At 30.5% G+C, this 124,315-nt stretch overlaps 6 protein-coding genes across 6 annotated transcripts in view; all 6 read right to left on the bottom strand.

Moving 5' to 3' along the window:
* Positions 1-7,495, bottom strand: part of LOC147808553 (uncharacterized) — a 16,360-nt gene extending 8,865 nt beyond the window's left edge. The window contains exon 1 of the mRNA XM_087163392.1: positions 7,308-7,495. The gene's annotated coding sequence lies outside the window, so the exon portion shown is untranslated. The remainder of the gene's footprint in view (positions 1-7,307) is intronic.
* LOC107453190 (uncharacterized) overlaps positions 1-21,172 on the bottom strand; it is a 143,444-nt gene extending 122,272 nt beyond the window's left edge. Inside the window, exons 1-2 of the mRNA XM_087163391.1 lie at positions 20,933-21,172; positions 15,694-15,881 (exon numbers count right to left, since the gene is read on the bottom strand). Coding sequence (XP_087019517.1) covers positions 15,694-15,709 — 16 coding nt within the window. The 5' untranslated portion in view covers positions 15,710-15,881; positions 20,933-21,172. The remainder of the gene's footprint in view (positions 1-15,693; positions 15,882-20,932) is intronic.
* Positions 21,173-31,344: 10,172 nt separating this feature from the next.
* Positions 31,345-32,259, bottom strand: LOC107437382 (uncharacterized). Its single transcript, XM_016049369.3, has one exon. It carries the CDS (start codon positions 32,257-32,259, stop codon positions 31,345-31,347), a length of 915 nt encoding a protein of 304 aa, XP_015904855.3.
* Positions 32,260-33,029: 770 nt separating this feature from the next.
* LOC107437383 (uncharacterized) lies at positions 33,030-34,121 on the bottom strand. Its single transcript, XM_016049370.3, has one exon. It carries the CDS (start codon positions 34,119-34,121, stop codon positions 33,030-33,032), a length of 1,092 nt encoding a protein of 363 aa, XP_015904856.3.
* A 3,522-nt stretch (positions 34,122-37,643) lies between these two features.
* LOC107437388 (trifunctional enzyme subunit alpha, mitochondrial) lies at positions 37,644-76,746 on the bottom strand. Its single transcript, XM_016049374.5, has 17 exons — positions 76,543-76,746; positions 68,724-69,067; positions 64,519-64,589; positions 61,084-61,217; positions 59,258-59,396; positions 55,893-56,012; positions 53,553-53,655; positions 49,926-50,036; positions 49,116-49,234; positions 47,262-47,428; positions 47,010-47,180; positions 45,438-45,660; positions 43,139-43,348; positions 42,282-42,480; positions 41,351-41,462; positions 38,949-39,039; positions 37,644-38,315 (listed from the first exon to the last, which is right to left on the bottom strand). Exons 2-17 carry the CDS (start codon positions 68,740-68,742, stop codon positions 38,091-38,093), a joined length of 2,214 nt encoding a protein of 737 aa, XP_015904860.1. The 5' UTR covers positions 68,743-69,067; positions 76,543-76,746; the 3' UTR covers positions 37,644-38,090.
* Positions 76,747-89,552: 12,806 nt separating this feature from the next.
* On the bottom strand, positions 89,553-116,644 carry Mtpalpha (monolysocardiolipin acyltransferase Mtpalpha). The gene is made up of 16 exons (XM_043053510.3): positions 116,430-116,644; positions 115,843-115,913; positions 114,125-114,258; positions 112,899-113,037; positions 110,557-110,676; positions 107,017-107,119; positions 105,999-106,121; positions 103,655-103,773; positions 100,617-100,783; positions 100,365-100,535; positions 98,644-98,866; positions 95,678-95,887; positions 94,182-94,380; positions 93,292-93,403; positions 91,103-91,193; positions 89,553-90,286 (listed from the first exon to the last, which is right to left on the bottom strand). The coding sequence occupies exons 1-16, from the start codon at positions 116,494-116,496 to the stop codon at positions 90,080-90,082; spliced, it is 2,256 nt and encodes a 751-aa protein (XP_042909444.2). The 5' UTR covers positions 116,497-116,644; the 3' UTR covers positions 89,553-90,079.
* Positions 116,645-124,315: the final 7,671 nt, after the last annotated feature.

Here is a 124,315-nt window from a genome sequence, read left to right on the forward strand (position 1 = left end):
AACAAGGATATGAATAAGAAATCCATTCAAGTCGAATCAATAATGATTGAAACTAATCCAAGCACTGAAGACATAACAATGGAAAATAAAGATGAAAACCTGATTACAACACCGAATACAGAAACTGACACGGACGTCAATATTAACAATAATACAGAACCACCAGCAAAGAAAAGAAAAAAGAAGAAGAAAAAGCAAAATACAGTTAAAATAATTGAAGATAATTCTACACTCATGTCTACAAACAGCTGTCCTTCTTCTAGCCAACATAACTCAACAGATGACGCCACTATCTTGCCGACAACAAAACCTAAGGAGGATATCGACAAAGTACGGGATCCCCCCAGCAAATCTGAAATAACACCGCAAGCCAGATTTATTAAGGTTTTGGTCCGGGGCCTGCCTGTGGACTTTGATACAGATGCCATTAATACAGAATTACAGAAAAACAATATTGAAACCTTTAAAATTGTGCAGTTTAAGAAGAGAACGGGAGAGGCCTATCGACTCCTCCCGCTTTTTCTCATAATCCTAACATCAACGGCGAATCACCATAGAGTTTTCGAAGTCACCAACATACAGCAGATCCCGATCAAAATCGAGCGATTTCGAGGAGGTCGAGGATCAATACAATGTTACAACTGCCAAAATTATGGACATACGCAAAGCCACTGCAATGCACCTGCAAGGTGTGTAAAATGCGCTGAAAACCACAGGTCTCATGAATGCAACAAAGACAGAACAACTACTCCAAAATGCTGTAATTGTTACAAAAACCACACAGCCAACTTTACTGGGTGCGAGACCCGACCCAGCAGAAGGAGCCCTCGAGCAACATCAAATTTGAAGATTAAACCTGCTCATCGATTAGTGTCATTAATCAACGAATTACAGGAATTGCTCAAAAATGAAGAAGTGCTCCGCCTTCTGCGGGGAATCATCGGAGAAACTTCTTAATCCCAGTGAGTTCTATTTTTATTTTCAAGACTCTCAAGTTAAATTCACTGAACTTTTCACAGCAGACTTTTAGTTAAGTTAAATTAAATTACATTAAAATTTATTTTCTGGTAATATAGCCAATTTTTGCATATATATTTATCAACTTATGCACGTTAAGTTCTTTGCAAATTCTATTATTGCATATTTCTAATATTTCTCTGATACGATATATTTACTGCATTTTCTCCAAATATGTTATTTTATCATGTATCAAGGTATGATTTGTCTATATTCATCAATTATGTCTTTCATTTTTCAAAAATCAATTATTGTACATATCAAATCATGTTTAATCTTTATTTTTAATGTAAGTCTGGAATCAACATTTCGAATGTTATGTAAAAGCGCCAATTTGTCATATTGAAAATTTCATTGTTTTATTATTTCACAAGCAAACTGCTTGATTTTTTTTTATGGCTACCACAATGTAAATATGTTCCTTTCAAATTATGTTTAGATTTATATGTTTCAATTCAGATTTGATATTCAAATGTTATATCTACCATATTTATCTATGTCAGCCTATGTATATATATTTCAAATTATGTTTTTATTTATGTGTAAATTTAGTTTCGATATTCAAATGTTTATTTACCCATGCAAAGTGCTTGTAATTTTGTATTAGCTACCACATCGACTGCTAAATTCAAAATGTTATTACTTTAAACTTATGTAAATTTCTAGATGTATGGGATAGGGGCCGCTGCGCGGCCCAGGTGCCCAATTTTTTATAAATAAAGTAAAGTAAGTAAAAGCATTCGCGCAAAATCAGAATGTAAATAAATTAACAGTAACTTAAATGTAGGCGTTGCTAATTTGACAGACTTACTTTGCTTTTACTTTAACTATTGTTATTTTAATCAGATATATATTTTATTTTATAACCGTCGTTGAACAGCCGACCCAATTTCATGGGTTTACGACTACTTACGTTCAACTCCGTAGCCTTGTAATTTTGAACCAATCCAGAAGACAAGGAAACTCCTGGATCAGTACCCCCAGAGGTATTGATTTGTTGTGGGAACATGGAGAACTTTGAGACTCGACAGATTTAACGTGCATCAGTCACCATTTACTACACGGGGAGTCTTCGGTCGGCGAGGATCGAACCCACGACCTCTTGGATATGGGCCCAGCGCCCTACCGACCAGGCTATCCCGGCCCTCAATCAGATATATAATCAATGTTAGTTCAAAGTAATACTAAATAATTTTATTGTGAACTAAGTAATGGTGATTTAAATAAATCAAACAATTATAACCCCGCCCACAAATAAACTGCTAAAGAACTGCTTTGGTTACCAGTTTTATCTTTTTACCCTGATTGATACGGTTTTATGCTGGCACGTATTTGTGACAGTCAGCGCGAAATGGTTAAACAAACGGATTTAAAGTGAAAGTCAAAGATAAGTCAGTCGATTTAGTCATGCACAAACTTAACACGTTCACGCCTGGAAAAGGGAAAATACTGGTAGAAGAACTATTTCAATATTAGTTAATATTCGGGAGGAATTAATCTATTCTCAACAATAACAAATTCACTGTAAGGAAATTTATCTCGGCGAAGAAGCATTTCAATTTAAAATTTGCATCCGTTAAAAATAATTGGTAGTTATGGATTTTTATTATTCCCGGAAAAAAACTAAAAAATGAAATTTATTGTTACCAGTTTTTACTCCGGTGCGCTGCTAAGATGAGACAATCTAGCGTGACCCGCCAGGTGGGTCACCCCGGCGTGAACATGATAAGCTACCACTTTTTATTTTTATCATCCTGATAATAATTCTGTACGAATACATTCATGACTCGTCCGTCCCAAAGAGGCTAGGATCACATTTGTAGGAAAGTTACGTCCATGCTTCTAAAATGCTTGATTCGAACTGTTTTAACTTGTGCTTTATCAACTTAACACTTTACCGACCGGTAGCGGTTCGAACATACTATGCCCTTTCACCGCCCGTTCAGCTGCAGATCGTCCGTAGTATTTTATTTAATTTAGTATTTTTCAGTTTAAGTCATTTTTTCACCACTAAATATCAAAAATTATAAGTATCATGTGAAATGCAACGTTGCAGCAATATTCTGCTGGATACTATATTAATAAGTGGGCGTAACTATCCTTCTCTTACGAACTCTACTATATAATTTGCTACCACTTTATTAAAACTTTTCCAGAAAGCGGAGCAGTTGGCATCCCTGCATGCTGAATTGGTGGAAAACGTAGTCACCACAGATCGGTCAAAAGTCGATTAATCGACGACCGGTCGGTAAGCGCTGGGGAGCAAACGCTGAATAATCTACGGCCGGTCGGTATACGATGAGAACAAAACATCGATTAATCGACGGCCGGTCGGTATGCGCTGAGAACAAAACGTCGATTAATCGACGGCCGGTCGGTAAAGTGTTAATGTAATGTTGAACTGATTGCATACATATATTTTTAAATTTATCATATGTTTCCTGTAATTTGCATGTGGTCCGCAGCCTATTAAAATTATTTTCGAAATCTTCGCTTTTTTACTCTCGACGCACCAGCATGTTACATTTTCTTTCTTATTACATCTTCAAGATATTATATATATATTAAAACTATACTGACTTACAGAAGATTTTTGAAGCTCATAGTAATATATTTATCATTCTAGCATTTCTGGATTTCTTTAAAATTCTGATCACCTGTTTAAATTTCACAGTCACAGTGCAGCAAGAAAAAAAACATTATTAATTTGAATAGATAAATAACTATTCATTAAATACAGTAGACAAGCTAAATTTCTAATCATTTTAATTTTTTCAACAAAAAGAAAAAAATTTCTTGCTATTTTTTTAATTTTAAACGTCCAGCAACTAATAGCTTAAGCATGGAGATTTTAGAAAAATCAAATTTATTTTTACTGATCAGTTTTGATACAAAAAAAGGCCTTGATTCTCTAAACCAGGGATGGGCAAACTTTTTTGGTCCTGGGCCAAAAATCTGGAAAAAAAAGTTTGGTGGGCCTAGTAAAAACTTCTAAAATAAAAATTCTAACTTCTGAAATAAAATAAAGTCAATTCATCATTGAACGCATGGCACTCTACATCAACTTTGCATTTTTTGGTTGCCATTTTAGGATTAAAAATGTTTACAAATAACTCAAAAAGGCTGTAGCCATTTCATACATTTAATAATTTCACCATTAATTACATTGACGTTGTATGCGTGCAGCCTTTCCATACGCAGTAAATTATGTTAGAACTCACGCCGGAAGAAAAATCCGCTCGTTGGAACTTAAAATGCGTAGTAAGCCTCATGTGAAGTATAATTCACCTATATTAGATTCCATATGTCTGCTCCTGGAGGAAGACAAATACTAGTTGGAGCTAATCTACGGCTATTCTATAAGGGACTTTTGCTTTCAACATTTTATCAATTGAAGCTGTTAATGCTAACTATTTTAATTTATTTATGTTTTGTAGAACAAAAATAGAGAAAGTAAAAAGTTAAAATTCTGTCCGCGGGCCGGATAAAATCTTCCGGCGGGCCACAGTTGGCCCGCGGGCCGTAGTTTGCCCATCCCTGCTCTAAACGAAGAAACGGAAGCTAACCTAGCAATTTAACCGCGGCTCAGAAAATCTTAAAACCCTTCGAAAACATAAACAAGAAAAAGAAGATGCTATATACATTTTAGTGAGTCATTAATACCTTGCATCTGTTGCATAAAAACCTGTGTCTAATTTCGCTTTTAGAGAAATATGGATATACTAGTCACTTTTGAAGCGAAAATACTCCGAAAAATTCTAAAAGGAATACAAAATGAATGTATTGGCCCGGAGAAGATAGAAATCACAATTGTACAAGAACTTTAGCGAACCAGATATCGTGAACCAGAACCGTATAATACAAAGATTAAAGTGGGCAGGACATCTTCTCAAAATGGAAGAAAACATAAATGTCCAAAAGTTTTTTTTATGGCCAAACCATATGGTGTACTGTCTGGAGGAAGACGACCATGTATCGATACATTGATTGCTTTGAACAAAACTTAAAAATGCTTAAAATTAATCTGTAACTTTAAAACAAGGGTATATATATTTATTCCGCATATATTTAGGGTATATATATTTATTGCAAGGGTATGTTTTCTTTATTGCGCATAAGCTGCAAATAAATAGAACTCATAAAATAGGTTCAAAATGTAGAGAAAACGAGGGAAAAATTACAGAACAATGAAGGAAAGGGAAAAGAGAAAAATAATTAAAAAAATAACAAGACACCGGAGGAAGAAAACACAATCCCAAAAAAAAAAATTTTAAAAAATTCGGAAAATTAAAGATGTAATCATTGCATCAGCTCACACGATAGTATTCACAAAAAAGAGTGCTTTCTAATATTGTATCAATATAGCAAAATAAATCAATAAAATAGTGTGAGGAACACTCAAAAAATTTTACAAAAAAATTGCAACAAAATGAAATAGAACACAATAAGTAAAAATATATCGCGTAAAAAATGAAAATAAAATATAAAGTAAAAACAGAATAAAATATGAAATGAAATCAAAAAAGCGAGTAGCGTATTCAAATGAACTTACATGAACGGGAAATTTTTCAGAAATGATTTTAAATATATTCGTAACAAGATTGTCAGATTGCAAAAAAATGAAAACAAGAACGTAACTAGAAATAAAAGCGTAACTAGAGGATTTTTGTATGAAAGTGCGTTCTTACTGCATTACTGAAGTACGTTTGATTTGTTAGTTACCAAGGATGGGCCCGAAATGGACGCGAGCAAGGTAATATTATACTGGATAATTTAAAGAAGTTGACAATTGATAATTATAGAAAATAAATATGTATTTAAGAAAAAAATATATAAAATAGAAAAGAGAAAGAAACATGAATTGCCTGTTTTGCACATAATTTTAGCCACGGATTTGTCCGAAAGGGATTTGCACATGGAAAAAATCTATAAATTAACAAAGAAAAAATTTTTTAGTAAATAATTTTTGACGCGGATTTACCCGAAATGGATTTGCACATGGGAAAATTATATAAATTAACAAAGAAATTCTTTTAGTAAATAATTTTAGCCATGGATTTGCACATGGAAAAACTATATAGATTAACAAAGAAATAATTTCAGCCAAGGATTTGCCCGAAATGGATTCAATCCATTTTTACATGTTGCAGTTTCTTGTTGAAAGGGCAACATTTGTTAAGGAATTCAATTTAGAGTTTGTTTTTTTTCTTCGAAATTCTAACTTGTTCAAAAATTATTGCAAATTTAAGTGCTTTATCGTGATTTTTTCTGCTTTTTTTGATTTAGATATTAACTATTCATCCATCGTTGTAAAATATTTTATTTCCTCACGAGATCTCTCTTCCTTTATTTTATAAACTCTCCCTCGTTCAGATGCAAAAGTAGCAAAAGAGAGATAGTTCACATGCTACCAAATATAAATCTTAACATTCATAGTGAAATTTTTAAAAATAAAAATAATTAATAATAACACTAAAACCCGTTTTCTACTTGAATTGTTATAATTTTCTTTAACGAGTATAATTTTTTTTCCTTTATTTATTTCTATTCAGTCTCAGAATTGGTACTTATTAGAAGAAAAAATTTCAAGTGCAGATCTATTAATCGTCTATTTCAATACAATTAACACATCAACAAAATCCTTTTTTGTAAAGCTACAATAACTGTGTTAAGAGTATATTCTTATGCTAAAATGGTCTGTGTTTTTTTTTAAATATTGATGTTTAGAAAGAAGTAAACAATAAAGAATGAGAATTAGTTACGGGGGTTGGTGAGCGCAGCGAGAAGGGGACGAAACCTCCAACTCTGATAAAAAAATTGGAATTTTAGCTTACACTTTATTTTAAAAATATTTGACACTTTTCAAAAATATTATTCATACTTAAATTATTTACGCACCTTTTAATATACAAATTATTTTGTTTAATCTAAAATTGAACGAACAATATTATAATTCACCGGTCACAATTTTTTATTTTCATTAGAACGTAGCGACCATAACGTTAAACTTCCAAATAACACAAAAACATGTTTTTATTATCTTAACAATATTACTTGAACATTACAATATCTAACTTCATTTAGATATTGAACTAATATTTGTATTCTTTCAGCTAAAAAAAAAAAAAAAATTTCAGCAGTTTCAGGAATTATACCGATTCAGTATGAAATGCATCAGTATTATTAGTTTAAATTTCCGTATATCAATTTATAAACAGATTAAGAAAAAATTAAAATTACTTGTCGAACTTAATTCTTTTTGCAAGTTTAGAATCATTTTCGGTACTTACCATAAGAAAACAGATATACAAATAACAACCAAGGTCAGTGTTGACATCGCCAACGAAAATACACAAATTTCAAACATTTCAGAATAATTATTCTGAAGCTAGATTTGATGGGAGACAAGGTTTCTGTCGCTGTAGTAGTTTAATTTACGTCAACAATAGATCGTCTGAAAACGTAACCTAACAACACAGAAATAAGCTTCAGCTATAAAAGAGCGGGAAAGAAAAGAACGATATGAAAATAGTTGCGTTCAAGGTTAAAGGCAACTGTAAACAACGTCACTTTTAATTGAATCAAGTAGGAAAGACAAAAATCATATCTGTTGTTTTTATTACAACACAGAGCTTCCCAAAAAGTGTTCCGCTGAACCCTAGGGCTCCATCACAGAGGTTCTGTAAGTTTCGACTTTTTAATGATTTTTGACGCATGCATTAAAATTTATATTTAATATATAATACCTGCTAAATCTTCCGGATTTTCCTAAAGATTTTATTTTCATATTTAAAGTGGTAGTAAGTATATACTATTTTTTCTTTTATAAACTTAATTTTTAGATGATTTTGATCACCACTATTCTTACAAAAATTAAGCACATATATTAATATGCGTTACTATCATGTTTGTCCATACTACAACTTCGAAGATATATAGGACCTTCCAGAATACAACTAAACAGAATATCCAGCATCATGGTTGTTAAATTAAGATTTCTCAAATGCAACGTATTTGTTTGCTTAAAATTGAAGTCTTAATTTCATTTTAATACCACTGGTAAAAATGATAATGGAAGGGATTAAAAGTTGGCAGGTATGTAACACATTTTTTTTTAATATTTCGATTTATTTCAATGAAATTATTAAAGTAGAATGTCATTGAAAGTAGAAATCGCAAAATTAAAAACACTCCTTTTTTTCTGAAACAAAAAATTAGGAAATAGAAATGATTTTTTTAAAAAAATTCTTTAACTATTTATCAAAATTTTCAATCGAAATTAAAAAAAGAACCAAATTTAGGGATTTAAAAGTACGCTTTTCTGATACCTTTCTCACTGCATATAATAGTTTTTTAAAAAGCATAATTTAGCAAATTTTATTCATTTTTAGTTTGCGCACAAACCAAAAACAAATTCAGATGCCAAAACATCTTCATAATAAATAGTATTCTTTCCTTTAATAATATATTGTGAGTTATTATTGAGCTGTATTTATAAAGTAGGGGTTCCACTAAAAAATAAATACCCAACACAGAGTTTTATACATCTGCTTTTTAAAAATTTGATTTCTCAAAAATTATTCGACCAATTAAATTCCAATTTTATATTTTGCCATACAAAATGACATTTTTTAAAATTCTGTAAACATTTGCATAACTTGCAATTCAAAAAATTTTAACCACTGATAAATAAAGTAGCAAAAGATGTTCTTAAAAATTATTTTTTGCATGCAGGTACATAAACGAATAGAACTTCAGATAAACGAATTTTAAAATTAAAGGCAAAATTTTTTCAATGCGCTTGAAAAATTCTCGAGATAGGACGAAATACGAAAAAAGTAAAACTCACATTAAAAGGATGTTAAGTAAAAGTATATGAATTAGTAAGGAAGTAAAATTCACATTAAACTTTTGACTGCCCTTCTGACTAACTATTTGGGACAGTATTTCCCAGATAGCGGCTGCTCATCGCCTCCTCCATCAGAAGGCCTCCACACAGTTTTCTGCGCAGTCCATTTAAAAAACGAACCGTGTGCATGAACCCGAATTCAATTCTAAAGGTAATTGAAAGAAATTTTTCACAAAAATATCAAGCCAATCATATTCATAAATTAAACAAACTTTTTTAACATATATTTGCTACCACTTTCTTATTTTTACAAGATTTTGTATTAAATGGCTCTTTTGGTAAAACGTTGCCTTAGTGATCTGATCGGACTACCTACAAAAAATCATGTGGAGACTTTCAGTTACGGGAGGCGTTGAAAGAAGCAATGCTTATTCATGAAAAGTTTGTCTAATTGCCGGATTTCATAACTTAAAATATCGTTTGCACTAACGAATTAGCATATTTGAGCTTTAAACCATTAAGATTGAGTCCCGGAACGTGAAAATCCGATCATTAGATTAAAAGTATTTCAGGGTGTTTCGATTCTTTTGATGAGTGTACAATAAATCTGCTTCCTTCCCAAAGAAAACGAATATTTTAATCTCATGACTTTATACTCACGTGTTATTGGTTGAGCAAAACATCAAACTTAAAAATGAACCTTAACCACTTCATATACCACTTTTTTAAAAAAATATTTGAAAGAGAAAAAAATATAATTGACAAATATCTAGGAATAACCATATCTAACGAACTTTTTGTACGCAAGTTTGAATTATTTACAGGTGGTGATTATAACACTATTTGAAATCTAATTTAATAAACAAAACAAAAATACATAAGCTTGAAATCATTCTACCAGTGAGAAATATAATTTGGTAACTGGCTGCGTATCTACTTAAAAAAACTGATTGTCAACTTGGGAATTTAACTTACTTGAAACTATCATTATTAAATATTTAAAATAATTTTTAAGCAAACATATTTAAAAACGATCGTGACTACTGTTTTAAAAATGATTGATAAAATTAAAATGGAATTTCTTGCAAATTACTACCAGTTTTTTTTAAAAAAATAATTTCTAAGAGTTCGCTTCGAAGTGATCTGTGTAACGTCCAAATGTTCAGAAACACGGTCCCTTTCCTTAAAAAAGAAAAAAAAGTGGCAGTAAAGAGATGTTATGGTTGAGATTTATTTTTCAAAAACAAGGTAGCTCGATCTACCACTATTTACTTGGAATATAAATATTGATGTGTGGTCATTAGTTAACCTGCAGTGCTCTTTTAAAGCTAAAGTGGTAGGCAACAGAATGAAATATCTACTTTGTATAAACAGGATATGTACAGTCCGCAAAAAAAAAAAGATATCACCCTGAATAACTTTTGTTCTAATGATCGGATTTTCACGATCTAAGCGTCGATCTTAATGGTTCCCGGGGGTGACCTCAAATATGCTAATTAATTAGTGCTAACTATTAATTAAGTTACGAAATCAGACACAAAAACGTACTTTCTCTGAATAAACATGTATTTTTTTTTACATATTTGGATTTCTAAGCTTCAAAATATAGGGGGTAGCCGCAATCTGGGAAATATGGTCCCCATAGTTTGGCCAGGAGAGCGATCCAAAGTTCGTACCCGTTAATGTTAATTTCACTTTTTACGTTTTTAGTCATATTTTCAAAACTAATGAAGCAATTTGAAGAAAATTGCGCCCACTCATAAAACTCATTTACCCAAAGATAATTTCATGAAAAAAATAATTTTTAGTAATTATTAATTATTTTTTATTATTTAATTAAATTGAGGATGAAAAAATTTTGAATTATAAGGTATGAATTTTTTTATACCATAATAATCTACATATTTTTCAATACAAAAATCTAAAGTTTCAACTGTTTTTATTTATTAGAAGCTGAAAAAAATTAAAATTAATTATTTTTGAAAAAATAATTTGGCGACAATAAAAAAATGATTAAATGGGGCGATTAATATTAAAATGTGATAAACTTGCGAGGAACTTGACTTCTCGCGCGTAGTGTAAAATTTCATTCATATTTTTTTCGCTAATAATCGTTTGCTAATCCTTTTATTTTTATTTCTTTCAAACTATAAAATACGATGTTTCTTTTTAGTCATTTAATAATTTATTTGTAATTTAGTAAAGAAATTATAAATAAAGCATTTTGAATAAAAAACACTTTATTCAACGAATGTCTAGTTTTATAAAGGCGTGCTTCTGATAGAATATGATTATGCACCAGATTGTGCTTACTTAATGTGATTATTTTTTAATTTTTGATTTTCTTTTTCAATAACTGATACAATTTCAATAATATACATACGTATGCATAGATTTGGAATAATATATTTATCAATTTCTTGAATATATATTTTATAATTATTAATACGAATGCGTAGTCAACATTTTTAATCATCTTAAAACTTCGCCCGGTGGCTGAGCGGTAGCGCTTCGCGCTGTCGTTCCTCGGGCCGGGCAATGCTGACTCAGCCTTTCATCCCTTCAGTGGGTCGATGAATAAGTACCAAGCATGATTGGGAACTAAACACTGGGGGTTCCGCGTTCGGCTGACCACCTGAACGGAACATCTGCTCCTGCACCCCAGAGCCCTAGGTCCAGAAAACTGAGATGGGCACAGTAGGCCTTGGCCCTCCATGGGCTGTCGTGCAGCTGAGTTTAGAGTAGAGTTTTTTAAAACTTCTTTACATCTTATATATCGCCTTAATCTTAAAATAAATTTGTAAATTACCTGTCTGTGCGTGTTTCGCAGAATTATTTTTCTAACTTTTTTATTGAATTTTAATGCAATTTTTTTTAAATTCTATTATGTATATTTTGGTCCAATAATATATTAATCAATCGTTTAAGTACTTTAATTTATGTTTTTCTTTAAAATAAAATTACTTTTTAAATTATTGCTAAGTTCTTATTGAAAGAAAACTTAGAATTATTGCCAGCTATCTGAGAATTAAATCTTGTTAAGAAATTAAAAATATTCTACTGATCACACACAATATCATTCGAAGCAGAACAGCTGACTATTTACTAAAAATACTATTGTTTACGAAAAATGAAGATAAATTATTAATTTTTTTTTTTTATTGCTTCTTATTTATTCGAGTAATGAATAGTAAATGCGTATGTGCGCACAGGGGAAAAATTTAACAGATTGTTTTGTTTTTTAAATGAAAAAAAAAACTATGGGCATGCAATTTTAATTCAACATTCAAAGAAAATCTTGTGCGCTAACCCTTTTGCCTTAAAAAGTTGAAAATATTTGCTTTAAAAGTTGTTTGTATGATTTCTCAACTTTTGCACAGTTCAAAAAAATATTGCTATATCAGGAAAATGTTTGATATGCCTTGTTTTGTTAAACAACTACTAAAATAAAAATTTGTAAAAAGATTAGAAAAACGTGCTATTTTTAGAATCATCATCTCAAAAATTGTTCTTTTACTCCATTTGACTTTCTTCTTCTTAAATAACTTATAATAATAGTTTTAACACACGTTTTGAAGAAATTATGTAAACAAATTCCTAATATTTCGTAATAAAAAAACAAGAATATTAATGATTTATTTATACAGTGAAACCTGCCAAGTTGACCACACTTGTAAGTTTTACATCTGAATAAGTTGACCTCAATTATCAAGAACGGAAATTTTCCTACATAATAAAGAAGCAAAACCTTTGTAACTTGACCACCTGTCTATCTTGTATGTTGACCACTGAAATAAGTTAATTTTGTCTAGGAGTATTATGAAATTCTATTCTAAAACCCTCATAAGTTGACCAGAAAAAAAAAATTCAGAAAAGTTTCTGTCATTTTGCAATGTATGTTAATATTTCTCTTGTTTGGTGAAATAGTGTAAAAAGCTAATCTAAACCCTTTTGTGAGTTGACCATCTGGGGAAACTGTAGGGACTCAGCTTTTGACCATTCATTGAAAACAGGTGTGTTAGTTGAAAAGTTGCTCTTCCAGTTGCAATAGTGAGAAAATAGGCTTATATGTGTAGTAATAACAGAATAAATTTTGAAGTGTTAAAATAATTTTGTTTTGTTAAAGTTTTCAATGTTTTCGTGTTCTGATATTTTAAGAAATTATTTTTATTAAACACTTCACATGCATAACTAAGAAAATAATTTTTTTAGAAAAGTTAGTTAAATATTAAAATTATTTCTGTGCAACAAATTGAAGTTCGTTTAGGTTTAAACACATTTCTTGAGATATTCATTTGGCCATTTGCTAAATCAAATTTTTAAGTCAAGAAAAAAAAAAAATTTAAATGTATAGCAACATGTAGGAAACGAAAAAGTAAACAATGTCCCACCCCTTCTATAAGTTGACCACTTGTCTACGTTGGCCACTAAAACAATGCACATGAAGTGATCAACTTACACAAGTTTTACTGTAATTGTTTCATTGAACCAGAGTAGTTAATTGTTTTCGTAATAATCGGCCTTACAACTATTTAACTTAGATTCTTTGAACTAGGCGTCACTTCATGCATGTCTTTCGAGATTGAAATTTCAAAGATAAAATGTAAAAATTACAAGAATGCATAAGCTGGTTTCAATTAACAAAAAAAAGGGACAAAATCGTTGGGAAAAGAAGTTATCTCATGAAAAGAGTGTCAGAGTTGAAAAAGTATTGTAAAAACTGTAACAATTGTTACTCTTGTTTAATTAAGGGTATTATAAACCTAATTTTCTTTTAATCATGTTTTTTAAAGAACTAACGAAAGGAGTGTGTAAATAACATCAACTCGTAATTTTCTTCGTGTTTTTTTTTTGTTTTTATTTATTATAATATATATATATATATATATATATATATATATATATATATATATATATATATATATATATATATATATATATATATATATATATATATATATATATATATATATATATATCAAAATGCTTTTAAAATGCCATATAAACTTTATTAAGTTTTACAATTTTATCGAAAATAAATACCGTGATTTCTATAAAATTTTGCGATTATGCATCAGAATAGCTATCTTTTTTCAGGTCCACCTTTGCTTGATCACTTTTTTTTCCTTTCCTAAGAAACTCGAAGTGAGGGGCAAAAGCATTTAACCCTACAACTCTTCATAAATTTATGATAGCTTATGAAAATTGGTTTTAATTCAAAACTGTCCTACAAATTACATTAAAACAGCTTTAAAAAAATAAATAATGTCAGATAAAAAGTTAAAGATTCTATAATCTTGGAGAATCAAAAATAATTTATTAATTTATTTAAATTTCCTTTTTAAAGGAGATTTAAAAAAAAAAAAAAAAAAAGCCCAGAAAGCAACGCGAAAAATTCTTTTGGTTGCTTAGCAACGAGAAGCACTATCTTTTCCCATCTTGTCATTCATTCATTTCTTTATGGTTGTTATAAATTATTTCCCCTTCTATGGCGAGGTAATTTGGCATATTTTTAAACCATCGCCAGATATATAAATCCTTATTGCGACCTAATTTACAACCCATTTTTTTCGAAATTTTGTCTACCCCCCCTATTTTAAGGGACAGGATTCCAAATATGTAAAAAAAAATGCATGTTTATTCAGAGAAAGTACGTTTTTGTGTCTGATTTCGTAACTTAATTAATAGTTAGCACTAATTAATTAGCATATTTGAGGTCACCCCCAGAAACCATTAAGATTGACACTTAAATCGTGAAAATCCGATCATTAGAACAAAAGTTATTCAGGGTGATATCTTTTTTTTTTTGCCGACTGTACTACCATTTTATTCCACTAAGTGTTTTGTGTCTAGGCATAATTGAGTTAACCAGGTGAAGTCTAGATTACGACCATAATTTTAAAAAGATTTTTGGTTCCTTTTCGTGGTTTCAACGAAAAAAATAAATGAGTGCTAGCTTAGGTTTCTCAAATCTACTGAAAAGTGTTTGAGAATTGCAATGTTATTCCCAAGTCATTTGTTGCACTAAAATATTTCAAAAACTTGCGTCATTACTTAATGAGTTTAAAAGAGTCAAAGAACCGTATTATATCTAAATCCCTCTTTTTATGACGTATCAGTTTTGTAAAACAATAAATGATGGTTTCATAAACTTATAAGTTTGAATTTTAAAATTTTCTCCTTCTGACTGGAGCCATTAATTTCAAAATCAGATAAGAATCTGAAATTTTGACAGTATTTTTTTTATTAACTTGATTTTTTTTTGTATTGATGTAAGTTGTGAAAAGTAAATACTAAGTAAATTTGAGCTCCTAAAATTTTTTTCCCTCCTCTGTAGAAAATTTAAAAGAAATAGGTCGTTTCCTTAAAAGTGATATACAAATATATTTTAAGGGGTTTATCTGAAGAAATCAATAACATCCCAAAGTTTTCTTTTGTTATATTATTTTATTAGTATATCGCTGCCTAGAGTTACGGGCATGCACTCGTTTCCATGGGGCATTGTTGCTTTTCAGAGTTATGCTGTGTCAAATTTAGTGAAAAATTCAGTTTCTGCTCATTTTCTGCCCTGAAAATCTTAATTAAACAACAACACCCCTATAATTTCTAGGCTGAATATTAAAGGTCACTATTAGGACAAGATTTCTAACCCATAATCTTGATTATTTCCTAGAATATTAATGCTTTTAGTAGATACTTTAGCTATAGATGTAGCTATTGAAACTTTAAAAAATCCAAACTCCAACTTTTTATATTTAGCTTATCTCAAAACGGTGTCGTCGCACAAAAAATAAATAAATAAAAATAAATGAAATAACTATACTAACTTGTAGGTAAATGCATCTAGTAGAAATGGAAGACAAACAGGAAACAAAAAACAATAGGACCTAGTTCTTTTTTCATGAAAAAATTTACATAAATTGCATAAAATTGCTGTGTTAGAAATCACTTCTCTCCTTCTTTGAGACTGTAATGATGGATTTTCCTCGAAGTCTTGAAAGATTTTCAAAATAAGCTATAATAAAGAGATTTAATAAGAAATCTATCTGTAATTATAGAAACATAATTAAAGAATGAAAATACTATAGTGTTCGTTTTCTCATGCATTTAACCTCTAAATCATTGTTTTTGTTGTCATTCATTTCTCTAAAATAACCTTGCGTTATCAGTGCTGTAGTTGGAAAAAAATATTTTAGGGACTCATCTTTTTAAAGGGTATATGTTATAGTTACCTGATTTTTGTTAGTTCATGAAACGACTACTTGGCTAGCTTTAATTTTAAAAAAAGCATTTCGACATTACTTGCTGTTGTCGTTGTTCATTTACGTCGCACTGGAACTGCACAAAGAGCTATTGGCGACGGTCTGGGAAACATCCCTGAGGATGATTCGACGACATGCCATCACAATTTTGATCCTCTGCAGAGGGCATGTCACCCACGACGGTAGCAAGACGACCTGCACGCGAAATCGAGCACTTTACGGTAGAACAGTTTAACGAAGACCCATATCGCACACTCTCTGTCCCTACGCAGACTGATCCAATCGGTCACCCACCCGCACACTGACAGCAGCCAGTGATGCTTGACTTCGGTGATCTGCTGGGAACCGTGTCTTAACGATCAGTCCACTGCGGGATTCGACATTGCTTAAATTTAGTTGAAATATTTGTGAAAATATAAAACATTTTCATAAAAACTAGTTTTTTTTTTTGCTATAAATTAAAAAATATTCAACAAAATGAAACAAAATTTTTGGAGCAGTATAAAATTAATTACAAACTAAGTGTTTCAAAATTTGAAAAGAAATTATTAAAAAATGCGCAACATATGAGTATTTAAATGTAGTTTCTTGTAGGGCGTATGTGTGGAAAAAATTTAAAATTATTTTTTCATAATTTTATAGTGAAACGCATTTGGCAACTAATGAAAATACTACATGAATAATGCGTAATAAAAATATACATAATAAAAATTTAAATAAAAATAAACATTTAAAATACATAGTAAAATTTGTAGAAAACCTCTTATCATTTTCAGTTCTCTTTTGAAAAGTACGAAAACTACTTATAAAATGGCTTGAAACTTTTTATGTTAAAAGATATTTCAATAAGATTTTTTTTTCTTAGATGAACAATACGATTCAATACAAAATTAAGAAAAAATAATTTTTAATTTTTTCCAATTATGCGTAGTACAAAAAAAAATAATATAAATCCTACTATTCCAGCGCATTTCTTTTCAAATTTCAAAACAATTTTATAGTTAATTTTAAATTACTCCAAAATTAAGTTTAATTTTACTAAATAATTTTTACTCTAATTTTTTATACAAAATATTTACTATTCTAATTTTTGTGTCTTTTATTTATTTTTATATTAAAAAGAAAAAAACATAAGACAAAAAAAATTTGTTTTCATAAAAATTTGCATTTCTTCATAAATCCTAAGTGAGTCAGTTCAGCATGTTGAGAAAACATGTTAAAACTACAGAACAATGGAAAAGAAAAATAATAATAATAAATAATAAAAATCCGGAAAGAAAAAAAAATCCTAGAAAAGGAAAAAAAAGATTATAAAAATCCGGAAAATAAAAGATATAATCTTTTCATCAGCTCACACGATTATATCCGCAAAGAGGAGTGCTTTCTAATATTGTATCAGTAAAGCCAAAGCAAATTATATCAATACAATAGTGTGAGGAGCACTCAAAAAGGATTTACAAAAAACTTACGATAAATAAAATAGAACACAATAAGTAAAAATATCACGTAAAAACAGAAAATAAAATATAAAGAAAAAAAAACAGAATAAAACATAAAATGAAACCTATACAGTGAGTAGCAAATTTAAATGAACTTACATGAACGGGAAATTTTTCAAGAATGATTTAAAATATTTTCGTAACAAGATTGCAGATTACAAAATATGAAAACAGAAGCGCAAATTGAGGTAAAAGCGTAAAGAAAGGGGTTTTGTTTTATAGTGCGTATTTCTGCAATACTGAAGTGCATTTGATTTGTTAATTACCAAGGATGGGCCCGTAAATGGTTGTGCGCAAGGTAATATTATACTGGATAGTTAAAGGTAATTAACTAGATAGTTAAAGTTGACAGTTAATAATTTTAGAAAATTAAGTTTTATTTAAGAAAAGAAAAAGAAAAGAGAAGGAAACATGAATTACCAATTTTGCACATAATTTTAGCCACGGACGATCCCGAAATAGATTTGCACATGGTAAAAATTACATAAATTAAGTAAATTAAGTTAGTAAATTTTTTAGTAAATTTATTTAAAATAATATACAATTAACTCAGTGATTTTATATAGAATTTAATTTCTATAGCTGGGGATTCATTGTTTTTTTATCAAATTTTGAAACAGTTTATCTACTTGTTTTTTGGATAAATAAACACTACTACATATTCTTTTAATCCTATTCAATTGATTAAAAATGGTATTTAAATATTCTATAATTTTTCTTAAAAAAATCTAATTTTTTAAAAGTATAAATTTTCTAAAATTATTAATTGCATTTCGTTTTGGAGAAGTTTTGCATCAATTTGCCACTTCTGTAAAATTTATGAGAAGTAAAACAAAACGTTTTATATAAGTAAATATAATATTAATATAACAGTTTTATATAATACTAGCCGCCTAAGGCGGCCAGCTGTCCGCCACTCTAAAGTTTTTCACAAATAAAGTTTTTTAAAACATAGCAGGAAATCTGAAGATTAGTGGACAATTAAAGTGGTCTTGTCCTGCAATTTTGTCTTCATATCCTTGGGCCCTAGCACTGATAGTAGAGACACGATCCTCTTCCAATCTTCTTTGACGTTTCTCTGATATTTCTCGGACCCTAGCATTGCTAATTGAGACACGATCCTCTTCCAATCTTCTTTGACGTTCCTCAGGTGTTTCTCGGGCCCTAGCATTGCTAGTTGAGACACGATCCTCTTCCAATTTTCTTTGACGTTGCTCAGGTGTTTCTCGGGCCCTAGCACTGCTAGTTGAGAGACGATTCTCTTCTAATCTTCTTTGACGTTTCTCTGATACTTCTTGGGCTCTAGAATTGCTTGTCAAAATTTGGTCATGTTCCATCCGTCTTTCACGTTCCACAGACGTTTCTTGGGCCCTTCTTCTTTGAGAATCTCTTAATATCTTTTTCTTTGACAAAATACAAAGTTTTTTGGAAGGCGGTTCTGCCATGTCAGTAATCGGGTTTTTAAGAAGTCAACGAATACTTTAGAACATTAATTACTATGAAAGCAAATCATGAAACTTCAATATTAAAATCTAAGTGCTTACCTGCAAACTGAAACTTTTCTGAAAATAACTAATTACATTTAATAAAAACTGTTAAAATAAAGAATAGAAAAACCAAAGAGATCCAAGGTAAGTGTGATCGTTCCTTCAAAAATAATTAAATTCCTATTTTATATAGCTACAACGCTTAAGAAGAAAAAAACTAAAATGCTAAATACATGAAAAGAACATGAAAACGAATTAATTTTTTATGGTATCAATTTCTATTTCTATATAATTTTTATGGTATCAATTTCTATTTCTATATCACTACAAAAATTATCGTCTTCGCTTAAGAAAAAAAAATAGAGCGTGGAAAGAAGAAAAAAAAACTTATTATAACAATTATGCACAGCGACAAATAAATCAAAGCGAAGCGTTCTATTTACGTATCGAATATGTTGCCACATTTTTAATACAAAAGTTAAACTTTTATCCCCTTAAACTAATGCGAACCTTACAATTAAATTATTAATTCCTTCGTATATCATTAGTTTAAGTTGTCGAAAATTTATATTTCAATTGTAAGGTTCGCATTAGCATACGTTTATAAGAGTGGAGAAAAGTATATGCATTTTTTAATAGTTTTCTGAATATGGCTCTTTGAAGAAGAAAAAGCATAGATTTTCTTACAAAATGACTGATAACTAAAAAACTAATCCAAATTTTTGAAAAAGAAAAAAAATACTTCTTCATTATGTCAAAACACAATTATGTGCCGAGTTTCGTGCCTGGGCGAGGCTTCTGGGGAGATATATTGTGATTACAGACACACACACAGCTGCGTTTATTATTATGTATAGATTAAATAAATATAGTATCTTAATATTATAAGAGATAAGATATTCTATCATTCAAAAACGAAAATCGCTCGTTTCTTTCCTTTTTTGAAGTCGCACACAGCATGAACATGCAAAAATTATGAAATCTGTGGCAAAAACAACTGGAGAAAAATATCTCATCAAAAAAAATGTAAATTTAAGACGATTTTAACTCAAAAAGTGATTACTGAAATGCGTGATTTTAAATTCGTGCGTTGTAATAAATAGTATCGTATTAAAAATATCGTGATTTTAAAAACCATACGAAAATCAGAATCAGCAACTGCCGAAAAAATGATGGTATCATCGGGTCAAAAAGTAAAAACTCAAAGGCGTGATTTGAATTTGGGATATTTTAATAATATCCTTAAATAAATATAAGGATTTAAAAAAAAATATTAATTTAATAATCAATAACTACCGAACACCATGATTAAAACACGACACGAATTTATCATGAAAACAACGCAATTCTAGTGCGTAAGACGTCGTGAAATGATTACTCATATGAGCAATTCGAATTTTACTTATCTTAACAATATGGTATGAAAAATATCTGAATTTCAAAACTAGTATGGAAATCTGTATAAATGACGAAAAATCGATTAAAAAACAATGGTGGAATCGACTTGTCAAAAAATGAACAGATGCGAACGTATTTAGTGTATCGTAAATATATGAGTGTCGTTAGTATGAAAAAACATATGGATTTAAAAAACTCATTATAAAATGTGGAGTAATAATTGCCGAAAAAAGATGGAAACTGGTGGATTTGTAATAGAATCGAGAGCGTCAAAAAAATGATTACTCAAATGAGCACTTCGAAATTTTAATGTAGTAAATATTATATCTAAAGTATTAGGAAAGTATTAGCTAAATAAAAAAAGAAGAACTATACTGTACTAATTTAAAACTTATTTAGTTAAAAATCGGAACTACTTACGAAATCGACACTCGTTGATGGTTAACACAAACTTAATCGTCAGGAAGAAAGTTAAAATAGTTCTTGTTGCACGACGAGGTTTTCTTATTTACATTTGAAGAATAAAATCTTAGTTATGCGCCGCATCCAGGAAAGCTTTTTCAGACATGTCTAGCCAGAAAACGTCCTTGCGGTTACTATGGTTACGAGAGTAAGTTGCTTCGGAAAACGGTGTGGAATAAATAGTTTTGTTGACAATAATCTTGGCACACATTGGCGAGAGAATCTTTGCTTAATAATTTCTGGAACAGGTATTTTGTACCTGTTATTGAATCATTTTTGTTATAAAAATAATATGTTACTTCCAAAAGTCTGTTCCGAAAAAAAATTATAATTCATTTATCTTTTAAAAAAAAAATTACATTTTTAATAATGTTTAAACAGCTTTTTAGCCATCTTTGTGCAGTTTAAAATAAGAAAACACGATTGTTACTGGGTGATTGTTTATGTTATTGTTACAGGGCCGTCGCTTAACATTGCGAGGGGCCCTACAAGTTTTCTTTTCTGCAAAGCCTCTAGGAAAGAAGATAACTCTGAAACTAGATAAATTTTTATTGAAATAATTCAAATAGATATATTTTTTCTCAATTTATTTCCTAAAAATGGACAAAATAAAATTTTTATTCCATTATTATAATTTTTTAGTTCGGTTTTAAATCTAATAATTTCATGATCTATTTATTAAAATCAAATAAATTAATCCAAAAATGATTTTATACAGCTTATTTTCTCAAATTCAATGGTTTGTATTTCTACGCATAGTTTTTTTTTTTTTTTTTTTTTTTCATGGTGCCTCTCTAACTGACTTCAGGAACTATGTCTTGGTAATCATGTATATGTTTGAAAAAGAATTCTATGGTAATAATTATAACAAAAATCGCCTATGAAAGGCGGAACAAATGCACGAATTCCCCCCCCCCTCCTCGTGTGTCTTGAAAACTTCAAACTTGTTTTTTTTTTTCTCGAAGGGGGAGAAACACAGTGTCTGTTTTAGAAGACAGTTTATTTTAAGGTAAGCAATATGTTACGCATTTTATGCTGCTTGCAATTTTAACTTCATGCTTCAAATTTTCTTTCGAACCATGATTCGAATTGGATTTATGACTTATAAATAAAATAAATTTGAAGATAATGATGACCACAGGCGCCTTCTAATTGGACAGATACGTCACGTGGAAATAACTAATACAATATCAAGTCAGCAGTCTAATTCGCGCTGTGCTTCGTCCAAAGTGATAGATGATTGAAATAAAATAACGTAGAAATATACTGAGTCGTGTATTAACGATTACAAAAATTTTCTTCGTGCATATATTTATTTTTGAATGGTTATATTATATATGTAGGTATCTTAGTAACAAACAATCGAATCATCTTGAAATGTTTTGAGAGGGAGAGGATGTCAAAAATGGAAACTTTAGATATTACTTAAGTCTAGCCTATTGATGGATTGTTCCTTTTTTTTTTTTTTTTTTTTTACACTGAATAGTAACAAAGTCAATAGAACTAACGGTTTACATGTAATGAGAGTTTCAAGTAAATTTATAATTTTCCACTTATACAATTTTACGGAATGAAATCTTTCAAACTTTGAAATTATGAGACTTATTAATTATTTTTTGAATTAATTAAAGTTAGCGTAATAAATACACAAGAAACAACGCTTCATTTGATCATTTGCTTAGATAGCAATATCAGTCTAATAAGTCTGATGTTGCTATTTATTGAATAAGTACAAAAAATGTACATTTTGTTTAATAATTTTGTTCTACTGGCAACCAAAGAAATTTGGATCTGTATATAAAAAAACTGAATCATACCAGATAATTTTAATGACCAAATCGTATAAATGGATTTTTTCAAGTAATTTATCCCTTTGGTAACTTTCATACAGGGGATAAACTCTTCGGTGTAGGCGTCTCGTTAAATTATTGTAGTTCCAGTTCCATATGAACATAAAATACCATCAAGTATGTTTATTGGTGTGCCAAAATATACATCTTCTTTTTCTTCAAATGCACTACAGCCTAATAGAGCCGCCACAAAAAACTTCTTCCTCCAACTGATCTGGTCAGGCGCTATGCAGAGATGCCAACTTGATCCGGACAACAAATATATATTTTAAAGTGGTAGTTTATCAATTGTGATTCTTGGTTTAATAAATTTAATTTTGGGACGTTTTTTAGGGTATTTGTAAGGTAAAATGGCTGTTAAGCGAAAGTTAGATAATTATGATGATGATTATGATTGTGATGCAGAGAGCTTATCAAGTTTTGAATCTGATGAAGACTTTGCTCAGAGTATTTAGGTAATTACTGTATTTAAATGCTTCATAAAGTTTTACATTAGTTGTATTTATTTAGTCCTTTCAATTTAATATTTGTCTTATATTTATAATTAACTATTTTTTATACACTTGATTATAATCATTTATAATTTACTATTAATAATTATCATTTATTATTTTAAAGTATGTAAAAACTATTATTTATGTACTGCGAAGACTTTAAGAAATTTTTTAAACGCGTGAGTGAGCTATCTACGGCATCGGAGAGATGCCAACTTGCTCCGCTTTGTAAAGTAATATTTTCTAGTGGTTGCGAAATTCAAATTACTTTCAATTTAGTATTTTTCCCTTTAAGTAATTTTTTCTCCACTAAATATCAAAAATTATGGATGGGTGATCATGTAAAGCTAAGGGTGGTGGCGCTAGTGGTTAAATTGCACTCGCAAGACTTCCGGGTTACTGCTTCCGGTATATTTTTACGCCGCAGATTGAAAAAACGCGCCATCATATTATTGCATCATATCTTTTGCAGTATTTCACATGTACCGAGTTCTTTCTTTCAGCCTTTAAACTTCAGCATTATCATATTAATATTATAATCATTAGAATATTTTCTAATTAGGCTAACTTAAAAAGATATTTTTAAAGATATTTTTGACGGCATTTTATTCAAATGTAGCCAAATAAGGGATAAAATACAAAACATGGCAAACCTTAAGAATTATTCACAATGAGATATTAACTTTCCTAAATTTTTTTTGGCCTTACGACCTCTGAGAATCAATACATTTCTGAAAGCTCTTATGAATGGTACAATTATGTTTAGATTTGAACCCAAATTACAATAACAAAACTGCATAGAATATTAGGCTTGTTCACACATCGCCTCGTAGTCATAACATAAGCGGAGGGATACACCGGAAATTTTCTAAATTTCTTCCGGTTTAAGGACGCTTGTTATTGTTTACATTAGGCCACCCATCCATAAGTATCATATAAAATGAAACGTTAAAGCGACAATCTACTGGTTACTGTATTAAAAAGTAGGCATAACTATCCTTCTCCAACGAAATTTGCTACATAATTTGCTACCACTTTATTATAACAATTCCAGAAAGCGGAGCAGTTGGCATCGTCAAAGAACGGCGGGGGAAAACAGCTGCCACTTTCGACTACTGTTTGCTCGTAATACTACTCGAATTTATGAAACGAAAACTGCTTATTTCCCTAACTGTCAAAGGGTTACGGGTTTTTTTTTTTTTCAATTTTACTTGAATAGTGCATAAATCATTTATATTGCGTGGAAAATAGCCTACGGTCCACTTTGGTACTTTTGTGAGAGACGGGCTTCATGCTTGCGTCTGCGAACGGAATCCTTTCGTTTTTCCGTTTGTGTATAACGCTTAAAGGTATTCCCGTCTGCTCTCTTTGGCTTTTTCAGCCCCGGTAAGTTTAGGTCTTAGCAACGTTTGTTTCTTTGCTTAACCCTTTCGCGCCGACTGTCACAAATACGTGACAGCATGAAACTGTATCAATCAGGATAAAAAGATAAAACTGGTAATCAAAGTAATTCTTTAGCGGTTTATTTGTGGGCGGAGTTATAATTGTTTGATTTATTTAATTCACCATTACTTTGTTCAAAATAAAACTATTTAGTTATACTTTGAACTAACATTGATTATATATATGATTAAACTAACAGTAATTAAAGAAAAAGCAAAGTAAGTCTGTCAAATTAGCAACGACTACATTTAAGTTACCGCTTTTTATTTAATTGCAACTTGATTCTGATTTTGTACAAATGCTTTTCTAAATCAACCGTACCCAAGGGGTTAAACTTTAACTTTTGGGACCGTTTCAATCAGTTTGGACCCTCTTTATTTGTGATATTCACCTGAATTGGTATTAAAAACGATCCAGTTCCATGTAGGTTAGAATTTCTGATTCTTAATTAAAGCAATAAAAACAAAAATATCGTTCAAATGATGAAATTCTCTTTTATTCACAACTCAAGTAGTATTAATGGGATCTCTCTGGTCCCATATCTCAAAAATAATCTCACCCACTTAATGCATAACAAAATTAAAAGTGAAAAAAAGAATTATAAAATAAATTATCAAACAGCAGAGGTGACCATGGCAACCCATGCACACTGTTTACCATTACTCTTGATTATTGTAGTTGAAAAGTGAAGACGCCATTAAATCCAAACATAGACCCATTTTGCCAATGGGCAATAAAGGGGTCCAAACTTTGGGGCTCTCTATTGGGACCATATTTCCCAGATTGCGGCTACTCCCCTATATTTTGGGTTATCAAAAATCTGAATCCGCTGAAAAAAAGGTAGGTTTATTCCGAGAAAGTACTTTTTTGGGTCTGATTTCGTAACTTAAAATATCGTCTGCACTTATTCTTTTGCATACATTTGAGATCACACGTTTGTACCATTGAGAATGAATTTTGGAACGTGAAGATCATAAGATCAAAAATTATTCAGGAAAATCTGCTTTTTTTTCTTGTATTGCACGTATATTTTCCACAATAAACATTTTCCCACAAAGTGATGCAAGTTGGCATTTCCATATTTTAAGGTAAAATTATTTTTAACCAATCGGCCTAAAATTTTTTTCCCACAAGTATACCGTCAGGTTTGTATCCGTGTAAATGGCATCCTTTCATATTTCAGAAAATAGTTCCACGTATTCTTTTTTTTTTGTTGTTGTTGTCAGTCTTGTTGTATGAACTTTCATCTAATCAGTTAATAACTACTGAGATACACTAAGTTCCTAATATGTGTTTCTATACTACTACTACGTCTTCAATTAAATGTGTTTTATAAAACACATTTAATTGAAAAAAAGGAGCAGAGAAAGACCTTGATTATTACTTTTATAAATAATAAAAAAATATTCTGAATTAAATTAGCAACCACTTTACAGAAATAAACGTGTTTTATATAATTTTAAAGTAAAATTAGTTTAACAATTTATTCTGATGCAATGATGAAGTATTATATAATGTATTTGCTAGCGTTATAACATGCTGGTAGATACCACAAATTGAAAATTTGCTACCCTAACACCTAAAAGACTTATTTAAGCAACTGCTTAATTACCAAATTGGTAATAGAAGGGATGGTTTTCTGTTGGAAATTGAACAACGAACTGCCTAACTAAAATTCTTACCAAGATTTTAATTATTGATAACAACAAGTTGGATAAAACATTTTTCTAGCAACCTTTGCGGTATTAATCCAATAAATTAAACCATAAATAATGCTCCTACTAAGAAATATTTTTCTTTATCGTTGTGGCGATAAAGGCAGCTATGATAAAAAAAAATTAATAATGCATGAATCGTTCCTTTGTCCTCGAAAAACTAAAAGATTGGTCTTAAAGTTTGTTAATAGACTCTCAGCTTCACCTTTCTGTTTTCTTTTTTTGTTTTTTTTTTAATCATAAGTTTGAAAATTTTGCTTATTCTCTACAGTAACCCAGAGATGGCAACTTGCTCCGGACAGTAAATATATATTTCAAAGTGGTAGTTTATCAATTGTGATTCTTGGTTTAATAAATTCAATTTAGTAGATTTTTATCCACCACTATTTCTAAACAATTCGTAGGCTTATATAATTCACCACTTTATGTTAGAGATGCCAACTGCTCCGGACAAGCCAGAATTATTTAAAAAAACGGTAAATACATACAAAATAAATTTTGCAAATATTTGACTACTTTTGCTTGTTTTTTATAAGGTATAGAATGACTTAAGTACTATAAAGTGATAAATTATCTAAGCCTACGGATAATTTAGAAATAGTAGTGGATAAAAATGTACTAAATTGAATTTATTAAATCAAGAATCACAATTGATAAACTACCACTTTAAAATATATATTTGCTGTCCAGAGCAAGTTGGCATCTCTGCTTTATGGTACTTATGTCAGCATTGACACAGGGGACTTCTCCCGTATTCCTTCCCCCCTCTTTAGCTTAAAGCCAATAGTCACAGTCGCCTAAGGGCTAAACTTATTAGATGAAAAAGTGAGATGCCCGCTTCCCGGGCAGGTACTTTGAATAACTTTACATCAAGTTAAGTCAAGTACTTATGTCAGCCTAACGTCATTAGTCTCAGTTGCTCAAGGGCCAGTAACCAGATGAAGAAGTGAGGTGACAGTAATGTTTATTGATTTGAACCAGAAAAAGATCAATCTCCCATTGCATTGATTTGTTATTGGAACATGGAAGACTTTGTGACCAGTCAGATTTAATTTGCACCATTTACTACTCTTGTCATTGGCCGGCGGGGTTCGGACTCACGACCTCTTTGACATGGGCCCAAAGTCCTACGATCCAGTTTTTCCCGGAAAACAAACTATTTTGTTTTATAATGATTTTAACCATAACTAATTATAAATACTTTCTATAGATAATATAGATGGGTAATGCCATTTGTTTCAGTTGCCCGATGGCTCATCGCAGAGTGGATTGTCCGTTTGCGCAAACAGGTGATTTATTCGAGCTCGTATGAAGTCAATTAATGCATGCTAATCTTTCGATGATGTCTCGAAGCTCTGGTGAAATATAAAAGTTCTATAAATGACATTTATTTTTCAGTTTTATTTCATTATTATTGTGGAAGTCCATTCTTACCAAAGAATGAAACGTGGCCTCCATTGTATTCATTATTTCGAACAAGCTGTGGATTCCCTAAAATCAAACGAAATTTCGACTTTATTTAGAACTTTTTTTCTTCTGATTTTACGGATGGTGTTTTCAATATAAATGTAAACAATAACAGTCTCGAGCTCAATACCTGCTCTAATTTTGTTTTCAATAAAAGAAGTAAATTAGATAATTTTTGAGCACAAATCTGACGTATTCCATAAGATATTAATGTTATTAAGTAATTCTGGTGAGTTTGAAGTGAAAGTTTGTTTTAGTTATTTATAGATACATTATTAAAAAAAGATGACAAGGTTGCTAGATTTTGAATAACTCGCTTTTTTTGGCAGTCCTGATTTGGCCTCTTTCTATTTGTTTATTACTGTTTGTTCTTGTTGTAAGCTGTGCACCATCGTACGTTAGTGTTAGCACTTTTAGCATTGTAAACACAAGTAATAAGTAATCAAAGACCACGTTTGCAAGAATCTCAAAACACAATGATCACGTTGCGAGCCAAATGGCTTTAAAATACGCCGGAAACAGTAACCCGGAAGTATAGACGGTATGGACAGGGTTCCCGCGGTCCTTGAAAAATTTAAAAAGTGGTAGTAAATTTAGGGTGGAGCTACAATATATTTTTTTGTTTTAATAAGCTTTTTCATCGTAAAGTGCTGAAATTTTCGTGAATATATATATTTTTTAGAAAACATCTTTTAGTGGTGGCTACACAGAAATAAAAATGTCAAAATTTCTTTTATTTTTATTACCACTTTTTAAAATTCTCAAGGACCGTGGGAACCCTGATGGAGCTTGCAACGTTCCCTAGTTTAGAAAACACCATCCATAGTTTGTTTCGATTTTTTTTTTAATCTTTTGGATTTCTCTTTATTTACTGTAGTTTTCCTTTATTTTTGTAGTGTTTTGGAAGTAATAACATGTTTCATCATAAAAAACAAACTTGATTAATGACCAACTTAATATGATGTTTTTTATTTATAGATCCACTTCCATGGGAGCGATATGAGACAACTACATCAGTACATACCTAAAGAAATTCTACCTCCTGAATACGGAGGCGATAACATTAACTATTCTGCAGTTGATTTTGTTAAAAAGGAGATTAGTCCATTCATCAGTGAGATGCTTAATAAAGGCTATTTTTGACATAAAATAAAATTAATTAACAAAATAATATTTTAAAATAAAAAATCTCGTTGTCAATGGTAATTCATTCATTCGTAAATATCAATTTCTTTAATCCATATAAGATGAGCTGCATAAGTCAAAACAAAACGCTTTATATGAGAAAAATATATTGAATAACAATAACGAGGAATAATGTTAACGTTACAGTGTCTGAATGGAGTCGGAATAATAACGTTACTGCGCTAAGCGCCATCTGTGAGAATGTGAAATAAATGTTCTTAACATATTGTAAATATTTACATATTATGTTTATAAAACGAATAAGAAGTTGAACTTTTATATACTTCAAATATGACTGAGGGGAAATACTATGACGATTTAATTAGAAATTTATATTGAAAATAAAGGGTTTTTTCTGTTTGCTGTAACTTGTTTGTTTGATTTGTTTGTTCAACTTGTTTGTTTAATTTGTTTACTTAATTTACGTAATGCTTATATGTATGTAATAAGTAATATATAAAACGCCAAGACATTATTAAAAATAAAAAATAATTTATTCGTTGATTTTAGATGAACTGTTTATCTTTGTATTTATTAACTTCAAAAAGTTATTGCATACAAAAGTAAAATATAGCGTTTTGTCGCTTATAAGCACAGTGAAACAACAATATACATAAAGGTTAAAAATGGTGGCCAATTTATGATAAAGTAAAGAGTTAAAACATTCACCACGGATCTCTAAATATTTTTGAAATATTTATATGCCCTGAAGTAAAAAATCTGTTTAAAATCTTATTTATTTAATTGAAAAATAAAAACATGCCTTAGTTAGATTTTATTTGAATGATATCAAAACGATATGTAGAAAAAGAATAATTTGTGCAAATTTTATTGTGATACGGGTTAACATAGTCCAAGGTCCTCGAAAGATAATGCAGCATCCATCACTTATTCAAATATTTATATCGCGCGATATTTTGATGCAAATTAAAGAGGTGAGTTTTATTTTAAAATATTTTTGAAATCTTCATATTTTTATTTCATAGGGAATGGGATAGTATTATAATTTGAAATGTTCTTTTTCAACTAGATTGGTACTTTGGTTTGGATCTTTCTTTTAGTATCAATAAATAAATGCTTTATGATTTAAAACTTACACATTGACGGCTATGCTGTTGTAAGTTCTGCTAAAATTAAACAATGATATTTGTTAATTCTCGTAAACGTAATTAAAACACAACTTTCCAAACTATTATTTAGAAAAGAACACCATCTACCTTTATTTACAAACGACTTCTACAAAGGTGTTGCCATGCAGAGACTACTAAGTTCTTTTATTTAATCTCGTTACTAAGTTAATTACAGGCTTGCAACATCCTCCCCGCCCTGGTCGACCTCCAGGGGGATGACCAGCTGCACGGGACGGGAAATTGTCCCTCCATTTACACGCAGTATGCACGTACGGGCTTTGTTGTCACGGCCTAAGATCACTGACTCGACGCTTGCTTTTCTCCAAGTGTGTCGAGGTCTGACGTCCTCCTGCAACAAGACCTCATCTCCGACCCGGATTACAGTTCCTTTAGATGGGTTCTTCACATGGTGAAACGTTCTCAAGTCCATCAAATACTCCCTCTGTCATCTTTTCCAAAGGGAGTCCATTAATTGTTGACGACTTCTCTATATGCGTGTTAAATCAGAGTCTGAACTCGATGGGCCAGAAGAGATAGTTGTGAGTCGTTTTCCTATCAGAAAGTGAGAGGGTGTCAGTGCTTCGTCCGGATCGTCTGTAATACCATATTCATGGACAATTGGTCTGCTGTTCACGGCGGCTTCGATATCGCATATAACCGTGACCTGACCGGTAGTGTCTAACCTAGCTTTACCAAGGGTCTTCCGCAGACACTGTTTGATAGTACCAATCATTCTCTCCCAAAACCCTCCCCACCAAGCCGCTCGTGAGGCGATGAATTTCCATGTCATGCTGTGATGAGCATAAAACTGGTGCACCTTGGAAGAGAATATGATGTCCCACAAGGACTCAACTCCTTGTCTGCAGCGCCGAATGTTGTGGCGTTATCTGTGTACACAGTATGAGGAAGGGAACGTCTAGATATGAACCGTTGTAGTGCAAGTAAGAAAATATCGGTGCCCAAATTAGACACTACTTCCAAGTGGATGGCTCGAGTTACAGCACACGTAAATATGACTATGTAGGCCTTTGTAACCAATTTTTCGTTTTTGACATAGAGGGCTCCGGCAAAGTCAATTCCAGTTGTTTAAAATGGGGTCGACTTTTGAATTCTTTCAGCGGGTAACGGAGCTTCTATTTGTTCACCACGCTTTTGCTTCAGTATCTTGCAAGGAAGGCAAGTGTGTATGATCTTTTTAATGGCTTGTCTTGCTCTTAATATCCACAATTTAGAACGAAGCTGAGAAAGCACAATCCTAACTCCTAGATGGTGCATTTTTAAGTGTGTGCGGCGTATGAGCAGGCTTGTAAAAGGGTGAGAACCTTCCAATAAGATGGGATGTTTTTCCGATTCTGATAAGTCAGAAAATTGTAGTTGGCCTCCAAGACGTATTAAGTTGTTGTCAAAAAGTGGGTTGAATTTTTCTATTTTTGAGTTCTTGGGAAGTGAATTTGATTTCGACAAGGCTTCGTGTTCTAAAGGAAAAGATTCCTTCTGAACGATTTGTATCCAATAGTTGCAAGCTTGATCCAGTTCCGTGGCATTCAATTCACCAACCATCTTTTCTTGTGTATTGCAGTTGTAAATAAAGCGAAAAATCCAAGATGTCACGCGTAACAATTTAAAGTAAGAGCTGTAGTTTCCAGCATTGATAATTGGCAGAGAAATGACAGTGTGAAGAGTCTGCACTTTCTTCTTTAATTCTAAGTTGTGAGTGTAATCTTCATAAGTGTTTTTAGAATCAGGCCAGTTTTCAGGTTTGATTAACCACTTAGGACCATGCCACCAGATTTCTAGATGTCTTAGTGTTGATGGTGAAGTACCTCTTGATAATATATCACCAGGATTGTCCTTTCCAGGGCAATGTCTCCATTGGGAAGGATTAGTATGAGAAACAATTTCTGTAACTCGATTGGAAACAAATGTCATCCATTTATTTGGGTCACTGCAAATCCAACCCAAAACTACTTGAGAATAACTCCGCAATGTTGCATTGGACATAGGAATATTAGTCTCAGCACAGAAGTATCGCAGCAATCAAGCTCCCATCAGAGCCGCTAGCAGTTCCAAGCGGAGCAAAGTGACTTTCTTGATAGGTGCAAGTCTGTTGCGACTGCACACTAGATGCACGTTTGCTTGATCACCTTGAGAACTAACTATGTATAGAACTGCTCCATAGGCTCGTTTAGATGCGTGACAAAACACATGAATAGTAAAGGGAACGTGTGATGAAACGCCTATAAATCGAGGAATTTGAAAGGAGCTAACGTCATCAAGTTCTCCAACAGCAGCATTCCATGAAGTTGCCAAATTAGAGGGCAGTATTTCGTCCCATTTGATTCCTAGAATCCATATATCTTGAAACAGAATTTTTCCAAAGATTACAAAAGGAGAAAACAGTCCTAAAGGATCGTAGAAGCTAGCAATACAGTGGAGTAGCCATCTCTTTGTAAGTGGTTTGTCTTGAACAGCGCAGAGAGAGGTTTTGAAAGTATTTCCGAGGGTGTCATTTTCTGTATTCCACTCTATGCCTAAAACTTTAACAGTTGTTTTGAATCCTTCATCTTGATCTCGTAATTGGCTCTGAAGCATTGGGGAGTTCGTAGCCCATTTCTCCATTGGAATTTCAATCAATTGCATCAATTCTTTGACTTCTTTATGCAGTGTGGCGATTTCAGATTCTGTTTCAGCACTAGCAACAAAATCGTCCATGTAAAGATGTTTATCGATCATGGGAGCAGCAATTGGGAATTCATGTACGTGCTTTGAAGCTACTTCGCGTGTTGCAGCACCAAAAATGGGCTGCATGCTAGTCCGAAAGGTAGACGAGTAAATCTATAAGTAATTATTTCGTCCGTGAAAGATGGGTTAGCTTTGTCCTGTGATAGTCTGTACCAGAAAAATCTTGTGGAATCTCTATTTCTTTCGTGAAGGCTTAGTTGTAGAAAGGATTTTTTTCCGTCACCTGTGACTACAAATTTGTGCATTCGCAGTCTGAGTAGGCAACCAATCGTCTCAGGTAAAAGATTTGGACCGATTTCTAAAGTATCATTCAGTGAAGGCATTCCTGGATCATGTAATAAGGCATCGAACACAATCCTCCATTTGGTCTCGTTAAGTTTCACTTTTTTGACAGCATGATGGGGTGGGTAAAATACAGTGTTTAAATTTGAAGGTTCTAGCTCATAAACTTCAACGTGTCCTTCTTCAATGTAGTTTAGCATACAACTATCGTATTCTTTCTTCACAGCATCATTAGATGCAAGTCGCTTCTGGAAAGATTTCAAACGTTTTTCGGTAGTAGCTATGTTAGTAGACAAAATTGATTTTGTACTCTTCCTAGGCAGAGACACAACTCTACGATTTCCCTCAGTTTGGTAGGTTTCGTGAAATTCTCTCATAATATCATTCTCTCGAACAGTTTTGTTCCTGATTTGAGTGTCTTTGATACCGATACAATCCAACTCCCACAAGCAACGCACTTCGTCGTGCAAACAATCACCAGAAATTTGAACAGAAACATGGCGAACTGATGAATCATGTTTGATGGTGGTGTGTGTTCGTGACCTATTAAGGATCCATCCAAAAATAGAGGGTACTATGCCAACAGATTCTGTTACTTTAATCGGGGGTTCCGTAGTGACCATATGCCAATAATAGTCGCCACCAATCAGCAATTCGATGGGTAAGTTGTCGTCTCCTGGAGGGTCTGCAAGTGTTAGTTTTCGGCTTCGAGCAAATCGAAGAACGTCTGCAGGGGCAACAGGGTGTGAGGTATATCTGTTGGAGCTTTCGAAAGCTGTTATAGAAACAGAGTTTTTGTTCCACAAACTTGAAAGTGAGAGTTGCACACATCGTCGCATGTTTCGTGAAGTACTGGGAGATTCAAAAACATGTACGTTTAGTTGCCCTGTGCTTACAATTGGGAGTTTCAGTTTGTCAATGAGGCTTGCATGGACAAAACTTGCTTGGCTACCTCCATCTAAAATGCATCGGGTTAACTTCGTAAGACCTGTGGGGCCAGTAACATACACGCGTGCAGTTTGTAAATGGGTAAAGCTAGTTTTATGTATGTTAATGTGATGAACCTCACTATTTCGGAATGCAGTGTTTTGTGCAGATGAACAAATGGATACGTGGTGTTTCTTCTTGCATTTTGTTCAGCGAGCAGTATCTTTACGAGGGTAATTTGTCATTCTGTGTCCTCTATTAGTACATAAGAAACAACGGTTAGAGCCTTTTAACTTTGCTATGAGAGTATCATAGCCAGTTTCGGTTTCGCATTTCTGAGCCCAATGACCAGAAGATTCACAAAAGGGGCAAAAAGGGGTATAATTCTTTTTCTTGTGTACAGAAGTGGACTTAGTATTTACGTTAAAGGCAGTAGTTGGAGTAAATGGTTCAATAAAATCACCTTTTATTTTTGACGTAGTAATGCTTCTTGCACTTCTTGTGATAAGAACTCCATCATTTTCGTAATGTTTCCTTCAGCCAATTTTTCTCTTTGGGCATGAATGATCCACTGTATACAAATGTCATCTGGAAACGCTCGTAGTAATTTTGGAGCTAGTACACGACCGTAACTGTCAATGTCTTCACCAAGTGCGCGTAAGGCCTGCAATCTTCTATTACATTCAATGTAGGTTTCATTTAGGGCTGTTGCCGATGAGTTGCGTACTGGTGTTAGATTTTCCAGAAAGTCCAAATGTGCTTGGATAATTCTATTTTTGTTCCCATATCTATCCATTAGAAGCTTTTTAGTGGTTGCATATGTGGCAGCAACAATATTGATACCATCAACTAAACGTCTTGGTTCGTCTTGCAAATGACCTCTTAAGAACGCATGTTTGTCAATAGTTGAAAGGCTTGGATTGGAGTCTACAGAAGATTGGAATTGTTCCCAAAAACTTTGCTAATTTTCAATTTCTTCGCCAAATGGTTCTGATTTAATCGTCGGTAGTTTCACTGTGTACGTTGGGCTAACAGGTGTTATCTGACCAGCAAGTGATGGATTAGTAGCAGAATTAGTCGCCAAATCGACATTTTCAGTGCCCAAATTAAGATTAAAGCTAGCGTTAATAGTTGGCGATAATTTATTTTGGATGTTTTTTCGGGGTTTAAAAATTACGCGCTCAGCATTTTCTGTATAAGTTTCACATTGGGTAATGTCATTTTCGTATTCGTCATCCGTAAAAAGAACATGGATTTCATTATCAATCGTTTTCATTTCATACCGCATATTCCACATCGTCATTCGAAGTATCGTTTGTCATGTTGTAATCTCAGTTGAGAAACGAGTTATGTTTCCTCGAATAGTTTTTCATTTCCGCTTCAATTGCGACACTTGTTCTTCTTTCGTCGCCATTTTTCTTTCGTGGAGATCAAAGTTCGCAATAGTAAAAGTTCGCAATGGTAATAGTTTCGTAAAAAACTTTTGGCGTAATTCGTAATAATTTTTGGCGTAGTTCCAAGTCGCTGATTCGTATGAGTATTTCGGCACCAGATGTTAATTCACGTAAACGTAATTAAAACACAACTTCAGTATATTTCGAAAAGAACACCATCTACCTTTATTTACAAACGACTACTACAAAGGTGTTACCATGCAGAGACATCTAAGTTCTTTTATTTAATCTCGTTACTAAGTTAATTACAGGCGTGCAACAATATTGATTGATAAAAATATATATGTATCTCTCATTATAAAGACAAACGTCCAAATTTTAATAATAATAATAATAAACACGAAATATGATCCAAATACATAGTACACTTGTTGCAAGTATGAGCAAAAATAATTAATTACTAAAAAAACCCACCTAAAAACAACTAAAAAACCACCTAAAATATATTTGAAAGTCCACTTTGTTACAAGTGAAAAAGAAGGGTTTTTAAATTTTGCAAATTAGTTCATATAAACTTAAATCAATTAATGTACACAATGAATACAAAGATCTGAAGCTCTATAATGAGCAATAACTAGTTTAATTTAATTGAAAAATTCCAACTGCAAACGTATGAAAAGGAAACTCAACAATTATTTGATACTACAAACGTTTTGCGCAATTTTATTCACATTTCAGAATGTTTTCCGTGTGATTTTATTTTTGAAGTGTGTACTACTGAAAATATTAAAACTGCGAGTAGTTCCGAAAAGATTTTTGATTATTTAAAATATTTCACATTCAACGAGCTGAAAGAAAAAAATGTACAATTCAATTACAATTCCTAATATTTAAAATTTTTCTACACTTTTAGACGATTTTCGAACAAAAATCAATAAATGATCGGAAAAAAACATCCTTCATCTGTAGAAAAATTGAAACTATAAACTGCAAATTGAATCTATAACTTCGAATTGAATCTGCTCATAATGTAAAATATTTTATATTAAAATTACTAGAAAACTAAAATTAACATAAATATAATTATGGACAAGTAGTATGTGAAGTATTTGTGTCATGTCAAAGATGCTTTTTTTTTATATTTTTGAGAATTTTCTCAAGTTAAAAATTATATGAGTAAGGTTTGTAATTATATAAAAAGGCAGCAACTGGGGTGGGGGGTTCGAGTAATTTATGAATTTGTTACCACTTTATTCCTTATTTCTACATTAGTAAATCTTTTAACGAAACTCTATATTTTGAACTTCTTTTGGGAAAAATGATTCCCAAGACATTTTGAAAGAAACTGTTACTAACCGGTTTAACGGTCACGTGACATTTCTTTATAGATGATATTCAAAACCTGGTGTCATGGTGTAGCAATGTTAATGGTGACTATGTTGAAAAAAGAATAAATGTTCATATTTTTGTTAGTTATACAATTTATGTTCAGATACAAAGTTTCTCTCACTCCAATATAAAAAAGTTCTTACTAAAAAAGTGATCTTTGTTTTAAGAAAAAACTTGGAACAAGAAATTATTAAATAAAGTATGGAAATTGTGACTAGAAATAATTATTAATCATATTTTAATTTATTTTGAGCCACCTGCGCTACTTGTTCTTAACCTGAATTATAATACAAGTTTTTGTCAAGCTTGTCGCAAGGATTTTCCAGGTTTTGATTATACAAAATGCATTACTTGGACTTTGTCTGGTCAGAAATCAAGTTTCCTAACCTAGTGAAAACGTTAAAATAAGCTCAGAAGTTAGGATTTTTTTAACGCTTAGTAGAAAAAAACTACAATGTTCAACGTTATTTATTTTGTTTAAAATATCAAATTTATACTTTCCTAAAAATTGTAAGTTTCTTCTGACTTCTGGGGAAATGCTATTATTTTAATAAATTCATAAGAGAAAATAATATTTAAAGTGCTTCAAGACAATAAAAAACTGAACATTCCATTTTAAAACAAAACACAACAATGTGATAAAAAAAAAACTCTTCATTTCAGATATTTATTATTATAAAAATAAAAATATCTAATTTACATCTATAAAAATATTATGAGAGGCTATGTACATGTCAAAATATAATCTATTTCGTGTTTGTATAAATATCTGATGCATGTAATCTTAAAACATTTTATATATTAACAATCATTTTAGCAACACCTTTAAAACATTATTATTTGAATGAAGGCAGAATCAACAATTATTTTTTACAGTTAACATGAATGAATAACTTGTGTAAAAAAACTCTACGTAAAATCAGAAAGTTGTTTTTTTTCTTCTCTTTTTTGCAGTAATATTTAAAAATTATACTAACTTCATTTAAGACACATTTATTTTATAGAAAAACAAAAAAATTTCCGGTTTAGAAAAGGAAAAAAAAATACGTATGTGAAATTTAAGAATGAAACTAAATTCATTTAAAACACATTTAAATTTTATAAGAAAAAAGAAATTTTTCCAGGTGGATGAAATTTCTTGCTGGGATCTTTGGCGTGATCTAAGAGCAATTGGCAGGGGGTGAATTGTGGACCATAAATTGCACTAAATTGTTCCATCCATTTCACTAACTTATCAGCCCCGTAGGTGTCTGTGTAGCGGAAGGGTCCTCCAAGGAAAGGTGGGAAACCAAGACCAAATACTGCACCAATATCGCCTTCCAACTGTGTAAAAAAAAGATTAATTTATTAATAGAAAATTCTTTGCTCGTTAAATATCCCTTGCATTAATTTTTATTTAATTATGATCAAATAATAATCAAAGTTTAAAAACTCAGATACAGCAAAGGAAAGTTAAAGCAATAAAAGACAGATTGAAGCAAGTATAAATAAATAATTTATATACCGATACTGTGAAACTTTTATAAACTTAATGCCTTCAACTGTCCAGCTATTTGAACACATTTATACAAAACATTTCTTGTCGAACAATGTATATCGATTGAAAAATAACATTCTCTCATTTAATGTCAAATTTAAGCTCCTAATTCACGGCTGTAAAGCTGAAACTTTGTTGAATTTTTTTTCCATGCATATTCTTCATACATAAACAATGCATACTTATTTACACAGAATAAGATGGAAGAAATTGAACTAGTTTTTATCTCCATTGTATACTTAATTATGATGGGCTTATATTTATTGGAAAAGTTCAGTCGAAGAACATGTTGACACTTTAATAAAATTAGTTAGTCATGCTATTCCTGCGCTTTATTGGCAATAAACTCAATTTAGACTGTATAGAGATTATAACAATCTAAATGTTAAGGATTGTTAGTATAAAGGATAAGTACTTACAGGATTGGCAAGGATACCTTCTTCCAAGCAGAGAATAGCTTCATTTATGCATCTTGTAATTATTCTCATCTGAAGCTCTTCAGTAGTGCACCTTTTAATAAAATAAATAGGCGGAATCATGTATATATATATAAATAAAATAAAGTATTTCCGCAACAGAGCTTTGTGGGCCATGCCAATGCCTCCACACAGTTTTTTGTAGGTAGTCCGATCACACTGCTATAAAGGCAAACTGGTTTATGAAAGAGCCATCTAATACATAATCTAGTAAAAATAAAAAAGTGGTAGCAAATATATGCCCAAAAAGTTGCTTAATTTATGAATATTATTGATTTGTGTTATTTACCTGTCAACCACTACAGATTCAATTCTCAAATATATATCAAAAATATCTCTCAGTCAACTTTAAAATAGAATATGGTTTCATGCACACAACTGGTTCACTTTTTAAATAGTCTACGCAGACTACTTATAAAATACCATGTGGAGGCCTTCTGATGTAGGAGGTGAGGACCATGCTGTCATGGAGGTCCACAATCTCGTGACCAACTGCACGATTGTGGTTGTATGTTCAGCATTGCATATAGTCACATTTGCTTTCAGTCACATTTGATTTCTTTTTTCGTATTTTTTATATAACAATCAATCTCAAACGTCAAATAGTAATTTACAAAATTTTCTACAAATTAATTCTCGAAATAAAACCTTCAATATTCGCAAAATCTGACACTATAATCACATCCTTAAAAATATTAATAAATTATATTAAATATTCCACTAAAATTAAAGACATAAAAAAATTATTTAATAGTAGAGGATTTAAATCAGTGGTTTTTTAAAGAAAAAAATATTTAGTGATTTTGCAAGATATTCTTTATGTGTCTTTGCATTTACTTATCAGATAAATATTTGTATAAGCGTATCCTGAACATAGCATATTATATGCACATTATGGCTTTTAAAAAAAATAAGCTTCTGTAGGAAGTGCAACCATTTCTAGAAGAGAGCCATAACAAATTTCCTTTTTATAACAATTAATAATAAGTTAATTATTCCTTTGAGCAATTAAAACAACATTAAATCCGTTTTCAAAAAATAAAAGTTCAACGAAAAAAAATAGTTTAAATTTTAACATACACTGTATTATAATATAATTTTTTAGCACACACTGCATTATAATATAATATAATTTTTTATCAGGTTTTAACTTTTCATAAGGAAAAATTAATTTTAATATTTTATTATTTAGTAAAACTTACTTAGATCTTTGATTCTGAAACAAATTTTTAAACTTGGTTTGTTTCGAACATGTTGTGAATAAATAAAGTTTTCTTTACGAAAAATGTCGAAATATATTAATTTTTTTATATTTAGAATTAGCACCCCTGCATTTTGAAATTTAAACACTATAAAATTCGGGTTGAAGAATATTTTAATTTAAAAAAAACAGTTATAAAATATCTCATACAAGCAAGGAAGTTTATTCTTTAAGTTAAATTTTAATTAGAAAACAGACTGTCACAGTTGTACATTTTTAGGCTATTTTGTGTCGAATGTATTGTGTCTAATGTTAGGACATTTTGTGTCCAATGTCAGGCCATTTCGTATCTAATGTGAATGACGTTAAGAACTGAAACGATTACTGGTGTTGCAAACTAAGTCTAATCAGAAAAAATCTGTTTACTAAAGAAAGTGAAATCAATGAGGGATCGCATCCAATAACAGGAAGCGCAACCAAATCTTTCAAAATCAAAAAAAAGCCCTTTTAAGTACTTTTTAAGCACTCAAAAAATATTTTTAAGTACTATACTCAGAATGCAAAATGATTGCCAAGACTTTTACATGATCATGATACAACTGCAACTAATTTCAGACCAAGAACTCATCTTTTGATTATATTAGCCAACACGAAAAGATCAAATAAATTTTTTATGCAATTTCAGAACGTAGAACATGAAACCTGAAATTGAGAACATCTTGCAAAATGCAGCAGAGTTGCACATAAGAGTGCAAAAATCTCATCGAACCCAGCTTAGTCGACGCAAATACCGACTCGCAAATATTTCATCAAACATGTAAAATGGTTGGCGCGATCATACGTTACAGACCGATGTTGTGCTGAAATGGATTGTGCTTGAATAAATTGTAAAAATGTTCTATAGAACAATGTGAAAAACACACTTTTGCATAACACGCAGCGAAAATAGACATGGTAAAGAAAAAAATATATAATTTTCATGAAGGTAAAATTAATCACTTTTAAAAAACACTCCGTGAAAAAAAGTACCTTAAAGGGCTTTTAAAACACGGAAATAAGCACCTTTAAGCACTTTTTAGAAACGATATGAACCATGAATAAGTAAGAATAAAATTTGTAAGTTACATAAATTGAGATCACTTACTCTTTCAAAGAATCTACTTTGTGCTTCTTGAAAATATCTCCAGCACCAGGATTCACATCTCTATCCTTAACACCAGGAGTGTACAGGAACAATCCCTTTCCAGACTTGCGTCCTGCGCATAATCAATAATTTTAATTAGTTTCCATAATATTGAAAGCTTCAAATATGAAATTCAGTTGAACCCTGTTTCAATTGATTCATGCATATTTCGTTTCTGCGAATTATCTTCTTTAAACAGTCTAGTCACAAATGCTATTCTCATATTGTTAATAAAACTCTTTTAGATAGTTTTAAAACTAGCATCGATCTTCCTGTATCTATTGTTCAGAAATTTTATCCATATTATAACTATCTATTTTATTACAATTTGAGAAGAAAAACAATAACCCTGATGCTAGTAGTAAAGATAGCAGAGATTTGTTGCAGTGCGTGGAAACTCTTTATTATAATTCAGTAAGCAAAAATGTTGAATTGTGTGGTCTTGTCAGTTAAAGAAATGGTTGCAGAAGATGAAGAGCAAAGTGATATTAAAGAAGACGGTGAATCAGAATTACAACCACTGACAAAATTTGCAGAAGGCCGTCATTCTTTTTTAAACTATGCGGAGCATTCGGCATTCACATGAACTTACTGAAAATGAATAGCAATCCGTTATAAATGTCGAAAAAATTTACTGTACTGAGAGCTAACGAGTGCGCTCAAACCATAATTTTCAAATAAATAAACAGTCTTTATTCGAATTTTTTTGCATCAAATATTTTTGCATGAAGTATAAAAAATTTTCAATTATCATATTTTAAACTTGTTGGCTTTCCAGCCATTATTTAATATTTTATATGTCATTTTCTGGAATCTATTGCTTTCAATGAATGATTTTATAAGAAATGATCGACCCATGCTTTACTAAACTCTATCTATGAAGAAAAATTACCTAGAAATCCAGCAGCCACCATGCTCTTCATGACATTGAGATCTGATTTGCCATAAAATCTCTCACCAAATATGCCACCCAAATGCTCTCCACTATGAGTAGCAACATCAATGCCCACTTCATCAATTAAAGTTGCACCACCGACTGCAAAACCGAAAGCTTTAGTGAATTTGTCGAGCTCTTTAGGACTAATCCCCTCCTAGATAATAAAAAGAACAGAACATTAATTCCTAAGAAACACAAGACTGTAAAAACGGAGAAAATCTTAGGAATTGAAAAATGAAATATAAAAATATTTAAACATTAAATTCAAATTTTTTGGAAGCTCTAACTGTAACATTGTTCTAACCTAACTTGGCGGCACTGCTAATTGCACACAGATCTAATCACAGCTGTTGTCATAGAAACTGTCACGTTGAGGCATACTTATTTAACAGAGCTAAACTAAAAATAGTCAATGATGTTTTATCTTTACAGGATTTATTTTGAAAATATTTATAAATTAAATATATTCAAATAATTTAATGCAGAAAAATTTCTAATATCTATTTCGTAAACAAAATTTCAGTATTTTATGACATCTATTTATGCTGCTATGTGCATCTAGCGTTTTTAAATTCCGAAATATTATATCCTGGTATTATAGGCATTTAACTGTTTTAAAATCCTATACATCATATTCCCAAAATATCTTATTTTTCATGTGCCCTATTGCACTTCCTGCCTTTCCCAATGCTGCCAAGTTGAAGTTGAATGAAAAATATGCAAATTTCCCATCTGCTTAGACTATATGGTACTCAGACATAACCTATACTACTAATTAAAAGAATAAAATGAAAGAATGAGGACAACCATACTTGGAGCATGTAGATAGATTCAAAAATTATTGGATTTAGAATTCTTGTAGTGTAAAATCCAGGTCGATCCTTGACAACAATCACCAATTTACCCTGCTCTAAACCAACTTGAACAGCTGCTGCAGCAGTATCCTTTGAAGTTTTATCGGTTGTTATAATTTCTAGCAACTGCATTTCGTCTACTGGGGAAAAGTAATGCATTCCAACAACCTACAGAAAGTAAATAAACAATAATTATAATTAAAAATTCATGTTGATGTTAAATTTTTAATTTTTCACAAAGTAACTCCTAACTGGCAATGCTTCAAAAAAAAAGAATTAACTAAATTTTTATTTTACTATGTTATGAGAAGAAAATCTAGGTAAACAGAGAAATTTCTCAAATTAAATACTGATTTTTAATATTTAACACCAACGACATCTGATGAAGTTGTTTAATTTAACATGAAAACTTTTTCTGAATATTATTTTATTATCCAATGCAAAATTTTCGTTTTTTAGAGAATCTCAAAAATTTTATTAAACGATTGTAAATATACGGAATTTTGTCAAAGCATCATTAATTAATGATAAAATAAACCAAATTCAAATTTTTGATAAAAAAAATATGGAGATAAGCACACTTTATACTATTTGCTATGTATACATATAGAAGCCATGAAATATACAGAACTAAAAAAAAAGATTTTATTTAGATGATCTCAATGTCAGACAATTTCTGAAGATCAAACCAGATAAATAATAAATAAGGGGGAGAACAAAACATTAAAAAATCAAAAGATAAGATCCCTGGGCGGAGCTTGTAACCCCTAGAGGGAGCGTCCCCGGGTGGCGGATCGGGGAATGCCTCCTTTGGTTTCCTTTGGGTGGTAGATCTTCTGCCTGGTGGTTGGACATTCTGCTACCTTTCAAAAGCACTCCATCCCTGCCCTAAACTGTGATCGAACCATTTCCACAACCATAGCTAGATTGAGGACTAAACACTTCAAGGGAATGAAAATATCTCCCGATGGCCATTGAAGCTACAAAAATTGTCCTCACTGCAGCGACACCGAACTCTCTCCCGACCATATCTTTGATTACCCAGCCATATTGGCGAAGCTCTTCAGGATACATCTGGATCCCCCGCAGCAACTCCTCTATTCCATAAAAGATTATTGATATGGCCAAAGCTGTTTTAGACACTTTTGGACAAAGATAATTGCTCTACAGGACAAGACAACAACAACAAAAGATAAAAAGAAATAAAAAAATTGAAAATAACTTTTTAAAAAAATCCAATACACTAATATCTAGAATAATGTGTTAGCCATCTTAAGAATACTTCAGGCACTTGCGAAACATTGCAGAAGCGAAAATATTTTAATACAAGAAAAAAACAGAATCACTAGAGAAATGACATCAAAAACGTCTGCAATAAATGTTAGACACCCCTGTAGCAGAAGTTTTTCGGGTTTTCTGAGGCATACCTCTCTAATACTAATATCTTTACACAAGGTTCCTAAAATAAACAAATAATTAATTTAAAGTAAGCGAAGTGTTAGCTTCAAAAACTAAATAAATAAAAATTCGGATCAAATAAAATAATTTTTTAATTGAATATGTAATATTTTTTTATTCTAATATTATGGCGATATTCTCCCATTTTGTAGAAAGATAACACACTAATTATTTCTTTTCTCACATTTTGTAATTCATAGTCACATTAAATGAAATTTTAAAAAATCATGAAGCCTGCAGCAGTAACTACCGGGAAAAAAAAGATCGACGGCGAAATCACACGAATCTGGCTCTTCAAAAAAGGGGTTACTAAATGTGTGCATTCATTTTGAGATTCAGTTGCTGCAACAAATAATATCATATTAAAGGTATGGGATTTTAAAAGCTATGTGGAAATAAAGTAGTATTAATAACTGCATGAAAAAAAAACAGAACGAAAATTTCTACGGAACAGAAAGTTTTTTACTTCAATATTCTTTATTTTTCATTAGCCTCAAATGAGAATAGAAAAATCACAAAGAGTTTTTTTTTTCACTCCGATGCGCAAGAAAGGCATCTTTTGAATATAATTCAAAAGAAAAGATAAAATCTTTCAAAAATTTCTGCCAAAAAGAAAAGCAAAAGTTTTTACTTCCCAATGGAAAAATCTTTCTGCAGGAACTCGGTAACGTTCTGCTACAAAGTCGCCGTATTGCCACGATTCTGCAGTAAATGTTAGACCCTCGTTCCTTCTCAGAAACTTATTATAAACAGCCAAAACTTAATGATTCTCTAAATCTTCTAATGTTTGAATGCTTACTTTTTCTGGATTCTTGCTTGCTTCAGCAATCTTGTGTATGGGCAATGCTGAAGTGTTGGAGGCTATGATACAGTGTTCAGGAACGTACTTCTCCATTTCTTTAATCACTTTGTGCTTGATGTTCAAGTCATCAGAAACAGCTTCAATAACCATGTCCACATTGCTAAACTTGTCGTAGTTCAAAACTCCATTTAACTTAGACACGTACCTATCTCTTTCTTGTCTGGGAGAAAATAAAAATATTGAAGCAAACTGGGTGATCAGCTTTTACAAAAAAGTGAAAATAAGAAACTTTGGCATCTAAATAAATATTCTAGTCGCTATAAAATGATAGTTTGTAAATAAGGTACAAAACATCCTTTTCAGAACTGTCTAATAATGTTCAATTCATGAGAAATTGAAATTTACATGGAACAGTAACAAGGACTTTTGCCATTAGTGAATACCTATAGTACTACCATATTTTATAAGCAGGTATGAAAATACAAAAAACAGGAAAAAACACAAGATATAAAATAAATTAAATAAATAAATGTGGTAAAACAATCAGAAGACTATTTTGGCGCAACAAATTAACAATATTTTTGTTCAAATGCATTTAAAAGTATCAAATTTAATAGAATGATTTGTTATTGAACCATATTTTTTTTTAAATATTAACAAGAAGACTTATATTTATATTAAAAAAACTTAATAGAAATAATTACTGCATAAAGATGATTATTATGTAAAAATAAAATTATGAATATTAATTTAAAAGCAAAACCAACTACAGAAATTTGTTTAGTTGACAAAACCTATTGTAGAAAAATTTAGGTAGTGTGCTTAGTTTTCAGCAACCTTGACAAAATATAACAAAAATAATTAAGAAACTTTAAAAAAAAAATGTTTTAAAACAAAGTTAAAAAAGTGAATGTTAACATTGTAAATCCAATGAAGAATCTCATGCTTGTATAAGATCCTAATTTGTCTTTAATTTATCCAAACCTTTGCTTCTTTTATGACTCTGACCAACATGAATAAAACTAGTTAATTTAAAAGAAATTAGGTATGTAGGTATTTTATTTATTCTGCACTAGAGCCGCACAATGGGCTGTAGGCGACGAACAGGGAAACAACCACGAGGATGATCCGATTGTCCGAAGCCACGCCAACTCAATTTTGATCCTTAGCAGAGGGAGCGGCTCCCTTGCTTTGGTAGCCCGACGACCTGCGCGCACAGTCGAGCACTCTATGGTAGAACTGTTTAACGAGGACCGATATTGCGCACCCTTGGAATTTCGGTGTCTTTACGATCAGACTGGTGTGGGAGCAAAAAAATTTAACAGTTTCTGTACAATTTACATCAAAAATGTGACATTTAAGAAATTTTTCATGAAAAATCACGATTTTATGAAAAATACATGTAACGATATCCTCTAAATTTTACATAATTCCCATCCACAATATAGTTTAATCAGCAATATTATTATCAGATATAAAAAGTCTTGTACGTTTTTAAGTATTCATTTGAAACACTGTAATGAAATGTATTTTTCAGAGCTAAAAGAACTTACGCAGTACATTACTTACGAAGATATTCTTTTACTTTTGACAGCACCGTCCAATCCATCGTAAATCTGATTTTGACCACGGGCAAGACTGTCTGGGTTATCATCTTTCAGAAGGACATCGAAAGATTTATCAACAGTCACTTGGGCAATACCAGCACCCATGAGTCCAGCTCCAAGCACTGCAACTGTCCTAATAGGATATAATTCAAGAGTTCATAATACATAAACATTAAATAATAAAATACCATTCGCTATTGAGCTAAATGATTACTTTGTCTTTGTTTCAGGTTCTCCAAAGCGATTCTTTTTGCATAAAGTTTGTCCGCTGTACAAACCTATAAGGGCTCTAGAATGGGTTGTCATAGTCAAAGTTCCAAATCCTTCACACTCAGCAGCAAAACCAGCAGAGGAGCCTTTTTCAATTCCTGTTCTAACAACCTGTCAAAAACATTTTACTGAAACTAAAGCTAAATTTGAAATGCCAACATTAAAATCATTTCATGAAATACAGATTTCAGGATATGAGCAGTTATTTTTGAAAATGGATAATGTTCAGTTGGTGGATAATGTCCATTCATTTGATGATCTTTTATCTAATTGAATTACCTTTACTAATATTTTTAAATTCATTCAAACACTAATATTTAAAAGCCGTAGACACATACAGGATATCTGCTACATTTTAGATTTTCAAATCCATGACTTTTCATGACTAATTCCGAGAATTTTTCATGACTTAACGAGGTTACTATTTTTCCGACAAAAACACAACAATAAATTTTTAAAAAAGCATTATAATAATATTAATTGAAATGATAGGCATAACCAAAACTGTTTTACTCTGTATCTTCATATTCATAGATTTTGAATTTAAAAAACAGAGTAAAGAAAGAGTTGAAGCAATAAAATAGCTGAAAAAAATAGTAAAGCAAATATCTTTTTTTCTGCAGAAGTATATTCTAAAGATACTTTCTTGTTCATCAGAAAGAGAAGAAATACTCCTGACTTCTGTTCTCCTTTCAGAATAAAAAAGAAAATTACCAATGACTGGCTTGCATCAACTCGAATTTAAATTTATAAAATGAAAAAAATGCATAATAATAAAAATTCTGAAATCGCAGAAGTTTTAAAGATAATTCGCTCTAGAAATGCTCTTTTTTTCATCATTTTTTTTTAGAGAACATAATTTTTAAAGAATATGATAAAAACATTTTACATTTTTATAAAATATGACTGTGAGTGGGGATTTTTTTACAAATTCAGATATTTGGAACACCCTGAAATTTCAGGGGGGTAAATTCCATTTTAAAAATTAGATTTTTCGGCTACCTAAATCCATGATTTTTTTTTCCAAAAATAGTTGAGATCATGAAATTTCATGACAAATTTTGTTCAATAGCGAAATTCATGACTTTGCAGGTGCGAGGATACCCTGCACATTCCACTTTCAAAATAAACTTTCAAAAGTAACATCACATACTGAGAAAATGAATTCTAATTTTAAAAAACTCAGAGCCTTATTAACAAAATAAATATTTGACGCAATGATCTAAGACACAAGTGGTGGTAAAATAATGCCAGATGTTAGATAGGGATTAAACCAAGGACCTCCATATCTATAAACTAAATTCAGTGCCTCGACAGCCCACAGAGGACCAAGACCTACTGTGCCCATCTCAGTTTTCTTGACCTTGGGCTCTGAGGTGCAGGAGCATATGTTCCGGTTAGGTGGTCAGCGGAACGCGAAGCCCCCAGTTTTTAGTTCCCAAACATACTTGGTACTCATTTATCGACCCACTGAAGGGATGAAAGGCTGAGTCAACCTTGCCCGGCCCGAGGATTGAACCCAGGACCAGTGGCACTCCATATCTATAGTCAAATACATTTTTCCGTGACTACAGAAAAATGTATACAACAATACCAGGGTCAGTAATAAAATTTACACTGTAGCTTTTTACACATTATTAGCAATGAAGTAGTTTCTTTTTCATGTAAATTGCAATAAAAATTCTTAAAAAAAATTACATTTTACCCAGATATAACCATAATTTATATAAGAAGTTAAATAAAATTGCATAGAAATTACATACAATCCATAGTATCTTAAAACATTCAGTAAACTTACTTCTAAAATTCTTAATGGAGCTGGATATAATCCATTGGTTTTTTCCATGACTTGTTGCTTAGCTTTTGAAAATATTTTGTCCCGAATATATTGAAAACTAAAGACGTAGTTCATTATTCCTAAAAAGAAAACAACATATAAAATTATTAATCTCTTCCTTAAATAAACAAACTCAATAATAAATGAAGAAAATGAAACTTATGTTACATAAAATTAGGAGGTAACTTTTGTTTAAAAAGCAGAAACACACATAAAAAATAAAACTTGGTTTTTTCAAACTTACAAAATAAAAATTAAGCAGTAGCGATGGCTGAAAAACACAAATTTTAAATATAATCACCTTGAAATAGCATTAAAGTATAAAATTAACAAATGAAAACAAATGTAATTTGCATTATATATTCGAGTTATTCTGAATGAAATTATGAATATATTTACTGTGTTGAAAATACTATTCCTTAAATGAACTAAATAAATTCTGAAACAAATTTTCTTTAACGATTTTTTTCTGTATAAAATTATTAATTTTTAAAATAATACAATACATTTACAATAATAAATAAAAAAAATTTTGTATTTTATTATTCTTTGTATCATTTTAGTTTATTAAACAAAAATTAAAGTTTTTGAATTGTTCTTTGAAAGTATAAATTAGTCCCTAAGCAATATTTAATAAAAGTATTTTTTAATTATTGAATTATTTCTAATTTAACTTTTAAATTTTTTGCCTTAACTTTAAAAAAAAAAAAAAAAAAAAAAAAGTTCTGCAAGGATAACCTTATTTTGTTTCAGCACTGAAAAAAAACTTACTTTCCATTAAAGGTCTGGTGCGATCAATTTTTAATTTTTTACTAGCCAAGTCTTGTGCAACATTAACAGCAACTTCTTCCAGATATTCAGCAGTTCTTTCTTCAGGTGAATCTGAACCAAGACCAAAAGAAACCAAGAAAACAATTTTATGATTTTGTAGTCTTTTAAAATTAATTAAAATTTAAAAAACTGTCACAAAAAGTAGTCACGTGTGTGCAATTGTTGAAGCTAAGAAATAGATTGAAATAAGAGACATTTATAGAAAACCTTTATTAATAACTCCATTTTATAGTTTGAAGATAAGTATGAAAATGAAGTTCATAGCAAAGACAGAAAATTGTACTTTTCAACTCTGAACTATATACCATATTCTTCTTTTTGACCTATATATCATACCTTCCAGAGCCGGATTATACCTTTCGTAGGCCCTAGGCACAGAGCCGGATTATACCTTTCGTGGGCCCTAGGCATACCCGTTTTTGGGTCCTCCCCTCCTTCCCCCCATCCCCTCTTTTCAAAATATATGCTAAAATTTTCTTGCATATTTTTTTTAACATTTTTATTAATATGGATTTTAATTTACAAATTTGTTAATCGAACTTTATCTGCAATACCGACATACTGCCGATATTGCAGTCGATATCGATAATACCATTATGATTAGTTCGATCGATAACTATGTTAAAGATAAACTAGTGAATACTTTTCCTAACGTTCATATTGCATTAAGAATATATTTGTCGATTCTTGGATCAAATGCAGAAGGAGAAAGATCTTTCTCCAGGATAAAATTGATAAAAATTATTTGCGTTCAACAATGAATCAAGATCGTTTGGCATCGCTCGCACTTATGTCTATTGAATACGACATTTTGCGTAGTTTGGAATTCGACAGCATAATACAAGATTTCGTTGAATCCAAAAATCGCAAAAAAAGTAATATATTAGATCATAAGATTCTGCAAAATAATTTATTACCGAAAAATATTATATTTTTATTTGTATCTTCATAATTCTGTGCAAAATACACTTGTTGTTTTTAAAGCTAATTTATTTTTGTCAACAAATTTTTTTCTCCCAAGTTTTTCGTAGGCCCCTGAATTTCGTAGGCCCTAGGCACGTGCCTAGTGTGCCTATAGGTTAATCCGGCCTTGATACCTTCTTATGATATTATTTTGTGGAAATATGTAGATTACAGAGAGGAAGACAATTTTTCTGTGGATTTTATTATCAATTTAGAATAATATAATTAAGGAAATAACTGTTGTTGTTACTTATTCCACTTGGCCCAGAACAAGGGTAGACCAAGTCCAGAAGACCGAATCGACCGACCGACAGAAAATCAGATACCATTACCGGACCCTCCAAGATAAAATTCTTCTCTAGCCCCATGCAGGACACTAAAAAGTGTAATTACAATAAAAAAAACTACATATCGTTATTACAACTCACCATTTTATACTTACAATCACGTTGATATAATTAATTTTTTATCCAAACTTTCTTTGAAATATCACATAAACATATATTTTGTGACATTGGATCACTCACTATTTTTAGATCTCAAAATTTACATAGTCCCTTGATTTAATTTGGAATTTTTTACGCCTTCCCTTATGGAAGTCGACTGGAATGTTGCTGCCCTCATTTCATAAAATAGCAGGTGCGTCGGTGCTTGAGATCTACCCACGTTTCTTAACCGTAACTATCTAAAATATTAAATACTTTAACTTTTACTTTTTGCTGCTTATTTAACTGTAACTTTTAATTTTTTCCAACTGTAACTTGCTTATAGCATTTTGCTATTTAAGGGGCTGCCTGCGCTTTTTGCGGAGCATTCGATTTTTGTATTTTTCTGATCGTCAAGTGTCCGTTAAACGGAGCCCTTGCCTTTTCCACCTTCCCCAAGGAAGAATAAGGAGGATTCTCCCCTAAGGAAGGATAAGGAAGATTCCCCCTAAGGAAGGATTAAGGATGATTCTCCCCTAGGAAGGATGGTGGAATTAAAACTCATCGGTCGTCTCATCAAATATTTTTAATAGTACAGCATTGCACATCTTTTTTGAACATAGAGTCTACAAAATGGTCTGTTTTTTTTTTATGTTAATAGTATGGAATCTTCCATCTACTAGTTGATTTATTGAGCAAGGTGTCAAAAATGGTTTTCTGACGAGATCGCCAAAAGAAAATGAATTTACGTGCCAAATCACCACTGAAGTACTTACTTCACCAGTGTGCTTTTCCTGTTTTGTGCCTAACTGATGCCTATAAGGACTAAATAAAGATTTTGTTGTCGATCTTCTGAAATGACTGGTGGTTAATGATGCATGCGAGTCTTTCTTTTCAACAAAGGATGATTTAGAATCCGGGATGTTGTGGAACAACACTGGCAGGTATTCCACTTAAACGTTTTCATAGCCTAAGTTTCCTTCTTTAAATTTTATCAACCAGCGCTGTGCGACAATTTTTACCTTACATACAAATTTAGTATAATACCAACATCTCAATGTTCTTCAAAAACTAAGGCTGGTTAAATAGCTTTTACATAATAAATTTCCTTAAATATGTTTTACAACTTTAAATTATAATTATCCAAAAGTCTAATTTATCAATTAAACTGCAATGCTATTATGACTCTTAATTCGATGCCTTTCTCCTAAGTATTCTATATTTTAATATTCTATTTACAGAAGTATAAATTAAAGCGCAATATGAAAAAAAAAAATTTTTTTCGCCTTTTAGCTTCACTTAAAATTATTTTTATGTTGATTCTAAAGATTACAAATATTTTAACTAATCAGGAGTTTTTGAGAAATATTCAAAGTCTTTCAGTCAAAGTACTCTCTAGTATACATTAGAAAGGGTAAAGGAGAGCAAGGGAAAATAGAAATCAACTTAGTTTAAAGCTTTCGGAGTTTAGAAGTTTAAATGGTTGAAATTGAATTTTTTATCTCATAAAATTACCTAACTGCAACAAAAAAACAATATTGTGCATCACACTAGTATAATATTGAAAATAAGTAAACAAGAAATAAGAAAAGTGCAATAATTTTCCTTTTCTTAACCTAAAAAAATTTATTAAAGAAGCAATTAATATAGCTGCCAAAATGAGAAGGAAAAATACTTATTTAAAATTGTGACATAATTTTAATAAAAGGATTTTGGAGAGACAAAGACAGTTTCAAACAAACGGATTTTGGATAGGACGGTTAAAACCCTGGTTTAAATTGTGGATTAATCCATTCTGCCCTAAACCTTACCAACTCTGCCAGCAATACATACCATTAATAAATGATATTCGGCAGACTTGAATATAAGATACTTTTGTTATTTTTATCATAATTTACAATCCACCATTTTTAAATCTAATATTAATTTTATTTCATACGGTTATAATATATATAAATTTAAAAATAGAGAGTCCCTAATAAACTGTATTCTTCAATTTGATTACTCTACGCGTGTCTTACTTCATTATTTAATAATATTTTAAATTTAAATATTTAAATAAACAGTGTGAAAAGAAATCTACTTTGATAGGATATTTTTTGTTTCAGAAGCATTTCTAATTTTAAGGACTTTTATAAAATAGACAAAATTAAATTAATAATTTTTCTTGGGTACATACCTAAAGGATCGACAAGCAGATCAACTAAACCAAGTTCTTTAGCTTCGTCAGCTGGAACAGTTTTGCCTGTTAACATCATGTCTAATGCATTAGGTAAAGATATCTACAATAAAAATTTTGATAAACACTATTAGGAACTTAAAGAACTGATGAATATTTTTAATTCATTTTAGTTATTATAAAAATATTTTGTACAGTCATTAAGCTAACCACACTTAAAATTCATAACACATAATCGACTTAGAATAAAATAATTTTCAGGTAGGATTTTTTCTTTTAAAATTTATGGATCATAATATAGAATTGATTTTAGAATGAAAAAAACAACAATATTCAAGTAGGATTTTTTTTTCTAGAAATTTTCCAGATGATTTAATGGCATCAGATATCAATATGTATATACAAGGCGCGTTAATTAAATAACCAGCCTGAGCACGTCCAAGCCTCTAGACTCGGTGTGGAGAAGTGGGAATGAAACCTAGGCGAATTATTTCGTTCCTCTATCTAGCTTAGTTCCTCTATCTAGCTTTGTTGTCTAGCTTTAGCATGGTTTAGCTCTATCTAGTTATAGCTTTTCACTAGTTCTAGCTAGTGAAGCGTTATGTTGAAATGCCACGATCTTGATAAGCTAAAAAATCAAGCAGCGTATCAATGTTAAATTTTTTGTGATACAAGGAAAAAAATTTGACCTAATGTTTTAAATTGTTAAAGGAGGTGCTTGAAGATAATTGCATTTCACTTAATCAAATTTTTTAACTGGACAAACAGTTTTCGGAAGATCGGGAGATTGTTGAAGATTACGAATCTTCTGGTCGGCATGTGACATCAAGAACAGATGAAAACATTAAAAACAATAATGAAATCATACGTGAAGACTGAAGTTTGAGTGTTTGGATGATATCATTATTACAAACATTTATAAAGAGACAATAAGAAAAATTTTGACGGAGGATTTGCAGATGATGATAGCTTGCTCAAAACTGGTACCAAAAAGTTGACATGAGAGCAAAAATTTACCAGGAAAAGCATTTGCTCTACCATCTTGGAAAAAGTCCTTATCATTGCATATTAAGAAACTTGAATTTGTCAGTACAATCCTGAAACTAAACAACGATCCCTGCAGTAGAAGCTGAAATGAACAAGTAAAAACTGAAGATTATGCCAATCGTTTTTTTTTCGGTATTAAAGATATCATCATGCTTGATATGGTACCTCAAGGCCAAACAGTAAACCACTTTGAGGTCCTGAGAAAGAGGAAGAAGAAGAGTCAAGATCTGAGGAGCGAAAATACGCGGATTTTGACCAAGACAGCCTTCTGTAGCATAATTCACTCTCAGTGAAACAGTTCTTGGCTGACAAATTCATTATCGTTCTTGAGCATCCACCATACTCACCAGATCTCACATCATCCAAGCTTGTGACTGATTTTTAAAGTGAAAAGCATTACAAGAATATTTTCATGTAGAAAGTGACAAAAGCAGACTTAATGAAGAAGGTGACGCATAATGACCTGTGCAATTGCTTTGAACAGTGGAAAATTCCTATGCAGTGGTGTATGTTGTTAGGAAAAAGGAGTAGACTGAAGGGGACCAAAAGATACTAGCAGAAGGTTTTTAATAAAGATATTTTTTTTAATATTAGTCTGGTTTTTTAATTGTCACGCCTCTTGAATGTGTGTGTGTTAAATTAAGAGTCTTCTAAGAAATCAAGAATTTCAATAAAATAGCTATTGATAACCAAATTAACATGGGCATTTCCTTAGTAAAATAATTTAATGAAAAACTACAGGCGAAAGTTTTTCTTTTTCTTAAGAATATAGAAACAAGAAAAAAATAAATAGTTATTTTTTTAACACAAACATACAAATATTGCATGTCTAATGAGTAAGGCATAGATTTTGAAAAGTGATTCATTCAAAGAAAATATTCTAATTATCATATAATTTTTTTTAGGAAAGCCAACTTTTAAAAGAATAATAAGGAGCTTAGGAAGACTAGCATATTTTTACGATTACAATGTATCGTAAAAATAATAAACTTCTATTTCAAATAAAAAATAATGATGCTTCAGTCAAAAAAGGATTTAATTTTTATGATCAATACTATTTTTAAAACAGTATCAAATTTCAAAATCTTCACAAATTTCAGAACAGATTCAAGATTATTTCTGCCCTTAATAATGAAAAATAGCAACAATGTCAATAATTTGGGTACAATGTGAAAAGAAAGTGATGAATGCGCATTTGCTATTTTTACATTAAAATAAAGGAAAACAACTCTCGTTATAGTTTTTAAAACATTAACAAAATAATAATTTAATTTTTCTAGCTAACACACTCACTAATTTAGGCAGTCTCTGTGTACCACCAGCACCAGGAAGAAGTCCTAGTAGAACCTCAGGAAAACTTAAACCAGTTTCCTTGCTATTAACAGCTATTCTGTAATGAGTAGCTAAAGCAACCTGTAAGAATATACAAAAATAACACAAAAATCGTATAATTTGTTGATTTCTCTTTATGCGAGAATTAAAACATCATACATCTAGAGTACATGCTGTGACTAGAAGAACAACAAAGTAAAATAAATCTTCAAAATTATATAATAGTAAATATTTACCTATTTTATCTAAATAATATACCCTAGCAATAATTTTACAATGGCCCTAATTGGGTTCAATATAGGTCCCGGGTCAATTTAGAATAAATTTGGGTCCTTTGACTGATCCTTTACAAAATATCTTTCCATCAAAACGGACCCTTCATAAAATAATTTATCCTTTAATCGAACCCTTCACAAATTTGGTGATCTCCAATATTGTTTTGTTAATCGAATAAACCCTTCCCGTAAAATCAAAGAAAAACGGTTCAAAACGAAAAAAGTTTCCCTAAGTTTAAATTTCAGATGTAGTATTCTAAGAAAATAATTCTACTGTTACAAACATCGTGTGCACATTCTTATTAAATGATATTTTTTTTTGTAAATAAATAATTGATCAATTTATATTTATCCATAAAATTAATTAACAGAACATTATGTAATTAAAAATTAATTTCAGGCAATTTTTTAAATAAAATATTGTAAATTTAAGAATTGCTTAAGCTTACTTAATGCGTAACACATTAAAAATGATACATAACTAAGTTGTGTTATTCAAAATGTGTCAATTAAAATATTAAAAATGTGAGTGATTTTGCTTCCAATATTCGTCCGAAATTAATATTCTGCTGTGAGCAGTATAGGCTAAATACGAAATATTTGTATGTTGCATCTCTAATTTAGTAGCAGCAATTGTTGAGCATAATCTTGTATCTATTTACAATTTAAAAACTTCTTTAAAAGGTTTTTAGCATTTTCTCCAGTAACAGGACCCTATTTGCACCCTAGTTGAAAGAATGCGATTTAACGCTTATTTTATGATCACAAAATTATGAGTAGTTTTTTCACAATTTTACAAGAATAGGACCTTTCACAAAATCTCTGGACAGATCCCTACATACCTGCCAATATTGGGGAAATAAAATATTTTATTTTATTTTATGTAAAGTATTATATAAAGTATTTTATTTCATAACCGTCAATAAGCAGTCAACCCAATTTTTTGGGTTTATGACTACTAATGTTCAAATCCGTAGCCTTGAAATTTTGAACCATATCCAGAAGACAAAGGAACTCCTGGATCAAGTATTGGAAGAAATTTGTCTTCGTGCAGGATTTTTGTTGGAACTAACCCGCATTTGCGTTTTATGGTGGAGAAAACCGCGAAAAAACTTCCACAGTTAGTCTTATGGCAAGGGGACTCTAACCCATGGTCAGTCGTTTGCCACTGAGGATATTTTTACTTAAACAATTAACACTCACATGCTGCAGTACTGGCAATAGTACTATCTGGTAAGAAATAATAGAATTATTTTTGCCACAAGCAGATATTTTATTGACAATTTTTTTCTCCTTTTTTTTAATATCTTCAACAAATAAGGAGAAATTTGAGAATATACAAGTAAACAGGAGATAGTCGAAAAATACAAGAGTTAAAAAACAGGAGACTTGGCATGTTTGAGATCCTATCTAAACGTGCACCGAGGGACCAATATTAAGATGTCTAGATTTCTTAATATTGGTCCTTTATGGGGCCAATATCGACCTACATACAGCCAATATAGGGCTGATAGTGGCTAGCTTTTTTTTTTGTTACTTGATTAGTGTTTCTAATTTTCTAATCTTTATTAATTTCCTTCTTCTCATTTCATTAATCTGTAATTCTTTCCATGTTTTCTCTATATTTTAAACTTATTTTATAAATTATATATACTTGCAGCTTATGAGCAGTAAATAAAACTTACGATTGAAATTCTTCCTCGTTTTCAATCATAATTGATTCTAATGATACTTTTTCAAAAAAAGGAGAGAAAAAATATTTAAAATTAAGAGCATATTTTGGAGTTTAACAAGTGCATAGTTCAGATTGTTTTATTTAAACTTTTTAGAAAGATTTAATTTAAAATTTGCTGAAAATTTTTAAAAAAAAAAATAATTAATTACAAAAAAGGAGATATTCTTGCTACTTTTACTAAACTTTTAATATTTAATATAACAATTAATTACATTAATAATACTGCATCCTAACATTAAAAAGACATATATATATATATATATATATATATATATATATATATATATATATATATATATATATATATATAAACAGCATTACATGAAAATTGCAATTTACAAATGCTTGAATGAATCTATTATTTTAATTCACGAAACATTTTAGAGAAAAATAGCAATCATACATCACGGAATAAATAAAACACTTTGAATTAATCAAAATTTTATGATTAATATTTTTACTTACAATTTAAAATACTTCTCAATATTTTGATTTGAAACAATAATTGTTATACAATCACTTAATTTATAACTCAACCAATATCACATCATCGTATCAATTTTAAAATCAAGGCTTAAACAAATATTTCTTATCTAATCTCTATAAATAAAAGGAGTTTAAAATAAATAGTGCTGAAAAACAATAAAAATATTTCTTAAAAAAATTAGTAAAATGATTTTTCACAATCTTAAATTAAGTTAAAGTTTTATTAGCCTTGTTTAGTTAGCTAATTATAAATATTTATAATCTAATTTTCTGCTTGAAAAAAATATACAGATAACTGCATCAATATCATTAGCAGAAATGCAAATCTTAATGCATCATTTATTTATTTTTTAAAATCTAGCAGAGTTTTCAGTTAAGTTAATTAATTTGTAACACAGAGCAAGTCAATGAGTTATAGATTAAAAACACATACTAAAAATTGATATAAATTCTAATGCAAAGCCTTGAGAGAATTAAAATAAATGGTATAATATTTTAAGATTGATTTGGAGGGGTATAAAAGGAGTAACAGAACGAAACAGAAAACATGGTGAATAATACAAGCCTTCTTTGCACATATTATTACTGCAGAGTTTTTCTTTTAAAACTAAACTTAACTCAGTGGCACGACAGTTCATGGAGAGCCAAGGCCTGTTGAACTCATTCCAGTTTTCCTGACCATTTGCTCTGGAGTGCCGAATATTTTTCAGTTGGGATCAGACGAATACATAACCCCCAGTCTTTAGTCCCCAAGCATGTGTTGCTTACTTACATTATTTAAAATTTTAAAAAGAAAATTCAAGAAAAAAGTCCGCTGTCTTTCTACATACTTCCAGACCCCCACCAAGACAAGTACCAGATATGGCTGCAACAAACGGTTTCGAGCTGTTTTCCATTTCATCTAAAAGATCTTGACCAGCTTTGGATAGTCGCATAACTTCCTCTTTACTTTTACAGGATGATATCATTCTGACGAAAAAAGAAAACACATCTAAATACCAAGACAAAAATGAACCAGTTCTATGATATATAAAAAACATAGCGTTTTTTTATTCCTATTCTGACAAATTCTGATATATTGTATATTAATAACGATAGCTCAAGAAACAAAACTGATCTTTGCCTTTTTTAGATTGTTTCAATGCAACTTAAACTGATCAGTTTTCATCAATGTAAAGGTTCTTAGACAATTTCAATATATAATTTCAATAATCTTTATATTAATTCAATAATCTTTATTAATTCAATAATCTTTATTAATTCAATAATAATTCATATTATTATATATTAATTCAATATTCTTTATTTTCGCAATTCAATATTCACAATTTCAATATTCTTTATATAAAAGACACTAATTGAAAAAATGTATAATTCACTTGCATAGCACAAACAGAAAATAAAAGAGAGGAAACTTATGCAATTTCCAATAAATTTCTATCGATTTCAATATACGTTGATTTTATAGTCATATTAATGTGAATCTTTTTTTAAAATCGATCTCAGAAGATGAAATGCATTATATTGTCTGAAAATCATTTAGAGTGATTCTTTATCTTCATGGACTGAATATTGCTGCATTGCGTAATGAAATCAATTTAAAGGTAAACTTTAATAAATATTCATTAAATTTTGTTATCTACATTATTTTGCTACCTAATTTTGCTACCAATAATAGGTCTTATCATTGGTTAAAGATTTGAGGGAAAAGAGATTTATGCAGAAGTAAATTCCAGCGTATATTAATTATCTTTATCCAATCATGACATAACCTCTTTTGCACATTTTCTTCCATGTAGCAATTGGGCAAATGAACTGTTTTTTCTTATATATAACCCCCGCGGCCGAATTCTTTCGGGCTCTCTGCAACAAAACTCTCTAGCACTAATATCTTTCTGCAAGGTCCTTTCAATAATGACAATCATGAATGTTACTAATTTAAAGTAATAAATACGCTCTGTTTACCAAAAAAAATTCATTATTTTCATTAAATATGTAATGTTTTTTTATTCTAATATTATGGGCGATATTCTCACTTTTTGTTGGGGAGAAACACGTACTAATTATTTCCTTCATCGCATTTTGCAAATAATAAAATAATTTAAAATCACGAAATCCACACATAGCAGTAAATACCTCAAGACAGATCGACGTCGAAATCACGCGAATTGGACTCTTCAAAAAGAGGTTACTCAAATGCGTGATTCGTTTCAAGATTTGATTGTTGTAATGAATAATATCGGTTTTTATAAACTACATGGAAATCAAGAGCAATAATTGCCAGAAAAAAAATTATAGAATCGTTGCCTTAAAAAGTAAGTACTTGAATCCGCGATTCGAATAATATTGTCGAGAATTCCACATAGTATATAACTAACTTACCCCCATATAATTTTTCTGCTATGATGTCTGTAGTAATTTTGAAATCTTCATTATTCTCTCAATTGTAAAAAAAAATATATATATTGGCAATAAAATATTTTAGCCCCCCACCCCTCCCAAGACAGACATCTTAAAAATGTATTTCTATTAAGTAAAACGAAAACAATTTCTTTGAATAAGAACACTTTTATAGAAATAAAATTTTAAGTCAATTTATTTATGTCTAATACAGAGAAAATTCAAGATCATAAAAGTATTAATCAAATGTATTTACCCAATATTTGCACCAGCAATAAAATTTCCAGGCTTTCCGGATATTATAACTGCGCTAGTTATACTGGCATCTGATGATATGTTTTTTAATAGTTGTCGAAATTCTTCCATAACAGCTTCAGTAAGGGTATTTACCTTAAGAACAAATTATAGTGGAAAAAGTAAAGGTAAATAAACATTTACTAATATATTTGAAGAAATCATTTCCTTATATTTAAAAGAATAGCTAATTACACAAATAGTTACAAGAAGAATATTGAAGTACAAATTAATTGTAATCATGTATCTATCAGTAAAGACAAAAATTTATTGATGGTAGGATTTAAAAAGGTTGAGACTAATTATAGTTGGAAAGTAAAGATAAATAAACATCTACATTTCAGCCACCGATAGTGATTTTCGTTTTAGGCGATGCATCAGAAATCTGATTTAAGCTGCCGATAGTGACTTTCGTTTTAAGCGATGCATCTGAAATCTGATTTAAGCTACCGATAGTGACTTTCGTTTTAGGCGATGCATCAGAAATCTGATTTAAGCTGCCGATAGTGACTTTCGTTTTAGGCCATGCATCAGAAATCTGATTTAAGCTGCCGATAGCGATTTTCGTTTTAGGCGATGCGTCAGAAATCTGATTTAAGCTGCCGAAATGAGACAATGCTCGCGCTTTAACATGGGAGGATCCTTGCCTATGCTAACGCTGTCACCGCGCTGACGAAGACAATTTTAATTTCGTCTAATTACGGAGATGTTGATAGCATCTAGCTACGAAGACGATGTTAGTTTCGTGATGTTGAATGACGAAGAGCGAATTGAATCAGAACTCCCGGTTTCGTGCCAGGATCAGCGTTGAAATAGAATGCTATGCATAGTTAATGCACCATTTTTCTCTTTGTGATTTTACTTTTCTGGAAGATTATTTTCAGCTGGACTGACGTTATTTCGTCATAGCTGTGCACTTTATTTCGTCGGGATTTAACGTTTCCTGTAAATTATTTTCAATGAGACATATGCTACTTAGCGATTGTTTTGATGTGCATTATTTCGTCACTTTCTTTTCTTTTGTCTGTCGGGATTTAACGATTCTTGTCAATTATTTTTAGTAGACCAATTGTTACTTTGCGATTGTCGCGCAATCGTTGTTATCTTAAATATTCGTTCTCAACTCAATCTATTAATGAAAAGAAAATATGAATAAAAAAAAGATTCTTCATTGTTTTTTTAATTTTTATTATTGTTTTTCATTTTAAGTGACACAACTTAATAGGGGTAATTGTATTTAACTTTGTTACAAAAAGTAAGTTTTTTTTTGTAAGTTTATTATAATGCATGAAAGTATAGTAATTTTATAGAATTTGATTATTTTTAAACCAATAAATCTTCAGTCGTTTTTAAGTATAAAAAAATTTGGTTATTAGGGAAAACAAATATTTTTTCTTTAAAGTATTGAATAAAAAGTTAAGCAATGCTTTGACGTATTTTAATAACATAACAATAGTGCTTTCAAGTATCTTTTTTTTATATTTCTCTTAAAATTCTTTCAATACTTGTTCGTTTCATAACTTGTTGGACAGTCATAATAAATCTTAAACAAATAAATCCTTAGTCGATTTCATTTTAAAAAAGAAAATAATAAATAAATAAAAAACTTAATTTTTACATTTATTAAGTATAGAATTTGACCATTAGTTAATACAACTTTATTATTTTAAATAAATAAATAAAAGGTCTAACGATGTCTTAATAAAGCTTGAAAATTAAAATAAAGCTTGGTTTTGCTTTTACTTAAGACATTTTCTTTTCTAATAGAATTATTCCTTTTATTTATTTTTGGTTCATTTAAAGATTTTTGAGAGACAATTTTTGAACATATGCTGAAACCCGATGCATCGCTATATCGCGATGTCTAATAGATGATGTATCATGATTTAAAATTTCTTACATCGCTCAATCCAACTCAGTAGTCATAATAAATGTATTAGTAATTTATAAATGAAATGGAAACTAGTAGATTATAAATGCCAAACAACGATTTAAACGTCACCTGGATTTGATGATTTTTGAAACTCTCGTGTCCATTTCACGAGCCATGCTTTTGCCCATTTCATGAGGAAATGGGCAAAAGCGAAATGTGTCAAAAAGTGATTATTTAAATATGCGATTTGATACTCTCATGCTGTAATAATATCGTAATAAAAATATTGCTTTATTAAAATCACGTGGTAATGCTTAGCAATGACTGCCTTTAAAAAATCATTTCGACTTAGGAAGAAATCGGTACAAATAAAGAACATCAAAAGGTGATAAATTATATAGGTTATTTATAACTCACAAATCGCACAAAAACAAATCGGAATCTTAAAAACCACATGGAAATTGGTAATTAGAAAATGCCAAAAAAACAATTGAAAGTTCACTTGGATTTATGATGAAATCGGCGAAAATTACTCAAATTCGAAATTCGCGTATTATAATTTTATACTAAAAATATTGGGTCTTTTAAAACCATGTGGAATTTCGCAACAATAACAAATGAAAAGGGCCGGGATAGCCTGGTCGGTAGGGCGCTGGGCCCATATCCAAGAGGTCGTGGGTTCGATCCTTGCCGGCCGAAGACTCCCCGTGTAGTAAATGGTGACTGATGCACGTTAAATCTGTCGAGTCTCAAAGTCCTCCATGTTCCCACAACAAATCAATACCTCTGGGGTACTGATCCAGGAGTTTCCTTGTCTTCTGGATTGGTTCAAAATTACAAGGCTACGGAGTTGAACGTAAGTAGTCGTAAACCCATGAAATTGGGTCGGCTGTTCAACGACGGTTATAAAATAAAATAAAATAACAAATGAAAAATCAATCAAGAAACAGCATAAATTTGCAATAGAATCGTAAAATTGAGCGCATTAAAAAGTGACTATTCAAAAATTCAAATTTTTCGGCAATTTTTTAATTCTTCTAATATTTTTTTAAAATTGCATTCGAAAGCTCCTGCAGGCCGCAGGCTGTGCACTTCTAATTTATGCAGTAAAATAATGCTATCATTGTAACTCAGCTTTTTAACAAACTATATTAAATTACACATTTGATGAGCAACCAAAAATTTACCATTAAACCTTTCTTATAAAACAAACACCAATAAAAACTACACTACATTTGATTTGATTTTTATCACATTAAAAGATAGTACATACGTTTAATTATGATATAAATATAAGTTTATAAACGATATATATGTAACAACAAAAAATGAGTAATCATATTAACATTATAGCAAAATATTTACAAGCAATTTTCATGAAGACGTAGTAGATTTAGAAATAAGGCTGAAAATCAATAAAATTGATAACAACGTAGCAGAACTGATGAAATTAAAGTTTGTTATATAGGTTTATAATGATATGTGAACAAAAGACTTTTTCAATTTAAAAGATAAGTTTATTACCTCAGTATTAGGTGAATCAAGACGAAGAACTGCCACTCCATTTTTAATTTCTTGTTTGAAATGTAATTCAGCTGAAAAATAAAAACAAATTGAATAATTAAAAATATATACTGTCAGAATCAAAATTTAGATAAATGTTAATTAATTTTGTAATCAGCATCTAGTTAACTTTAATACATTGCGCATAACAAGGTAAATAACACTGAATAGTGTAAAAAATTTATTAGACACTAAACTGTTAAGCACATATCTTGCAGTTTAATATTTTGAAAACAAGATATTTTGAGAACATTCAATGAAAACTCATCCAAGTCATTATAAATTTTAAGTTTACTTCATCACAATTTCCCTTAAACTTAATTGAAATAATCCATTGCCAATATCAATGGAAATTATTAAAATATAAAACTTGATGAATATTAAACCTAAAATTCAATGCTCCAAATAGATAGAAAAGCTGTGTGCTTAACCGAATCCCGCATCAAACTATGAAGATAAATATGTAGAAAGTAAAATTATTACAAGACATTTATCACTAAATAAACACATGAGTAATTATTTAGTGCTTCTGCAAAATACATTTTAGATAAGTTTTACATACCCTTTGGAAACACATACATATTCAATTTAGTTTTGAGGATGTGTTAGTTGTGAGGATATTTCCGTATCGTGATCTGTCGCGCCAACTACAATCACTAAGGTGTCAAATAGATTTTAAACTTGCAAATTTAGAAATTAAAAAAAAAAAATACATGTAGACGTTTGCCCGGGGGTGACTACGAGTTATACCTTTCAAGTTGGTCCCTTTCTGTGATGTTTTTTTCAGTTTCTCGCTGGCCACTGCCCGGAAGTTTCCAAGACTTGGCGATAGTTCTGCCACAGATCACGATACGGAAATCTCCCTTTAGTTCTCCTAAATATATGGTGAATTTTTAAAAGTGCCATATTTGATTTAGGCGAATATTCTGACTATCTCGACCCCGACGCGGGCGGAGGCCTCAGATGGCTCCCGAACCCAAAAATCTGAAAGTAATTTTTTAGAGTTTAAAATCTGACTTCAAAACTGAAGAAGTGGGAGTTATCCTGCAAAGGAATCCCTTCAGATCCTTTCCTGAAGGGATGAAAGGAAGGGTTCAGGAAAAGGATCAGCATTATCCATGAAAAGCCATCTCATGTGTATTTCTCATTTTCACGTCATCCTGTAGAATAAAGACGAGAACACGAAACTCTACAACCTTACGACCATTGAGGGAGAGCAAGTCACCGTACAGAGGTACAGGGGTGACCGCCGTCGTCATATCCAGTGTTTTCGATGCCAGCGGTTCGGCCATGTTCAACGAAACTGGAACGGCTAATCACAATGAGTGGAGTGCATAGGCCCCCACTCCTCCTACACCTGCACTGAGGATCCAGGAGAGCCCACCCTCTGCTGTAACTGCGGTCAATCACATTCCGCCAATTTTACAGAAAATGAATACCGAAATAAACAACCGAGGAGAAAACTTCGTTCACCTTAGGACAAGGCTTGATACGACCTTAACCCTTTCGCGCCGACTGTCACAAATACGTGCCAGCATAAAACCGTATCAATCAGGGTAAAAACATAAGACTGGTAATCAAAGTATCTCTTTAGCAATTTATTTGTGGGAGGAGTTATAATTGTTTGATTTATTTAATTCACCATTACTTCGTTCAAAATAAAACTATTTAGTTATACTTTGAATTAACATTGGTTATATATATGATTAGACTAACAATAATTAAAGTAAAAGCAAAGTAAGTCTGTCAAATTAGCAACGACTACATGTAAGTTACCGTTTTTTATTTAATTACAACTTGATTCTGATTTTGTACGAATGCTTTTCTGAATCACCCGTCCCCAAGGGGTTAATAGAACTAAAGGAACTTTTCAACGATCTCGAGCTGGCTGAGATCATCAGATCTACTCTGCTTTAATTTCTACTTTCTCAGAAGATAAGTCAGAATTCTGCGATCCAACCTTTTTCAGTTGGTTACCCACGGGTATCCAGCCACAAGGAGATTTTCATCTTCAGGCAGACTCACCTACTTCATTCACTACCCTTCTCATCATTTTGTAGATGGCCTTATTGGACAGGTACTCCTCTACACATCTTTACTAGCTTCCGCTGTCTTAGGATTATCAACTCTGCGCGCTTTTTGTTAAAATTTTATAAATGTTTATGTTTTAATCTGTTATTATTTATTCATTTAAACTTATTTACAACACCACTACATGTAAATAATTTAAAAGTTCATATGCAACGCCCGTTTATTTCAATTCATTCGTGAAGAAGCTATTAAAATGTCGGGAAAAAGACCAAAAATTCAGAAAACTTTGGGTTTTGAATGTCTACCACTCTATAAAATATTTTTTCAAAAATCACAGTTGTTGGCTGACCTGTAATCTGAGACGTTAATTGGCACTTCCTTAAAAATAATTAACAAATGCATTAAGCATTTCTGGTGGAGTTTAGGCGATTACTATAAGTGCATGAAAATCCACCCTAATGACTCAAACATACTATTAATCAAGTAATTTACTATTAAATGAAGAGCTTAGTGAATTAAGTAGGCAAGTAACATTTTGAGTTATTCCCACTCTTCACTTTATTTGGTGCTTGGCAAGCCCTCTCCTCCCAATTCTATTCCCACTTCACGTATCCCCCCCCCCATTATATGCCTCAAAAATCCGACGTATCAGTTAATGCCGATTCTTGGCTGCGCACTGAGACTTGAGCTATGTTCTAATGTTCACTTACCTGGTATATCCACTCTTACTTTCTAACGATTAACCCCTTAGGGACGGGTGATTCAGAAAAGCATTCGTACAAAATCAGAATCAAGTTGTAATTAAATAAAAAACGGTAACTTAAAAGTAATCGTTGCTAATTTGACAGACTTACTTTGCTTTTACTTTAATTGTTAGTATTAGTTTAATCATATATATAATCAATGTTAATTCAAAGTATAACTAAATAGTTTTATTTTGAACAAAGTAATGGTGAATTAAATAAATCAAACAATTATAACTCCGCCCACAAATAAACTGCTGAAGAATTACTTTGATTACCAGTTTTATCTTTTTACCCTGATTGATACGGTTTTATGCTGGCACGTATTTGTGACAGTCGGAGCGAAAGGGTTAAGATGGAGACATGAGTAAAATAAAAATTGTAAAAACTTAAAATTGCAAACACATCAAAATTAAATGTAATACAATCTCTCATGAAATAAATTTAATATTTATTTCATGTAGTTCCTGTTAAAATGGCAATTTTGTATTATACGAGGAGCAGTTAAAAATACTTTTTTATACATAAAACCATTACAATTACTAACTATTAATCATATCAATTTCAGCTTCATTTCTTTTAATTCAGAGTAAGTCAGAAAAAAAAAGGCATACCGCAGTATCACACTTCCCTAGGTACTTGAGTTCGGCCCTCATTTTTACCCTCCCTTTCTTTAAAATCCGAGGAGGAGGCTAATTTCAGATAACGAAAAAACAAAAATATATTAGCAATAAACATCCATTTGTGACTATCAATAAATATTATCAAATCTAATATTATATAATTATTATCAAATGTACCCATATAAATATTAATCAAATGTACCCAAAGGATTAATTGGTTCCAAGGTTTTCACTGGAATTAAAAATGTTTAATAATGGTGATAAATTTAAGTTTGTATTTCTGTATAAATTTATATTTTTTATCTTTTGCATAACTATCAACTAGATTAAAGTTTTCAAATAGATATATTTTCTTTAATATAAAATAAGGTACAGTTATACAAATAAATTAAATATCTTCATTTCTTTACCACTTTATCAAAATTCCTAAGACTTGCGGAAACCTTGGGAAGCAATATTTTAGTTTTACAAAATATAACAAAATTTAAAAAAACAGAAATGCCATGGGCGACAAAAATTGCAGAATGTGACAGGGACTATCATTTCATGTGTATTTATTAAATCTAATTAATAATTCAAACGAAACACAAACCGGTACTTAGATTAAACATTTTTCACATTTAAAAAGGAAACATTCATAGCATTCTCTTAATATAGGAAATATGGTAGAAAAAATTATTAATTTTAATTTCTTTTAATGGATTTTTTTTTATTAATTAGTCGCCCGTGGCATCCGTGCGTCAATAATATTATCATACTATAATCCTACCTTCATCTCTATTCATCATGTAACCTTTTTGTTTCCTTTTGGACAATATCAGTTCATAAAATGTTTTGAAATTGTTTGTCACAAAAAATAAATAAATTATTAATAACTACACTTTTATTACTTTCCTTATCTTTTTAATAAATTATCGAGAAACGGAAAAGGACAACTGAAGGTACTGAAGATTGAAGATCATTTCAATTGGTAATTCAATAAATAAATATCCTTTGTCACAAAAATATGCATTTCTATGTTTAATCTTTATCTTCTGTAATCTTATCTTTTCAAACAATGATGTTTGCTGGCAATGAGCTGTGATTAGTGGTGACTTCTTCAATACTCTTTATCTGAAAAGTAACAAAAATTCAAAAATAGAGCAGTATAATAATCTTATTAAGCTGTAATATTTAAAAGTTTAATGGTAAAAACTTATGAATAGTTGTTTATTTCAGTTTTCAAAGAAACTCGCTGACCAAAAAGAACTCTAGTGTTCCTTGGAAGGTTCCCGCGGTCCTTGAAAACTTTTAAAAGTGGTAGTAAATTTAGGGTGATGCTACAATACATTTTTTTTAATTTTAATATACCTTTTATCGTTGAGGATATCTGGAATTTTCACGTATATATATTTTTAGTAAACAATTTTAAGTGGTGGCTACACAGAAATTAAAATATCAAAATTTGTTTTAATTTTGTTACCACTTTTTAAAATTCTCAAGGACCGTGGGAATCCTGAATTAGGACTTTTCTTCAATTATTCTATAATTATTGCGTTTTTTTCCGCAAAAATTATTTAAGTAAGAAGGCTGTGAATAAAAGAGTGATCATTTACGGTTTCATAACTGAAAAATATTCACAACGCTAATGGAGCGAAGCATTTTAACTAGTATTTAATTTAGAATGTTTAAGTTTGTATCTTTAATAAAAGTAAGATGATCTCCGAAGCAAGTAAAGGAATAAATTTTTTTATTAGCTTTAACCCTTTCATGGGCTATTTATTTCTAGTAAAGGTAAATCAAAGTATTTTTGAAATTGAAATTGCCTTAAGAATAGTAATTGATATAAGAAAAAAGAGCTCATTTAGTTTATAAAAATGCCTTTTTGTAGGAGATAAATATATTTAACGCGTCCTATTAGGATCTTATTGACTTTTCTTTTATTTTATTTATAAAATAAATTTTATAAATATTGCTAACTTCAAAAGGAATTATATATTTCATAACTTTTATATGTTTTTTGAAACTACAAATGGTTACCAATTTTATTCAAACCCACTTCAAGAAAACTGAAGTTATTAACAAGTGGAAACCTAAACTAAAAGTGGTAAAAAAGTGGTGTTAAGTATACTTCCCACGGCCTTCGAAAGGGTTAATGCTATTCATTAATTTTTAAGGGCTGTACATATCGTGTAGTGACTAATACAGTTCCTAAAAATTAGCAACAGTACCCAATTAAAAACAGTGACAAATCAAATAACATTAAATCTATCAAATTCTTTTAGGCTATTTATTTCGATTTTTCATTAAAAGAAATATCCATAAGATTTTTGATATAAACATATATTTTTTATAGTACTATCGTATTAGGTAGCAACGAATTAATTTATAAAATTAGCTATTAAATAGAATAAATGTCTACCACCTTTTCGTTATTTGGTGCTCGTAATTTCACTTATATTTTTTTAATCGATATTGTATGTTGCTAGTAAGATTTGGCAGTTATTCCTGAAAATCTAAATGTGGTAAAACAAAAAAATTATTCACCCATTACGGATTAGTGTAGTTGCAGTGCTTCCCAAAGTGTGGTACGCGTTCTTGTGCGAAACACCTTGCAACAAACGAAAATTCAAAATTTTTTATTTAAAAACAAAGCTAGGCATGAAAATTTACGATTACGTATTTTTCTATTGCCATTTTTTGGCAGAGTTAACAGTTAATAATTAGTGGTGTCAACAGCCAGTTGTGATTTTTAACTTAACTATCCATTCTAAATAAACATTTTTTAAAAAATACATTCATTTTTTAATTAGTGGTACATAGCGTTGCGAAAAATTTAGAAAGGGTTAACAATGGCCATAAGTTTGGGAAGCACTGATAGTGCAATAGAAAAGAGAGTAGCTTGGCCTATGCAATTCTGTAAACGATAGCTAATAACTTTTATAAATGAATAATTTTTTAATTACCGTGGTAATTCAAAAAGAAAAAAAAATCTTTTAACATCCTACTCTCATTTTATTTTACTTCATAACCGTCGTTGAACAGCCGCACCAATTTTGGGGAATACGACTACTAATGTCAAGTATTGGGAGAAATTTGCCTTCGTGGACGACCTTTTGATAGAACTAACCCGCTTTTGCATTACACGGAGAGGAAGACCACGAGAACCTCCCACGGTTAGCTGGACGGCAAAGGGACTCTAACCCATGATGCGTCAACAGCTAAGGATATTTCACGTCAGCACTATGGTCGGTGCAAGCCGGATGCGAATTCGTATCGACCAGCCATCGTTGTATTCGAACCCGCTTCACCTCATTGGAAGGCGAACGCTCTATCCCCTGACCTATAGCGGTTTACTCTCATTTTGGTCGATCTTAATTTCACGTTTCTAAAAGCTTCTAGTATGATCTTTCAAATTGTGTCAACTGTTTTGCCAAGTAATTTTACTACCCATCCAAATAATGATATTTCATCACTCGGGTATCAGAAGGGAAAAGATGTGTTGACCACTTTTTTAAGGGGCACCATAGTAGGTGCACCAACACTATCCTCATATGAAGAAGAGTAGATAGTACAGAGAGGAAGAAACAAACATCCATGCCTCTGATTGAGAGTCGAACCCGAAACCTTTCGGACTTGAGGTCAGCCACCTGATCACCATACAGCCCTGGCGGCAAATAAAAAATACCTGCAGAAGTATTTTATATTTCTTTATGGTATAATTTCTGCTCTAAAAGCATCATCAGTATTGTTAACAATCCTTACGTGACCTGAAGTTCCTAAATTAAAAATATGCTTTATAAAAAAAATTTGTAAATAATACTAAATAATAAAAAAAACTTATTTGTCAAAGGGTAAAGTAGCAATTATTTCCTGTGGGAAGAACAATTTTCCTCATATTTGATATTTTTATTTGGTGAATAAAGAGAGAAATAAATTTTAATAACCCATGTATGCATATATATGCAATACTACTATCTGCAAAAAGTGGTAGAACTTTATTTGCTTACACCAAAGTGGATATTTCTTTCTGTAACTAACCCAGAGATGCCAATTGCTCAGGGCACGCCAAAATAATTAAAACAACGGTAAATAACTACAAAGTAAATTTTGCAAATATTTGACCATTCTTGCTTGCTTTTTAAAAGGTATAGCATGACAGAAGTATGACGACGACGACGATCTGTATTTGTTAAGGTGCCTGCCCGCGTCAGCGGGCACTTGACCTCTTAATCTGTAGATTTGCCCTAGGGCAACGGTGACTAATGCCATAAAGAGTTCGAAATGAGTATTCCACAGAAGGAAATCCGTGGTCGTCTTTATTGGAGTATCCCTGAGTCTAGGTCTTGCGAGCTGGGAGAAGAGAATGGAGCAATGAGACTAACTCCTCGTCTTTCAAGAGTTCCTGTAATTCCTTGACTATGTTCAGAAATCTAGTGGCTGTTCTGGCGGCACTCCATTGTTCTTTCTTTTTCGGTGCGAATTTTCTCCTAGGCCTGGATGGGCAGCCTGAAAAACAGGCTGTGTGACCTTTCTTGCAATTCACACAAGTCGGAAGCTCACTCAAGGGCTTTGTGCATCGGTAGGAGTAATGCGCGCCTGCGTATTTCATACACGCTGGCTCATCTGTGCAGACCTTCTGGGTGTGGCCAAATCCTTGGTACCTGTAGCACTGGATTTCGTGGTGGCCGACACGAAATCTTTCCACCCGGACAGGTGTATTCAGCAGTCGGTCCAGTTTAAAGATTTTCCGGTGCTCGGGAACATCGTTCAGAATGACTAGGAAGAGTGGGAGGAGTTTGTATTCCTGACCACGCCTCTTTCTGATCTGCTCTGTTCTGATTGGTCGAAGACCAATGTCTGAGAGTTCGCTTTCGAGATTCACCATCTCGGTGTCGATGTTAAGTCCACGTATAAGGGCTTTGATTTTCCTGCCGGTGGGATGCAGAGTATCTTTCGGCGTGAAGTAGCTGGGGTGAAGTAGCTGGGGTCTCAACCGTTGCCGAGGCTTCAGTAGTGTCTCCTTGCTCCATCTGTTCTAAATCTGGTTCCGCCGGTGTTGTGGGGATAATCTCTTTGTCGTGGTGAGGTTGCTCACTTTCTAACTTGGGTTCAGAGCTGGTTGGTGTCGCCGGGTTGACACCGTTCTTTCTCCGTTTTTTCTTTTTCTTTTCTTTCACAACAGTAGGAGGTTGTTGTGTAGCAGGCTCAGAGGTGGGGATTGAGTCTGGCTCATCTGTTACAGGAGTTGAGTCAACCGGGATTGTAGTCTGAATATCCATAGTTTCCAAAGTAGGCTCTGGTTCCTCTGTTGTGGGAGTTGAATCAGCCGGAGTCGTTGTCTGGATATCCGTAATTTCCAAAACTGCGTCTGGAACTTTTGGCTTAGCAAGAGCTTTGAGTTCTTCTAAGTAGATCATTCTGTAGAGATTTTCTTTTGTCGCTTGGCCTTCATCAAAGCTTCTTCTCATTCGCCTGGTTTCTTTCTCTTGATTGCAAATCATACTTAAAAAGTCATCTTTGCTCGTAAAATACGAAGCCTTTTTGTGGGCTGCAACCTTCATCGCTTCTCTAAGGGCATTGTGATCAAACGCATCGTCATGAACGCTTCCGCGAGAGGGTCGGAAAACCTTCCCTCCGCGGCCAAATCTAATCGAAGTCATCGTAGCAGGAGCTCGGTTATAACGCAACCTAACTCAACGATATGCAATGATCGAATCGGTGACAAAAGTACTATAAATAGTGAATTATATAAGACTACGAATTATTTAGAAATAGTGGTGGGTAAAAATCTACTAAATTGAATTTATTAAAACAAGAATTACAATTCATAAACTACACTTTAAAATATATATTTGTTGTCAGGAACATGTTGGCATCTCTGCTAACCACTTTAAAAAAGGAACGTGTCTTTCTTCATATTCAAGTATAAACGTTTATATTATTAATATATGATGTCTAATGACAGGCAAAGAGAAATTGGTTCCGCAAAGTTAATTCAAGCAATTGACCACTTGAGCCACCACTTTTTTCTTTTTTAGAAAAAACTGTCCTTTTGAAAAGATGCGAAGCACATTTAGGTTTAAAAAGAAACAAATACTTTAATACATAATTCACTATATAGAAGATATTCATAAAGTTGATGTATATTGAAAAAGTGTTTTCACTACAACGCGAGAATCTCGCATATTTTTTTCTTTTCTCGCATTAAAAAATTATTACTGAGAGAAATTCGCGCATTCTATAAATCAATTTCAAAATTCGCGAATTTCTCGCATTTTGGAAGAAGCTTCGAATTACGCTATTTAGAATAAAATCCGTTTCACTTTTCTTCCTGGATCTTTCATTATTTTCAACATTTGTTCCATTATCCAGCTTCCCTATTTACCAGTATTGTTCAGAACCTTTTCGAACAACAGAACACCACCGAACCACGGAACCCCTTTCAGAACACATTTCTCTGCAACCACGTGTTTACCGTAGGTAAGGTTTTTTCATGTAAGACGTTCAAATTTTTTATGCACTAATGTAAGATGGACAAATACCTAGTAAAGACAAAATCTTCTATGATGATGCAGCAAAAATATTCAATGCTTTAAAAAATAGAAGGCGTTAAAAATGCATCATAATAAAAGAAATGATTTTTTTTCAAGTCTATTTGTGTTTTTTTAGTTTTTAGAAATCTCACTTAACTTTCTGAAATCTCACCCTGTTTTTGAGATAGGGTGAGAAATTCTCACCCATTTTTTTTTCTATGATGAAAACACTGAATTGAATAATTCATATTTTCTACTTTCAGCTACACTTTCAAAATTAAGTATCCGAGATATTTTAGATCAAAATATAAATGTTTTTATTATTCATATAAGTGAAATAATACAACAAAATAATAATTTTACTAAATAATTCAAGGATATCCAGAATTGAAAGGGAAAAATGAAAGGAAGATGTAGTAAAAAAATTATGCTTAACCACTCGAGATTTTTTCCCTTTTACAATATTAATTTCTTTTAAGATTGACAATAAGGAATTTTTTTTTTTTCCTGTTGCACGAGTTTTCTGAACGGATCTTAAATATTTTTGAATTGCCGATTCCAAGTCTGCAATCGGTTTCTCTCTTCAAGCTACAGTTTCTAAGCCACTTAATAATATATTCCCCATTTTCAAATTCACACGACTGATCACTACGTGTCTCCCCCCTTTCCTGCTACGTAGGGAGTAGTTTAAAAAAAAGTGATAATATATTTCAGTTCATGATGCGATACGCTATTTGTCTTAGGTGTTATTTTCAAAGGAGCTTACAAGTGTATATGTATGCTGTATATAAACCTATAAGTCCCTTATAAGTTTGTGCATTCAGACAATACATAAACTTTTTTTTAACGGCAGGTGCTGAACTTACCCTTCTTCACCTCTGCAGATGCCGGAATTCTTGCTCATTTAGCGTTAACTGGTGGGCCTAAGTCTCGGAATGAAATAAATTTAATAAATGCCATGTCTTTAAATTTCTTTTATTTTATTTCTTCCTATTGCGCCTTACAATTTGTACTCATTAGAAAAAAAAATTTCAAGTACAGATTTATTTATCATCTCTTTCAATACGATTAACACATTAACAAAATACTTTTATATAGAGCTACAATAATTGTATATTTTTATACTAAAATGATCTGTGTTTTTGTAGAAAATATTGATGCTTAATAAATAAACAATAGTGAATGAAAATTAATTACGGGAGTGGTTAGCGGAGCAAGAAGGGGGCGGAACCTCCTTCTCTAATAAAAATTTAAATTTTAGCTCACGCTTTATTTTGAAAATATATTTGACCCTTTTTAAAAACATTACTCAAATCTAAATCATTGACACGTCATTGGGAGACAAAATATTTTGTTTCTTCTAAAATTGGACTAGCAATTTTATCATTCTCCTGACCCAATTTCTTATTTTCATTAATATGTTGCGACCACAACATTAAGCTTCCAAATAACACAAAAATATCCTTTCTGCAGCTTAACGCAGTGTTTCCCAACTTATGACTTTTATGTACCCTTTCTAAATTTTTCGCAACGCTGTGTACCACGAATAAAAAAAATGAATTTATTGTTTACTATAAAAAAATTGCACAAAAGTAAAAAATCAAAATTGACTGTTGACATCACTAATTATTAACTGTAAACTCTGCAAAAAATAGCCAATAGAAAAATCCGTAATCATAAATATTCATGACTAGCTTTGTTTTTGAATAATTTGAAATTTTTGTTTGTGGTAAGATATTTCGCATAAGAATGCGTACCCCCTCTAAACTGTTCCCGTACCCCTGGAGGTACGCGTACCACACTTTGGGAAACACTGACTTATCGCTATTACTCGAACTTTAGAATATCTTACTTCATTTAGATATTGAACGAATATTTGTATTCCTTTCGCTAAAAATAAAAACAAGCATTTTTAGTTTCAAAAATCATACCGATCTATAATCAGAATGAAATACATCAGAATTATTTTTGTTCAAATTTTCTTATACCAATATAAAACAGATTAAGAAAGACTTAAAATTAACTGTCCAACTTAATTCTTTTTAGAAGTCAAGAATCATAAAGAGTACTTACCATAAGAAAACAGATATACAAATAACAGCCAAGGTCAATGTTGACATCGCCAACGAAAATACGTAAATTTCTAGCAATAATTATTCTGAAACTAGATTTGATAGAGGCCGAATTTTCTATCGCAGTAGTTTAATTTTCATCAACACTAGATCGTCAGAAAGCGTAAAATAACAACAAAGAAATAAGCTTCAGTGATAAAAGAGCGGGAAAGAAAAGAAGAAAGATATGAAAATAGTTGCCTTCAAGGTTAAAGGAAATTGTAAAAAACTTCACTTTTAATTGAATCAAGTTGGAAAAACAAAAATCATATGTGTTGTTTTTATTACGATACAGCGCTTCCCAGAAAGAGTTCCGCGGAATCCCAGGGTTCCATCACTGAGGTTCTGAAAGTTTGAACTTTTTATTGATTTTTGAGGCATGCAATAAAATTTATATTCAATAAATAATATTTATTTTTTTAATATTTCGGGAAAGTAGAGTACAAATGAAAGTAGAGATCATAAAATTTATGAACACTATTTTTTTTCTGAAACAAAAAATTAGGAAACATAAATGATTTTTTAAAAAATTTCATCACCATTTATCAAAATTTTCAATTGTCATTAAAAATAAAAACAAATTCAAGGATTTAAAAGTATGCTTCTCTAATACCATTCTCACCACATATAATAGATTTTTAAAAAAGCATAATTTAGCATATTTTATTCATTTTAGGCTTATGCATAAGCCAAAACAATGTCAAATGCCAAAACATCTTCAAAATAAATACTATTCTTTCCTTAAATAATATATTTTCTGCTGGGAAGTAGTAGGGGTTCTACCAAAAAAAATAAATAGCCAGCATAGAATTTTATCTATCTACTTTTTAAAAATTCGATTTCTCAGAAACTACTCGACCAATTAAATTCAAATTTTGTATTTTTCCATATAAAATGACGTTCTTTAAAACTCTGGAACCATTTGCATAACTTGAAATTGGAAATTTTTTTTTAACCACTATTAAATAAACTAGCAAAAATCATTCTTAAAAATTGTTTTTTACGTACAATTAGATAAACGAATAGAACTTTAGATAAACGAAATTTAAAATTGCGGGCAAAAAATTTTCAATATGCTTGAAAAGTTCTCGAGATATGGTGAAATATGAAAAAAGTTAATTTCACATTTAAGGGATTCAAACTTATGACTGCCCTCCTGACTAAACTATTGGGACCATATTTCACAGATAGCCCCTACCCCATCACCTCCTCCTCCAGAAAGCTCCCACACGGTTTTTTATAAGTAGTCTGCGCAATCTATATAAAAAGTGAACCAGTTGTGCGTAAAAACACAGTTTCTATTTTAAAATTAATTGAGAGAAAATTATCATATCCATTTGAGAACTGAATCTGTGGTGGTTGACAAGTAAATAACCAATAATATTCATAGATTAAACCAATTTTTAGACATATATTTGCTACCACTTTCTTACTTTGACAAGATTTTGTTTAACATGACTTTTCCGCAAACTGTTACACGTTCATTGTGATCTGATCGGTGATTATCCCCTAAATTTTATCGTAATCCATCGGAAAAAACCAATGCTTATTCGTAAGAAGTGCGTCTTTGTATCGGTTTTCATAACTTAAAATATTTTTTTTTTAATGGCTGGCACTTGGAACTATTGTCCATTGGCCACAGAAAGTGCCAGAACTGCTAACTCTCTTTTCGTTACCCAGTGGGCACCTGTGGCGAAGCCACGGCGGTGAAGAAGCGTCGCCCACGTCACACTACCACAACCCGTTTGTAGGGCGAGTCACATTCACACACAAAGAAGAAAGGACATAGAACACAGATAGAGAGAAAGAAACATCCATGCCTTGCCCGGGATTCGAACCCAGAACCTTTCTGATGCAAGGACAGTTCCCTGCCCCCTACACAGGCCGGTCGGCTAACTTAAAATATCGTTTGCACTAACGGATTAGCATATTTGAGTTCATCCCTTTAAACTGTTTAGAATGAGTCCTAGGACGTGAAAATCCGTTCATTAAATCAAAAGTTATTCAGGGTGTTTCGATTATTTTGATGAGCATAATAAATATGTATGCTTTCTTAAGAAAGCAGCAATTGCATCTGCTTTTAAATAAAGAGAACGAATATTTTACGATTTTATACTCACGAGTTATCGTTTGAGCAAAAGAGCAAACGTTAGAATGGACCTTAACCATGGACCATTTCTTAAAAATATTTAGAGGAGAAAAAAATAATAAACAACTAGGAATAACCATACCTCGAGCTTTTTGTACGCGTGTGTGAATTATAACATCTTTTGAAATCTAATTTAATAAATAAAAATAAATAAACATGGAATCATACTACCACAGAGAAACACAATTTGTTAACTGGCTGCCCAACCTAATTAAAAAAAACTGATTGCCGACTTGGGAATTTAACTTTATTATAAAATATTAAAATAATTTTTAAGCAACATATTTAAAAACGATCGTGATAACTGTTTTAAAACTGATTAATAAGTTTGAGATGGAATTTCTTGCAAATTACTACCAGTTTTTTTTTCTTTTAAATTATGTCAACCAGAGCCGGATTATACCTTTCGTAGGCCCTAGGCACAGAGCCGGATTATACCTTTCGTAGGCCCTAGGCATAGCCATTTTTGGGCCCTCCCCTCTTTTCAAAATAAATGCTGAAATTTTCTTGCATATTTTTTTTAAACATTTTTATTAATATGGATTATAATTAACGAATTTGTTTATTGAACTTTATCTGCAATACCGACATACTGCCGATATTGCAGTTGATATCGATAATACCATTATGATTAGTTCGATCGATAACTATGTAAACACTTCACGTCAACAATACAACAACAAACCAGCAAAGAAAACAGTGAAATCGATAGTGAGATTAATTACAAGAAATATTTATACAGTAGAGAACCAGTTATCTGGGATGCTCGGGAACATCGCTATCCTGGATGTCTGAATTTCCCAGTTTTCTGGATCGACCAAAAAGTGTCATTAATCGATGTTTTATCGAACCCGAATTACAAGGAAATTACACAAAAAAAATTTGTCAGAATCTGAGATTAAACTAAAAGCGCAAAATTTTGTGAAAATTTACTCATCCGATTTAGAGAAAAACTTTTTAGATGAATTTTTACTATTTTCAAATTTATATGAACATAAATCTGCACAAGAAATGTTGAAGGCTCAAATTAAAGATAAACTTGTGAATACTTTTCCTAACGTTCACATTGCATTAAGAATATATTTGTCGATTCTTGGATCAAATGCAGAAGGAGAAAGATCTTTCTCCAGATTAAAATTGATAAAAAATTATTTGCGTTCAACAACGAATCAAGATCGTTTGGCATCGCTCGCACTTATGTCTATTGAATACGACATTTTGCGTAGTTTAGAATTCGACAGCATAATACAAGATTTCGTTGAATCCAAAAATCGCAAAAAAAGTAATATGTTAGATCATAAGATTCTGCAAAATAATTTATTACTGAAAAATATTATATTTTTATTTGTATCTTCATAATTTTGTGCAAAATACATTTGTTGTTTTTAAAGCTAAATTATTTATGTCAACAAATTTTTTTCTCCCAAGTTTTTCGTAGGCCCCTGAATTTCGTAGGCCCTAGGCACGTGCCTAGTGTGCCTATAGGTTAATCCGGCCCTGATGTCAACGTGTCCGTTTTTAACGATTAAGCACAAGCCTATAATGTCCTTTCAGAAATACGGTTCCTATCTTAAAGAAAGACAAAAGTGGCAGTACAGAGATGTTACTGTTGAAATTTATTATGCAAAAACAAGGTAGTCCCATCTACCACAATTTACTTGGAATATAAATATATATATTTGGGTCTTCAGTCAATGAGCAGCGCATTTTTAAAGCTAAAGTGGTAGATAACAGAATGAAATATCAACTTTACATAAACAGATATGTATACAATTTTATTCCAACATGTATTTTGTGCCTAGGCATAATTGAGTTAACTAGATGAAGTGCAATTACGACCATAATTTTAAAAAGATTTTCGGTTCTTTTTCGCTGTTCCAACGAGAGAGAAAAAATGAGTGCTAGCTTAGGTTTCTCAAATCTACTGAAAAGTGTTTACATTTTGCAATCATTTGAGAAGTACAATAATTAATCAAGAGTAATTTTTTGCATTTAAATATTTGCGTCATTACTTAATGAGTTTCAAAAATGAAAAGTTTCGAAATGAGTTTCGAGCTCCGTAATAAATAATATCGTATTAAAAATATCGTGATTTTTAAAGACCATACGAAAATTAGAATGAATAACTGCTGAAAAAACTATGGAATCGTCGTGTCAAAAAGTAAAAACTCAAATGAGCGATTTGACTTTGACATGTTTTAGTAACATCGCTTAAAAAAATACAAAGATTTGAAAAAATAATTATTTAATAATCAATAACAATAACTACCGAACACCACAATTGAAACACCACGCGGGTTTATCATGAAATCAATGCAAATCTACCGCGTACGACGTAATGAAGTGATTACTCATATGAGCAATTCGAATTTCACGGGTCGTTACAGTATACTATGAAAAATATCAGAATTTTAAAAATCATATGGAAGTCTGTATAAATACTGTAAAATCGATTAAAAAACAATGGTGGAATCGACTCGTCAAAAAGTGAATAACAAATGCTCGCAAAAGCCTGTTGCGAAATACTAGGCAAAAATTGTAATTCATTTATCTTGTCGAAAATTCATTTTTTAAAATATTTATGTTTAAGTTTTTCTTCTTACAAGGAATTTGACTTACAAGGAAGATGACTTACGCAAGCCTAGCGTGAATTTTCTTCATGATTTTTCCTTGTTTTGATTAGATATCGTCTGCTTTTTTATAATAAAATATTATGTTCCTTAACTCGTCTGCTAATTCATACTTAATCTAATAAAGAGATTTGAATAGAATGTTATATTTAACGAATGCCAAGTCTTACAAAAACATATTTTTGATTGAATGTGGTTATGCACCTGCTTTTTTAATTTTAGTTTTTAATTGATTCATTCCAGAATTGATTTATTTTCAGTAATGTGCATAAGTATACATTTATTAGGAATAATATATTTATCAATTATTCAATGTATATTTTAATAACTAAACAATAAAAATACAAACGAAGATGCTAGTTAATGAAAAGGTATCCTTATATAGAATTGAACTAAACTTTTCTAACATCAACAACTATTATCTGTGCATGTTTTAAAAGTCCCTACAATACAGAGTATAAAGATTACGAACATAAAGAGCCGTCGAATGCGCAGCCAAAACTTTTTAAGAGTCTTAAAATATCTCAGTATCTTACGTATCGTCATAACATCTTAATTATAAAATTAGATTTTTAGTTATCTGGCCATGTGTGATTCTTAGAACTATTCAGTTAATTATTTCATTATTTTTTAAATTTTTTAAATGCTCTTTCTTTATGCTACCATGTAGTTTCCCCCCCCCCTATAATATGCTAATCTATTTTATTTAATTTTTATTAGTACTGAAAGTTTTTCTTTAAATTAACACTCGTTCTAAATCATTGTCAAGTTTTTTTTAGTCTCAGAACGACAACCAGTTAGCTGATAAGAATTTAAGAACACTTTCTTTACTCAGTGCAAAACGTCTGACTGATCATTCAATAAACATACCCTTTTTCTCTAACAATGAACAAATTATTTATTTACTTTCTTTCTTATTTGATTGATTTGGGAAAAGTAAATACATATAAGTGCGACTCAAAAAACTATAACCATTAGCCATAATTTTCAAATAAACAAATTCAACCCGCAAAAAAAGCTGCCCTTTTTTAAAAAAAAAAGTTGAGAAATTTATCTTTATCTTACAAATAATTTTTCAACTTAACTTTCAGGGATGAGAGAGTAGTCAGAAAGTAAAAAAGAGGAAATCCAAGAATGAATGAATATATATATATATATATATATATATATATATATATATATATATATATATATATATATATATATATATATATATATATATATATATATATATATATATATATAAACTGCTGTTTGTAGAAAATGCAACACCATGAAGGAATCATCAGAATCAAATGAAATTCGCAGCAAATGTCAATTATAGGATATTATGCAAATTAATAAAGTTTCAGAGCCATCGCGCGTGCGTGGCGCGCGCAGCGCCCTCTGAATTGATGCTGAAAGCGTATAAATAAAGTGCTGTAGCGGGACGTTGAAAATAGTCTATGATTATTTGTTAGTGGCAAACGTTTAGTGAGACCTGAGTATGCCTCCACGACGGAAGAATAAGAAATTCAAGCAACTTACGGAGTTTGAACGAGGGAGGATAATCGGCCTTCGAGAAGGAGGATTTTCCTATCGCGCAATAGCAGCTCGTATGCAGCGGAACAGTTCCACAGTGATGCGAGTTTGGAAGCAGTGGACCGACGAGCACCGAACAACTCGAAAAACAGGCACTGGACGACAGAAGGTGACGTCAGAGCGCGATGATCGACACCTGCTCCGCATGGCGGTGAATGATCGCATAGCTTCCTCCAGGCAGCTGGCAGCACATTGGTCTACTGCTACAGGTGTACAATTGTCGGCTTCGTCAATTCGTCGTCGTCTGCTGCGCCGTGGATTGCGTGCAAGGGTGCCATTATACAGGATTCCCCTCACGGCGGATCATCGACGGCTGCGTCGGCAGTGGGCTCTTGAGCACAGAGACTGGCGAGCTGATTGGCACCAAGTTGTCTTTTCAGATGAATCACGCTTCAATTTGTGGACCCATGATGGCCGTGTTCGTGTTAGACGTTATGCCGGTGAACGCTGCCTTCCTGAGTGTATTATTGAACGACATAGTGGTCGAACACCCGGAGTTATGGTCTGGGGTGCGATTTCGTATCATGGACGATCCAATTTGATACGAATTGAGGGTAATCTCAATAGCAACAGATACGTCCGTGAAGTGCTACAGCCCGAAGTCGTTCCTTTCCTTCAAGGCATCCCTGGAGCTATCTTTCAGCAGGATAATGCACGCCCACATGTTGCGCGGACTGTTAGAGACTTCTGTTCAGCACAACGCATGCAACTTCTTCCTTGGCCTGCTTATTCGCCGGATATGTCGCCTATTGAGCACGTGTGGGATATGGTTGGTCGGCGTCTCACTCGTGATCCGCGTCCTGCAGTTTCCAAAGACGAACTTTGGTTGCGCATACAAGCGATATGGAATTCTCTTCCTCAAGCAGATATTCAACATCTGTTTGACTCCATGCCACGTCGTATAGCAGCACTTATTGCAGCGCGTGGTGGCTGCACCAAATACTGATTTCGGACGCTTAATTTGTTTCTTTTGTTTTGAAAATTTCATCATTTATTTGTATCAGTACAAGTCGTTTCTGCATTAAATTTCATTTGATTCTGATGATTCTTTCATGGTGTTGCATTTTCTACAAACAGCAGTTTATATATATATATATATATATATATATATATATATATATATATATATATACACAAAAATTTGACAAAAAAAGTGAGATCTTTAAACTTTAAAACCATGTGATTATAGACCCTGATGATTAATTTTAAAATTGTATGAATATATAAATATTATAACCACATGCCTTAATTTTAAATTGAGAGAATATGAATCCCGATATGAGGCTTTTAAATCACGTGAATATGAAACGAATTTTAAAAAATGCAGAAATACAAATCATGATGCGTAATTTTTAGAGCACGTAAACACGAATCACGATGCATAATTTTCGAATCGCACAAATACAAATCACAATGTCTAATTTTTAAAGCACGTATAAGTACGAAAATCGATGTTTGATATTACAACCGCAAAAACGTATCACGGCAGAAAATTTTAAGCTCGCATGAATACGAATCGCTACATAGGGTTTTAAAAGCGCGTAAATACAAATCGCTATATTGGATGGAATTTCGTATAAATACGAAAATCGATGTTTGATATTACAACCGCAAAAACGTATCACGGCATAGAATTTTAAGCTCGCATGAATACGAATCGCTACATAAGGTTTTAAAAGCGCGTAAATACAAATCGCTATATTGGATTGAATTTCGTATAAATACGAAAATCGATGTTTGATATTACAACCGCAGAAACGTATCACGGCATAGAATTTTAAGCTCGCATGAATACGAATCGCTACATAGGGTTTTAAAAGCGCGTAAATACAAATCGCTATATTGGATTTTTAAATCTCGTAAATAAGAATCGCAATGTACGATATTTGAATCGCCTGAATAAGACTCGCAACGTTCAACTTTTAAATCAGGTAAATACGAAAATCGATGTCTGATAATAAAATCGCGATTTTAAAAATGCATAAATACAAAGCACGATATTAGATTTTTAAATCTCGTAACTAAGAATCATAATGTACGATGTTTAAATAGCGTAAATGAGAATCGCATTGCGCAACTTTTAAATCAGGTAAATACAAAAATCGATGATTGATATTAAAATTGCGTACTTTTTGATAAAAAATATTAAAAAGCCTTGTTTGTATTGTTTTTGTTTAGACATAATAAATAAAAATTTACAAGATTAATTGAATGAGCAAATAAATATTTTCACCGCAAATCCACCTCTGTTATTTTATTTATTTTTTTTTATTTTTTTCCGTTTGCTTTTACGCCAGACAACAGGGTTACGACGTCTGAATTGCAAAAATACGAGCTATCCGGCGGACGAATAAAAATACGGAAAATCTTATTTTCTGTGAAGAGAAAATAACTAAAATAAGTAAAAATACGGAAGGGTTAGCAACTAGGGTGTAGTTTGAATTTTCTGTTTATCTTTAAAAATCGTAAATAAATATAATTATTTTATTTTAACGATTGAATTTTCAGAAAAAAAAAGAAAGAAAAAGCGGGATATTTATTAAAGAAAACGAAACTTTTAGAGAATCCAAGTTTTTGACAAAAAGGCTGAAATTCGAAAGGCAAAAAATCTCATCCCTGTATAAAGGTCAACCAGTTTTATCCCAAGGAAATTATTTTTTGAGAAACTTCAGAGGAAGGAATGAGGACATCAATGCTTTCGCTCCACGGAAAATTAAATTCCTCGTAAAATATTTTAACTTATTCAAAAAAAATTTCGGCGGAAATTAGCGGGGAAAATGGGAAAATCTAAAAAAAAAGCGGAAATCCGCGAAAGAATCTCATCCCTGAACTTGACACTATTTGCAAGTTATTATAGTATAATTTGTTATCAATAAAATACATTGTTTTGTTAATCAGCAAATACTAAAAATAAAAAATTGTAAAAAGATTCCAAAGCTGTGCAATTTTTAGAATCAACTAATTTGAATTATTAAGTAAAAAATACGTAATTTAACCTATTTTGACAACAATAATAAAATAATAATGAAGAGAGCTGACATACTTTTTACCGAAATTATGAATACAAATTTTTCTCTATATTTTGTCAAAAGAGGATAAAATAAAAAAAACATAGAGAGCCAAGGAACCTCAGCAATAATTTCGTTATTTCCAGAACCGAAATCTGTTTGAATGAAACATATTATTGTTTGAAAGCTGAAATGAGAAACAATTTAATTATTATTATTCATTTAAGCTTATTCCATTAATTTGTTGACACCGATTTCAAGGATAAGGATAAGCGTTAGAAGCCCCGTTTACTATTATACTATATATGCATTAAATCATGTAGCTTGTATAATTTATTTAAAAAAAACATTATTTAATAATTTTAAACAAATATAGGTGTAAAAATAAATTCTAACGAAGTACGCCTAAATTATAACCCTAAAATATATCTAGAATACATTTTGGAATCGATAAATAAAAAATATACTTTCTATCAATTTCGACTAAGATAGAAACGTTAACTTGATTGAAGTAACTGTCCTTGTGTAACCATTTAACTTTGATTCCTGGTGTTAAGCGACATTCCATTTTCTTATTCGACTTATGAAATCTTTTGAAGTGACGTCCTTAAAAAATGTTTTGAAAGCTAGCATTAAAAAAAATTGTACTGCATTAATTATTTTTGTGGAAATTGTAACTAATTATTTTTTTCAATCTAAGAACACCTGCCATTCTCTTAATGTAATATCGCGTGAAGTAATTTAATATACCGTATTACTAAATGAAACTACGGCTAAAATATAAAAATTTTACCGACTTCAAAAACTATAAACATGATAATAATTACTTTTGTTGTGTTTGCTAAAAAATTGACGTCACAAGTCACTCATTCCTGTCGAGTCTTGAGAATGGATGTTTATTTTTGTGCGCTCGAAACATATTTTCATCGTTATATTTTTTAAGCCAATGAAGATTTTACAGGGTGGCCACTCAAATCAGTTATCAAATTTCCCTGATTTTTCCAGTAAAATTCTTAAAATTTCTAGATCAGCGCGTTTTTTTTCCTGCTGAAGTGTAGTAGTAGGTATAAGAAAAGTGCCAATATTAGTGTATTAGTCAATACAATAGTGTAGTATTTCATTTAAAATGTTATTTTTTTAATATATCATCTTGAGTAGATGTGGAGGAAACAATATGTTTAGCTTGCAGAAAATAACACTTTTAATGAATAAAAATTTTTTTTAAGTGTTAAATAGTTTTTGCACAAAATGTACCAAACAGTAATGACCCAAAACAACGTTAATAAGTACTGTTTAATATATTTTTATTAAATAAAAGAAAATAATTTCAGGTGATTAGAAACCAATAAATTTTTATATTTATTTACAATTACATTTCAATATAGAGCTATTTTATACTGCATTTGATACAAACAGTGCTCTTTATAAAATTCATTGAAATAATTTTTTTTAAACCAACATCATAAGTCAAATGCTTAAATAATGTTGTTTGTTTCAAATTAGCACTATTATTTTAAGACATATTTAGTATTTGTAAAGGAAAAATTGTCAATTTCTTGTTGCATATTCTATAGAGAAAAAAAACTAGACAAAATTCTTTAACTTTTATTCTTTTTTTCTTTCCTTTCTTAATGGAAATTAAAATATATTAAGAATTTCAATCTAAAATGGTTTCCTAGTTTAGATGAGTTAATTGGATTTGTTTTTACACCTGGGCAATTTTATGGTGTCGTAAAAAAATGAACATTAATTTCTTAGAAAAACTATCTTATAAAACAAAAGTTTATAATCATCAAATTTTTACATTAAATACTTAGTATATCATAACCTAACGAAACACAATTTGTTTTATAAAAACTGATTATTATAAGTTCAAATTAAATGGATTAAATTGTTGATGTCGGATGTGAATCTCGTGAAAGCAAAAAATGATTACTAATTTACCACTGTTAATGTCTAAACTCTGTAAATTTGTTTGTAATTTAAATGCAAACTTGACTGAATTTTGAAGCTGGCATTTGAATAAAAAATTATATGCAGTTGTTTGTGAAATATGATACATAATTATTTGAATTTTTTTACTTCTGTGCCAGATGTAAATTTCTCAAATTGGATAGAAATTTAAGTTAATGATAACCATTATAATGACTGAAAATTTCTTTAATTTTAATCTTAATGCTACAAATATTACTTTTTAATTAAATAGTTTCTTTACATTCGAAAATATCAAAATAAATTCGAAAATATCAAAATAAAAGTTATCATGAAATCAAAAAAATCAGCATCAATACAACAATTTTAATATTAGTGATTGGTTGGCTTTGCTGAGAAAAATAATTCATTGGACAAAAGCTTTCAGAAAAAGAGTTCAAGATAAAATTTCTAAATTATAACCAATTATTTTTTGGAGAATTTTATAAAGTTAAAAATACTAAAACATTTTGAATAATTTTGTTAAAAGAAAAAAATATCCCTGAAGCATCAGAACAAACTTCAGCAATTAATGAATTAAGTATGAAATAAAAAATCTCTTTTTAAAAAAGAGGAAATTATACATTTTTTACAAACTCTTTTTTAAAAAAAAAGGGCTTTTAAAAGACGTAAATCAAAAATAAGCAGCTTTAAGCACTTTTTAAAAATGCTACGCACCCTGGTACGTAAATGGTGTAGACTTTTTAATGAAGGAAGCAAATGTTCATGATGAAGAACAATCTAGACGGTCTACGAAGGGAAACTATATTGGATTGTCCACAGCCCTTACTTAGCACCATCAGGCTTTCATATGCTTTCAAAACTTAAGAAATTTCTTGGTGAAAGGCACTTAGAAAATGACGACATTTTGAAAGAATCTGTTACTAACTGGTTTAACGATCAAGAGACAATTGTTCTTTAAGGATGGCAGTCAAAAGCTGGTGTCAAGACTTGACAAATGTTGGTATGTTAATGGTGACTATGTTGAAAAGAGAATAAATGGTCATATTTTTGTTAGTGATACAATTCAATTTACGCACATATATAAAGTTTCTCTTTCTCCAATATAAAAAGGGTTCTTAGATAAAATATGACCCTCGTTTTTTAAAAAAAACTTGTAGCAAGAAATTGTTAAATAAAGTACATGTTGTACAAATTAATATTTTAAGAAAATCAAACCATGCAGCTGGAACGGAAATTTTACAAAAAATAATAATTAATGATGTTTTATTTATTTATCACACTACTTATTCTTAACCTGATTTTTAATAAACTGGTTTGCTCCAAGCTTGTGGCGATTTTTTTTTCTCCACAGATTTTGACTAAACACAATGCATTACTTTGACTTCGTCTGGTCAAAAATCAAGTTTCGTAGCCTCAAGAAAATGTTAAAGTAAGCTCAGAAGTTTGGATTTTCCAAATTTTAGTAGAAAAAAACAGCAATTTTCAAGTTATTTTTTTTTTTCAACATCAAAATATATATTTTCCTGTAAATTGTAAGTTTTTTCTGTCTTCTGGAGAAATGATATTAATTTTATAAACTGATTAAAGAAAATAATATTTAAACTATTTCAAGACAATAAATAATTGAACATTAAAACATAAAACAATTTTAAAACAAAACACAACAATGTGATATAAAAAAAAAAACTCTTTATTTCAGAAATTTATTATTATAAAAATCAAAATAAAAATATCTAATTTACATCTATAAAAATATTATGAGAGGCTATGTACATGTCAAAATATAATTTATTTCATGTTTGTATAAATATCTGATGCATGTAATCTTAAAACATTTTATATATTAACAATCACTTTTGCAGCACCTATAAAACATTATTTTATGAATGAAGGCAGAATCAACAATTATTTTTTACAGTTAACATGAATGAATAACTTGTGAAAAAAACAAAACTCGACGTATAATCAGAATTTTTTTTTTCATTTAAAACACATTTTGATTTTATAGGAAAACAAGAAATTTTCCGGGTTAGAAAAGGAAGAAAAAAAATACGTATGTGAAATTTAAGAATGAAACTAAATTCATTTAAAAAACATTTCAATTTCATAAGAAAAAAAGAAATTTTTCGACTTAAAGAAGAAAAGAATAAGTAATTCAGTTAAAGTATTCATATAAATGCCTATGTTTTATATAGATCACTTGGATGGATGAAATTTCTTGCTGGAATCTTTGGCGTGATCTAAGAGCAATTGGCAGGGGGTGAATTGTGGACCATAAATTGCACTAAATTGTTCCATCCATTTCACTAACTTATCAGCCCCGTAGGTGTCTGTGTAGCGGAAGGGTCCTCCAAGGAAAGGTGGGAAACCAAGACCAAATACTGCACCAATATCGCCTTCCAACTGTGCAAATAAAAAGAATAATTTATTAAAAGAGAAGTCTTTGCTCATTAAATATCCCTTGAATTAATTTTCATTTCTTAACACAACAGATTGATCCTTCAAACGCAAAATTTATTTAAATGGCAAACAATTTTTTACTAAGAAGACCAGTATTTAACGAGATCGAACAGAAAAATAGCTGTAAAATCTGATTGCTTAATAAATCTAATTTTAAAGCTTTAACAAAAAGTTTAAATATAAAAAAATTATTTTAGATAACGTTTACTGAGAACTGAATATAAGTTTGCCTATTTCTTTTCTGCTAAAAATCTTGCTACTGTTCAATTTTTCAAAAAATAATAATAAATAAAAACTTATATTTCTTTATAATGAAAATACATAAAAAATTAAAATAATATTTTGTTGTGATTAATTTTAAATACTTAGTTTCGAAACTTTAATTGCTATGTAAACTATACATAGCCTTACAAAAAATTTATTAAAGGGTAGCTAAATCCATTTTTTAATAATGTTTAATAAACACAAATCATATTATTAGCATAGTTATGTATTTTTCATACATAAACAATGCATACTTATTTACACAGAATAAGAGAGAAGAAATTGAATTAGTTTTTATCTTCATTGTATACATAATTATGATGGGCTTAGATTCAATGGAAATGTTTAGTCGAAAAACATGCTGACACTTTAATAAAATTAGTTAGTCATGTTATTCCTGTGCTTTATTAGCCATCAGCAATAAGCTCAATTTAGACTTTATAGAGATTATAACAATCTAAATAATAAGGATTGGTTTTATAAATAAGTACTTACAGGATTGGCAAGGATACCTTCTTCCAAGCAGAGGATAGCTTCATTTATACATCTTGTAATTATTCTCATCTGAAGCTCTTCAGTAGTGCACCTTTTAATAAAATAGTTCTTAATTGTTTAATATCTAAAAGAAGCTGAATCATTTAAATTAATTAAAAGCAAAGTTAGAAAAATTCTGTTTAAAAAAATTATTATCTTTTTAAATTTAAATTTATACATATATACATACATACACACATAAAATAAAGTATTTCCGCAACAGCCCTTTGTGGGCCATGTTGTCATGGATTTTAAGACTCCACAATCTTGTGACCAACTACACGATTGTGGCTGTGTGGACAGCATTGCATATAGTGCAACCTTTCAAATTTTATTTCTTTCTCTTTTTTTTCTTATTTTTTACTTAACAATCAATTTCAAAAAACAAATAGTATATTACAACACTTTCTGTAAATTAGTTCTTTAAATAAAACCTTCAATATTTACAAAATCTGACACTAAAATCACATCCTTAAAAATATATCATTAAATTATATTAAATATTTCACTTAAATCAAAGATTCAAAAAAATATATTATAACAGGGGATTTAAAACAGTGTTTTTTAAATGAAAAAAAAAATTAAGTGAATTTGCAAGATATTCTTTTTGTGTCTTTGCATTAACTTATCAGATAAATATTTGTATAAGCGTATCCTGAACATAGCATATTATATGCACATTATGGCTTTTAAAAAAATTAAAAAATTAGCTTTAGGAAGTACAACCATTTATAGAAGAGAGCCATAATAAATTTCCTTTTTATAACAATTAATAATAACTTAATTATTCCTTTGAGCAATTAATACATTATCAAATCGGTTTAAAAATAAAAAAAAGAGCAACGGAAAAAGAAAAAAAGGGGTTTAAATTTTACACACACTGTATTCAATGTAATTTTATAGCAGGTTTTAACTTCTCATAAGGAAAAATTAATTTTAATATTTTATTATTGAGTAAAAATTACCTAGATCTTTGATTCTGAAACAAATGTTTAAACTTGATTTGTTTCGAGCATGTTTTAAATGAACAAAATTTTCTTTAAAAAAATAAAAACCAAAATGTCAAAAGATCTCAACCATTTGATACTTTGAATTAGCACCCCTGCATTTCGATATTTAAACATTATAAAATTCGGGTATCAATATCTATAATTTTTTAAAGAATATTTTAATTTAAAAAAACAGTTATAAAATATCTTATACAAGCAAGGAAGTTTCTTTTTCTAAAATTAACTTTTAATTAGAAAACAGATGGTCGCAGTTGTACATTTTTAGGCTATTTCGTGTCTAATGTATTATGTCCAAAGTAAGGACCATTTTGTGTCCAATGTCAGGCCATTTTCTGTCCAATGTAAATGACATTAGGAACTGAAAAGATTGAATGATGTTGCAAACTAAGTCTAATTCAAAAAAAATCTGTTTACTAAAGAAAGTGAAATCAATGAGGGGCCGCAACCAATAACAGGGTGTGTATCCCAATCTTTCAACAAAATAAAGGCACCTTTTTAAGCACTCAAAATATATTTTTAAGCACTATATACATTAATAAAATGCAAAATAATTTTCAAAGATTCTACATGATCATGATTAAACTAATTTCAGACCAAGAACTTTTTTTTTCATTATATTATCTAACATAAAAAGATCAAAAGATTTTTTGGTTTGATTTCAGAAAGTGGAAAATGAAGCCAGAAATTGTGAACATCTTGCAAAATGCAGCAGAGTTGCACATGAGAGTGCAAGAATCTCACCGAACCCTGCTCAGTCAACGCACATACGGAATCGCAAAGATTTCATCAAACATGTAAAATGATTGGCGATATCATACGTTACAGATCACGGTAAGCTGAAATGGATTGTGTTTGAATGAATTGTGAAAATTTTGAATAGAACAATGGGAAAAACACACTTTTGCATAATACGCAGCGAAAAATAGACAGATTCAATATACAAAATAGACAGACAAGAAAAAAAATATATCATTTTTGAAAAGGGAAAATTAAGCACTTTAAAACACCCCATGAAGAAAGCACGAAACTTTTAAAAAACGAAAATCGAAAAGAAGCACCTTTAAGCCCTTTTTAAAAACGATATGAAACATGAATAAGTAAGAATAAAATGTGTAAACTACATAAATTGAGATCACTTACTCTTTCAAAGAATCTACTTTGTGCTTCTTGAAAATATCTTCAGCACCAGGATTCACATCTCTATCCTTAACACCAGGAGTGTACAGGAACAATCCCTTTCCAGACTTGCGTCCTGCATATAATCAATAATTTTAATCAGTTCTATAATATTGAAAGTTTCAAATATGAAACTCTGTTAAACCCTGATCTACCATTCATACATATTTTATTTTTGCGAATCACCTTCCTCTAACAGTCTCGTTACAAATGCTATTCTGATATTGCTAATAAGACTCTTTTAGATAGTTTTTAAAAACTAGCATCGATCTTCCTGTATCTATTGTTCAGAAATTCCATCTATATTATTACTATCTTTTTTACTAGAATTTGAGAAGAAAAACAGTAACCCTGATGCTAATAATGAAGATAACAGCGATTTGTCGCAGTTCGTATAAACCCTTTATTATAATTCAGTTAATAAAAATGCTAAATTGTGTGGTCTTGTCAGTTAAAGAAATGGTTACAGAAGGTGAAGAGCAAAGTGATATTAAAGGAGATGGTGAATCCGAATTAACAACCACTGACAAAATTTGCAGAAGGTCTTCAGGTCTTTTTAAACAATGTGGAGCATTCTGCATTCGCATGAACTTAATGAAAATGAAATCTGTTATAAATGCTGAAAATTTTTAAATAAATAAATGGTCTTTATTCTAATTTTTTTGCATCAACTATTTTTGCATGAAGTATAAAATTTTTTCAATCAGCTTATTTTAAACTTGCTGGCTTTCCAGCCATAACTTAATATTTTATACTGATGGTCATTTTCTTGAATCCATTGCTCGCAATTAATGATTTGATGAGAAATGATTGATCTAGGTTCTACTGAACTTCATCTATGAAAAAAATTTTACCTAGAAATCCAGCAGCCACCATGCTCTTCATAACATTGAGATCCGATTTGCCATAAAATCTTTCACCAAATATGCCACCCAAATGCTCTCCAATGTGAGTAGCAACATCAATGCCCACTTCATCAACCAAAGTTGCACCACCCACTGGAAAACCGAAAGCTTTGGTGAATTTGTCGAGCTCTTTAGGACTAATCCCTTCCTAGATAATGAACAGAAAATTAATTCTTTAAAAACACAAGACCGGAGAAACTATGAAAATCTTAGGACTTTAAAAATAAAATATAAAAATAATTAATCATTAAATAAAATTTTTTTGCAAGCTCTAATTGTACATTGTTCTAACCTAACTTGGCAGCACTGCTAAATGCACACAATCTAATCACAGCTGTTGTCATAGAAACCAACATGTTGAGGCATGCTTATTTAACAGCGCTCAAAGCTAAAATAAAAGTAGTCAATGATGTTTCATCTTTACATGATTTATTTTGAAAATATTTATAAATTAAATATATTAAAATATTTTAATGCGAAAAAACTTCTAATAAAGATTTCTGATGCTGGGAGTTGGCGGGAGGGAGTGTTCTATGCAATACTGTGATATCAATAACATATTTAAAAAAAAAAATGTTACTTCTAACTCTGCCATGAGATTTTTATTTTATATTAAAAGTGGCAGAATCATTAAGACAGTGAAATTTAAAATTTTCTTAAATATAATTTTAAACGTCTTTTACCACTACTATATAAATGAAAATTAAACAATATATAAGGCTTAATAATTATTATTGTAAATTAATTGTCAGTCAATTGTTTTAAATTAAAACATTCACTAACCAATATCTTCTGAAAGATTGCTTTGAACAGTTTTAATCACTTAGATTGTTTTATTTAACCAATCAAACTTGAATTTATTTTTTTCAGCAACATTGATCATATGAATTGTATTCGTCTATCAAATTGACTTCCATCGTTACAGTACATTCTTCTTATGATGCACCACAAGAAAAGGACATAAGTCAACCAAAAACCTCACCCTTTTCACTTTACAGGGGAAGTCGCAGTTAAGACAACATCGCACATGCCTAGCTCGACATATTTACTCCTGAGGATTATTCTATATAAGGCTACTGCAGGGGAAAAAAGTTCATTCCAAGTACTGGTAGCATCCAGAAGGCTTAGGTTTTGGCAGTTATGGAGGAAGGGGGGGTCCTGTAATAATTATTGTCAGAAATTTTAAAAAAAAGCAAATTTCTATTTTTTTGCTGTAGTTTTTCATCACTGCATATGCATTCAGCTTTTCTAAATACCATATATCCAATTTCCTAGATATCTTATTTTTCAGGTGCACTATTACATTTCCTGCCTTTCCCAATGCTGCCAAGTTGAGGTTGAATGAAAAATATGCAAATTTCCCATCTGCTTAGACTATATGGTACTCAGATATAACCTACACTACCAATTAAAAGAACAAAATGAAAGGATGAGGACAAACATACTTGGAACATGTAGATACTCTCAAAAAGTATTGGATTTAGAATTCTTGTAGTGTAAAATCCAGGTCGATCCTTGACAACAATCACAATTTTGCCTTGCTCTAAACCAACTTGAACAGCTGCTGCAGCAGTATCCTTTGAAGTTTTATCTGTTGTTATAACTTCTAGCAACTGCATTTTGTCTACTGGGGAAAAGTAATGCATTCCAACAACCTAAGGAATGTAAATAAATAATAATTATTGTCCATGTTGAAATTTTTTCACAAACAAGATCTAACTGCCAAAGTTTAAAAAATTAATAATAATAATTAAGGACATATTTATTTTAACAAATTATGAAGAAAAAAAATAATAAAGGAAAGCAAAGAAATTTTTCTAATTTGATTCTTAATATTTAACACTAACAATATTTGATTAAGTTATTTAACTTTACATGAAAACTTCCTCTGAATATTTTATAATCGAATGCAAAGTTTTCCTCTTTTGAAAAATTCAAAAATTCTTATTAAAAAATTGTGAACAATATAAGAATTTTTATCAAAAAAACCATTAATATAATTATTAGTGATAAAATAATAACTAATATATTTCAAATTTTTGATTAAAAAAATATGAAGATATGCACATTTTTGACTATTTGCTATGTATATATAGAAGCAGGGTTGGGTTTTTGCCGTCAAAAACTGGTTTTTGACATGACAGTGTTAAAAACTGTGTTTTTATCGGTAAAAACCGTCAAAAACCTACTGTTTTCTTAAATTTATGGCATATAGCGGACAATATATTATTTTCACATAATTGCCTTTATAAATGAATGTTGTAAATGATTGCTATTGATTTTGCAACGATATACATGTATTCTTATAGAAGGATATACATTCATACAGTAATATTGAAACATACTTATTGAAAATAGTGATACTTATTTTTATCATTATAGCTTGATTTGCAAATGATTCAAAATTTTGCACTTCTTAATTGTTAGAAATAAACAAACAAACAAAAAAGCTTGGAACTATTAATAAATTCAAGAACTAAAAAGAAGAATCTAAAATTTGGCATTTCTTAAATCGAGTGTGTAGCCAAATCTTTGAATCAAAAATAAGCACTTTTTAAAAACTTTTCAAGCACTTTACAAAAATTTTCAAGCACTCAACAAATTCATATTCAATCAATGATATTATTGAAAAACAAAAACTTTTTATAAACAGTTTTAACGTTAAAAAAAAAAAAAAAAAAAGAAATGGGCGAAAATCAAAACAATCAGTACCTTCCCGCATCACCGAGTGAATTCAACTTGACCCTGAACTCAGAATAAAAGTACCCTTACCCCCTACGTCAAAAAAAGTGTTAGAAGTAAAATAAAATAAACAAGAACAAAAATAAATTAAATTAAAAAGAAAACCATTTCATAAGGATCTGATATTCTCTATCCGAATTGGAGCACTCGGGTTTCGGTTTCAAGTGTGCGCATGCGCAAGTCATAACATGGGTACGACATGAAGTCCGCGTCAATGATTACGTAGCAAACTCCCCATTTTTCGTGAAATGCATGGCATCCACCAGATATCACTGAAGGAAAGAAAAAAAATTATTCGGAAAAAGGCACTTTTTAAAACGCCAGCTGAAAAAAGCACCTTTAAAAGCTTTTAAAAACGAAATCCCCAAAAAAGCACCTTTAAGTACTTTTTACAAACGCTACGCACCCTGTAAATATTAGAAATAAGCTAAAATAAACTTTCAAAACTTGTAAGTACTAACAAACTCTAAGTCAAGAATTACTGCTATTTTGTCAAGTTAAAAGCTTTTATTCAGTTGAAAAAGCATATTAAGCAAAACTTAATTACAAACAAAACTACATGTTCAGTAGTCGGGGTCACTGTGCCGAAGCATACGATAGCAAGTGACTAATTTTGCGCATTTTTCATGGCCCAGTCGATTTCTGAGTTTAGTATGGATGAGTCCAAAATTCGAGAAGATTCTGTCAATGGAAGCCTGTCATTGAGGATAATGATAATAAAAGGTTATTGCAATGTTGCAAGGAAACTCTAAAAGGATTTCCTAGGCTTTTTCATGTCTCTTTTCTGTGTAAAATATTGAAAACAAAAATGATAAGAAAAGTTTATTTTATGAGGCTTTCTTTTTATGTGTACATGTGTTTCTCAAAGCAAGATTTTATGAATGAAAGTAATCAATCTTGACATTCTCCTGTAATGTAATATGCCAAACAAAGTGATGCTTGGAAATGTTGAAAATTTTGTTTAGTATCCTAATATTTTACTTCAAATAGTATGTTTTGATATAAACATGTTGGGGAAATGCAAGAATCTGTTCTTAAATATCTTAACAACTTTCTTTCTAATTTTATTGCCCAAAAATTAATTAATTTTAAATTATAAGCAGTTAAACTCAAATAAAAATACAGTTTTACCAAATCTATGGGTTTTTTACATGACGGTAAAAACCATGGTAATAACCGGTAAAAACCGTCATGTGTCAAAAACTTGCCAACCCTGTATAGAAGCCATGAAATATACAGAGATGGTAATAATGAAAAATCTGCTGCACAAACAAACAAAAGAAAAAGGAAGATAATATCAAGAAGGAAGAACTCAAAAGACACTTAACGAAGATCAAACTAGATAAATAATAAATAAGGGAAAGACGAAAATATCGAAAAATCAAAATATAAAATCGAATAAAAAATTTAAAAATAACATAAACAAACAATACACTAATATCCAGAATAATGTGTCATTTATTGGGCCATCTTAAAAATACTTCAGACACTTGTGAAAAATTGCAGAAGCAAAAATATTTTAATACAAAGAAGGGAATCACTTACAAAAAAAATGATGTCAAAAACATCTGCAATAAATGTTAAGCAGTTGTTCTTTTTCAGGACAAAGATTATTATAAACTACCAAAACATCATGATTGTGCAAATCTTCTAAAGTTTGAATGCTTACTTTTTCAGGATTCTTGCTTGCTTCAGCAATCTTGTGTATAGGCAATGCTGAAGTGTTAGAGGCTATGATACAGTGTTCAGGAACATACTTCTCCACTTCTTTAATCACTTTGTGCTTGATGTTCAAGTCCTCAAAAACAGCTTCAATAACCATGTCCACATTGTTAAACTTGTCATAGTTCAAAACTCCATTTAACTTAGACATGTACTTATCTTTTTCATGTCTAGACAAAAATAAAAAGATTTTAGCAAACTGGATGATTAGCTTTTACAAAAAAGTGAACATAACAAATTTGGCATAAATAAATAGTCTAGTTAATGTAAAATTATAGCTTTTTAGGGAAAAGTTTGTAAATAAGGTATAAAAACATCCTTTTCAAAATTGTATAAAAATAATCAATTTATGAGAAATTGATACTTACATGGATCAGAAAATATGGAATTCTGCAATAGTGAATATCTAATACTAACATATTTTATAAGCAGGTCTGAGAATGCAAAAAGAAGAAAAAGCATAAGATATAAAACAAGCAAAATAAATAAACGTAAAAAACTATTAGAAGACTACTTTGGTGCAACAAATTAACAATATTTTTTCTCAAATGCAGTTAAAAGTATCAAATTTAATAGAATGATGTGTTACTGTAAAAAATTTTTTTATAAAATAATAGTTTCTTAGAAGTTTTTTAGATATTAACAAGAGGACTTATATTTACTATCAGGGGTGATTGTGAGCCCAAGTGAAAATTCTGGAAAATTTCTTGAGTAAAAAAAAAGTTTAAATCGAAAAATTAGAACAAAATTTAAACAAGGTTTTTTCTTTTTCTCAATATTTCTTAGTTTACTTAAAATATATTTAAAATTTTACACATACCTATACCATTTACACACACTTATGATAACCTGGAAAAGTAATTGAAATTTACAAATATGTCTTTCTTTCTTCAGTTTATTATAATAACTATTTACTGATAAAAAATGAATATTAATCTTGAATATAAGCTTATAAAGTATCAGGCTCTCCCTTACAAACAAATAAAATAAACTGTGTTTTCAAGTTCCACCTTTGAAAATTTGATTTCCGGAAACTTTAGTGATCAATGATTTTTTTAAAGGTTTGCACCTTCGGTCTCTGGAAACTTCCGGATCACGGTTAGCGAAAAATCCGGATTTTTTCCTGAGCACAATCAGCCCTGTATTACAAAATTTTACGTAAAAAGCTTAGTTTTCAACAACCTTGAAAATATAACAAAAATCAGTTAAGAAACTAGGAAATTTTTTATAAATTAAGTTAAAAAAGCGAATGCTAAAATCATAAATCCAATGAAGAATCTCATGCTTGAGAAAGATCTTAATTTGTCTTTAATTTATCCATAGCTTTGTTTCTTTTGTGACACTGACCAACATGAATAAAACTAGTTAACTTGAAAAAATTTAGCAGTTTCTACACAATTTAAATCAAAAATGTAATATTTAAGAAATTCGAATTTCTTAGAGAACTATTTTTTACAGTAGACATTTTGCAACTGATTTTACAAAAATACATTCCATGTCACAAAATCCTCTAAAATTTATATAATTCCCATCCATAATACAGTTGAATCAACAATGTTATAATCAGATGTAAAAAATCATGTACATATTTAAGAATTCATTTGAAAAACTTTAAAATGAAATGTATTTTTTTTTGTGATAAACGAACATATGCAGTGCATTACTTACGAAGATATCCTTTTACGTTTGACAGCACCGTCCAATCCCTTGTAAATCTGATTTTGACCACGGGCAAGACTGTCTGGAGTAACATCTTTCAAAAGGACATCAAAAGACTTATCAACACTCACTTGGGCAATACCAGCACCCATGAGTCCAGCTCCAAGCACTGCAACAGTCCTAATAGGATATAATTCAAGAGTTCATAATACATAAACATTAAATAATAAAATACCATTGGTTATTGAGCTAAATGATTACTTTGTCTTTGTTGCAGGTGCTCCAAAGCGATTCTTTTTGCATAAAGTTTGTCCATTGTATAAACCAATAAGGGCTTTAGAATGGGTTGTCATAGCCAAGGTTCCAAATCCTTCAGCCTCAGCAGCAAAACCAGCAGAGGAGCCTTTTTCGACTCCTGTTCTAACAACCTGCAAAAAAAAACGTAACGTATCATAAATATTATCATTAATCAACTAACTTATAAATTACAGACTTCAGGATAGGAGCAATTATTTTTGAAAATAGATTAAGTCCAGTTGGTGTTTACAAGTCATTCATTTATTTTATGATGTTTCACCAAATTAAATCAGTGTTAGAAACATTACCCATGTTAATTAACCTTTACCAATATTTTTAAATTCCTTCAAATATTTAAAATTTAAATTACTATAAATATTTCTTCTTCTAATATTTAAAAGCCTTAGACATTCACTTTCAAAACGAAGTTACTTCATTTTTAAAAATAATATCACCATAGAATATCCAGTAGATTATCCGGATAGGGAAAAATCCAGTAGGTTTTACAAAATAATATAAATTTCATGATAATTGTAGCAAAATATACTAAATATTTTACACATAGGAAATTTTAGGGATTTTTATAGTCAACAAAATAGAAAATCTTGAAATTTTATGTATGACAAAATGATCTTGAGATGTTATGTATTATGTTAGTCATAATTTTAAATAGCAATAGGCATTGAATTCATCAAAGATAGTTAACTGAATTTTATAAATGAGGATAGCTTTATTATTAGTGATACTTATTTAAATATTCAAGCAAGCAATAATATGCACAAAAATTCTATTTCAATAGGGATTTTTTAAGGAAACCAGTAGTTTACTGGAAAATCCAGTAGAGTTGGCAGCTATGTATCACATACTACGAAAATGATATCAAATTTAAAAAATGTGTAATAGAACACAGAGCATTGTTAACAAAATAAATGTTTCACATAGAGATCTAAGAGACAGTGGTCTTGAAACAATGCCAGATGTTATATATATATGTTCAAAATGATAACATTTTGAACATATCTAATGAGTTCTGTTTACTTGCAGCTTAAGCGCATTAAATGAAACTCATTGTTTTTCTTAACTTTCTTCGTGTTTTCTTCTATTTATTTATTTATTATATATATATATATATATATATATATATATATATATATATATATATATATATATACAAAAATTAAATACTTTTGTATTAATAAAAGCATTAAAACTTCATTCGTTTTCATAAAATATCTTTAGTAAAAGATAAGGGTAGAAATTCTATTTTGGGACTTCAAGGCTAAAAACATGCCAATGAATAATAATTAGATTTATACTTCAAAAGAGAAGTTATTTTAAGATCTTTCACTTCCATATAAGGAAAGATTGAACGATTTGCTATGAGTAATAAATAAATTGATGAGGCGTAAGAATACAGAAAAATGCAATAATGTCTGACCTCTTCACAACTTTTAATCATCCTATAAAATAGAGGAGCAATGTTTTAGCGTGACTTTTTGGTGTATAATGTTTACCAACTAAACTTCGTCAGATCTGACTGTAACTCTGTCTCTCCCTCTCCGTCTGGAGAGGGGTGAAACTGCTATTTCACCATCGTTTAGCTAAATAAAAAAGATTATGCCGAAACTGGACTCGTTAATCATGCTGATTTGACTGTAAATAACTAAAAAAATATCGGTGTGGAAATACCGGATATTTCAAGACGGCAGAACTTTTGCTTTGTGCAGGAAACCCCTTGAAAGAAAATTTTTGTGCAATACTATCTCTTGGGACTTAGGCCTAAAGTGACCGCCACCTCGTCGAGAAGGATTCCTCATCCCTTCGTCAAAAATCTTGGATGAGTTTTTCACCCCAATGGATTGAAGAGAAAAACTTACTTCATTGGATTCCTGATAGAGATAAAAATGCTTTCGATTAGAAATCCCATCCCTTTACAAGTGACCTACGGAAAGTTTAGTTATGCCAGTGCTACTCTGGATTAATCGTCGATGAAGTGTTTTCTCATTCCCGGAATGGTTTACGATGGTCTACTTAGATGTTCGGCATTCCCTCCCTCCCTCCTACTCAGAACTCAAAGAAAAATAAGCTTCAATTTCTCCTTCTCTCTCGGTGAATTTATGAATCATTTTCACGAAAAGAGAAAAAAAAAATTTATAATTCTTTCCTATCAACTTTAAATTGATGTTGTGGCTTTCAAGATATGTTTTGGATTAATTCGAACTTTATCCAGCTTTGTATCCTTTAAGTATTTTTTTTTCGAAATACATTGGGGTTTCCCCGCACAGGTTCGTATCCTGATAAATTCATAGTATTCTAAATTATTTTTTTTGGCTTATCAAAAAAAAAAATTGGGGGGGGGGGGTTGTAATACAAAATTTAAATACTTTTGTATTAATAAAAGCATTAAAACTTCATTCGTTTTCATAAAATATCTTTAGTAAAAGATAAGGGTAGAAATTCTATTTTGGGACTTCAAGGCTAAAAACATGCCAATGAATAATAATTAGATTTATACTTCAAAAGAGAAGTTATTTTAAGATCTTTCACTTCCATATAAGGAAAGATTGAACGATTTGCTATGAGTAATAAATAAATTGATGAGGCGTAAGAATACAGAAAAATGCAATAATGTCTGACCTCTTCACAACTTTTAATCATCCTATAAAATAGAGGAGCAATGTTTTAGCGTGACTTTTTGGTGTATAATGTTTACCAACTAAACTTCGTCAGATCTGACTGTAACTCTGTCTCTCCCTCTCCGTCTGGAGAGGGGTGAAACTGCTATTTCACCATCGTTTAGCTAAATAAAAAAGATTATGCCGAAACTGGACTCGTTAATCATGCTGATTTGACTGTAAATAACTAAAAAAATATCGGTGTGGAAACACCGGATATTTCATATATATATATATATATATAACCATAATTTATACAAGAAATAAATAAAATTGCATAGAAATTACACACAATCCATAGTCTTTTAAAATATTGAATAAACTTACTTCTAAAATTTTTAATGGAGCTGGATATAATCCATTGGTTAGTTTCATGACTTGTTGCTTAGCTTTTGAAAATATTTTGTCTCGAATATATTGCATACTAAGAGCGTACTTCATTAATCCTAAAAAGAGAACAACATATAAAATTAATAATAGCTTCAGTTAGATAAACAAACTCAACGATAAACGAAGAAAATGAAACTTATGTTATATCAAATTCGGAGCTAATTTTTGTTTAAAAAGCTTCCCAACTTTGTTGAATAAGTACGTAAAAAGTTAAACAAATATCCTAAAACACTTTTAAATTTGAAATATTCATTCCAAAATAATTACTAATAAATCCAAAATCAGAAAGTAATTAGTTTTTAACAGACAAACAAGAGTTTTATATTATATTTAATAAACAGAAAGACAAATAAAAAAATCTAATCAAATTACATCAACAAATAAAAAAATCAAAGTAAAATTTTGTTTTTTGAAACTTACAAAATAAAAATTAAACAGTAGTGATGGCTGAAGAACACAAATTTTAAATATAATCACCTTCAAATAGCAGTCAAGTATAAAATTAACAATGAAAGCAACAAATGTAATTTGCAATATACAGAAGTATTATGAATGAAATATATTTACTGTGTTGAAAATATTCATCAAATGAACTAAACAAGTTTTGAAGCAAAATTTCATAAACATTTTTAATAAAAATGCTTACTTTTTTAAAATATTAGATGAAAATCGAAAACTTAGTGGTTTCAAAGTTAAAAAAAGGGTAAATGGAGAGATTTTAAGATATTTCCTCTCTTAAAAAGTTGTAGCATACATTTATAATACAGTCAAACCCCGCTACAGTGAACACGGTTTATAGTGAACGAAATGTTCGGTCTCGTTCCTTGCTATACACATATAATGTTATTTTTTGTGGATATAGTGAACCAAAAAAGTGATGAAGTTGGATATAATGAACTTTTTTCCGTCTCTGACTGATCCCCCCCCCCCTATTTTTTTTAAAAGTAATTTTGGAATTTCTACTTCAAACTAAATACATATACCGATTTTTAAAACCATCGATCTATCGAGGGGAACGTAGCTATAAGCATTTTTTCTTGTTTGCTTCTTTTATCTCACTTTCCCATCCCTAAACAAACCAAGCAGATGTTTCCAACTCAGGCAGATGATGCAACTGTAAGGTGTCAATGGGATCAATATGCATTTTCTGTCAGAGGGAATGAGTAATTATTCATTATTGGTCAAAGGGTTGGACACTAATATGTGTTGATCAGGCCCACATTTCAACTCCTTTTTGCTCTCAGTTCAGTTAAAAAAATCCCGCAAACAAGTGTCTCAAATTTAACTATGGCTAGCAGTAAACGTAAAACGTTCTCCATTGATGATAAAATGGACATAGTCAGAAAAATTGAAAATGGATGCAATCAAGCTGATATTTTCAGGGAATATAAACTATACAAATCTGATGTTGGTAACATATGGAAAAATAGCCAATTAATAATTTCTGCTCATGAAAAAAAATTTAGATGGCAGAAAAAAGTTGAGATAAGCAGATCAAAAGGATGTTGAAGAAGCATTAACTGAAGTGGTTCACCAATCGCAATCTTCCAGTATCTGGACAAATGTCGATGAATTTGCTAAGTGATTTTATGATATTACTTTTCTGTGCTCCAGTAGAAGGTTAGACAGGTTTAAAAAGCGGAATAACAGAAATTCAGAAAAAATTATCTGAGAGTAGGGAAGTGTTTCCATATCTGATGTAGAAGATTGCTCAGCAGCAAAAGGTTACTAATTTTTTCTTTTGCACGCAGGACGAAGAGTAATGAAAAATAACACAATTTTTGCTACTACATAATATTTTTCAGTCATTTATTTGAATAATGTGTCATAAAAGTGAGCAGTTTGAGAACCATTAGTTAAATTGCCTGCGTAACGGATATAGTGAACTGAAATTTCAGTCCCTTGAAGGTTCACTATAGCGGGGTTTGACTGTAGTATTTTTCTTCTTTTTTGTATTTCATTATTTGTATCACTTTAGTTTATTTATTAAACAAAAATTAAAGTTTCTGAATTGTTCATTAAAAGCATAAATTAATCCACGAGAAGTATTTGATAAAATAATTTTTTAATTATTAAATAATTTCGAATTTAAGTTTACAAGTTCTTGTTTTAACTAAACAAAAACTTTTTAAAATTTATTTTTTTATAAAAAATATCAGTTTTTTTTCTTTTCAACCCTACAATGATAATCCAATTTTGTTTAGGTAGATTAATTTAGCTAACTCATTAATTAAATATTCTTAAGTACACCTAAACAAAAATACATGCTAAGAAAACTTACTTTCCATTAAAGGTCTGGTGCGATCAATTTTTAATTTCTTACTAGCCAAGTCCTGTGCAACTTTAACAGCAACTTCTTCCAGATATTCAGCAGTTCTTTCTTCAGGTGATTTTGAACCAGGACCTAAAGAAAACAAATATTTTTAATTAATATAATCAACTTATATATTTATATATATAATTTCCTAGCCACCTTATAGTAAACACATTGAATTTTGTATTTGCCTAAAAAAATGTCATTAAAATTGAAAATAGTGTCACAATAAGTAGTCATGTATGCAATTTTGGAAGCTAAGAAATGAATTGAAAACGAAAATTTCTATAGAAAAACGTAGTATATAGTAAAAACTATCAATAACGCTATTTTATAGTTAGATAAAATTCATTTCAAAAAAGAAAAAATATTGTACTCTTCCAATTTTAAACTATATACCATTTTTTTTAAAAACTTTATACTACACTTTTCTTATGATTTTATGTGGAATTACCTTACAGAGGGAAGAAAATTTTTCAGTGAATTTAATTATCAGTTTAGAATGATGTAATTATAATCGTAAAGTTCAATGTATAAAATTCTCAAGCATTAACTTTTATTGAGGGGAGAAAAAATGACCTTAAAAAGTGTAATTACAATGAAATAACTACACATAGTTATTACAACTCACCATTTTATGTTTAAAATCACACTTATACTATTAATTTTTTATCCAATCCTTATTTGAAATATAACGAACATTTTTCTGAAAACAACAAAAACAAACTAAACTAAAAAAAAATGACAATCTCATAAGAGATGTTAATTTAAAAAAGGATAAGTAAAAAATCTACTTTGAAAGGATATTTTTCTTCAGAAGCATTCCTAATTTTAAGGATTTTTATAAAATAGTCAAAAATCAAGAAACCAAAGAAACTGAGAATCAGAAAGAAACTGGGAGTTATGAATCAATAAAAAAAAAAAAAAAAGAAGCTTAAAAAACTAGACACAGATACAAAATTAACAATTCCTCTTGAGTACATACCCAAAGGATCGACAAGCAGATCAACTAAACCAAGTTTTTTAGCTTTGTCAGCTCGAACAGTTTTGCCAGTTAACATCATATCTAATGCATTAGGTAAAGATATCTATAAAAAAAAAATTTAAAAAACATTATTAGAAACTTTAAGAAAGATGAAAATTTTAATTCAAGTTATTATAAAAATATTTAGTACAGTCATTAAGCTAATCACACGTAAAATTCATAACATATAATTGATTTTAGAATGAAGCAATTTTCAAGTAGAAATTTCAGTTAGTGGCATCAGATATTAAAATATACATTCAAGAAGTGATAATTAAAAAACCAGTTTGAGCATACTCTAGCTGCCAGGCTTGTTGCGGTGAAGTGGGAATGAAATGTAGTTGAGCTTGCTGCTTTGGTCGACCTTGGTGCATGTGGCACACAATTCTGTTCCTCTATCTAGTTTAGTTTGTTTTTTACCCAGTAAAGCACTATGTCTAAGTACAACGATGTGATAAACTCAAAAATAGAGCAGCACATCAATTTTAAACTTTTCGTTAAATAAACAGTTTTTACTGAATGTTTTGAATCGTTAAAGGATATGCTTGAAGATAAATACATTTCCAGACCTGCCAACTTTTAATCCCTTCCATTATCATTTTTCCCAGTGGTATTAAAATGGAATTAAAACTTCTATTTTAAGCAAACAAATACGTTGTATTTGAAAAAAATTAAGTTGACAACCATGATAGTAACGCATATTAATATATAAGCTTAATTTTTGTAAGAATAGTGGTGATCAAAATCATTTAAAAATTAAATTTATAAAAGAAAAAATAGTATATATTTACTACCACTTTAAATATGAAAATAAAATCTCCCGCAAAATGCGGGAGAGTTGGCAGGTATGCATTTCACTTAGTCAAATTTTTGAATGGAACAAACAATTTTCGGAAGATCAGGAGGCTGTTGAAGATTGTGAATGTTCTGGTCGACCTGTGACATCAAGAACTGATGAAAACATTAAAAATAATAATGAAATCATACATGAAGTCTGAGTGTTTGGATTATATCAATATAAACTAAACTCAGTGGCGCGACAGCCCATAGAGGGGCAAGGCCTACTGTGCCCATCTCAGTTTTCTTGACCTTGGGCTCTGGGGTGCAGGAGCAGATGCTCCGGTCAGGTGGTCAGCCGAACGCGGAACCCCCAGTGTTTAGTTCCCAAGCATGCTTGGTACTCATTTATCGACCCACTGAAGGGATGAAAGGCTGATTATATCAATATAACAAACATTAATAAAGAGCCAATAAGAAAATTTTTGTCTGAGGATTTGCACATAATGATCCCGAACTGTTAGAAAAAGTCATCCCATGTGAAGAAATATGAATTTTTCAGTGCAATTCTGAAACTAAACAGCAATCCATGCACTAAAAAAAAACCTCATCATCAAGGACCAAAAAAAGCTTGAATGAGAAAGTCAAAACTAAAGGTCATGCTCATCATTTAAAGGTATTTTATTTTATAATAGTCATTAAACAATCGATCCAAATTTTGAGTTTACGGCTACCAATGTTCAACTCTGCGGCCTTGTAGTTTTGAACCCAATCCAGAAGACAAAGGAGCTCTTGAATCAGTACCCCCAGAGGTATCAATTTGTTACTTGAACTCGGAGTACTTTGTGATCCCGAAGAATTTAATGTGCACCAGTCACCACTTATTATAAGGGAATTCTATGACCAGCTGGATTCTCATTCCCATTCTCTCAAACTCTAGTCCAACGCCATACCAACCAAGCTATCCTGGCCCAGTATTAAAGGTATTTTATTTTTATGTTTTCTTGTTGAACAGCAAACTCAATTTTTTTGTTTACGTCTACTAATATTCAACTCCGTAGCCCTGTAATTTTTAACCTAATCCAGAAGACGAGAGAACAATTATAAATCAATGCATCAAATGAATAACAAATTTTACTTCAAATAAAGAATAATGATGCTTCAAACAAATAAGAATTCAATTTTTATGATCAATGCTATTTTTTAACATCTTCAACACAACATTTCACACATTTAAACATCTTCACAAATTTCAGAAGAGATTCATGATGATTTCTACTTTTAAACAGGGTGCATAGCCAAATCTTTGAATCAAAAATAAGCACTTTTTAAAAACTTTTCAAGCACTTGTAAATCAAAACAATCAGTACTTTCCCACATCACCGAGTGAATTCAACTTGACCCTGAACTCAGAACAAAAGTACCCTTACCCCCTACGTCAAAAAAAGTGTTAGAAGTAAAATAAAATAAACAAGAACAAAATTAAAATAAATTAAAAAGAAAAACATTTCATAAGGATCTGATATTCTCTATCCGAATTGGAGCACTCGGGTTTCGGTTTCATGTGTGAGCGCATGCAAGTCATAACGTGGGTACGACATGAAGTCCGCGTGAATAATTACGTAGCAAACTCCCCATTTTTCGTGAAATGCATGGGATCCACCAGATATCACTGAAAGGAAGAAAAAAAATTATTCGGAAAAAAGCACTTTTTAAAAACGCCAGCTGAAAAAAGCACCTTTAAAAGCTTCTAAAAACGAAATCCCCAAAAAAGCACCTTTAGGTGCTTTTTACAAACACTACGCACCAGGGTTGGCAAGATTTTGCCGCAGGTGGAAAAAACCATGGTAAATACCGGTAAAAACCGTCCTGGCAAAAACAGGTTTTTGCAAAGCAAAGTGGCAAAAACCTATATTTTCCAAGATGAGAGGACAAAAACACATTTTTGATACAAAATTATTCCTAAAATTGAAATATATACTATGAATATAAATAATTACAAAAAAATTAACAAAACTATTATTCCATAATTAAATGATAATGTATCATTTTAGTAGTTTAAAACATTATTGATTGGAAAATTTGTGATTATTCTCTTTTTTTCAGTGAAATGAACTTATTTTTAAATTAATACAAATATAATTTAAAGCATAAAATATCTATCAACATGTGTAGTTAATTATTGTACAAATAATAATTTTTTATAATGAATAATAGTATTATACAAATAATAATATTTATTTGTAAAAAAAACATTTATTTTAGGATTCTAAAATGAAAAGAGATCAAAAACTTTCAATCTTTTAAAAATTATTACCCTTAGGTATATTAATTATTAATATATTAAAAATAATTTTTTCATGAAAATGTATCAAAATTATTATTCCTTATGATTGATTTAAATTTGTTTCAAGTATTTTGTAATAATATTTAATCAGCAATTTAGATAATTTGGTTTTTGCCGGTTTTTACCAGTTTTTGCCGGTTTTTACCAGGTTTTTGCCACTGTCCTGGCAAAAACCCCTTTTTGCCAGCAAAAACTCCAACCCTGCTACGCACCATGTTAAAATGAAAAATAGCACCAAACTAATAATTTGGGCATGATATAAAAAGAAAATAATGAACGAGCAATTACTATTATTTTTAATTTAAAATAAAGGAAAACAACTCTTGTTACAGTTTTTAAAACATTAACAAAATAATAATTCTAACTAACACACTCACTAATTTAGGCAGCCTCTGTGTACCACCAGCACCTGGAAGAAGTCCTAGTAGAACCTCAGGTAATCCTAAACCGGTTTTTTTGTCTTTAACAGCTATTCTATAATGACTAGCTAAAGCAACCTGTAGGAATATACAATATAACACAATAGCATAAGTTTCATACATTACAGATTTGCTGATTTTTATTTATGATAGAATTAAAATATCATACATTTTTTGCACACTATCATATTTTTATAGTACATACAACAAGAAAAACAACAAAGCAAAATAAATCTTCAAAATTACTTATTTTATCTGAAAAATATATTTATAAAGTATGTTATATACCAAAGATAAGAATTAAATAATTTATTAACGCATATTAGTACAATGAAACCTCCAGGAAAGATCACCTCCATTTACCACCACTTTTGGGAGGCCCAGAATTTTTTCCATAGGCAATGTGTCGAAGAAAACCTCCAGGAGAGAGCATTAAAGCCTCGACCTCCCAGAGACTGGGTAAACTTCTGCACCAAATGTGGAAAAGGTCAAATAGAGAGCTTATTTAGAGAGCTTTCTTTTGACGATACAATCTCATGTTGCAGTCAGAGTGCACTAATGACGATGCTATCGATGATTTCTTTTTAGAGATGAAAGTTAAAGTAGAAAAAAAAGTTTAAAAAAAAAAAAAAAAGCATCTCAAACAAATAAACCTCTTCTCATCTTTTAAAGCTAACCTCATTCTTATGATATAAAATTAAATGCAAACTTAAACAAAAAACATAATTGTTTACTTAAAATAGTTTTATCATTCATAATTAATAAATTTGTCTCTATACATAATTATATCAATTGGGATAATTTTCATTGATTTAAAATTTCAATCCTCGATCAGTCTTTTTAAGATGCTAACAGAAGTGGCATTTCCTCACCAAGAAAATGACTCAGACTAAATTTAAAAATCGTTTACAATAAACCCTGTACCTTTAATAACAATTTTGAAGTCAAGGTAGCAACCTCTAAGAACAACCAATCTCTATCAATGGTCATTTTACTGTGGAACAAAGAGTGGTCATTCCCAAGGTTTCACTGTATAAAATTAAGATTTAATAAAAATCAATGTATCACAATTTAATGCTTTCTAAAAAAAAAATTCATAAATTTATTAAATATTATCGAGTTTAATAAATTTTTTAAAGCTAAATAGTTGTTTTAGTTATAGAGAAGCAGAATTTAATATCAATTCATCAGTTTCCCACATAGTTTAGACAAGAGTCCTGTTTTAAAAAAGTTAATAAAGCAAAGAATAAAAAATGCAATTTACGAATGCTTAAATGAATCTACTATTTTAATTCATGAATCATTTTAGTGAAAAATAACAATATATCACTGAATAAATAAAAATGTTTTGGATTAACAAACAAAATTTAATGATCTTTTTACTTATTATTATACATTAATATAAAATTATACATATTATATATTAATATATTTACTAAATAATGATTAATATTTTTACTTAAAATTTAAAACACTTTTCATTCCTTTGATTAGAAACAATAATACTTACTTAATTTATAAATGAACCAATATCACATCATTATATCAACATTAAAATGGAGCCATAAACAAATATTTTTTATCTAAACTATGTAGATAAAAGGAGTTTAAAGCAAATATTGCTGAAAAACAACTAATAAAAAAACATTTCTTTAAAAAATTTAGTAATATGATTTTTTTAAAAAATAATTAAAATTGCAAAGCATCTTTCCTAATTTTATTTAAGTTTAAGTATTATTAGCCTTGTTTAGTTTGCTAATTTTATATATTTATAATCGAATTTTCTGCTTGAAAAAAATATACAGATAACTGCATGAATAGACATCATAATAAGAAAAGAGCATCAGCAGAAATGCAAATTTTAATCCCTATTTTTTTTAAAACATCTAGTAATTAACCTTTAGCACAGTGAGTTATAATGGGAAATATTAAAAATTAAAATAAATTCAAATGAAATATTACATTCCTCAAAAATAATCTTAAAATATTGTAAGAGAAACAAGAATACAAAACTGAAAATGTGGTGAATAGTACAAGTTTTCTTTAGCACACATTATAACTGCAGACTTTTTCTTTTGAAACTAAACTTAACTCAGAGGCATTAAAGTCCACTGAGAGCCAAGGCCTACTGAGTTCATCCCAGTTTTCCTGACCTTGGGCTCTGCAGTATTGGAGATTTTTCAGTTGGGTGGTCAGATAAACACATAACCCTCAGTGTTTAGTCCCCAAGTATGAGTTTCTTACATCCATTATTTAAAACTAAAAAAATTTAAGAAAAAAGTCCATGACTTTCTACTTACTTCCAGACCCCCACCAAGACAAGTACCAGATATAGCTGCAACAATCGGTTTCGGACTGCTTTCAATTTCATTTAAAACATCTTGACCTGCTTTGGATAGTTGCATAACTTCTTCCTTACTTTTACAGGATTCTAACATTCTGAGCAAAAAGAAAAACATTTCAATACCAAGACAAAAATGAGCTATTTCTATAATATATCAACACATATTTTTTTTTTTCCTTACTATCCTAATTTTGATAGATTGTATATTAATAGCAGTAGCTCAAGAAACAACACTAATTTGTGCGTTTTTTTAGATAGTTTCAATGTAATTTAAATCTGAATTTTTAATCAATGTAATCTGTTTTCATAAATATGAAAGTTTGCAAACAATTTCAATTGCAAGGTCTTTACATGAAAGCAACTAATAGAAAAACGTTAATTCACTTGCACAACAAAAAAAAAGAGAAAACTTATGCGATTTCAAATAAATTTCTATCGATTTCAATGCATATTAATTTTATAGTAATGTTAATGTGAATCATTTTTTCAAAATAGATCTCCGAACATGAAGATTGTGCATTATATGTCTGAAAATTATTTAGAGTAATTTTTTATATTTATTGATTGAATGTTACTGTGATGAAATTAATGAAAAGGCTAACTTTAACGAATGTTCTTTAATTTTGTTACCTACAGAAAGATCAGTGGTGAAAAATTTAAGGGGAAAGAGATTTATGCAGAAGTAAATTCCATTGTATATCAATTATCTTTATCCAATCATGACATAGCCTCTTTTGAAGATTTTTTTCCCTGTAACCATTCGGCTAACGAACTGCTTTTTCTGTTTTATAATTGACTTACCCCTTAACAATTTTTTCTCCATACTGTCTGTTTTAACCAACACATTTAGGTTGAAAAATTCTTATACTTTATAAATATATATTTTTAACTTTAGAAATGGGTATTTTATAAAGGAGAGAAATTTTTTTTTACATCTTTTTATGTAAATTTAAAATAGTTTTTATTATTCCTCCAATTATAAAAATAGCAAAACTACCAATTTCGGAATGAAATATTGTAGGTCCAAGAAGGTCATCTTAAAAATTTACTCATACAATATAAAAAAGAAAAATCATTTGAATTAAAAAGCTTTAATAAAAATAAAATTTTAAGTTATAATTTATTTTATGTCTAAGACAGAGATAATACAAGATCATAAAAGTATCATGCAAATGTGTTTACCCAATATCTGCACCAGCAATAAAATTTCCAGGTTTGCCTGATATTATGACTGCGCTAGTTACACTGGCGTCTGATGATATGTTTTTTAATACTTGTTGAACTTCTTCCATGACAGCTTTAGAAAGTGTGTTTACCTTAAAAACAAATTATTGTTGAAAAAGTAAAAGATAAATAAACACAAGTATATTAGAAGAAATCATTCCTTTTTCTTTAAGAGAATAGCTACTTACACAAATTGTTACAATAACAATACTATTGAAGTACAAATAATTTGAAATCACGTCTCGATCAGTAAAAACAGAAATTTGTTATTGCTTGGATATCATAAAGTTTGAATGTTTGGTAAAATAAGGTGGGGAGCAACTTGAAAAATATTTAACTAAAAAAAACTGTGTTTTATGATTAAAATTTTTGCTTGAAAGGTTCGAAAATGACATCTTAAAACAGGCTGCCAACTTCCTACGCTTTGGTGAAAATTTATACTAGTGTTACATAAGTTTATGTTTTAATGCATTATTTTTTATTGATTTTTACTTATTTTCCACACCACTACATATAAATAATTTAAAAGTTCATATGCAATGCCGCTTTGTTCCATCTCTAATGAGGTAAGGATTTTAAAATTTTTGTCAAAATTAGCAACAATTCTGAAAACTTTGGTTTTCAAATGTCTACTATCCTATAATTAGCAAATTGAATAGTAATTGGCACGATTTCTAAGATCATGTTTCGTTTAGAAACTTTCACAAAAATTACAAATGTAAAGAAATTCAACAGTTCCAAAAAAAACTTTCACAAAAATTACAAATGTAAAGAAATTCAACAGTTCCAAAAAAAGAATTTATTACTTTTTGATTTCATGATTAATAGAAAACAAAATATAGCATGTGTTTAGCTTCATACAAACAACCTTAAGAGGACAAAATCAGACAGAAAATATACACATCTTTACAATTTAATTTTTCTTTTCTTAATAGTAGGTAGTACTTAATTTACGTTGCACCAGAGCTATGTTAGTGAACCTCAGAGACACATCCCTGAGGATGATCCGAAGTCATGTCCATCAGTTTGATCTGCTAAAGGAATGCCCTCCCCACTGCCGATGACCTTAACTTTTATTATAACACAAAACATTTATTATGGTAAATAAATTTAAGAAAAAATTAAATATTAATACAATACACGCTTATAATTAATATAAACAAATTTATAAAAAAAGGAAATATTATAGAAACTTACAAAATTAAGAGTAACAATTCTATTGAAGAAAATGATTAAAAACTGAAATCCTCATTTTTGTAATGCAATAAAATAATGTTGTCAACGTAACTTAACTCCTTAACTTTTAATCTAATGTCTGAATGAAACATTTGATGAGGAACCAAGAATTTATCATTAAACCTTAATTAGAAAACAAACAATAAAAATACAATACATTTGATTTTTATCATATTAAAAGGTATTATACATGTTTATTAATGATATATATATACAAAATAACAAAAAATCGGTAATTCTATTAACATCATATTAAAATATTTACAAGCAATTTTTCTAAATGCATAGCAAATTGAGAAATAAGGCTGAAAACCAATAAAATTGATATTAAAGAAACAAAATTGATGAACTTGAAGGCAATAATCTATCCTGACATAGATTTTTGTGAAATAGATATATGTGAAATAGATTTTTTTACAGTTTAAAGATAAGTTTATTACCTTAGAATTAGGTGAATCGATTCGAACAATAGCCACACCATTTTTAATTTCTTGTTTGATATGTAGTTGAGCTGAAAATTAAAAACAAATGAAATAATTAAACATATATATTGTCAGAATCAAAATTTAGATGGATATTATTTTATTTTCTGATAAGATCACAAGGTAACTAGCATATAATTAACAACTAAAATAAATTGCACATAACAAGGAATAAAGCACTAAATTGTGTGAACATTGAAATAGGCACTAAATTGTTAAACACACAACTTGCAAATTAATATTCTGTAATCAAGATATTTTCATATAATTAAATTTAGTTCATCTCTATTTTCCTTAAACTTGCTTAAAATAATCCATTGCCAATATCAATGGAAATTATCAAAATATAAAACTTGATGAATATTAAACATAAAATTCAATGCTCTAAAGTGATAGAAAAGCTGTGTGCTTAACCGAATCCGGCATCAAACTGTAAAGATAAATATGTAAAAAGTAAAATTATTACAAGACATTTAACACTAAATAAACACATGAGTAATTATTTAGTGATTTTGCAAAATACATTTTAGGTAAGTTTTACATACCCTTTGAAGACATATACAAGTTCAATTTAGTTTTCCTAAATATACGGTGAATTTTTAAAAGTGACATATTTGATTTAGGCGAAAATTCTCACAGAAATTAGGAATATTAAATAAATTCAAAAATTCTAAGAATGACCTGATAATTTAGAAATTTTATCCTGCTCCGGGTTAAAAATCAACAGACGGGGAGTGATATTCGGTTATCGTATCGAAAATAGTGAACATATCTAATCGATATACTTTCATCTGAATTGTAATCTTTTCATTTTAAAGCCAACCAATTCTGCTTAAGTAAAGATCGTGAGGAGGGAGATGTTGACATTTTTCGATATCAGATATTATTGCACGACTATCATCATAGATTTTAAATTAATTATATCAATCAAAATTTTAGTTTTAACAAGTATTTTATTGCAATTTGCATTAAGAAAATAAAATAAAATAATTTCATTTCTTATTTTGTTTCTTTATTTTTACTTAAAATTAGTTTTTTTTTTTTTTTTAAATGGATGGTGTTTTCTACACTACGAAACGCTGCAAGCTCCATACCGCTTATACTTCCAGCAGGTTACTACTTACAGTGTATTTCAAAGCTATAGCCAAATATATTTGGCTCACAACGTGATCATTGTGTTTAGAGAATCTTGCAAACGTGGTTGTTGTTGTTATTGTTGTCGCACTAGAGCTGCACAATGGGCTATTGGCGACGGTCTGGGACACATCCCGGAGGATGATCCGAAGACATGCCATCACAATTTTGATCCTCTGCGGAGGGGATGGCACCCCCGCTTCGGTAGCCCGACGACCTGCACGAAGTCGAGCACTTTACGGTAGCACAGTTTAACGAGGACCAATACCGCACACCCTCGGTCCCTGCGCAGACAGATCCAAGTGGTCACCCACCCGCACACTGACCGCAGCCAGTGATGTTTGACTTCGGTGATCTGCTGGGAACGATCAGTCCACTGCGGGACTGCAAACGTGGTATTTGATTACTTATTACTTTTGTTTACAAGGCTAACAATACTTGTGTTTACAATGCTAAAAGTGCTAACACTAACGTAAGATGGTGCACAGCTTGCAACAAGAGCAAACAGTAATAAACAAATGGAAAGAGGCCAAATTAGGACTGCCAAAAAAGCGAGTTATTCAAAATCTAGCAACCATGCCACTTTTTTTAACAATATATCTATAAATAACCAAAACAAATTTTCACTTCAAACTCATCAGAATTATTTAATAACATTAATATCTTATGAAATATGGCAGGTTTGAGCTCAGAAATTATCTTCCTTTATTGAAAACAAAACTTACCGTTCGAAAATATCGCCTCGCAGAATAAGCTGTAGTAAGCAGTTGCAAACTTTCTAATCAGAACTAGAGCAGGTATTGAGCTCGAGATTGTTATAGTTCACATTAATATTGAAAACACCATCCATGGCACCAAAAAAAAAAAATTTTATTCTCCACCTGGCTGAAAAACCAGTTCTGGTTTAGTTTTCGAAATCAATTAGAGAAAGTTTAATAAGGTTTAGAATAAAATTACTTTGATCACCAGGACAAGTCTCATATGACAATATGTTATTTGTCCAGTTATTGGCTATAGAGTAATTAGAGAAAGTTTAAGTAGGTTTAGAATAAAATTACTTTGATCACATGGACAAATCGCATATGCATGGGAGAAAACAGAACAGAATGAAACATTACGATCAGGGAACACAACATTAAGTGGTCTCAACAATAAGGGCATGTTTAATATAATGTAATTGTTTCGATGTTACTTTAACAACCGAGGAATGACATAGCAATTTATAAAGAAAGAGATCATGGAAAGCTAATCTTCTTTTAAACAAAACATTGAACATAAAACATTATTTAGCAACTCTTGTTCTTTTTACTTACCGCAATTGTTTTTTTTTTTTTTTTTTAATATTATTAAATTCGTTAAAAAATTCCTATAAAACGCTGTTGTTATTTTTATATGATAGAGAATATATTTAAAAACTTCTTTTTGCGGTATCCTTATTTTGCATAGCGTAAACAATTTTTATATTATTTTTGAAAAGCATTATCTTTAGTTTTTAAATGTCTACCACTCTATTAAGTATTTTTTCAAAAAGCCCAGTTGTTGGCAGGCCTTTAATCTGAGTAGTTAACTGGCACTTCCTAAACAATAATTAATGATCATTTCTGGTGGATACACAACGTGTCATATATCTATTTAATTTTCATAATTGCAGATTTTCCATGAGCGTTAAAGATTATTAATGGCAGTAATTTTTTGTTGAAAAATAATATGTTAAGGTTTTTACCATTATGTACTGATGTTTGATTCACGAACTGAAATTTTTTTGAGAATTCTGAAGGCTTTTGGAAACCATGAATTAGGAATTTCTTATGGAATCCGGTTGACAAAAATTAAAGTGTTATGACTTTAAAATTTAAAACGGGGCAAATAAAAAAATGTGAACTAGAATATGTATGTTTTAATAAGGATTTTCATGTACTTATATCCAAGCCTTATGACTCAAATATACTATTGATCAAGTAACTTACTATTAATTGAAGAGCACAGTTAGGCAAGTAACATTTTCATGAGTATTTATTAATCAGAGAAAATAACTGAATAAGTATTCGCGGCTCAATACAGATATGTATTTTTTCTTTTCTGGTTAAATTGGAGCTGCCTCAGTAAAAGGGAGAGAAAGGCATAAGCCATAATTAAACAACTTAGTTGATAAAACAGTTAATCGGTATGTTTAGGGGTATTCCTTAAGCAGAGGATATAACATAAAGAGTTTCATCAATATAGGAACATTTAATGCAGGAGAAATGTTTTTGCTTTATGTTTTTGCTTTAGTAATGAACAAAACTATTCCAAATAAATTTTGAGTACGCTTGCATGATTTTAATTTCGAAGTAGGTAATGTTAAATAAAATAATGCAAAGAAATATCAGCCCCTTTCAATTTGTATTAAGAATTTTGGCAACTTTTTCAAAAGATTTGATAAGAGAAAGACTGTTTACGTACAGTTAGTATATGAGTGTTCGTATTTTATCACCCATATGTATGTTGTGCACCTTGGTAACAAAATTATCAGAAGGTAACAACACAAAACTAATTCTTGATCACAAACTAAAGTGGTCAAGAAATTCAGACTATTTGTCTCACATGGTTTAGTAATACCAACATGCTGGCTATTATTCCACTCATTTCCACTCGAAGACAACGAAATCAAAAAACCCAAAAACTTCATTTCACTTCACTACCCCGTTGCTCTCCGCGTACCCCATGATTTCATAGATGATTTTGAGCAATTAAAGTGCGATATATATATAGTGTGTTATATATACCTAGAGTGCTAGATATACCGAGAGTGTTATATTTACTAGAGTGTTGTATATACATACTCTGTTATAAATACCTAGAGTGCTATATATACATAGTCTGTTATATATACGTAGTGTTGTTATATAAGCATAGAGTGTTATATATACGTAGTGTAGTGTATATACATATTGTGTTAAATATACATAGAGCGTTACATAATACCTAGAGTGTTATATACACCGAAGAGCCATTACATTATGACCACCCTCCATCTATAACAATGGACACGCCCAGATTTTCATGGTTTCTCGCCCAGGAACAATGTTTTCCATGGGGCACATTAGGATCCATAATCCTCATAGAACAATCCCTGACGTCTGTAAGCTACTTCAATAGTTGCAAACCAGGTTCACCCATTCATGGTAACAGTTTTTCCTGCGGGTGTTTACCAACAGGATAATGCACCATGTCATAAGGGTCGAATCGTCGAGGAACATTCCAGTGACTTTCAAGCCATGCCTTGGCCCCCAAATTCACCTGACCTTAATCCAATAGAGTATTTGTGGTCCTACTTTGAAAACCAAATTCGTGCTGCCCCTCGCAATGTAAGGGAATTGCAGGACCAGTGTGTGAGCGCTTGGTACCACATACCTCAGACCACCTTCAGGATTACAGTAAAGTTAAATGAAGTAAAATGTCTAATTTGTCATTATCCTGGCTTATGAATGCCAGGACATTGAAGTGTTACCAGAAATTCTTTTAAACTGCTAATACTGTAAAGAGGGAAAGCAAATATTAACATAATACCAAGTTTATGTATGATTGTAATATGTTTGAACGTAATCAAAGTTATTTATTTATTTAATGATTGATCATTATACGCAATTTTATTCTGTGCATATCAGCAACAAAAATTTTTTTGATTCTTTCTACAGTGGATAAAAAGAATTAGTTTAAGCAATTTATGGTCCATCTAATATAAAGGCTTAAGTACTTGATTAGTTAAGTGTATTGTACTTGAGAGATGTACAATTGAGTTTGACAAACTTCTAAAAGGTAGTATACTTTTATTATTCTTTTTCTCCATTATTTATCTGTATGTAATGTTAAAAAAAAATGCATCATTATTTAATGATATTACTCGAGCAATGTGCTCATAATTATTTCCCTACTTTTATTTTTAGGCAACAAGGACCGTAAAGAACCCCCACAACAATCCTTCAATTCATGATGAAAGGGTCACTTCGGCCTCAGGTACCCCGACCAACCGACAGGACTATTTAAAGAACAAAAATTTAAAGTATGTCAATTCACGGAGAGTCCTAAGTCGCACTTTCTAATGTCATGCTTAATTAAAATTTTTAATCGAAAGTTGTATACCCGTAAAGGGTTAAGTGGACCCAAAACACATATATTTTAGTTATTGTTTTACTACTAACCTTTTAAAGAATTTCTAATGAATGTGTACAAGTAAGCAGCTTGCACGTTGTTGCATACACCGATACAGGGTTGCTGCGGTCAGTGAAATTTTTTATAGTGGGTACAAGTTCCAGACAAAGAAAGATATTTTATGTTATTAGTGTCTCATATATGCTAACTCTTCGGATTTAGCGGAAGATTTTATGCTTATATTTAATGTGGTAGCACAATTTTTACTTGATTCTCTTTTTAGAAACTTTCATTTAATATAATTTTAACTACCATTACATTTAAATAGTTTAAACATACATGAAGAGGACCATCTAGTTATTTCATACCTGCCAACTTTCCGAGATTGGATTTTCAGAGTGGTTGAAAATCAATAATCTGACTCAAAAATATATTTATATTATATTTTGTTCCTGTTGAAATTCGCTTGTGTTTGAATTATTATGCTTTTACATATTTATTGTAATTATTTATATGTAGTGGTAGTCAAACTCATTTATAATTATCATTATAATTCAAAACGTTAATCCGAATAACATGAGTATTGCTACCACTTTAAATATGAAAATAAAATCTTCCGGAAAATCCAGGAGAGTTGGAAGGTATGTTATTTTGTTTTAAGTGGTGGCGAAAGAGGTAAATTAAGTAGCAGGGGCTGCAAACTTCTACGCTTTTTCCTGAATATTTGAAAGAGTGGTAGAGAAATTAAAGCTTTCAGAACTTTTAGCTGTTTTGTTAACATTAAAAGCCTCACTACGAGAAAACTTGAATAACGTGACATTTCATAGTAATTTTTGATTTATTTTCATACAGGCCAACCAACTACTAAGCTTTTTGTAAAATCTTTATTCAGTGGTAAACACTTAAAAACCAAAGCTTTCAGAAAATTTGATAATTTTGTCCACATTTTAATAGCCATACCACGATAGACCTGTAACAAAGTGGCTTTGCATAAACTTCTAAACCATTTGTATGTAGTGGTGTGGAAAAATAAGTTTAGATGAAAAAAAAAATAATGCACTAAAACATAAATTTATCTACCACTAGAATAAATTTTTACAATAAGGCGTATAAAGTTGGCAGCCCTGTTCATGTAGTGGTGTGGAAAATAACTTTAAATTGATTTTCAAAAACAAAGGAAAATACATTAACCCTTTCAATACGGCGAAAAATCAGCAGGGGTGAAAGCGAGACGGAAAAGAGGAAAGGCTGGTAGTAAAACCATTTCAGTTATAGCTAGTTTTGGGGAGGAGTTTACTTATTCTTTTTTTAAATTTTTCAACAATATCTACTTTATCTTGGAAAAGCAGCAGTTTTATATATATGCCAGAATTATAAAAGAAATCTTGATAGTTACAGATATTTCATTTTTCTCGAAAAAAATGCTGGAATGAAATGTTTTACGTACCAGGTTTTTCTCTTTTCCGTCTTGCTATATAAGGGCTTTCACCCATGGACTGGGACAGCACATGTCCCGTCCGGTGCGAAAGGGTTAAAGTATGAACTTTGAAAACAACTAGAAATTTTTCCCCCAAAAAAGAGCAGTAAGTAGGCGATCCAGATAAATTTAGTCCCAGTCTTGCGGTTTCAACTGGGCCCTTATCCCATTCATCATGTTAGGCCTACTGTTTATAAGCATTCGTAATGGTTGGCAGTCGTTGTGGTTGCTACCTAGCCTGATTTTATGAAAAGAATCATTTTTTTAACAGGTGCTTCATTGAGAGAATTAATATTGCATAGTTCTGTTAATTCTTTTATATTCGTGTGCCAAAACTTTTCGATTCATGTAAAAAGTTTCGGGGGAAAATCAAACTATAAAAATGAATAAAACATTAAAAGATCGAAACTTTCCGGCCATAGCTATTGGGACCCAATTTCCCAGATTATGGCACCTTCCACATTTTGAGGGTCGAAAATTCAAAACCGCTGAAAATAAAAGGCCATTTTTGTGTCGAATTTTGAAACTTAAAATATCATTTATTATCCTTTTCGGAATGTGTAATTAACAAAAGCATTCGTACAAAATCTAAACCAGGATACAAATAAATTAAAAGTGGTATCTAATTTGCTTTCACCTTACTCGTTGTTTATCTAATCAGATATCAAATCAACTCATCTCGTATGTGGCGGTTATCTTAGCATCAGCCCCGCCAAGGGCTCTAACTAATTCATCTGAGTGGGAATAAATAATAATTCGTCGAAGCGCAATATCAAATCAACGCTAGCTAGTTTCAATTTTTATTTTGACCGAAGTAGTGGTGGTGATATAAATAAATAAATCGAACTATTAGTACCCCTCCCACCTATAAATATTAGTTTGGTTACCAGTTTTACCTTGATTGCCGCCAGCGGAAAATGCATAGATGACTCACCTATCTCGAAGAGGTTAATCATCATATTTGAAGAGCTGAGTGGATGAAGCAGGCAAGTGACTTTTTCATGGGCATTTATAAATCTGGGAAAATAACATAAAGTAGTCGCATCATTATTGGTGTGTTTAATGTTACAAAATGGTTTCTGCTTTCACTTTAATTTAGCCATTCTGGAAATATCACTTGCCTGCTTCATCCACTAGCGTGGTTGTCAATAAATAAATCTAAATTCTACACTCATGAAAAAACAAGAAATGAAAATATATTAATGTGAAATTAGTTTGTTCCTCGCACTTTCTGACTAAATTAATTGGTACTAAGGTTTTCAGTGGAATTAAAAATGCTTAATGATGGTAGTAAATTTAAGTTTGTATTTGTGGATAAATTTAATTTAATTATCTTCAGCAATACCATACCTGCCAACTCTTCCGGATTTTCCCGAACATTTTATTTTCATATTTAATGTGGTAGCAATTATCATGTTATTCCAATTAACTTTTTGAATTATAATCATAATTATAAATGAGCTTGACCACCACTACATATAAATAATTACAATAAATATATAAAAGCAGAATAATCATTGCGCAAACGAATTTCAACAGGATCAAAATATAAATGTACTTTTGAGTCAGATTGTTTTTCGTCAATTGCATTACAACCACTCTGAAAGTCCATTCTCGGAAAGAGTGAAAGTTGGCAGGTATGTTAATACTATGAGAAAGATTAAAGTTTTCAAACAGATATATTTTATT

The sequence above is a fragment of the Parasteatoda tepidariorum genome, chromosome 5 (genome assembly GCF_982258835.1).
Source record: "Parasteatoda tepidariorum strain Cologne lab strain chromosome 5, Ptep-v5.0, whole genome shotgun sequence".
Classification (NCBI taxonomy): Eukaryota; Metazoa; Arthropoda; class Arachnida; order Araneae; family Theridiidae; genus Parasteatoda; species Parasteatoda tepidariorum.

Coding starts and splice junctions, on each gene's coding strand:
- LOC107437382 (XM_016049369.3), bottom strand. CDS start 32,259: ATGTCCAATGCAACATTGCGGAGTTATTCTCAAGTAGTTTTGGGTTGG.
- LOC107437383 (XM_016049370.3), bottom strand. CDS start 34,121: ATGCGACGATGTGTGCAACTCTCACTTTCAAGTTTGTGGAACAAAAAC.
- LOC107437388 (XM_016049374.5), bottom strand. Junction 59,397..61,083: donor ATTGCTGGTGCAAATATTGG/GTAAATACATTT, acceptor TTTTTTCGTCAG/AATGATATCATCCTGTAAAA. Junction 47,429..49,115: donor CTCCATTAAGAATTTTAGAA/GTAAGTTTACTG, acceptor TGTTTTTGACAG/GTTGTTAGAACAGGAATTGA.
- Mtpalpha (XM_043053510.3), bottom strand. CDS start 116,496: ATGTCACTTTTAAAAATTCACCGTATATTTAGGAAAACTAAATTGAAC. Junction 94,381..95,677: donor AGAGTATCTACATGTTCCAA/GTATGTTTGTCC, acceptor TTCATTATCTAG/GAAGGGATTAGTCCTAAAGA. Junction 91,194..93,291: donor AAAGTAGATTCTTTGAAAGA/GTAAGTGATCTC, acceptor TTTTATTAAAAG/GTGCACTACTGAAGAGCTTC.